This window comes from Physella acuta, unplaced genomic scaffold (genome assembly GCF_028476545.2).
Source record: "Physella acuta isolate Inbredline_101_S28 unplaced genomic scaffold, ASM2847654v3 ptg000011l, whole genome shotgun sequence".
NCBI lineage: Eukaryota > Metazoa > Mollusca > Gastropoda > Physidae > Physella > Physella acuta.
The window spans coordinates 457,838-579,733 of NW_026731531.1; the positions used below are offsets into that span (position 1 = coordinate 457,838).

The window sequence follows — 121,896 nt, forward strand, 5'->3', positions numbered from 1 at the left end:
ATTGTAAACTGTTCGGTAGGACCTAGTGATATAAACTATAGCAGGGATTAACGTTAAGTACTGAATGATGAGATTGATCTATAGGTGGTGGATTAGGCTGTCAGCTTTAACATTTACACAGTCCCCAGTTACACACATATTTACAGTTTAAACAGTGGCCTGAATGGATGCGTGGGTGGAATTATTTCAATCGTTCCAGAATATTATAGGGGGGGGGAGGTTGTAGGTTGTCTTTATTAAAAAATGGGATGATATACCTATACATAAAGACTTAGGTCTATTGAGAGTTAGAGATTTGAAGAGCGGGATAGTTGTGTGATCTGGCACACCTAACCTCTTGTACATCCGCACACAACATCGACGTCTCTGGCTGCTCCAGGAAATCTTCAAGACTTTTCTGCTTGATTACCCCTCTGGTTGCCAGATCAATGTGTGTAATGATCCCTTGTTTACACTAAACGTGCGCAATGCTGCGACGATTTGGGAGATTTGGTGCAGACCTACTGTGTCGGTTGATGGCCAGGATTGGATGGGCCATCTGACGGCCAGGGTTATATGGGACAGGCCATCTGATGGCCAGGGTTGGATGGGACAGGCCATCTATGGCCAGGGTTGGATGGCACAGGCCATCTGATGGCCAGGGTTCGATGTGACAGGCCATCTATGGCCAAGTAGTTATGGGACAGGCCATCTGATGGCCAAGTAGTTATGGGACAGGCCATCTGATGGCCAAGTAGTTATGGTACAGGCCATCTGATGGCCAGAGTTCGATGTGACAGGCCATCTATGGCCAAGTAGTTAGGGGACAGGCCATCTGATGGCCAGGGTTGGATGGGACGGGCCATCTGATGGCCAAGTAGTTAGGGGACAGGCCATCTGATGGCCATGGATATGCAGCGTGTGTAAAGATATCAAAAGCTCACCAAAAGCATCAATGCGTTTTTTGTTTTTCTACAAGTGGCCCTGATACAGAAACAATAGATGGACTGGAGTAGGACTTGATGTGCCGTTATCTCCTTATCAGCTGAACGTGGAGGATCCAACAATGGATGTATTGTTGTATGTGTCAGAGACAGATGGTGGTGTAGGTTGGTGAGCAAGTTGGACACATGGAGTGTAGCCACACATGACGAGCAGGTCGACACTCAACACGACAGTAGAAGCTACAGGCAAGTTGTCAAGTTGATCAACACGTTGACAAGTGCACATCAACATCACGCCGTCCAACTCATATCAAATTTTATTTCTTGCAGCTTAACCCATATCACACTTTTATTTCTTGCAGCTAAACCCAAATCACACTTTTATTTCTTGCAGCTAAACCCATATCAAACTTTTATTTCTTGCAGCTAAACCCATATCCCACTTATATTTCTTGCAGCTAAATTCATATCAAACTTTTATTTCTTGCAGCTAAACCCATATCAAACTTTTATTTCTTGCAGCTAAACCCAAATCACACTTTTATTTCTTGCAGCTAAACCCATATCAAACTTTTATTTCTTGCAGCTAAACCCATATCACTCTTTTATTTCTTGCAGCTAAACCCAAAATCACACTTTTATTTCTTGCAGCTAAACCCATATCAAACTTTTATTTCTTGCAGCTAAACCCATATCAAACTTTTATTTCTTGCAGCTAAATTCATATCAAACTTTTATTTCTTGCAGCTAAACCCATATCCCACTTATATTTCTTGCAGCTAAATTCATATCAAACTTTTATTTCTTGCAGCTAAACCCATATCAAACTTTTATTTCTTGCAGCTAAACCCATATCCCACTTATATTTCTTGCAGCTAAATTCATATCAAACTTTTATTTCTTGCAGCTAAACCCATATCAAACTTTTATTTCTTGCAGCTAAACCCATATTACACTTATATTTCTTGCAGCTAAATTCATATCAAACTTTTATTTCTTGCAGCTAAATCCAAATCACACTTTTATTTCTTGCAGCTAAACCCATATCACACTTTTATTTCTTGCAGCTAAACCCATATCACACTTTTATTTCTTGCAGCTAAACTCGCATCACACTTATATTTCTTGCAGCTAAACTCGCATCACACTTATATTTCTTGCAGCTAAACTCATATCACACATTTATTTCTTGCAGCTAAACCCATATCACACATTTATTTCTTGCAGCTAAACCCATATCACACTTTTATTTCTTGCAGCTAAACTCACATCACACTTTTATTTCTTGCAGCTAAACCCATATCACACATTTATTTCTTGCAGCTAAACCCATATCACACATTTATTTCTTGCAGCTAAACCCATATCACACATTTATTTCTTGCAGCTAAACCCATATCACACTTTTATTTCTTGCATCTAAACCCATATCACACTTTTAAATCAAAGATCAAGAAAGAGCTAAATGTGGCGTCAAGTGAAAATGGAAAACAAAAAATTTGAAACCCCGTAAGTGACTCGCCTACTCGGTCTGTCTTGTCGCTCAGCCCGGGGGAGGGGGGAAGGGGGGGGGTCGAATCAATATGTGAATTGTGTAACCTGCCGATCAAGGACGAACTATTTTTGTCTGGAAAACATGAAGTCGCAACTTGGTGCAGATCTGTCGGGAGGGGAGTCATCAGTCGAGTCATGTGGACAGTGTAGTGAAGTCATCAGTAGAGTCATGTGGACAGTTTAGTGGAGTCATCAGTCGAGTCATGTGGACAGTTCAGTGGAGTCACCAGTACTATCATGAGGATAGCCTACTGGAGTCATCAGTGGAGTCATGTGTACAGTTTAGTGGAGTCATCAGTCGAGTCACTTGGACAGTTTAGTGGAGTCATTAGTAGAGTCGTGTGGACAGTTTAGTGGAGTCATCAGTAGAGTCGTGTGGACAGTTTAGTGGAGTCATCAGTCGAGTCATGTGGACAGTTTAGCAGAGGCGTAGCGAGGGGGGGGGGGGGCGGGGGGGACATATGTTCCCGGGCGCCGACCTTAGGGGGGCGCCAAATTGAAAGTTTGAGGGGGGGTGCAAATGAAAAGTTCGAGGGGGGGGGGGTGCAAATCGAAAGTTTGAGGGGGGGTGCAAATGAAAAGTTCGAGGGGGGGGGGGTGCAAATCGAAAATTTGCTCCCGAGGGCGGCGCCAAATTGAAAGTATGTCCCCGGGCGCCGGGAAGGGTCGCTACGCCACTGCAGTTTAGTGAAGTCATCAGTAGAGTCATGTGGATAGTTTAGTGGAGTCATCAACATACTTAGGTCGATAATCTAAGGCAGTACTTAAAGAAGTGGGACACATAAGCTTACTCAATGCTGTTCTTAATTTTAAATTGAGAAATGAACATGGCCACATTGGTTCAATGAACGTCTTGAAGTAAACTCAGGCAATCGACTTTTAGTCAGCCTTGATGTCAAATAAAGAAGATGAAATAGGAAACCTTAAAAAAAAAAACATATTATTTGAACCCGTGTCACAGAGGACTGCAGTTTCGACATGGAGGCAAATATGAACTAGATGTAGTCTTCTAGTTGAGGCATCTAGATTAGAGATCTAGTTTAGAGATCTAGTTTAGAGATCTAGTTTAGAGATCTAGTTTAGAGATCTAGTTTAGAGATCTATTTTAGAGATCTAGTTTAGAGATCTAGTTTAGAGATCTAGTTTAGAGATCTAGTTTAGAGATCTAGTTTAGAGATCTAGTTTAGAGATCTAGTTTAGAGATCTAGTTTAGAGATCTAGTTTAGAGATCTAGTTTAGAGATCTAGTTTAGAGATCTAGTTTAGAGATCTAGTTTAGAGATCTAGTTTAAAGATTTAATTTAGAGATGTATTTTAAAGATCTAATTTAGAGATCTACTGCAAACATCTAGTGCTATTACATCTCTGCAGTTTCAACCTATCTTCGCTTCAAACATAGCTACAACATTGCAACGTCTTGTCTAAACTTCTTTTGTAACTTTTATATTCGTTAGCTATAACTTTAGCCTGACTATTACACCGCGTCAAGTTTGATATTCGTTAGCTATAACTTCACTATAACCTCGATATAACTTTAATTTTAGTTAGCTATAACTTTAACCTCACCAGTACATTTCTAAATGAGGTTGATATTCGTTAGCTATAACTTTAAACTCACCATAACTTTGCTATAACTTTGTTTTTAAATCAACACACGCATAGGCCGCGATGTGTTACCCATGTTGCAGTCACTGAGCGACCTTTTGACGAGTACATCATACCCAAACATCAAACCTAACTTAAACGTTAAAAAATTACAAACTATTAGTCTCTCTGTGTTAGGTCTCATTCTCGCAACAATTTAGCAAATAAACTGTTCGTGTTCATGTATAATTAGTTTCATGACATTGAACTATCACAGGAACTATTGAAAAAAAAAGTTTTAAGGATTAAATTTTCCTTTTTAAATCCGATCAACAAGATTTGTAAAAATTAAAACAATTTGACTAGAGGTGTGTCGACTTTTGCAGGATGTAAACATGGATTTGATTGGCTGAAATAAATTGTGAACAAGAAGGCGACGTTGTTAAAACATTTTAAAATAGATTTCAATGTCAAGGTCACGTGTGAATGTCACAGGAAAGAATTAAAATATTTACTTCATTATCCGCGCAATACTGATCACCAAGATCAATCTTCCGCCATTTTGTTGGTGTATGGACGGTATTGGAGGGGGGAGGGGGGGTGAGCATGGTGGGGGGATACAACATATTTGTTGGTTTATAGACAGGTGGTTAGTCTACCTAGTGGTGTGAGCAGTCCACGACATCACTTCCATGGAAGGGCAGATACCGCATATTTACCACCTAGAGATACGCCTATGTTTACTAGTTTACTACGGGTTCTGTAAAAATGTGTCTAATTAACGGTTACATCAAAAGCCGGCTTAACCCTCATGTGACCGGACATCTGTGCCGGCTGTCTCCACCGTAACCGGATATCAGATCAAGTTAATTGGACGCTCGTATCTCGCATTTCTTGGCCAATGAAACACGTAGGCTTTTGTCATAACCGTGCTAATAGTCCTACCAACAGCTGTACCAGCAGCCGTAACAGTATCCGTACTAATAGCCAAAGAAATAGTCGGACAAAAGCTCAACCAATAATCCGAACGACAGCCGACAGGTGACCCTATTTATAGACTTATCACCTATATTTGAACACTCTTTTAATACAACTTTATTCCAAGTGAAACACAACAGAACGGTACATGACAAATTTGTACACAATAAAAATAGACAATAAAATAAGATACGACAAAAGTGCACAATAAAATTGGACAAAAAAGTGCACCCAAAAAAATTGGACGTGAAACTAGTCCAAGTTGACTGTAAACAAAAGTTTAAAATTAACTCTCGTCACGCGCCAATTGTTTACTCACCAATCAATGAAAGCTCGTGCATTGGAAACAAACATTGCTGACAGTGTCAGCTAGGACAGTGTCAGAGAGTGATTTACACCAGGACTAAAAATCTTAGTAAAATTTTTCACATTTTGTTCTTTCACAACAGATCTAAAACAGTTTCTTACATTCTCCATCATAAAAACAGACCTGACACAATATTTCACATTCTCCATCATAAAAACAGACCTGACACAATATTTCACATTCTCCGTTACAAAAACAGACCTGACACAATATTTCACATTCTCCGTTACAAAAACAGATCTGACACAATATTTCACATTTCTATTTGTCGACCTATGACGCTGTGTGTAAATTAGAGTTCGGCTAATCTAGATGATCAGGGTAACAACTAACATGGCTGATCTCATCCAAAGGTCACACAAGGTAAACATTGAATCTTACTGTTTACCTTAGCAACAGTTTTCACAAGGGTTCTCAATTAGATCACCCCTATTGCCGACACATTTACTATTTGCAATATAATTTAAACGATACATGATATGGCTGGTGTCCGGTTTATATCCCCCCTCCTCGATATTAAACCAGGGACAATATGCCCACTGGAAATAAACTAGGCCCTAGCTAGGTCCATTAAGATAAACATGACCATAACCCATTAAAAATAAATATAGCCTTTACAAACATGCCATAAATCCCAGCCATTGATTCCACTATGAATCGTGTAGGTGAGTAAGTGGGGTGAGTCACCCTTCCCCCTCCCCCCCCCCCCCCCGCCCCGAGGGGGCTGTGAGAAACGGCCCTGACGTGGAACTAGCCTCATGTGACATGTTCGCAGCTGTACGGACATGAAGCGAGAATCGTGCTCACGCGTGAACATGCACACACGTGTACTCACACTCACTCATACTCACACACACACTCACACACACACCATTGATACATAAACACACATACACACACTCACATTCATTCCCAAGCCACTTATACATGCATCATTGATACAGACACACATGCAAAAACACAAACTCATATACACACCTTCACACAAACAAACACATTCACTAATAGATACACCAATCATAAATAAGCACATACACACAGTCACAAAAACTTACAGCGCATTTTGACACACTCAAACACACTTATATTCGCACACACACTCACACACAAAAACATAAACACATATTCATACACTCACATACACTCATACACACATGCTCACACACACAAAAAAACGTACACTCCAGCACACATACTCACGCTTATAGCTCTAAGATCGAACTCTGTGAGTTCATGGCTGGCTAAAGACCGGGGCCGTACTTAGAAGAATATTTTTACATCCATTAAATTTTCATGAGCCAGGATCAGAGAATCGTCTAGAGACCAAGGTCCAGCCTCAACCCGCTGGTCACGTGTGAGAATCAGTCGTGTGACGTCACAGTGAGCTACCACTGACCGCACGACCGTGACAAATTATGTCAACATGAACAAATCTCAAACAGACCATGCACTTCTGTAGCGTGTGTTTGTCTAGTCAATTCAACATACGGGGTTCAAAGGTCGCTATGTAAATGTCGTGTTAGTGTCGCTATGTAAAGATGGTAAACGGAAAAAAAGTCACAGGAAAAAAAAACACAGAAAAAAAGTCACAGTTTTTGCTAGGAAAAAAAGTCACAGAAAAAAAGTCACAGTGGAAAAATTTTATCGGAAAAAAAGTCACAGAAATAAAGTCACAGAAAAAAGTCACAAAAATCTTTTTAGAAATATTTTTATTAATTTGATAACAATTGTAAAATTTTGTATGTTTATTGTTGTGGGTTGTATTTTTTGATGGCATAAATTATTTATAGACGTTAAAAGACTTATGATTTATAACAATTGTAAGTAAAAAATACTCTAAGATAATTAACACAGCAATCTCAACATTTGTTACGTATTTAGTTAAATACGCGGTAGAAAAGTTAATTATAAAAGAAATTTAGGCACATTTTGCCGTAGGCTATTCTCTGGTCGGCCTCTCCTCAGTAGGCATTGTCCGAACATATTGTGTGTTGTTGACGTTATGCGTCATCGACAGCCTTTGAACCTTGTCGGCTTTCTGTTTTAAACCTAAGTTTTGTTATGTAATGAGCGTGATAAATGAGGGAAGTAAAGGTGGTTGAACTAAACATAACTATTGTTGCCATGAGTTGAGGGCAGCAAGTCAGATGAACTTACCATTTCACGGTCATTTAATATTGGTATTTAAAAAAAAAACACGATGAAAAACGTGGACTTAGGAGCATTCTATTAAATGCTACTAATCTTAAGTTTAAAATAATTACAATCTACATACTTCATAATAAATATTTTTAGATGAATTATAAAAATTCCTATGCGTATACAGCCTACACACATTACATTACATTTAATTAATCCTAAGTTAATTTGCACTCTCTAAATATTTAATACATAAAAGTGTTAACAAATATCATGCAAATATATATTTGTGACTTTTTTTCCTGTGACTTTTTTTCCTGTGACTTTTTTTCCTGTGACTTTTTTTCTGTGTTTTTTTTTCCTGTGTTTTTTTTTCCTGTGACTTTTTTTCCTACAATCGTAAAGATACACCACAGATACGTGTGTAAAGATACGATATTTGTGTAAAGATACAGCACAGATAATTTGACTGAATGCACGAGCTAGTCACAAGATTGATGTGTCAGATTGAATGTACGTGACTGCTTTAAAAGAATTGCCTACTTTAAAAATGAATTTCCAATTTGAAAAGGAATTGCCAACTTTTAAAAGGAATTGCCTACTTTCAAACTGAATTGCCTACTTTCAAAATGAATAGCCCACTTTCAAACTGAATTGCCAACTTTCAATATAAATTGCCTATTTTCAAAATGAATTGCCTACTTTAAAAATGAATTGCCTACTTTAAAAATGAATTGCCTACTTTCAAAATGAATTGCCTACTTTCAAAATGAATTGCCTACTTTCAAAATGAATTGCCTACTTTCAAAATAAAATACCTACTTGAACCAAACCAGCAACAATTACAAACAAGACGACGGAGTTAAGATATGCTCGTTGACTACAGCACAGTTGAATGCATGTATCGATTATGTAATCATTGAACTCTCAGCTCACCTGTTACGTGCCAATCATCTTCCAGACCTAAAGTCTTAAGTCTTCATCAGACATGGTTGTACAAACTTCTTTGTGTTGATTGTGTTGGCTTGCTGGATGACAGCAGACGGACCAAGATAATGACAGCTCTTCATGATAGAGCAACAGGATAACACACTGACTACATGACAGACCAACAGGATAATACACTGAATACATGACAGACCTAATGAATGACAAACCAACTGGATGACAGACTAACTACAAGACAGACCAACAGGATAATACACTGACTACATGACAGACCAACTGAATGACAGACCAACTACAAGACAGACCAACAGGATAATACACTGACTACATGACAGACCAACTAGATGACAGACCAACTAGATGACAGTCCAGTACATATAACAGCAGACACTAAAATTATCTTTACATCTACCTGACAATTTTCTCACCTGCATGTGAACGACCAATTATTTTGTCCCACTTGAACATCTGTAGCAAGAGACTACAAAACATGGAATATATAGCTAGTCAAAGAGAAAGAGAAATAGATACTCAAAGATAAAGTTATATGGAGGCTACCAGCTGATACCAACATAAAGTTTTAGTTTTTTATGTAACAAAATAAGGTCTATACTGGATAGTATTGGGCAGTCGTCTAGCTCTTGGAATGTCAGATGTTTCACTTAACAGCCAGATGACAGTTATGCGTGTCATCGGCATGACATGGCAGCTAGATGTGTTACTGACATGACATTTAGACTTGTCACTAACATGACAGTGAGGCGTGTTACTGACAAGACAGACGAGTCACTGGCATGATAGCTAGGCGTATCACTAACATGACAGCAAGCTTTATCTCAACGCACCAACTTGAACCGTTACCTTCACAGACATCTACTCTACTTAACGTATCGAACAGTCTAGAGCGTCCTTTGTCTGGCTCATCTGTCTCAGATCAATAACTTTAATCTATTGACAGACTGACATCTGAGATCAATAACTTTAATCTATTGACAGACTGACATCCTAGCATCCATCCGACGTCTTTTGTCTGGCAAATCTGTCGCAGATCGATGCCGCTAATCTATTGATTGGTTGACGTCGCACCGTCTCACACCCAGTCGACCTCGCCCAAAGTACACGTCGTGACCTCGGCCAGTGTACGTACATTACGTCCTGATCTCGTTCTTGAGGGGTTTCATTCTCGTATGTATGTTCTAGTTTTAGTTCTAGTTTTTTGTACTTTTTGTTCTATAATTGAGTTCTAAGTTTTGTTCTATATTTTTGTTCTAGTTTTTGGTCTATAATTGTTTTACTAGTTTTTGTTCTATATTTTTGTTCTAGTTTTTGTTCTATATTTTTGTCACATAGAGTTCTCGTTAAGTAGAGTCGGGGTTTCTTACGGACATTTTCTCCGAGGAGAGGGAAGATTGAAATTTCCGGGGGAGGGGTTCACTTGAATTTCCTGGTAGGCGGACACTAATTTAATTATATTTCGATTTACATAATGTATGATGGGCTCTTGTAAAGAGGAACCTCCTCAACCAAGTTGGGGTTGGGTTTGTGAATTAGTAGTTTCTGGAGCTTGGGTTGGTGAATTAGTAGTTTGTGGAGCTTGGGTTGGTGAATTAGTAGTTTCTGTAGCTTGGGTTGGTGAATTAGTAGTTTCTGTAGCTTGGGTTGGTGAATTAGTAGTTTGTGGAGCTTGGGTTGGTGAATTAGTAGTTTCTGTAGCTTGGGTTGGTGAATTAGTAGTTTCTGGAGCTTGGGTTGGTGAATTAGTAGTTTCTGTAGCTTGGGTTGGTGAATTAGCAGTTTCTGTAGCTTGGGTTGGTGAATTAGTAGTTTCTGGAGCTTGGGTTGGTGAATTAGTAGTTTCTGGAGCTTGGGTTGGTGAATTAGTAGTTTCTGGAGCTTGGGTTGGTGAATTAGCAGTTTCTGTAGCTTGGGTTGGTGAATTAGTAGTTTGTGGAGCTTGGGTTGGTGAATTAGTAGTTTCTGGAGCTTGGGTTGGTGAATTGGTAGTTTCTGGAGCTTGGGTTGGTGAATTGGCAGTTTCTGGAACTTGGGTTGTTTGTGTTTTTATTACGAGACTGGGTTGATACTTGATAGCCACTTCAATCCTCCTTTTTCAACCGGACGTTGGGCCAACTTTAATGTATTTTCCCCTGGGGAAAAGAAAATAAAAGTAAACAATCCTTGGGAAAAACTGTGGAAAGAGAAGCAGGGATGCTGGGTTTACATGGGCCCAACTGAAGAGAGTTGCTCAAAACAGAGTCCGGTGGAGATGTATAGCTGCAGCCATTGGGTAGAGATGTATAGCTGCAGCCATTGGGTAGAGATGTATAGCTGCAGCCATAGATCATCACGGACTTCAGGGGATTAAGTCCAGTCACTCATCATATAAGAATATGTTTGTGTTGTCCAGATGAGAAGGGGGAGGTTTTACGGAAGTAAATGGTCGTTCTCCCCGGGGAGACTCCTGAAATAATCTTTGGGTAGTGATCGTGATCTAGTGTTCTTTCTTCATTGGTTTATTTCGTAACTAGCAAATCAAAAAGCGAAGCGTATTTTTATAATTTTGTTGATATAATGTCTAAAAATAAGTATCGATTTACTTAAAAGCATCGAACTTTTATGTGTAAATTAAAGCTTTAAATTCTATTAGACTGTTAATTTGTCATAGAGATGGATCTTTTCTTCTCGGTAAAATCTGGAATAGACATCGAATGTTAAGTGCCCCCTAACGCCGGTAAAATCTGGAATAGACATCGAATGTTAAGTGCCCCCTAACGTTAAAATCTGGAATTGACATCGAATGTTAAGTACCCCCTTTACGCCGGTAAAATCTGGAATTGACATCGAATGTTAAGTGCCCCCTAACGTTAAAATCTGGAATTGACATCGAATGTTAAGTACCCCCTTTACGCCGGTAAAATCTGGAATCGACATCGAATGTTAAGTGCCCCCTAACGTTAAAATCTGGAATCGACATCGAATGTTAAGTACCCCCTTTACGCCGGTAAAATCTGGAATTGACATCGAATGTTAAGTGCCCCCTAACGTTAAAATCTGGAATCGACATCGAATGTTAAGTGCCCCCTAACGCCGGTAAAATCTGGAATTGACATCGAATGTTAAGTGCCCCCTAACGCCGGTAAAATCTGGAATTGACATCGAATGTTAAGTGCCCCCTAACGTTAAGTAACCTCCAACTGAATCTCATGTAAATAACACCGAATACATACAGTCTACAATCTAAGTAAATCTCACTATCTCACTATCCCACTATCTCACTATCCCACTATCTCGCTATCCAACTATCTCACTATCCCAATATCTCACTATCTCACTATCCCAATATCTCACTATCCCACTATCTCACTATCCCAATATCTCACTATCTCACTATCCCACTATCCCACTATCCCACTATCTCACTATCCCAATATCCCAATATCTCACTATCTCACTATCCCACTATCTCACTATCCCACTATCCCAATATCTCACTATCTCACTATCCCACTATCTCACTATCCCACTATCTCACTATCCCACTATCTCACTATCCCACTATTACTCCCACACTTTCTGTTTGATGGGGAAATAGTACGTAGGGGTGGGGGTGAGGGGTGAGGGCTATCATCTGATGGGCAGATACGACGCAGAGCTATCAATAATCCTGAAACATGTATGGTAATTATGTTAATCATATGCAAGACACGCCCCAATCCCTCAATCTGCTCATTTACTGTTGCATTTTTTATATCCGTATCTCAAGGTGAAGGTCGTTCACGACTAGCGACTAGAAACGCATGACTTATGTATGGCTACATGCAAGTATATTATGGCTCCATGTTTCTATATTACGGCTCCATGTTACTAAATTACGGCTCCCTGTAACTATATTACGGCTCCTTGTTACTATATTACGGCTCCTTGTTACTATATTACGGCTCTATGTAACTACATTACGGCTCCATGTAACTATATAACGGCTCTATGTAACTATATTACGGCTCAATGTAACTATATTACGGCTCCATGTAACTATATTACGGCTCCATGTTACTTTATTACGGCGCCATGTTACTGTATTACGGCTCCATGTTACTATATTACGGCTCCATGTTACTATATTACGGCTCCATGTAACTGTATTACGGCTCTATGTTACTATATTACGGCTCCATGTAAATGGGCCACAGAGAATTTACAATAAAATGCATTACTAAGCAGTGGCGGAACTAGAAAAAATGGGCCACCCCGCAAAAAAAATTTTTGGGCCCCCCATATATATATATATATATATATATATATATATATATATATATATATATATATATATATATATATATATATATATATATATATATAACGAGGTTCGCTCTCAATTTAAAAAAAATTCCATCTGGTACACGAATAAATCAGAGGTTTTCCAACACACGAGCTGGCCCCTTTCTAAATCTAGTCCAACACACCAAACTAAGGCTTTCATCAAAACGTTACTAACCGTGTGCCCTGTTTTCCAGAAGTTGAATTAAATGTTAACAATGTCGGCAGTTCATTTCTTGGATCTTAGGGCGCGGGTTTGTCCACACTACCAACTAGACACGCCAAGGCATGCTGTAAATCCCTCTGCGACGGCCCAGGTGTCAGGGGAGTCACGGGGCTCTTGGAGCTACCGGTTACATTACTGCACGGGTGATGGGTGTGACACATTGTTTCTTCCGGCAGAGCTCCCCCCCCCCCCCCCCCGCGCATTGCGGGTTCTGGCGGGACTGTAGTTCCACCCCTGTTCATCAGGTAAATGAACAACTACTGACTAGTGTCTTTAACAAAATGTGCAGAAGTGGTCAGTTTACAGTTCATAGACGGTTCGTTAATCTATGCATTACATCTTATTGTAAGAGTAAGGGTGTGGTGAGGGGTAGAAGTGAGGGGTAGGGGGAGGGGGGGGGAGAGAGTTGGGAAGGGAAGGGGACAAGAAAGCGCCGATAAACATCTACATTAATAGTGCAGACTTTTTCCGATCGTCTAGAAGACCAGGATAGTCGCCTCGCCGCAACATTTCCCCAGCCCGATTTCAAAGCGTACCGGCACAGTCAAATTTCAGATGCTTCGTCTTTGAAGTTGTCTATATGTCTGGCGGTCTCTCGAGCTATAGTCAGTGCATTTTTCTCAAAGACGTTTGCCGACTATCGTGTTTGTTTGTAACTGTAGAAGAAAGATAACTCGACCTCCACCTAATTTATTTTTTTTTTAAATTTTTTAAAAATAATTTAGCCAGGATTTTTGGGCCCCCAGTTGGTCTGGGCCCCCCCCCCCCCCGCATTGCGGGGTCTGGCGGCACTGTAGTTCCGCCCCTGTTACTAAGTCAGTTGTCGACCTGTCAACATTGAATCAATGGAGAACAAATGCATGAAAAAATAGCCAGCAATGTGTAAATATTGAATGAGAGCTTTACAATGAACACGGCGATCATCATTATGATTGCCATTGTTTTACAATGCATCACTTATGTAAAGTTTGGGACATCCATTGTGTAGTACACAACCAGCTGATGTAGGTATAGATGTCAGACATCTGAAGGTCCAGACTTTAGGAGAATTGCGGGGTCAATAACCCTGTTCTTATCGTGCATTTATCCGTCACCCCTGACGTCATAAATTTCTCAGTTTTCACGCAACAAGAAAACAGATACATTTTCGTTATGTAGAAATGGATCTTTAAGAAATAGTTAGGTAGAAAAAAACACAAAATGAACTGCAAAAGAAAAGAAGTCTTGGCTGAAGATTTAGTGGGGCGTGTATGTGTGAGGTAAGTGTGTATGTCCATGTGTGTGTGTGTGTGTGTGTGTGTGTGTGTGTGTGTGTGTGTGTGTGTGTGTGTGTGTGTGTGTGTGTGTGTGTGTGTGTGTGTGAATAAAAATATGTGTAAATGAAGTTGGTGTGAGTGTGTCTGTGTGTATGTATGTGTATGCAAATGTGTTTGTGATGTTATGCCAGAATCGTTAAAGAATTTTTTTTTGTTCCCTAACGATTTTCCCGCGCATATTTTTAAGTTCTCCTTGAGCCAACAGACGATCAAACGGAAGATATGACGTCACGTGACCCCAAGAAAACTCGGGGTCAACGTTCTCCTGATTCTGTTATTGAGTCATTAAATTAATTAATTATTCTAATTGTTTAAAAATATTCTTGCAACATATCCCTAGTTTCTTAAACCTTTTGAAAATGTTCATTGTCCAGATGGTGAAACATTAAACAGATCACACAAGCTACAGATAGACAAAGATGAGTCGTTGTGTCTAGTGTATATCAGCAAATAATTGTCTATGTAGATTTTCTTTTCATCGTGTGCTTTATTGATTTAACTCGGTTTAACCGGAGCTTTAGTACATCTTAATCAATAAACGTTATAAATGCTGCATAAGCCGCATCGTTGTAAAATGATGTTTTATTTTAGCTGGGTACTTAAATAAAGCTGAATGGTCGCCATGGTTTAAGTGTGTGTAGGTTGTACAAGTCCGTGCAAGCACCAAACAGAACCACATGATGCCAGCTATCATCAGTCACGTGATTCCCGTTATGTTGCACAACCGACTCGCCATGTTGGCACGATGACGTAACTCAATAATATCTTGACTGATTCAGTGTCTTGGTGACTCAGTGACGCAATGACTCAAAAATTGAGTCTGACATAGCTGTTGACTCATCTCTATGATTAAGTCATTTTTTCTCTGTAGCGGTGCCGCAGTCTTTAACGGTTGGTGCCGGTACGCTGCTGTACGGTCTGGAGACGGCGACCTTGGATTGATTAGCACGTGAGTCTGGAGATAAAAATAGATCAGAGGAAGATGAAGAGGCGTGAGTCAACACAGGGGGGAGGGGGGAGCGTGTAATTAGTGGAGTCAAAAAGTGTGAGGTGTGAGTGAAAAATGTTTAATTAAAGATGTCATTAAAAGTGGTGTGTTTGATCTTAACTTTAATGAGTCGATGACGTAGCTGTAGCAGAGGTTGACATTTGTGATCATTGACCGTGACGGCTCGTACTTGTCGTAATCTGTGCTCTCATGTTGGTTACTGTGGTGTGATGTGGGCTAGTGTGATGTGGATTAGTGTGATGTGTGATACTGTAATATGGTGTGGATTAGTGTGATGTGATGTGGGTTAGTGTGAAGGTGGTTAGTGTGATGTGCTTTAGTGATTTTGATGCATATGATGTTGTGAATTTTCAAATATTTTAAACTATGTGTGCTTCAAGAAAAAAAAAACAAGTACTTTGTAATGTATTATTATAACATCTCCTCTATAACATTAACAAAGACGCATAACCCAGACAAAGAGAAGATAACAAAGACGAGACTTCTTTGATCGATACATTACCTCGAGTCTAACCCTTCATGAGAACACATTATTCTCAGCAACAGGTAAAACCCACTGCGCAGTTCAAGATTTTAAAACTTCGAGCATAAAAAAACCCACCGAGAAACTTAAACACCACTTGTGGAATTACCTGGGGTTTTTTTCTCGTGAGTTCAATAGCTGAGCATGCACGTGTATTGCGTTTACTCGTGTTTTTTTGTAAAGTTGATGTGAGTTCTCTACATAAAATTCGGTTATTGTAAGGGGAGTTAATGTTACATTTAGCTCATGTTTTGCTCTATCAACAATCTTAAAGGGAAGATAATCGTCTTTTAAGTGGCCCCACATAATTATATTCTTTCCCATTATTTTTTTCTTCTTAAGTCTGTCTGAATTTGTAAAATGAAGACGTTGTTTTAATAGCCAACACTTATAAATTTCATTTAACTCATTTTAATGGTGAGGATAATGTTATTTAAAGAATATCCTATTTTTATATTTTACCGAAGCCGTCATTACTAACTCGATTCCCAACCTTATCCCCACCAACCACAACCATAACTCTACCAACCCCAACCCTATCCCAAAAAACACAACCCTACCGCCCCCACCCCAACCCTACCACCCACAGCCATAACACTACCAACCACAACCGTACCAACCACAACAGAAAATATATCACTCCCAACCCTACAACCCTATCCCCAACAACTACAAACCGTAACCCTACCGCCCACAACCACAATCCTACCATCCACAATCCTACCAACCACAATCATACTAACCACAACCCATGTCCATTCCCCTCAACCCGTACTTGTAGCGACTGTGTATGTTTGTGTGTTTGTATGTTTGTGTGTTTGTATGTTTATGTGTTTGTATGTAGGATTTTAACTGTACGCACGTGTGTATGTGTTGGATGTAATCAAGATTGTGTATGTGACTGATTTTGTTTATATAATATAATTATATGTGTTTGTTTTTGTTTCTATGATTGTATGTGTGTAAGTGTATTAGTGTATATGTGTGTTCTTGTTTAGGGGCAAGTTTAGATGCGAGCCGGACGTTTTCCCGAAAGACACTTGCCCGAATGAAGTGGCATTCGGGCATTTGTCGCATTCGGGCAGTGTCCATTCGGGCATTTGTCGCATTAGGGCAAGTGTCCATTCGGGCGTTTGTCGCATTCGGGCAAGTGTCCATTCTGGCATTTGTCGCATTCGGGCAAGTGTCCATTCGGGAAATCGGCCTTCGGGCAAACGGCATTCGGGCAAGTGTCTTTCGGGAATTTGTCGTAGACCCAGTTTAGATACATGTGTGAATATATTTTAAATGCATTGTAGTGTATTCGTGTGTGTATGTTTATGTGTGTGTGTGTTTGTATGTGTGTATGTGTTTTTCATGTATGTGTGTGTGTATGTTTATGTATCTGTCCTTGTATTCGCACTGAATTTACTACCTCATATCTGTCAGGTAATTAATTCCTTCGTGCCTGAAATAAATCTAAATCTACTTCCTCCTTCACTTTATATGTTTTAAAAAAACCTTTCACAACTTTTATTGTTAAAAAACTTCTTTTATGTTTGCTAATGACATTCAAAGCTATTTTTTAATTGGTTTAACAGACTTAAACCGGATGTAAAAAGATTTCATATCATTCCTTCAGTTGATTGGATAAAATTAATGTAGGCCGCTAATTAAGTGTTTAAGTTGGATACCAGCGGAAAGTGTATCCGCCATCTTGTGAACACGTGACAAAATAATGACGCTATTTTTGTCATCGTACCATGGGTTGAATAGCCTGTATTTTTAGACAAACACGAGCAATCTTATCTGATCTCGATCAGGGTTTCTTTCGGACATGTTTTCTCCGAGGGGGGGGGCACTTACAACTTCCGGAGGACATTCTTAATAAATCCGTGATGTGGGGTGGGGGTAAACTGGCTCAAGTATGTATTTTATATACCAATTATATAAATTTCATATCTTGTGAGGGGAGGGGGTGGCGAGGAAGGGCTGTGGATGTGTTCATTGGGGGGGGGGGGGGGGGAGTGCGCCGATCTTGACGAAAGGAGTCAATTGTTCCTCTCCATGTATCACTTTGACGGAGTGTTTCTTAAAACTACGATAGGATCTTGTTAAAATGGCGGACATGATGTTCGAGTATTTCAAATCCCAGTGTCCGCTTGACAAGTTGGTAAACTACTGGTTAGACTAGGTTGTAATGAAATAGACAAGTGGTAAACTAGTGGTTAGACTAGGTTGTAATGAAGTAGACAAGTTGGTAAACCAGTGGTTAGACTAGGTTGTAATGAAATAGACAAGTGGTAAACTAGTGGTTAGACTAGGTTGTAATGAAGTAGACAAGTTGGTAAACCAGTGGTTAGACTAGGTTGTAATGAAGTAGACAAGTTGGTAAACCAGTGGTTAGACTAGGTTGTAATGAAGTAGACAAGTTGGTAAACCAGTGGTTAGACTAGGTTGTAATGAAGTAGACAAGTTGGTAAACCAGTGGTTAGACTAGGTTGTAATGAAGTAGACAAGTTGGTTAACTAGTGGTTAGACTAGGTCATAATGAAGTAGACCTCTGGTTAACCAGTGATTAGACTAGGTCATAATGAAGTAGACCTCCGGTTAACTAGTGGTTAGACTAGGTTGTAATGAAGTAGACAAGTGGTTAACTAGTGGTTAGACTAGATCATAATGAAGTAGACCTCCGGTTAACTAGTGGTTAGACTAGGTTGTAATGAAGTAGACAAGTGGTTAACTAGTGGTTAGACTAGATCATAATGAAGTAGACAAGTGGTTAACTAGTGGTTAGACTAGGTTGTAATGAAGTAGACAAGTGGTTAACTAGTGGTTAGACTAGGTTGTAATGAAGTAGACAAGTGGTTAACTAGTGGTTAGACTAGATCATAATGAAGTAGACCTCCGGTTAACTAGTGGTTAGACTAGGTTGTAATGAAGTAGACAAGTGGTTAACTAGTGGTTAGACTAGATCATAATGAAGTAGACAAGTGGTTAACTAGTGGTTAGACTAGGTTGTAATGAAGTAGACAAGTGGTTAACTAGTGGTTAGACTAGGTTGTAATGAAGTAGACAAGTGGTTAACTAGTGGTTAGACTAGGTTGTAATGAAGTAGACAAGTGGTTAACAAGTGGTTAGACTAGGTCATAATGAAGTAGACATCTAGTTAACTAGTGGTTAGACAAGGTCATAATGAAGTAGACCTCTAGTTAACTAGTGGTTAGACTAGGTCATAATGAAGTAGACCTCTAGTTAACTAGTGGTTAGACTAGGTCATAATGAAGTAGAACTCTAGTTAACTAGTGGTTAGACTAGTTTGTAAAATGTCTAGGCCCTCTACGTTCAATGACTGGCTTTTTGTTGCCAGTTTCAAGATTAATATTACAATACTCCAACTGCATTTGTGGAGAGACTCAGGACTGCTAACACGAAAGTCTCGAGTTCGGATCTCGAACAAAAGTCCGAAGAAAGGACGTTCTGTAGCCAGTGTTTCTTCCAGACTTTTTTCTCCCGGGGGGGGGGGGGGGCACTTGATATTTTCGGAGGGGATGGGGGGGCGGTCTACATTTTCCGTGGAGGGGGGGGTTGGGGGCGGACACTAGTAAAAGTTCATACTTTTTATATAAGTTCCCTCTCTTTCAGGGGCACGGTAGACTTTCTTGGGGGGAGGGGGGGGGGGTGCGGAAGAGACGCCTGGAAGAAACTCTGTCTGTAGTCCACTCATCTCTGACGGTATCACACTATTACTCAAATGTCGAGATCACAGAAATAAATGAACTCTACTTCATCTGCCACATTCAAAAGGATATCTGTATTATGCATTGACTATGTTCCGTCTAGTTTTAAGACTCGTTTTATTTTTAGTATCACGTTGTCGGCCTCGTCTACATAATTTCTGACCTTTCCGAAAGGTCTATTTTTAGTACGACAATCCCTATAGCGGTACTCATGCGCAGATGTTATGCGCACGCCACTTCGCGTGGTCATAAATCCATTACAGCTTAGCTACGTCCCGCTAATGGATGTGGGAAAGTGAGAAAGTGGATGTGGGGAAGTGAGAAAGTGGATGTGGGGAAGTGAGAAAGTGGATGTGGGAAAGTGAGAAAGTGGATGTGGGAAAGTGAGAAAGTGAATGTGAGAAAGTGGATGTGGGGAAGTGAGAAAGTGGATGTGGGAAAGTGAGAAAGTGAATGTGAGAAAGTGGATGTGTGGAAGTGAGAAAGTGGATGTGGGGAAGTGAGAAAGTGGATGTGGGAAAGTGAGAAAGTGAATGTGAGAAAGTGGATGTGTGGAAGTGAGAAAGTGGATGTGGGGAAGTGAGAAAGTGGATGTGGGAAAGTGAGAAAGTGGATGTGGGAAAGTGAGAAAGTGAATGTGAGAAAGTGGATGTGGGGAAGTGAGAAAGTGGATGTGGGAAAGTGAGAAAGTGAATGTGAGAAAGTGGATGTGTGGAAGTGAGAAAGTGGATGTGGGGAAGTGAGAAAGTGGATGTGGGAAAGTGAGAAAGTGAATGTGAGAAAGTGGATGTGTGGAAGTGAGAAAGTGGATGTGGGAAAGTGAGAAAGTGGATGTGGGAAAGTGAGAAAGTGGATGTGGGAAAGTGAGAAAGTGAATGTGAGAAAGTGGATGTGTGGAAGTGAGAAAGTGGATGTGGGGAAGTGAGAAAGTGGATGTGGGAAAGTGAGAAAGTGAATGTGAGAAAGTGGATGTGTGGAAGTGAGAAAGTGGATGTGGGGAAGTGAGAAAGTGGATGTGGGAAAGTGAGAAAGTGAATGTGAGAAAGTGGATGTGTGGAAGTGAGAAAGTGGATGTGGGGAAGTGAGAAAGTGGATGTGGGAAAGTGAGAAAGTGAATGTGAGAAAGTGGATGTGTGGAAGTGAGAAAGTGGATGTGGGGAAGTGAGAAAGTGAATGTGGGAAAGTGAGAAAGTGGATGTGAGAAAGTGGATGTGTGGAAGTGAGAAAGTGGATGTGTGGAAGTGAGAAAGTGGATGTGGGGAAGTGAGAAAGTGAGAAAGTGGATGTGAGAAAGTGGATGTGTGGAAGTGAGAAAGTGGATGTGGGGAAGTGAGAAAGTGGATGTGAGAAAGTGAATGTGGGAAAGTGAGAAAGTGGATGTGGGAAAGTGTGAAAGTGGATGTGTGGAAGTGAGAAAGTGAATGTGGGAAAGTGAGAAAGTGGATGTGAGAAAGTGGATGTGTGGATGTGAGAAAGTGGATGTGTGGAAGTGAGAAAGTTGATGTGGGGAAGTGAGAAAGTGGACGTGAGAAAGTGAATGTGGGAAAGTGAGAAAGTGGATTTGGGAAAGTGTGAAAGTGGATGTGTGGAAGTGAGAAAGTGGATGTGGGGAAGTGAGAAAGTGGATGTGAGAAAGTGAATGTGGGAAAGTGAGAAAGTGGATGTGGGAAAGTGTGAAAGTGGATGTGTGGAAGTGAGAAAGTGAATGTGGGAAAGTGAGAAAGTGGATTTGAGAAAGTGGATGTGTGGAAGTGAGAAAGTGGATATAGGGAAGTGAGAAAGTGGATGTGGGTGGATGTGGGAAAGTGAGAAAGTGGATGTGGGGAAGTGAGAAAGTGGATGTCGATGTGGAAAAGTGAGAAAGTGGATGTGTGGAAGTGAGAAAGTGAATGTAGGAAAGTGAGAAAGTGAATGTGGGAAAGTGAGAATGTGGATGTGGGTGGATGTGTGGTAGTGAGAAAGTGGATGTGTGGAAGTGAGAAAGTGGATGTGTGGAAGTGAGACTTAGTCAACGTAAGTGAAGATAAAAAGACCCAGTGGCTTTGTCGCAGTGAGACTATGTGACATTTTGGGTGAGTGGAAGTGAGACATTGAATCTAGAAAGGTGAGACACGGTGTGTTTGTGTGTGTGTGTGTGTGTGGGTGAGTGTGAGTGTGTGAAAGTGAGACTGAATCTGCAGAAGTTAGACACGGTGTGTGTGTTGAAGTGAAACTGTGAAAGGCTAAAGAAAAACATCTTTTTATATTAGTAGTTTATTAAATGAAATTTTAATTTCAGTTGAGCGTTGATTGCGTTCTTTTTTTACAATACACCTTACAGATAAACCCACATACACACGTGCATACACCCACACACACCCTCACCTCCCACACACACTTTCAATTGGCGTCATCAAGTAATCAGACACAGATTTAACAGCTAAATTTGGATGGACTTTCTAAAGGCTAAACCATTCTCTTTTTTTTTTATTTCCAGAAATAGTCGGCGCTCTTTGTTTTCTATTTTTTCAATAGTTAGCCATTTTTTAAAGCCAAATTTCAATGTTTTGTGTTAAATACAAATTTGATATCACCTTTATTTTTAAAAATGATAATTGTACGTGAAAGACACTTGTCCCATCTTGTGCCAGATACTTGTCCCATCTTGTGCCAGATACTTGTCCTATCCGTGTCAGATACTTGTCCCATCTTGTACCAGATACTTGTCCCATCTTGTATCAGATACTTGTCCCATCTTGTACCAGATACTTGTCCTATCTGTGCCAGATACTTGTCCCATCTTGTGCCAGATACTTGTCCCATCTTGTGCCAGATACTTGTCCCATCTTGTATCAGATACTTGTCCCATCTTGTGCCAGATACTTGTCCTATCTGTGCAAGATACTTGTCCCATCTTGTACCAGATACTTGTCCTATCTGTGCCAGATACTTGTCCCATCTTGTGCCAGATACTTGTCCCATCTTGTGCCAGATACTTGTCCCATCTTGTATCAGATACTTGTCCCATCTTGTGCAAGATACTTGTCCCACCTTGTACCAGATACTTGTCCCATCTTGTACCAGATACTTGTCCCATCTTGTACCAGATACTTGTCCCATCTTGTGCCAGATACTTGTCCCATCTTGTACCAGATACTTGTCCAATCTTGTATCAGATACTTGTCCTATCTGTGTCAGATACTTGTTCCATCTTGTGCCAGATACTTGTCCCATCTTGTGCCAGATACTTGTCCCATCTTGCGCCAGATACTTGTCCCATCTTGTGCCAGATACTTGTCCAATCTTGTACCAGATACTTGTCCCATCTTGTATCAGATACTTGTCCCATCTTGTATCAGATACTTGTCCCATCTTGTACCAGATACTTGTCCCATCTTGTATCAGATACTTGTCCCATCTTGTGCCAGATACTTGTCCCATCTTGTGCCAGATACTTGTCCCATCTTGTGCCAGATACTTGTCCCATCTTGTGCCAGATACTTGTCCCATCTTGTGCCAGATACTTGTCCCATCTTGTACCAGATACTTGTCCCATCTTGTGCCAGATACTTGTCCTATCTGTGTCAGATACTTGTCCCATCTTGTGCCAGATACTTGTCCCATCTTGTGCCAGATACTTGTCCCATCTTGTACCAGATACTTGTCCCATCTTGTGCCAGATACTTGTCCTATCTGTGTCAGATACTTGTCCCATCTTGTGCCAGATACTTGTCCTATCTGTGCCAGATACTTGTCCCATCTTGTGCCAGATACTTGTCCTATCTGTGTCAGATACTTGTCCCATCTTGTGCCAGATACTTGTCCCATCTTGTGCCAGATACTTGTCCCATCTTGTATCAGATACTTGTCCTATCTGTGTCAGATACTTGTCCCATCTTGTGCCAGATACTTGTCCCATCTTGTGCCAGATACTTGTCCTATCTGTGCCAGATACTTGTCCTATCTGTGCCAGATACTTGTCCCATCTTGTACCAGATACTTGTCCTATCTGTGCCAGATACTTGTCCCATCTTGTATCAGATACTTGTCCTATCTGTGCCAGATACTTGTCCTATCTGTGCCAGATACTTGTCCCACCTTGTACCAGATACTTGTCCCATCTTGTGTCAGATACTTGTCCCATCTTGTGCCAGATACTTGTCCCATCTTGTGCCAGATACTTGTCCCATCTTGCGCCAGATACTTGTCCTATCTGTGCCAGATACTTGTCCCATCTTGTACCAGATACTTGTCCCATCTTGTGCCAGATACTTGTCCCATCTTGTACCAGATACTTGTCCCATCTTGTACCAGATACTTGTCCCATCTTGTGCCAGATACTTGTCCTATCTGTGTCAGATACTTGTCCCATCTTGTACCAGATACTTGTCCCATCTTGTGCCAGATACTTGTCCTATCTGTGTCAGATACTTGTCCCATCTTGTACCAGATACTTGTCCCATCTTGTGCCAGATACTTGTCCTATCTGTGCCAGATACTTGTCCCATCTTGTATCAGATACTTGTCCTATCTGTGTCAGATACTTGTCCCATCTTGTGCCAGATACTTGTCCCATCTTGTGCCAGATACTTGTCCTATCTGTGCCAGATACTTGTCCTATCTGTGCCAGATACTTGTCCCATCTTGTACCAGATACTTGTCCTATCTGTGCCAGATACTTGTCCCATCTTGTATCAGATACTTGTCCTATCTGTGCCAGATACTTGTCCTATCTGTGCCAGATACTTGTCCCACCTTGTACCAGATACTTGTCCCATCTTGTGTCAGATACTTGTCCCATCTTGTGCCAGATACTTGTCCCATCTTGTGCCAGATACTTGTCCCATCTTGCGCCAGATACTTGTCCTATCTGTGCCAGATACTTGTCCCATCTTGTACCAGATACTTGTCCCATCTTGTACCAGATACTTGTCCCATCTTGTACCAGATACTTGTCCCATCTTGTGCCAGATACTTGTCCTATCTGTGTCAGATACTTGTCCCATCTTGTACCAGATACTTGTCCCATCTTGTGCCAGATACTTGTCCTATCTGTGTCAGATACTTGTCCCATCTTGTACCAGATACTTGTCCCATCTTGTGCCAGATACTTGTCCTATCTGTGTCAGATACTTGTCCCATCTTGTACCAGATACTTGTCCCATCTTGTACCAGATACTTGTCTAGTCGTGTAAAAATCAGTATTCCACCCTATACAGCCTCAAACTATGACAGAGTACATAACATTTGTATTGTTGAATACAATACAATCCGTATAGACAAGACTTTACATTTAAAGAAAGCCCCCCCCCCCCCCCCACCTACTGGATGAGATACCTGAAAGAAACTCTGAACACAGCCTATGAAGACAAGACTATATCCAGATTAAAATGTTTCCCAGTATGTATTCTTGTATCATTCCCCTCTTGGGATTTGGATGAAACGTTTTAAAAATGTAATGTGTCTGACTAGTGGAGGGCTGAATTCAACAGTTACACGTCTTAAAGTAGGTAGATGAATATTATGAGGATTTGACTAAATTGGGGACTAAGTTATGGTACTGACTAAATCTGTGTACGTGACTAAATATGTGAACTTAACGAGCTAAATTCCGAAAATATTGGAAAGATGTTTTAAATTGAAACTATTTTTCTCGTGACGCAAAAGAATCCAACCATTAGATGAACCTATCACACTCATAGAGTCGATTCTGAGACCTACACTGACCCATCTATATTCAATGACTTCACGTAAAAAATCTATTTTTACTGATCCTGCAAGACAAAAAATCTATTTTTACTGATCCTAAAAGAAAAAAATCTATTTTTACTGATCCTACAAGACAAAAAAATCTATTTTCGTTAGGTTGTTATCACGAAACTCAGATCTCACATTTCAATTCCTCTCGTCTTTTGTCTTGATATCTAAGCTGACTGACGTCAATGCAAGGTTCAAAGTTTTTCTTTTATAGATGTCAATAAAGCTCTATCATCGTTTTATACTTTATACCTAGTGGAAGAAAAATAAGGAAGGAGAGGACATTCTTTCATAGAATCTTATCTATATGGACTTTTTGTAAATCAAGTTTTAAATAGTTTACTCATTTTAACGAATTCTTTGGATAATTCATTTATTTTAACTGATACATCAGAAAATACATCATTCTTATAATTCTTTCTTTGAAAGTTTTTTTTCTTATTCTCTAGCACATAAAGAGAGCATTTGGTTAAAAGGGTCATAGGCGTGTGGCCTAGATACCACTTTGATCATGGGAATGCGTGGTGTCTAAAGAGCACTTGACCAACAGGGGCATAGACATGGGGCTAGACAGCAGTTGGTCAACAGGGGCATAGACATGGGGCTAGACAGCAGTTGGTCAACAGGGGCATAGACATGGGGCTAGAGAGTACTTGACCAACAGGGGCATAGACATGGGGCTAGACAGCAGTTGGTCAACAGGGGCATAGACATGGGGCTAGAGAGTACTTGACCAACAGGGGCATAGACATGGGGCTAGACAGCAGTTGGTCAACAGGGGCATAGACATGGGGCTAGAGAGTACTTGACCAACAGGGGCATAGGCATGGGGCTAGACAGCAGTTGGTCAACAGGGGCATAGACATGGGGCTAGACAGCAGTTGGTCAACAGGGGCATAGACATGGGGCTAGACAGCAGTTGGTCAACAGGGGCATAGACATGGGGCTAGACAGCAGTTGGTCAACAGGGGCATAGACATGGGGCTAGACAGCAGTTGGTCAACAGGGGCATAGACATGGGGCTAGACAGCAGTTGGTCAACAGGGGCATAGACATGGGGCTAGACAGCAGTTGGTCAACAGGGGCATAGACATGGGGCTAGACAGCAGTTGGTCAACAGGGGCATAGACATGGGGCTAGACAGCAGTTGGTCAACAGGGGCATAGACATGGGGCCTAGAGAGCACTTGACCAATGAAATCGATTGGTGCATAATTTATTGATCTCTGGCCATGATAACCAGTTTCTCCTATCTTTAAATATTCATCTTCTTGTATATCATCTTTGAGATGTTCCCCTCCTTGTATAACCCACCCTCTTGCGAGTAGCTCCGATCCTGATTAGATTTTAAATTGTCTTTTCTTGGCTGTGTCAGAAATATCATTCAATTTTCTATTTTTGTTTTCTTCTGTTTACTTAGTGGAAAGGTAATCATAAATTATTTTTTCTCCAGATTTTCGAGATATTTTTGTAATTGTGTTACCTAAAATAAGTTTGAATTATTATTTTCAAGACACGTTCTTTTTAATTAGCTGTGTACACGGCATAAGTTAGTTGGTCATGGAAAATATGTTGCGTTCTAAAACATCACGAAATCTAGATGATGCTTCAAACTTTTCTCAGCATATTTCTTATGAGTTTCGTCGGGAAAAAAGGGGGTTTGAAATGATTAGAATGCGACAAGTGCAGTGGTTCTTAACCTGGATTCGATCGAACCCCAGGGGTTCGGTGAGTCAGTATCAAAGTTTCGACAGAGATCAAGACACACACAAGACTCATGTGATTTGCCATCGGATTTTGTCATTGCGGAAGAGAGTATCTCGTGGCAGTTCAAATACGTCAGCGCGACATAGTAATAAAGTGCGCTAGAGCTAGGTAACTTCACGTATTTATATCGTGATATATCTATATTGTGGAATCTTTTACGTCATGAAAGCATACGTCACAAATTGTGTCAACGCCACCTACAAAGGCGGGCGATGATCGTATATACGTGCTGTGACGTACATAGTTTTAATTTCTATTTCGTGACCCAATAGTTTAGTCCAGTCAAGTTGAGCAGTTCTAGTCTGGCAAAACTAAGTTTTATTTAATTATGACACTGTTTATGTACAAAGATGCAGTTTAGAGTTTCTAGTACCAATATATGTCACGTTAAACATTGATTATTTTTATTTAATTAAATTTTTGCTTGTCTTTGTAGTAATTTAAGTGCAATGTAAATAGCCGTATTTGTTCAATAAAGAAAAGTTCAATCGCTCTTATTTTCAAGCTCAGAAGAAAAACAATTGTAATTTAATCCAGCAAATTTTCGCTTTTTTTAATCAATACCAGCCATCTTAAAAACTGTTTTGGGACTCAAGGCTAAACTTAGAAATGACAAAATGGAGCAATCAATCTTTCAGGAAACCTCGTAATGGAATGTTTGCAGCCAAGTGTAATGCAAAACTCAGACGCTCTCATTTTAATGTTTGATATGTTTGGGGAGAAAAAATATGCAGTTCTCCAAAATGTGTTATCAAACCATATTTAAGACAAAACACGCTTCAAAAACACTAACGGACGCATGCAAATAATTTATATGTACACATATATATATATATATATATATATAAATAAATAAATAAATATATATATATATATATATATATATATATATATATATATATATATATATATATATATATATATATATATATATATATATATATATATATATATATATATATATATATATATATATAATACAAAATTAACAAAATATTATAACATAATTTCGAAATGCCATGAGATTGCATCGTTCGATATGACAAAATCCGACGGCAAGTCATATGAGTAATTTTTAGGCCTAATATAAGAACAGTGGTTTATATGCTTATTTAGTAAATGTCGAATGTGGGTTGTTTTATATCGACCATAGACAGTAGGCCCTATGTGACAACATCAGTTGTCAACGCTTTATGCCCACCCATAGTTTACATTACTTGACTTAATTTTCCCAAAAAAATAATAAAGCTTTCATTTCTGTCACAGGTGAATTGAGTTTCTCGCATACCAGGGATGACATACTCAACCCACTCTGCTCCCTGACTACTTACATCATTGTTGGTTGTGTGTGTGTGTGTTTGTGTGTGTGTTTGTGTGTGTGTGTTTGTGTGTGTTTGTGTGTGTGTGTGTGTGTGTGTGTTTGTTTTCCATCATAAAATATTGAACACAAAAAATATAAGATGTTTACCTAGTTTGCCATCTAAATTTGACGTCAATGTCCCGATCCTATAGATCTAGTGGCAGCCAAACATTAGCTGTCATCACTTCTTGCTCAGACATTGTTTTAAGTGAGCTCTATCTGAAATATGTTTTTTTAAATAGGCTACGTTTGTTAGTGATTTCTAATTCGTTGATTTTTTAAGTTAGAAAATAAATGATTGATGCACAGGCAGATGTGTACATATATAAGTGTGAGTGTACCCATACGAGTGTAAGTGTACATATATGCGTGTATGTGCTGAAACCTTGTTACGTCTGCACCGATTAAACCCTCGCCATATGTCGCTTCCAGATCGGTTTGAGTATCCTCTTAGTGTCATGTACAGCTTTAATCTCTTTCCGTCTCCACCCCCACCCCACCCCTGTACAGCTTTAATCTCTTCCTGTGTCCACCCCCCACCCCACCCATGTACAGCTTTAATCTCTTTCCGTCTCCACCCTCACCCCTACCCACAGATTAAACTAAATTACATTCAAACCTGAACTCAACATAAAACGTGTATAAAAACCTTTGAAAGAACACACTTTTGGATGCACTAAAAACAAGAAACTAAAACAGATTTTTTTGCCAATAATATTAAAATTATAAAAACTGTTCTAAAAAAAAAAATTCTTGTAAAATTGATACTCTCTATTCGTTTCTCGCCACTGCGGGCTGTTCCAGCATTTACTGGTATGTGGGTACGGCTAATCAATAACATTACATTTACATTACTTTTTTGAGAATACATTTTATCATCAAATACCTGAATTCTATTGAAGTTTTTAGTTTGTATTGTTCTTGTACGTTTTTGTTAATATTATTCTTGTATGTATTTGTTAATATTATTCTCGTATGTTTTTGTTAATATTATTCTTGTATGTATTTGTTAATATTATTCTCGTATGTTTTTGTTAATATTATTCCTATTTGTTTTTGTTAATATTATCCTTGTAGGTTTTTGTTAATGGTATTCCTGTATATTTTCTTTTAATATTATTCTTGTAGATTTTCGTTAATATTATTCTTGTAGGTTTTTGTTAATATTATTCTTGTAGGTTTTTGTTAATATTATTTTTTTAGGTTTTACCTAATATTATTCTTGTAGGTTTGTATTGATATTATCGCATCAGTCGAAAACAAAATAACTAACTGTATGAAAACATCACTATAGTGACTATGAGCACGTGACCACGAGTTAATGTTGTTGTTTTTTAAAATAGATTAATTGATAGTTTCATCAAATCCCCGGTATAACGACAAGTTAAAAAAAAAATGTTTTTCCATAAAAATAATGATTGAATATGTAGGTCACGGGGTTTACGCCATCTGTCCTGCTTAACACCCCACTGTGTGGGGGACCAGCAGCCTCACACACACACACTCACACACACTCACACACTCACACACACACGCGCAAAGATCGAACAAAGATGATCTACATTAGCCGTCTGCTAGACTGCTGCACCGCGTGACGCTTTGTGGAATTTGGCGGGAAAACTCGACCGGTGTGATAAGTGGGTGAAGGTTGGGGTGGGGGTAGGGTGTGGGGGGGGGGGGGGAGATGATTGTAAAGATGGAAATCGCTGTGATATTTTTTATATTGTGAGTTTCATCTCGATAAGGGCCTAGTTTCGTCACGTAAAAAACGTTCACTCACTTTTTTTTTTGTGTCGCGCGAGGAGTGCGCTGGCTTGACGCGCAAACTTTGGTGCGCACGTTCTCCTTTGTCAGCTCACCTAGAGACAGAGCTTTGGTCCACGCGCACGGTGTGGTTGGTCCTACCCCTCCCTACCTTTTAATCTCCTGCCCTCCCCTGCCCCCACAGCCCCGATCCCCCCTTATACACCACTTGACGGGTTTTTACGGAAGTCGCTACAAGGGACGCAATTTCTCCAGATCACGCACGAACGCACGTGCTTTAAAAACCAGGGATCTGACCAAAGCGCCCTTATTTGATATGCTCACGGCCGACATAATTGGGGTAGAACGCAGGGGATTCGAGTGTGACCTGGGTTTGGTGACATGTGGGCGGGGTGAGGGGGGGGGGGGGGGGATGAATGTGACCAGTACTGACCTTGTCTCACGACACTCCACTAAATTAACACTGCTATACGCGAGAAATCCCGCCATGTTCTGTAGGGCCGTGTTAAACAATAATTTAAATCATTGTTCAAATAATTATCATTTGTGTCTGTACAAATTTGTGTCGTATTTTTTTCTCTACCAAGCAGTTTAAAAGTATACGAGTAGGCCCTTCTTTAAAGGTGTTTTATAAGAGTTTTTTTTATTTCTTCTTTTAGTTTAAAAAAAAATTCTCTACTGCAATATTAGCTCTCGCGTTTTCTTATCTAAGTTGGCGAAAGTTAAGGCAGTTGGGGTGGTGCTAACCCTTCAAGTGTTTAGGTTTTTAAAAACTTAACTTTTCTGTTCCACATGTGTTTCAAACGGTCAATACGGGGGAACAAACGTTTTTTTTACCTTCTCGTATATACGAAGTATAGAGAAAGTCTTGTAATCGTGCAAAAAAAAAATCGAGATTTTTGCAAATCTCGACGTTTTACATCTCACTGATACGGAAAAACATAATTTTGCAATCTTGTCCATATGTCTGTGTGTGTGTGTGTGTGTGTCCGTGTGTAAACACGATTACTTGAGTACCGTTACAGCTAGGTTGATGAAATTTCATATATAAGTATTTTATCAAAATCGTAGATCAGTATCAACTTTTGAGCGATTTCCGATAACCGGAAGTGGTACTTTTTCTACTTTGAATTTTTCAAAAGCCTATAACTTGAGCACTATTTTAGATAGAAAAATGAAATTTGATATGTAAGTAAAAGATCTAATTCTCTACCTTCTATCAAATTTTGAGTAATTTCCGTTGATCGAAAGTACTTATTTACGCTATTTCCGATTTCTCAAAAAAACGCATGTAAATTTATAAAGTACTAATAATATTGCGCACTATTATGCACATCTTTATTTAGCGTTCACTTGGTGTGCATTTCTTTTTCCTACGAGATTATATTCTATCTTAAAAAAATTTGAGTATTTAAAATGGATTAAAAATCATGTCTAGAAGTCTATATCCCGAGTTGCCATCCCCGGTAGTGTTATATTAGAATATTCGAGAAAGTTTAGGGGATATCACTCCCGGTTTATTTTGTAATATTATTTTATTATTATTACTACTACATCTTCACCATGAGCAGCCTCTTGCCGAAAAGGAACACCATTTTACAGGCCACTTTAGCAGGTCTGACAATAATGTGTTTTAGCGCCTCTACTTCCTACAGCAGATTAGTGCCACACATACACACCAGAGTTTCTTCCAGGCATCTCTTCGGGGGGGGGGGGGGTGTGCGCGCCCCCCCCCCCCCCCCCCCCGAAATTTTTTTACCGCCCCCCCCCCCCCCCGAACGAAATGAGATTTTTATAATTTATATAGTAAACATATACTTTTAACAGTATCCGCCCCCCCCCCCCCCTCCGAAGAAAGTCTACCACCCCCCCCCCCCCCCCCGAAAATCTCAAGTGCCCCCCCCCCCCCCGTAAAAAAAAGTCTGGAAGAAACACTGATACACACACACACCACACACATACACACACGCCACACCAGCGGTTACCCGATGTTCACTAGCTTGTGGCAGTATCCACACACGCATGTCAACCCATCACAGACGAACTTCATCATTTTTTTCCTGCAATTAGTCTGAGAGTGAGCACGACTTGTCCATGCTTGAGTGAGCACGCGCTGGTCGCGTGTCGTCACCGCGAGCTCATCACGTGACAAGGGCTCTAACACCTGAAGTTTTATGCTAATCACGTGATCTCGGGAGACCTGGAATTACTTGGGCGCAAGTTTTTCGGTGACAGGAGCCGTATGTGCACTTTTCCGTTAGGTGGTACCAGCCAACACATTTTTGTCTCGGATCTTCATGACATATACTAGTTGTGACGACACAGACATATACTAGTTGTGACGACACTAACGACACTTACATATACTAGTTGTGACGACACTTACATATACTAGTTGTGACGACACAGACATATACTATTTGTGACGACACTTACATATACTAGTTGTGACGACACAGACATATACTAGTTGTGACGACACTTACATATACTAGTTGTGACGACACTTACATATACTAGTTGTGAAGACACTTTCATATACTAGTTGTGAAGACACTTACATATACTAGTTGTGACGACACAGATATATAATTGTTGTGACGACACAGATACAAAGTGTTGTGAACACAAATGCATCAAGTGTTGTGACGATACAGAAAGCACCAAGGGTTTGGAAGTGTCTGACTAGTGTCAGCAATGCATTTTTTCTTCCGCCTCAGACATGTAATTCCCAGCGTCAGTTTGCCTTGCATGTTCGCTTTAGTATTACAGTTTTCATCATCGGCTTGTGAGGACTGATACAGATTTACAATAGTAACACTTCTTTCTTACTTGTAGCCTACTTTCGTTCGTTTAAGATGGTTTACTTACATCTAGGTCAGGGGTCGGCAACCTTTTGAGACGGAAGAGCCAAAAGTTAGAATCTACAAAATTTCCCAATTTTTTAAGAGCCACTAACATTTTTATGTGCACTTCGCGAGTGGAAAACATGGAACCATTGCCACGGGGCCTAATGCCCAGCGGTTGTCAGCTGTCCATGTATGCTCTACTCCACCTATTCTCATTGTTTTTTATTTTGTTTAAAGTTGTTTTTGTTTTTACAGTATAATATTTTTTGGGTTATTATAGTAAAAGAAAATATTTATTATGGAACTGGAGACCCACATACTTATATCAAATGAGCCGCATGCGGCTCGCGAGCCGCAGGTTGCCGACCCCTGATCTAGGTCTAATACAAAACGTCTAAATATAAAACAAAATTGCAATTTCAACTTTAAACTTTGAGCTAAAACAATTATATGAGAGTACAGTAGTTTCATAAAAGGTTTAATTTCATAATATCTGGACTGTATCTAAAAAATTTGTTTTCAATTAATTCTTTTTAAAGTTTTATATATTTACTGTAAAATTTCTATAGTTAAAAAAATACCTTTATAGCACATCTTTTTTACCATTTTATTTTATTATTTTGTTTAGGTTAACCTAAATTTTTAAATACTTTAAACGACAAGGATATCATCACTTGTTTTTATCCATGGAGTTGTCGAACCTTTGAACAAAGTTATTTTTTAGCATCTTTTTATATTTTCTTGAACTTTAAACCCAAAAGCCACACGCCGAAGCTAGGCAATCGCGTGGCGTCAGGTGGCGGGCGAGTGGTTCAAGGGACGAAACTTCGACCTGGCTGAACAGACGATCACACAGCACAAAGGGCGGTAACACAATACAACAAGCATTGTCAAGGGGAGCTCACACTGAGGGGTCGTGAGTGGGGGTAAAAAAAAAAGTCACATCTTGGCGATGATGTGGGTTATGGGCGTCTTTGATCTGATGCTTTTATACGTCAGACAGAGGTCATGTGACACGATGTTCAGTTGTCAGAGTCGGGGATTGTGGGGGAGGGGAGTATGGGAGTGGTTACATTAGAAATTGGGGGGGGGGGGGGGGGTGAATATTGTAGTGGTTACATTAGACATGGGGGGCGGGGGGGGGGGAGAATAACTGAACGGCGGGAAAATTTACTGCGAAAACAAGGATACTTTGGGAAAATTTACCGGGAAAATAATGGACGTAAGTTAATACTCACAGCCTTCCCCTCCCTCCCCAGAATCACGTCTAGCGCCTTTGATAGACCTACTGATCTACCCTTGTCAATAAATTGATCTACTTATCTACCCTTGTCAATAAATAGATAGACCTACTTATCTACCCGTGTCAATAAATAGATAGACCTACTTATCTACCCTTGTCAATAAATAGATAGACCTACTTATCCACCCTTGTCAATAAATTGATAGTCCTACTTATCTACCCTTGTCAATAAATAGATAGACCTACTTATCCACCCTTGTCAATAAATTGATAGTCCTACTTATCTACCCTTGTCAATAAATAGATAGACCTACTTATCTACCCTTTTCAATAAAAATATAGACCTACTTATCTACCCGTGTCAATAAATTGATAGACCTAATCTATTCTTGTCAATAAAAAAGAAGGACCTACTTATCTACCCTTGTCAATAAAAAAGATAGACCTACTTAGAGGATACCACATCCAATAATAGAATTAAGAACAAAGAAGAAGATGAAGAACGTGAATGACAATATAGACAAATGTATCTACCCTGTCGATGAAAGTACAGATGTGTTTGTCTGCCCCTTGTATCGACAGATCTGTTTGTTTATCTGCCCTTTGTATCGACAAATCTGCCCACGCAGATAATGATGTCAACGATCTTAGTTTTTACCCTTCTTATATAAACAAAAACATTGTCTGGCTTTTAAAATTAGGACAGCTTTTCCCGATGAATTATTTATATTTAATCAACGAAATGAATAGTTTTAAAGTGCTGGGAGTTTGTAAATAAAATGTGAATTTACCTCCTCTGTAATGTTCCCCTCCCCCATCCACCATTAGTACAGTTGGGCGTAGGGGGGTATTACTGTATTTTAATTCTATACGCAGAAAAAATCTTTCAAGTTTTAGATTGACGAAGACAATAGAATTAGAATATTCTTACTTTATAATTCACTACTTTTAAGCACTTAAGCTATTTGTAGTTCTTCTTATGAGAATAATCTCAAACACACCCGCTAAAATTCTCTGTGTCCATAATCTGTAACACACGGCACGCGACCCAAACATTTCCCGCCCTGTAGTAGATTGATTTATTCTCTAGCCTGCAGATAATTTATGCTCGCTCTCACTACCGCTCTCTATTTGAATACACCCGTCCAAACACGCAAGGTTATCGTGTGGGCGACGCCAGCCTCCTACCCCCCCCCCCCCCACCCCACCGAAACACAACGCCAGCCACCCACCCCGCGGGTACACCTTCCCAGTCCGTACCCCTAAATACCTGACACAGGAGGCAGTACTGACGTGAGTACTAAAAAGTGCTCTCTCGACGCACGTGCAGACAAGCGTCATGCCCGTGCGGTGTGTCACGTGATCTGTCCTCACGTGGCACGCTATGCGTCAGGACAATATGTCTAATTGTCCTGCCTTAAGCCACAAGACATGTCCGATGTCGCGATAACGTCGACAAGTTGGGGTAGACGACGGTAAGGGGAACGGCGATAAAAACTTGCATCAATGGAGATAAAAGATATCAGATTATAAGACAGATGGGGTGGATGGGGTGGATGGGATACTCTCTGTTTTTGTTACATGCAAGTATGACCTTGGCTTAAACGTGAGTACTTGGTCATGGTCAGATTCTTATTAACGTTTGTTTTTAAATGTGACTTGGAGAGGGAGGGGGGGGGGGTATCATTTAGAAAAAAGGTTCAATGTTTAAAACACTCAAGCTGTAAAAACAGTGGCGACTGTTGGGCCCCAAAAATCTGACCCCTGGCTCTATTCGTTACTCAAGTCCCTACCCCAAGCTTGATTGTACTGTCTCTGGTCGAGTCTCATTGATTAGATACAGTGAAGATTCAAAGCCACTAGTACTGTTAAATTATGTTCTCGTGTGCCTGCTTTAATTAACTGCAAGAGCCCCCCTCCCCTCCTAACCTTCCCCACCCCCTCTAATCAAATAACGCTTGAAATACAAAACAGAAAATTAGCGCAGACTTTGAGAACTTTTAAATATCTCGAATTTTAATAATAATCATTAAAAAAGTTTTTAAAAACCCACGTTTTCTGATTGAACTAAAAAGTAGAAAATAAATGCTATAGGCCCTACATCACAATAATGCAAGCGATCACTCTACTATAAGCGATCAAAAACGTGGGGCGCCGAAGTAAAAGTTATATTACTATTGATTAGATAATACTATTGACTTTTATTAGGGAGCTTGTAGAGAGTCAACAGTATTAGAAACTGTAAGAAAATCACGGCGCCCCACGTTTTTGCTCGCTTATAGTAGAGTGATCGCTTGCATTATTGTGATGTAGGGCCTATAGCATTTATTTTCTACTTTTTAGTTCAATCAGAAAACGTGGGTTTTTTAAAACTTTTTTAATGATTATTATTTTCTACTTTTTAGTCTTTGTCTGTTTGTTTGCATTAAAATCTTGCTATCGATTTTATCTTTTCACTTTTTTTGGGTAAACGAAGACAACTCGTAAAAAGACAACTCGTAAAAAGACAACTCGTAAAAAGACAACTCGTAAAAAACTCGTTGTTTGAATACGTTACTGACTAGAACACATAGATTTGAACCCGTGTCGAGTGGGATAGCAATCGTGTGCCCAACCACTCGACCATATCGTCTCCCCCAAACTGGCCTACCTCCTGTAAGTTTAAACTCGGTTCAAGCTAAATTCTCTGCCCCTAAGCCTGTGGCGACATGTGATCGTTCGCTTCACTGCGCGCGAGGTACGCGTCGCTGGTTTTTTTTCTAATGGCTAGCAGAGGAGAATTATATATATATAGATTATATAGCGGTCTAAAATGCTCAATAAAATGTTTCCATTGATCAATTTAGTAATAATAACAATTGAATATTCAATGGTCATCCAAAAGAAAGCTTCCCTGAAAATTTCAGCGCGCTAGCTAACTGGGAAGTGCCAGAAATTTCGATCGCAAGATTGGATTGGAAAGACAAACAAATAAATAAATAAACACACAGAGAAAGCAAGTTAAAGAAAACGTGGGAAAAACCTGATGAGTTGATGTCAATTCCTATAAAGGTTTCACCTAATTTAACAAGTTTCTCTTGAGAGAAAAAAGTATGGTGTTAGCGCATTTCTGGATTCTTGTCAGCTAACAAGTTTTTGGAAAACAATCCTCTGCTCATTAGACTTGAAGTCCCATAAAACACCCTGTACATTCTAAATTAAACTCCGATAATTAAAACCAAATAAACTATCCTTGTATAATCAATAAGCCGGTTTACTTATTTATTTTCCAGCATCATTGTACGATCGTTTTTTCCACGATTATTCACTCCGAGAAGTTAAAACCAAAACAAACACAAAAGAAAAAAAAAATCTAATTAACTTAGGTATAAAAACGTTGATGATAATAAAGTATACGGACGTGTTTTTTCGTTGCACTGTAAACATTTTCAGCCGATCCGTTCTTTGCAGACGATCGGCTATCAGTTTACATCTAGGTTGTTGTGGTTAACAATTCTTCAGCTGGCTTTTCGTGTAAAAATAGACCCCAGCATCAACTGACTCTAGGAACCTTTTGTAAGATATTGTTTGATGTTCTTTTCTTCTCTCTTAGATGTCTTTAAATTCGTCCTTTATATTTCTTAAGACGGTAGACTCGTGATTAGGGTCGAGACAGAATCTAGAAACATACTGTAAAGACTTTTAAAAGGCAGATACTGTTGTCAATGCTGCTCTCTGCCAAGTTCCACGCAAACCACACTGAACCCAATGCAATTGTTTGATACTGACGCCACTTGTTTGTCATGTTTTGATACTAATGCTATTTGTTGTCAGAGGATGAAGATGCATATGGTATTTTGTGAACGGCGAATGGAAATTAACTGACTCTGAGTCCCCTCATAATTTACTGACTCTCCTGGCTACGTACTGACTCCACTCTAATTGTTGGGGTTGTGGTTAGCAGTGCGAAATAGTGTGTGTGTATATATATATATATATATATATATATATATATATATATATATATATATATATATATATATATATATATATATATGTATGTATGTATATATATATATATTGCTACCCGCTCAAATGCCCCCTCCCTCTGGGTAAAATAAATGGAGAAAAAAATATACATTAGTAGGAGACCCCTAACAAACTTTTTAAAAATGGAGGCCTAATTTAAAATATATCCAATTAAACGAAAAAAATGTCTAACAAATTTGTTTATCTTGCTCGAGTTTATTTAATTAATTCTGTAATTTTAATTAAGTACTAGAATACCCGTCATCCGTTGGATAACTGTGGGTTTCGGGGGTCATCCATCAAAAAACATCACGTCTGTCACTCAGAGGCATAGCGACCCTTCCCGGCGCCCGGGGACAAAGTTTTCGATTTGAACCCCCCCCCCTCAAACTTTTGATGTGCACCCCCCCCCCTCTCAAACTTTCGATTTGAACCCCCCTCAACCTATCAATTTATTTTTCCAAACCATTTTGGCGCCCCAACATATGTCCCCCCCCCCCTTCCCCCCTCCACCTCCCCACCCCCCCCTTCCCCCCCCCCCCGCCTCCCCTCCCCACCCCCCCGCCTCCCCTCCCCACCCCCCGCCTCCCCTCCCCACCCCCCCGCCTCCCCTCCCCTACCGCCCCCCCCCCCCCCCTCCTCGGTACGCTACTGCAGTGTCACTTATCGTCACAAAAAACAGACCCCACATTCAAATATATGTTTTTTTATCTTTTAAAAACACCGAAAACACCGATTTCGGACTATCCCTTCATAAACTGACGTCACAGGTGACCTACTCAACTCTACTTCACCTGCCCAGTGTCCTGCCAAGTCTCAGACAACATGTTTTTATCGTTTAAAAAACAATTCCAGCCGAGCATGTATCTGACCACACTATCCTTTCATATGCTTAGGACAAAGAAACAGATGAACTCTACTTCACCTGCCCTGTATCTTGCCAAGTTCAGATAGGCAACGTTATCATTCACATCTAAAAAAAAAATTGAAAAAAAAAATTTCATTGACATATTGGTCTAGAACCCGTGCCTCCTGCATGAGAGCTGACTACGCTACCATTTTAGCTATTTACTCGTGACGTCACAAGTGAATTTTTATACTATACTATGTGTCTCCTTATGCAACTTGATTTACGCGTATAGATTCTAGATCTAGATCTAAAAATAAGTCTAGTAGTACTAACTTTCAAATTAAATTTTATCTTAAATAAGCCAAACAAAGATTTATATAAAATAATTAAGGCCTGAAATAGATTCTAGATGTAGAATTTACATTGAATCTAGTGACCTACATCTAGGCTAGATCTAGATCTAGATCTAGGCTAGATTCATAAATTTCCTTCGATAGCTGATCTTTAGATCTAGAGAAATTTATCGTAAAACTAAATGAAAAAGACAGTTGAAAATTGATATAAGTGTTGGAACGTAATAAATACAGCAAACGGACGTATTGTTAAAGTTATGACCGACAGAAAATTAGATTTAGAACGCGTTAAACTTTTGAATGGGAACACAATTTTCTTCAATAGACGCCGCCATTTTATTGTACTAAAGAGTAAACAAAAACCTGTGACGTCACGGTCCCGCCGAGTCTAGTGGCTTTTCAAATATTTTTAAAAAAAATGGGTTATTCTGCATAGGAATAAATCAATAAATTAATTAACGTCTTTAAATAAATTTGTGATCAACAGTCTGTCTGCATTAAAAAATTATTCTCTACCTGCATACCATTTTACAGCTTTCCAGATAGAGTCGAACATATCACAATTTTCGATCAGGCAAACAAATAAATATTCAAACATGTAAACAAAGTTGACTTTTAGTAGTATATAGATTATTCTTTTCACAAAACAAAAGATGGCGCAAATCTTAATTTAGATCCCCAGACAACAAACGACAACACCAAAAGGCCAAACCAGAAACGTCGTCTGCTAATTTAGACGCTAGAGTTCAGGAGTATGTGTGTCTTTTTCGTTTTATTTCGGGCGTCCTTTACAAATAAATAAAAAATAAAAAACTTCGACTAGCGAAGAAAACAAACCTGCTAAATTTGTGAGAATAAATTTCTTTTTAAACAAAATGTTCTATGTTCTAAAAGAAAAAAAAAAGACTGAGAATATATCTACTAGACAGCTTTTGCTAATTTAATATTGTGTCGAAGAAAAATGATGAATTATAAATAAGTAAATTGTCAACGACGTTTTTTCAAAGAGGAATTTACAAGGTGATGTGTGGGCTTCTGTCCTTTAAATTAAGTTGTTCCAAATCTGGACTCGTTATAATTAAATATTCTGTTTTTAATGTAATTTCTGGGTTGTTGCTTTTTATAAAGTATTTTCTGTTTTTTTAAATGTAATTTATATTGTTGTTATTTTTTGTAGTTTCTTGCTCAGTATATCTGATCATACATTTTAATGATCAAAGCTTTACAATAAATAATAAATGACACGAATACATACATATATATATATATATATATATATATATATATATATATATATATATATATATTTATATATATATATATATAGACCTATGTGTGTGTGTGTGTGTGTGTTTGTATGTATATAGGTCTTTAATAAGCAATAATATTCCTTTCTCGAAAATAAAATCAAATTATTTTCCAGAAAATGTTACAATTTTTATTTTATTTTTAAACTTGATTCCATTATTTTTTCACGTGAGCGAAGAATGCTTGTGATGTAACTGTAACTGTAATATCATTTTTTTTTTTTTAAGATCGTGTTTGTCTTGGAGTCGGTGTCAGAATCTATTGTCTTGTAGCGATCAACGCAGCTTCTGGAAATAGAGAATCCTATTCCCACAATAGTTGTGTGGCTGACAAATAAAGAATCCTATTCCCACAATAGTTGTGTGAATGACAGTTCAGACAGCCCGGGGTATCTTCTTCTCTTTACGTTAACAATTAGCGCCCAGCTGACCTCATTACGGATCGGTTAATTAAACGCTCGCGTACTTCATCGACTGAATTATTTGAAAAATAAAACTATGACATTGGAGTCTGTACTGACGTCTAATGACCTTTGGGAAATTTGATAAGACATTTGTGTTGATTAGAATAGACCAAGTAAGATGTGTACATCTGTCCATCTAAGTACCACGTGACCCCCCCCCCCCCCCTATCTGCACTGAGCGTACCGTACCGGCATTGTTGTTGGAGGCTTTGTTGACGGATTGGGGTCACGGTGACCTTGGTCCAGTCAAGCCCTGTTGAACAAACACTTTGTCAAGGACATTGTGGGGGGGGGGGGGGGGGGGGGGCGGGCGGGGTGACTTGAGGTTGGGGGCAGAGTGACTTGGTGGGGGAGGGAAGGGGGGGGGGGTAAACTTGGCGTGTGTCGTCTGGCCCAGGCTGCAAGTGACCGTAATGACGTAGTGGGGGGGGGGTGGCGGGGCTGGGGTGGTGTGATTACTCATCCGTCGAAACCTTGGGGTTTTTTTTGTTGTTTTTTTTTGTGAACAAAAATACAGCTCCCCCTTATCCCTCCTCTTCCGGTCATGACTTTTTATTGTTATTGTTCCATGAACTGATTTATTTATAGTTTAACTTCTATTTGGTCCACGTTTTGTTTGTCAAAATTAATTTACAGTCAACATTTTTTTAGTCACATGAAAGGCTAGTCTAGAGCCCGTATTTCTATTGTGTTGGTGTTCTCATGACAGCTATAGGCCGAGAAACAAAACATCAGGTGTGACGTCATCCTTGTCGTTTCTTTGTAAACTTTTATCACAGAGTATTCAATATCTATAGAACTATGAATGTATGTATGTGTTGTGTGGTTTAGCACCAACATACATGTAGAACATACATGTGGTTTAACTGAAAATCTTGACGGTATCTTTAAAAGCTCAAGTAACAAAGCCAACTCGCCAACATACATAAAAGCCAATTCTGGTCAGAGACCAGTTTTGAATTTTAACAAACACCGTACAAATATTAACTGCTGTGTCTATGAACTGTGTATTTTGGTAAAGAAAATATTACTCTTGTAAATTGATCAAATAATTGTGTATTTAAAGTATTTGCATAAAAATATTGGACTCCTACTATGGACCAAATAATTGTGTACTGAAGTAAAACGATTTGGTCCTGCTATAGACCAAATAATTGTGTATTGAAGTAAAAAGATTTGATCCTGCTATTGACCAAATAATTGTGTATTGAAGTAAAAAGATTTGGCCCTGCTATTGATCAAATAATTGTGTATTGAAGCAAGGCTCTAATTCCCGTGTGGACCCACGGAGTTGAGACCATCAACGAAACTTAGGGGTACGGTTAACCCCCATGTGTCGTGTAGACTGAGGCTGAAGGCGGTGTTTACACAAAACTTCACACCGAGCATGCGCAGATGGCCACGAGCTGACCCACGCGACCAATAAGTGAACTATTTCTGTTTTTCTAATAAAAGAGGAAGGCAGGTTTTTTTGTCCTGGACTAAATATAACGACCCCCTCCCCCTCCCCGCCCCCTCTCAGACACACATGACAAACCCCTCCCTCATTTTTTTGTGACGGTGTTTTTTGACCAGCTGCTATTTAGGTATTTTCTTTGTTCAGTTCAAGTTGCCGTTGTGACAATGGTATGGCTCGTAGATTTTATCCTGTATCTGGCCAATGAAATAAAAATAATTTATTTTTTTTGCCGGTGTGGGCTTTTTATTTTAATTGTTGCCACAAATAGCTCGCGATTTATCAAGCTGTCAAAAATGTACGCAACAAATTTTATTTTAAAGATACTTTATGGCAACTTGTTTATTCAACGAATGGACATTTTTAGCTTTCTTTTGAATGACATTCAATGTAATCCCAGTAAAAATGTTAGACTTATGAATGCGTTTTTTTATTATTTAAAAAAATTCTCAGTTTACTTAATAAAAATTTCAGCGAAGCAATTAATGCGTATATAATTAGACTCCGTTTTTACAAATCTTATTCCACGTGATATCATAAATCTTGTTAATATTTTATCATCTAATTTCGGCAACAATTAGTGTCAATTAAAGATGGCGTTGATGAGTTCTTGAGTCAGGATTAGATCAATAAACAGTTGGTTAATTTTGTCATCACCACGATCTCGGCAACCTCTAGATTGTATCGGTGAAATATCGCGAGATGTGACTAGCACGAGATGATCACAAGTTTGATGCGATGTTATGTTCGTTAGCAGAGTTTCTTCCAGGCATCTCTTCGGGGGGGGGGGGGGGGGGGGGGGGCAAAGCCCACCCCCCCCCCCCCCCCGAAATTTTTTACCGCCCCCCCCCCCCCGAACGAAATGAAATTTATATATTTATATATAGAAAATATATACTTTTAACAGTGTCCGCCCCCCCCCCCCGAAGAAAGTCTACCGCCCCCCCCCCCCCGAAAATTTCAAGTGCCCCCCCCCCCCGGAGAAAAAAGTCTGGAAGAAACACTGTTCGTTAGGCTCATGATGTTTCTGTGTGTGTTGGACTATTGACAGCATAGTGGTGGACACCAGCAGACGTGAAGCTACACCAGTAGATGACATCAGCAGACGTGAAGCTACACCAGCAGTGGACACCAGCAGACGTCAGTCCAAAATATATTTTCTACCATTACAGAAATAAGTGACATAAATGGCATCACGCTGTTGGTCGATGTGTTTCCCTCCCGTCCTCTTCCTCTTTGTCCCGAACATCAGACCCCTCTAAATGACAAAACATCAGACCCCTCTAAACATCAGACACCTCTAAACATCAGAACCCTCTAAATGACTTCACTCTTCTTCAGCCAACCCCCCCCCCTCTCCTTCTTTAGCTTGCCCCCCCCCCCCCTCCCCTTTCTTCATACCAGTTTTCACATTCACATTTAATTCATTAAAACAGCGAAATGGGAAAATAACTCCAAAAAAATATTTTCCAAAAATTACTTTTATATCATAAAAATTGTAACGTCCCTCACTTTAACCCCCCTCCCCCACCCAGCCATTGCCAAGGAGTGTGGTATTAATTATGGACGACACCTTGAGTAAAATGCGAAAGTGTAAATTACAGTGATGCATCGCCTGTACAACTACCAACAACTATAGCACCCGAATAATGCCTAATTTACTTCCTCGTTATAAAGTAATTAAGGCAAGGACAGAACAACATCAACACGACCCGACCTTGACCCAGCACGTGACAACTGACAATGATCTCATTGGTCAAGATTTACTCATTCGATGACGTCATCGTGTGAGCTAAAGTTGGGGTCAAACAAAACCCAACACTCGGATACCTCCACCCCCTCCCCCTTCCTGCCCACACATTCATCAGTAGACCAGCGAGCCTGCAGCCAACTTCATCCCTGTCCACCCCCACCCCCGGGCTCTGCCCCACCCTGCCTCACCCCGCCCCTAACCCCAATTTGTCCCCAGAGTTCATTGTCGCGCGATCCGGGTCAAAAGGTAATCTCGGCCACGTGCTTGGAGGGTGAGTAAGGTTTCCCAAGCCAGTGGTGACATGCTTGTGGTGACATGCTTGTGGTGACCCGCTTGTGGTGACACACTAGAGGTGACACACCAGTAGTTGATGGTGACACGCTAGCTGAAGCACGTTGGGGATGATACTGTTGTGCTATTCTAGTGGTGATACCCCGGTGCTAATATGCTAGTGGTGTCACCTCAGTGCTAATATGCTAGTGGTGACACCCCAGTGCTAATATGCTAGTGGTGACACCCCAGTGCTAATATGCTAGTGGTGATACACTGGATGTGGCATGCATGTGATGGCTGGTCAGACGCTTGTTATGACTTGAATCCACTATGTGTTGTGCTATGTATTAAATGAATCTATTTTTGTGTCCATTTTTATCGAACTATAAGCATAGTTGTACACGTACTGTGTTAAATCACGCCCCCCCCCCACCACCACACGTGTGTGTGTGTGTCGATGTGTGAGCATAACTTGACTCAGTAGCTTGCTCACCTAGCGTGACTCACCACGTGATATGACAATAGAAGCATGTATTACAAACTGCCGTCAGTTACCTGTCGACAATTACCTGCCGACAATTACCTGCCGACAATTACCTCTCTTAAGTCGATGACTAACCTTGACGGCGCGTGCTTCCACACCTGGATTTATCATGCATGTCCTTGATTTCTACCGCCCCCCCCCCCTCCCCGCCCCTTACATGCCGAGCCCTCCCCTCCCGCATGTTATTGAAAGTTGTGTGCACATCACACACAGTGAGTCGACTCTTGGGGTGGGGCAATGGACGTGGGGGGAGGGGGGGGGGGTTGGAAGAAATGATTGCATTGGGGTGGGGGTGAAACAAAAAGTGGTTGTCAGGATGATGATGATGGTGTAGGGGGGTCGGATATTGGTGGGGGGGAAGGAGGTGTGGGGTGAGGGTTGTTGGGAGACTGGTATTGTAAATCCTAACATTTTTTTTATATGTGTAACATTGCTTGTTTTGTTTAGATAGTATAGGTGCAAATAATTCTGGTGTAACGTCATTTAAACTTTTGATGTTAGAACTAGTATAACATCATTCAAACTCTTGATATTATGGGTGCGGCATGTATGTATTATACTATTGTAGCCTATCAAGTAAAACAAACGAGGGAGTGGGGGGGGGGGACCAGATAAGGAAATATCTTAAAATAAATTAACTATACCGAGTCAGTAATTTGATATTTTTTAGATGTATAAGACACTCCTGCATGAATACTTGATGATATTATCTCTGACTAGTTATTTTAAGAACTCATTAAAACGGTAAAATGAATCCGATGGAAATGTTTGAATGGTCTAAGACCCGTGCCATGGAAATGTTTGAATGGTCTAAGACCCGAGTCATGGAAATGTTTGAATGGTCTAAGACCCGAGTCATGGAAATGTTTGAATGGTCTAAGACCCGAGTCATGGAAATGTTTGAATGGTCTAAGACCCGAGTCATGGAAATGTTTGAATGGTCTAAGACCCGTGCCATGGAAATGTTTGAATGGTCTAAGACCCGTGCCATGGAAATGTTTGAATGGTCTAAGACCCGAGCCATGGAAATGTTTGAATGGTCTAAGACCCGAGTCATGGAAATGTTTGAATGGTCTAAGACCCGAGCCATGGAAATGTTTGAATGGTCTAAGACCCGAGCCAGAGTTCTTTGAGCAAATAAAAAAAGTTTTGGCGTCAGGAGGCGATGATGATTTTGTGTGGTAGAGACCTCGGTTTATAAAGTTGAATACATTTGGGAGCAGGCCACACCCCCTTCACCCAACCCCCCCCCACCCCACCCCCACCCCCACCACACACACACACACACACACGCGACTTCCATTGTGTGGCATGTAAATTATGAATGTGGGTGCCGTGTGGTGTTGTGGTGAGGTTGTGGCCCCGCAGCAACCACCAGGAAATATCGCCATATTTTTTTTTAAATTGACGATAATTGGCATGCAGGAAATATTGTCCACGGGAAATATGGGGGGGGGGGGGAATTATATCTCCAGTGAGGGGTGTTGGTGATACGGCCTAGGGAGAGGGGGAGTGGAGCAATATGGCAGGTTTTTTCCATATCTCCAGGAGGGAAGATGTTGGGTGTTATGGGGAGGGAAGGAGGGCAATTCGTCAAGCTGATATTCAACATATAACAATGATAAAACTACCCCGTAGTTGTTTTTTTTTATTTCACCACAAACTTTGGGAGGGCAGGAGTTAGGATAATTTGTTTTCCGTTCGTACTTGTTTAGGGTGTGAGCGTGCATCAATTGTAATGATCAATTTTTTACAGTAGTTTTGGAGTTGACAACATTGAAGTATCAATGTTTAGTTGGAGTGGTTTGGTTAGAGGACTGCGGTAGATAGGACATCTAGTAGGAAATAAATCATGATGTAGGACATATGACTCCTGTAGGACCTTGTGTAGTACATAGGACTTAGTATGGTACATCAGAAATGGTGTATGACATAGGACTTGATGTAGCACATATGAAATAATGTAGGACATGAGCTATGATGTAGGAATGTGTGTGGTAGCCTACATAGAACTTGAATAGACCATAGACAGTAGGACAGTACACAAACTAAACGTAAGCATGTCGTAGTTAACCGACTATTTCATTGGACTTAAGCCACCATGGGAAGTTTTTATTTGTCTGACTCTATTGTATTCAGGGATAAGTCTGTTTGATTTCCGGTTTTCGTTTTGTGAGTTCGCTCCCTTACAATGACTCGCTACAAAGTAACTAGGTTGATATTTTCAAAACAACTTGTTTTCTAGATAGGAATGTGGGGTTTTTTTTTAAGGGGGGGGGGGGGGGGTAAGTGTGGGGTTGGGTGGGTTTCTTTACCAAGAAAATTTCGACGAAAATGACTTTTATTAAGTTGACCAGTAACACAGTGATTGTTTGTAAATGCGAACAGGAATGACTTTATCACAACATTATCACATTTATCACAAGTCAACACCTTAACTTGGTTCACTAATGAGTGTGTATATAGAATGGGTCACTAATTAACGTGAATATAGATTAGGTGTTTGATAGAGTAAATTGCTTGATGCAGGGAAGGTGTGGAGGGATGAGGGGGGGGTGTCATCATCTTATAATAGCTAACTCTGTTTCTGTCAAATTTCGATCGGCCAGAATTGGCTGAATTGATGACATCATAATTTGTATTGATCACTGAATATTATATCAAATCTTCGTCCTATTGAACAATAACAAAGATAACAACACAGATAGTACTGTTTTATCATGCACACATCAAGTATGTAGCTTGACCTTAGTGGTGACTTGGTGGTGACTTGGTGGTGACGTGAGGGTGACTTGTTGGTGACTTGGTGGTGACAAGTTGGTGACTTGGTGGTGACATGTTGGTGACTTGGTGGTGACATGTTGGTGACTTGGTGGTGACATGTTGGTGACTTGGTGGTGACAAGTTGGTGACTTGGTGGTGACAAGTTGGTGACTTGGTGGTGACATGTTGGTGACTTGGTGGTGACATGTTGGTGACTTGGTGGTGACATGTTGGTGACTTGGTGGTGACAAGTTGGTGACTTGGTGGTGACATGTTGGTGACTTGGTGGTGACATGTTGGTGACTTGGTGGTGACATGTTAGTGACCTGACCTGACACTTTAAGTAAAGTGGACGGTGACACTTAACAAAACAACAGTTTACGAACGTTCGAAATAATGGGAGGTCACCATTTTGATGACGTTTACAACCAACATGTATCAGACACTTGAGACTAGGTCACGTGAACCCTCAGGTAAACAGAAACACATTCAGACAGGTGTTTAAACACCCAGCGTTGACTGGAGAATCTACCTCAGCTTGACTGGCAGGTGTTTAGCAGTCGGCAGCATGGGTGTGACCATAGGACAGTTTAAGGTTACACCGCATGTTCACTCACATCAAATGATCACACTCACATACACACACACATACACATATACACACACAAACACACACATACACACACACACATATACATATATATATATATATATATATATATTTATTTATTTATTTATTTATTTATTTATATATATATATATAATTATATATATATATATATATATATATATATATATATATATATATATATATATATATATATATATATATATATATATATATATATATATATATATATATATATATATATATATATATAGGCCTCGCTACTACCATCACCTTGGAATATTTTGAACTGACCAATAGGAAAAGAGATTGCGTGTCTTTTAAGAATAGCAGAAACTCGCCTGTACCAGAGGAAAAGAAATCCTTCCAGAAAAATCCAAAAATCTCCCTGACAGTATCGATCTGACTGGACCTTGACCGGACCCTGAATCAGGTCATCCACATCCGGGTCATCGTGGTGCCGTCTGCTGACTGTCTCTCGTCTGCTTGTTTGGCCGGGAACTAGTGACTCACACCGGGATTTTTCATTGCATTGATTTATGGGTTTTGTGTATACGTTGTTTAGCTGTCTCTTATTCGGCTGTCTGTAATCTGTAGTCTGTTGACAGCTGTCTTTTGTCGGCTGTCTTTTGTCAGCTGTCTGATGTCAGATGTCTGTTGTCTGTTGTCAGCTGTCTTTTGTATGTTGTCTGTTGTCAGCTGTCTCTTGTCTGAGCCTTCATCTCAATGTATAATAGTCTACTTTTATGGTATATGATTCACGTGAGGGGGGTGGGGCTGTGTGTGGTAGGCCTCATTAGTACCAGGTTTAATTAGCAACAAGCGATGTCCTAAACTAAATGAGACTGTAGAACAGTCATCAGTACACCACAAGTGATCTAGAACAAAGGTATATACACCAGATTGTTGGTCTCTTTACAGACACACATACACACACACATACACCCACAGAATACGGACAGAATTGAAAAGTCCCGTTTTTCCGACTCGATTACGCATAAAACGCTAAAATTTTGACTTATTTGGATCTATAATTTTTGCCCCATTAAAATAAGTCCTCTATATTCAGTCTGTGATGAAGGACTGCGTGAAAACTGTCAAAATTTCATGTCATTTTTGTGCACGACTACAATACTTTCTCTATACTCTGTATACGAGAAAGTAATAAACCGGGAGTGATCTCCCCTAAACTTTCTACAATATTCCTATATAACACTACGGGGGATGGCAACTCGGGATATAGACAATATTTTTAATCCATTTTTAATTACTTAAACTTTTTAAAATAGAGTAGAATCTCGTAGAATAAAGAATTGCGCACCAAGAGAACGCCAAATAAAATGTGTATAATAGTGCGGAATATTATTAGTACTTTATAAATTCACATGTGTTTTTTGAGAAATCGGAAATAGCCTAAATTACTACTTGTAAAATTGAACATAGAAAAGGTTCCACTTCCGGTTATCGGAAATCGCTGAAAAGTTGATACGGATCTACAAATTTGATATAATACTTACATATGAAATTTCATCAACCTAGCTGTAACGGTACTCAAGTTATCATGTTTACAGACAGACAGACACACACATACACATACACATACACACACAGACATACGGACAAGATTGCAAAACTATGTTTTTCCGACTCAGGGAGGTGTAAAACTTCTAGATTTGCAAAAGTCTCGATTTTTTACTTTCTCGTATACAAAGTATAGAGAAAGTATTGTAATCGTGCAAAAAAAAAAATCGAGTTGCCATCGCCCGTAGTGTTATATTATAATAAGAATATTCGAGAAAGTTTAGGGGAGATCACTCCCTGTTTATTTTTTTGCACGATTACAATATTTTCTCTATACTTTGTATACGAGAAAGTAAAAATAGTGAGAAGTGTTTTACTAAGAGCATTTGGGCTAAACTGTGACAGTTACCTCCCTTTTAAAAATAAATTATAAATAAACAGGGGACACAACTTATAATAATGCTCACGAAACTCCTTTAAACTACAGACAGTCAATGGACATGAAACAAAAAGGTTAATTGTATATTTTTATTCTAGTAATACACATATAACAAATGTGTATTATATAAATTTATCTTGTCTTTAAAATTTTAACTTTTTGAATTAAAATCTGACTGTAATTTAAATAGAAAACCACTAGCTGAATTAAATAAGGCCTGCTTCATGATTGAACAAGTGCAGGATTTTAACATTCCTTTTCTAGTTTCTGATGACATCATTATAAGTGTTTACTTTACTTTTTACTTTTCTTTTCTGTTTCTTCCACCCTCCCCCCCCCCCCCCTCCCCCCATCTCGTCCCCTCAGCCCACCACGCCGGGGAAAAAAATCCCTTGAATCATCATTTAATTACACATTTGCATTTTCAGTTTCAGATTGGTTTATATTTTTTTTTATTTATATCTCATTATGTTTAGACGTTTTGTATTAGATCTATGTATAAGTAAACCATCTTAAATGAATGAAAGTAGGCTACAAGTAAGAAAGAAATATTACTATTGTAAATCTGTATCAGTCCTCACAAGCCGATGATGAAAACTGTAATACTAAAGCGAACACACAACTGACGCTGTAAATTACATGTCTGAGGCAGGAAAAAAAATTGTTTACTTTTCTTTAATATTTTCATTTTCATTATTTTGACTCTTCTTGTGTTAATTTTAAATATGTCAATCCATTATGTACAACGGTAAAATACTTCGGTTCCACACGATGATTAAACTTACGTAAACGATGTCAATGTTGAAAACATCATCATTTCCCGTTCGTGTCCAGGACACAAGGGACAAACGACGTAGATTTACCAAAGATTTTTGAACTTTTAAAACCAAAAGAATTTATGGTTACTAAAGTTTGGGAGTCGCTTCAATATGTCACTGGTTGGAGCATGACCCACGTGGTTGGCACTGGTTGGAGAATGACCCCCTTGGTTGGCACAGGTTGGAGAATGACCCCCTTGGTTGGCACTGGTTGGAGAATGACCCCCTTGGTTGGCACTGGTTGGAGAATGACCCACGTGGTTGGCACTGGTTGGAGAATGACCCCCTTGGTTGGCACTGGTTGGAGAATGACACCTTGGTTGACACTGGTTGGAGAATGACTAAGGCATGCAGATTAGTAAACAATAGCCCGACTCTTCCTCTGGGTTGTTGTCATTAATTACTTAATTAATTAACAATTTCTAGGAAAAAATTCAGGTCCCCTGAGTCATTATTTGTTGACGGAAGTGCAGTGGGGGTAGGGGTTGGGCTTGTGGGTGAAGGATTGCTATTACTCTTCTATTTCAAGTGTTTACAGAACCCAGATGCAAGCAATGAAAATATTCAAGTATGTTTATAACCTCAACTTTTCTCGACCAACCGTTCATCGATTACTGGCTGATCATGCGAGTGATCACTCAACCGTAACTCTAAGGCCTAACCTTTGTTTACCCTATTGTTTTAGATTTAGATTTTCTACAATTATCCCAACTAGGTTGATTGGTGAGTTGGCAGTCTTTGCTAACTAACAGTATCAATCATCACCATCAATCACCACTCGACATTTTTCACCCCCCCCCCCCCCTTTTTTTTGTTGACCCAGCTCATAAAACAAGATAATAAAAAGTCTAGTGACAATTTAAGCGCAATTTCCTTATGTTATCCATAACAATTTTTAATTTTTTGTGACCGAACGAAAGGATATTTTTTTCGCTAAAAACCTACACGATGCTCAGTTTAAATTAAAAATATCATCCTAGGCCTACACGATGCTCAGTTTAAAAATTCTTAATTAATTTTTTGTGACCGAACGAAAGGATATTTTTGAAAATTTTCTTCTGCAATATTGTTCTAAATTATGGCAGGAATCGATTGGTAAATGTTTCAAGTCGCTAAGTGGTCTGGTTGCCGAGATATGGACCAAAAACTGCATTTGTTCGAGGTTTTTTGGCTTTTCCGGGAAATCCAGGAAGGAATTCCGGGAATTTTTTGGCCCACAATCATCCTTGGAACTTGCTTAACATATTTGCTTTTGGAACTAGTCCTCGATATTGCTTCGTTGAGGAGGAGATACGACTTAAAGCTGCGGACACACATCCATTCATTCATTCATTCATTCATCCATCCAGAAATGACGAGTTAATAATCGCAATTGTCCGTATGGAAATTGCGCTAAAAATCACCAATATCGCGCGCTTATTTTAAAAGAGTCAACGTATGACGATGTTAAAAAAAATGCAATCGGCAATTTGCAAAAGGATTTTAGACTGGGCAGAATCTGGCTTTTGTTTTTAACTGGCCAGAAAAATGTGTCATTATTTATTGCTTGAAGTGTTCGTGTTGCCGAAAAGGAAAATAACATTTTTCTCATTAGATTGATAATGGCTTTGTCAAGCCCCTGATTGTAAAATACTCCGTGTTTTTTTATATATTCAAACAATATCCTGTTTTTTAAAGAACAGAAATGTATATTGTAATGTTCGATATAACAGAGGTATAACAGAGAGATACCAGTGAGATATAACCTTAAATGCACAAAAAGAAAAAGTTGAAAAAGTGCATGTAAAGAAAGTCATGTGTTTTAATCCAAAAAAAAAATTGTGTAGAAACCTAAACATATCGTGACTGCCGTTTAGAGCATTTAAAAAAAAACACATCACTTTCAGTGTGAATCACTTTACATATTTTTAGCAGAAAAAAAAATCAATTGCTTTATTTTATTTTTTAAATGATGTCCATAAACTAGAACTTGTAAAAAGAATGATCAAATGCTGGAAATATTTATTGATACAATAAACCCGCGGAAATATCACGAGAAATGATTAGGGGATAGCTGTTTGAAGCTAATCATACACTGATGTATGAATAATGCCGAAATTTCCTAATATTGATTTTTCACAAATTTTCCACATTACACCGGCTTTGGAAATCCCAACTGGCAAATTGCTGAGCAATTTTACCCCAGTGCGATAAGCGCTGAAAAATCTGACTCATACCTGTCATTTTTGTGTGAAGTGGTTGGCAAATTTTTTTTTTAGCTCGCGTAGGGCGAACCTCGCTTTGTCCGGCACGTGAATTTGTTGGCTGAAAGGCCGTGACCAGTTGTCAAAACATTTAGAGGGCAATCAACGTTTTCGGGTGTTTTTCTTTGTCATCGATCTGTTACTTTACCTCGCCCCCTTTCCTTTTTCTTAACTCTGAGATTAAGAAAAAAAAAGGCTAAATTCATTAAAAAAAAATGTTCATGGGTTGTGCTAAATTCGTCATTCATCAAAAGATGTTCATAACTAGTGCTAAATTCATCATTCATCAAAAAATGGTCATAACCTTTACTAAATTCATCATTCTTCAAAAAATATTCATAAGGGGGTCATCCATAAATGACGTCACGCTTTTTTTGACGATTTTTACCTCCCCCTCCCCTCCCCTCAGCCACACGCCGTCACAAAAAGCCAGACCCCCCCCCCTCTCTAAAATGACATCAAACCTCAGCCTATAACCCCCCTCAAAATTGAAGTTATAAAATCTTGTCTGAACTCGGTCAAAATAGAGTATTTTAATCAATTCCTATTTATTAAAAGAGTTTTCTAAAACGCGAAATAACGTCTAAAATTCGTTTTCCAACCCCCACCCCCCCCCCCCACCCTCATCACACACCGTCACAAAATTACGGAGCCCCCTCCCCCCTATGAGTGTGACGTCATTTATGGACGACCCCCTATCCTGTGCTAAATTCGTCATTCATCAAAAGATGTTCATAACTTGTGCTAAATTCATCATTCACCAAAAGATGTTCATAACCTGTGCTAAATTCGTCATTCATCAAAAGATGTTCATAACCTGTGCTAAATTCATCATTCATCAAATGATGTTCATAACCTGTGCTAAATTCATCATTCATCAAATGATGTTCATAACCTGTGCTAAATTCATCATTCATCAAATGATGTTCATAACCTGTGCTAAATTCATCATTCATCAAATGATGTTCATAACCTGTGCTAAATTCGTCATTCATATCTTCAAGCACCCACAGTCAGGCCTTTACAGGATAACCTGTTCGTCAGCTGAAACTTTTGACTGTTATGGTCGATATAAGGGAGGTAATTCATTAAACTGAACTAAAAGAAGACTTGAAGAGTTATCGGTAACGCTGAGATGAAAAGTATGTACTAAATGGGTGGACAATTAACAAAACACACTTTGTAAAAATAAATATTCACAAAACATTTTAAAAAAAAAACAACTTAGTCCTATTTAAATGAAATCAATTTTTATTTTTCCAATTTTAACCGAACCCCAACCATTTTAAGAAAGCCAAACCTTAAATACTTGATGGATTTTCTTTGTTGAAGGGAAATATTATAATTTTGCGAACTACGATTTTACTGTTGATAAGATCACATCCGTTGTAAAATATAGCCACAGTCCGTCCCAACACCTTAACCTAGTGCCAGGGTCGGCAACCTGCGGCTCGCGAGCCGCATGCAGCTCTTTTGATATCAAGATGCGGCTCTTGCTCCATGTAAAAATATAAATAATTGTTTTATTTTCAAAACTCATAACACATATTTACTGTAAAGAAACAACCTTTAAACGTGATAAAAACATCATAGAACAGTGAGAATAGGTGAGGTAGAACGCATATAGGGACAGCTGACAGCCGCTTGGGCACCAGGCCCAGCCCTACAGTCGTGATGTGGCCAGCCCCGTGGCAATACTCGATGTTTGCCACTGCCCAAGTTCCAACTTTTTTGAACGTCTTTAAATGGGGAATTTTATTTTATATAGAATGCATATTATCTCTATCTGTCAGTATGCATTAATTTGTCCTGAGTGACGTAGTTTTTTTAGTTATAAGCTTCCTACTGTTAAGCCGGATACTGGACTGTAGGGTACGAGTTTACCCTGCGTTCAGCGGGTGGAAGGTAAGTCCGGTGAGAACCGAAGGACAGAAGGGACCGATACGCTAATCAAACCTATATCCAAGCCAGTTAGTCGGAGTGTGCCGTGTTGACACCTTCTGAGCCGGTGATGTCCGTAAAAAAAAAAAAGTTAACAGCTTCTAAAGTGGATTGGGACAGTCCTATATTTGCGAAACATTTGTATGTTTTTATATGAATAAAGATTATTTCATATTTAAAATTATTTACTTTTAATAAAAAATTAAAATTATTTAACTAGTTCTATTATTGAAATAATAAACAGGAAGTGATTTCCTCTAAACTTTCTCGAATGTTCTCATATAACATTACTGGGGATGGCACCTCAGGTATATACACATGCTTTTTAATTTCTTTAAATTTTAAAAATAGAATAGAATCTCGTAGAAAAAGTGAACAAGCGAACAACAAACAATATGTTTGTTATAATTCGGAATAGTATTAGTACTTTATAAATTTACATGCGTTTTTTTATGATATCGGAAATAGCATAAATTAATACTTCCGATCAACGGAAATTACTCAAAATTTGACAGAAGGCAGAGAATAAGATCTTTTCCTTTTATCTATCTGATACATTACTTTAGTTATGGGCTTTTGAAAAACTAAAAGTAGAATAAGTTCAACTTTTGGTTATCGGAAATCGCTGAAAAGTTGATACAGAACTACAAATTTGATATAATAATTATATATGGAATTTCATCAACTTAGCTATAACGGTACTCATGTTATCGTGTTCACAGACTGATACACACACACACACACTACTTTTAAAGTGTTGAAAAATATAAGTATTGACTGTAGAAAAAAGGCTCAAACTAATTCATCAGCATTGCTAAATTATTTGTTTTTTTTATTTGTCCTGTTGACATATGGGTAAATGGCCAAAGATTAGAGTAAGTTTTATCATTCTTCTTCTACGTTCTTAACCCTAGTGTTGGAAGGAATTACCTCCAGCACCATTAAGTCTTACGTGGCACACAAACTAACGGCTTATCCAAAACAATAAAACAAGGCACTGTGCCATGATGGAGAAGAAAGGCAAGACGTCATAAGATTGATGACGTCAAAGACTGGACAGGGCTGTCCGTTACAGAACTACTCAGAGGACCGAGACAGATGTCGGAAAAATTAAGAGAAAAATCACCATTGACGTCACTATTAGGGTTAAGAGCAGAATACCTAGTCCTAGTCCAACTTGTAGCGTATAGGCGTCAGCAGGCAATATTGGCTTTTTTGTTTTAAAAATTCCAAATATGATGAGAAGAAACTAATTACTCGATATAGGGCTGGTAAGTAGGTCACCAACCAGTTCTATGGCTCAATAAAACTTGCATGAGCCATAGAACTGGTTGGTGACCTACTTACCAGCCCTATACGCCATTATTAGTTGTTGTTTGTTTTTTTCTAGCAATATGTATTTCAAGGGGGACAACACCAAGTTGAATTTAAAAATTATTTAAAATGTGTAACCAACGAAAAAGTTGACCGAATTAAAAAATGTGCATTAAGTATTTTAATGTGATATTACATAAGTACGTCAAAACAAACCTGTTTTTTTTACATAGAAAAACCACAATTTAAAATTACGATTAAACATAGAACTCAACACATTGTCGGTAAAGTATTCCTGTAATTTTAAATATAGAGTTTCCCAGTTAATTGCGTTCCCATTCGGATTCTGATGACTTGGTTTATTTTTTAAAAATATCATATTTATTTATTTAAAAAAATTTGATAATTTGATGTTGATTTACTTGTTTTAATTGCAAATAAAAGTATTTTAAAAAAAAATTATTTAAAAAAAACTTTAAATAAAAAAAATTAAACTTATTCAACTAATCCTAATCAAATACCAATTATTGAAATAATAAACAGGGAGTGATCTCCCCTGAACTTTCTCAAATATTCTTATATAAATACTACGGGGAAGGCAACTCAGGGATATATACCCATGAATTTTAATCAATTTTTAATTAATTATCTCTTTAAAATAGAATAGAATCTCGTAGAAAAAAAGAATTGCACACCAAGTGAACAACAAACAATATGTTTGTAATAGTGCGGAATATTATTAGTACTTTATAAATTTACATGCGGTTTTTTTTTTTTTAAGAAATCGGAAATAGCGTAAATTACTACTTCCGATCAACGGAAATTACTCAAAATTTGACAGAAGGTAAAGAATTAGATCTTTTACTTTTATATATCGTATACAGTACTTAAATTATAGGCTTTTGAAAAACTAAAAGTAGAATAAGTTCCACATTTGGTTATCGGAAATCGCTGATAAGTTGATACAGAACTACAAATTCGATATAATACTTATATATGAAATTTCATCAACTTAGCTGTAACGGTACTCATGTTATCGTGTTCAAAGACACACATACATACATACACACACACACACACACAGACATATGGACGAAATTGCAAATCTGGGTTAGTGGCTCTTAAAAAACTGGAAAATTTTGTAAAGTCTTACTTTTGGCTTTTTCGTCTCAAAAGGTTGCCGACCCCTGACCTAGCGTGATACAAACATGTAAGACATTGCTACTGGTATAAACAAACATGAACTAACAAATTAAAGACATAGAATTAACAGTTTAAATATACAAACATGTACAAAAGCTACAAAAACGTAATACAGATTGACAGAAAAAAACACGGGTGATCGTCCAAGATTTATTAAGTGACAATCAAATAATATCACAGATGAAATGACTTTACAATTTGTCAAAGCATTCATCCTAACAACATTATTAAACAGGATTTGCAAGTTTTATTTTCATCAAGTTTTTGTTTTATCAAGATTTATTTTCATCAAGTTTTTGTTCCACAATTAAATACAACAATTCAGATGACACAGTAAATGTCAACAGAGATGACAACAGTAAATGTCATTTTATTGCGCTAATCTACTGGACATTGCTTTACCTTATAATTTTATCACCTAAAGATGGTAGATTTAAAGTTAGTCATACAACCCATACGTCTAAAGATGGTATGTTTAAAGTTAGTCATCCGATCTGTGTCTAAAGATGGTTGGTTTAAAGTTAGTCAAACAACCCATACATCTAAAGATGGTATGTTTTAAGTTAACTACAATCCATTAAGCTTAAACTGGTAGATTTCAAATTAACCATTTTAAGATGATACGTTAGCCATAATTTCCATGAAGCTATAAATTTGGTAATCAGGATTAATGTTCGCCACACAACACATTCAAGACAGTCACCAAGGTAAATGCTGAACTAATGAGCATAAAACCATTATAAATGGCTGATTTGAATTGAAAGCGTCGCGCACAGTGCATCAACATCAGGAGATATTGGCGTCACAAGCATCTCATCACTTGACAGTAGAACTGACAAACTCTCATGTCTTCCAAATTGTGACGTCTGTACAATTTTGTTACGTCTGTAAAATTTTATCATGTCTGTAAAATTTTGTAATGTCTGTCAAATTTTGTCATGTTTATAAAATTTTGTCACGTCTCCCAAATTTTGTCATGTCTGTAAAACTTATTTTGTCATGTCTGTCAAATTTTGTCATGTCTGTCAAATTTTGTCATGTTTGTAAAATTTTGTCATGTCTGTTAAATTTATTTTGTGATGTCTGACATAATGTGTGCCAAATTTTGTAATGTCTTCTAAATGTTGTGATGTCAGTCCAAATGAAGAATTTTTAAGCAGTAAGTTTTATCTTTTTAAAAAATGTAACTTATAAAAGAGAAGATGAGATTTACCACCGAGACGATAAGTGTCTTAAGCTAAAAGCCACTGTAACATAAAGCTTACATTGTCATCTGTTTAGTAAATGTAATAAATAGAAAAGAAGAAAATATCAGTCTGTGTCAAAAATTTTTTGATAAATCTGTCACACAAAATGAGTACAAAAAAATAGAAGGAAATATTGAGGATGGTGGGGGTGAGGGCTTACCTAGTGGTGGAATAAAAACATCTGACACAGATACAAAAATTCACTATATGACACATGTCATTATAGACTACTGTCACATAATGACATAAACTAATGACATATCATTATAGTATAGACTACTGGTTCATGATAGCACCATACACTGCTATTACAGCCGTTATCCTTAAATAATAATGTTAGTATAAAACAAATTTTAAAGAGTTCACATCAAAATCTATTCTTGAAGTGATCTTTACATTATTTCAAAGTTTGACTAAAAAAAACAAATGGAATATACTAGGATCTGCATGTTCATACATAAATACATTTTGTGAAACAAAAAAAATAATCATTAGAGGCGCTACATGACTTGAGCATGAACAATTAAAAGAAATATACACGTTTTTGGTGCCTGGTGCCACAGGTGTCTGGTGCCACAGGTGTCTGGTGCCACAGGTGTCTGGTGCCACAGGTGAGTGGTGCCACAGGTGAGTGGTGCCACAGGTGTCTGGTGCCACAGGTGTCTGGTGCCACAGGTGAGTGGTGCCACAGGTGAGTGGTGCCACAGGTGTCTGGTGCCACAGGTGTCTGGTGCCACAGGTGTCTGGTGCCACAGGTGAGTGGTGCCACAGGTGAGTGGTGCCACAGGTGTCTGGTGCCACAGGTGCCTGGTGCCACAGGTGAGTGGTGCCACAGGTGAGTGGTGCCACAGGTGAGTGGTGCCCCAGGTGAGTGGTGCCACAGGTGTGTGGTGCCACAGGTGCCTGTTGCCAAAGTTGCCTGGTGCCACAGGTGTCTGGTGCCACAGGTGTCTGGTGCCACAGGTGTCTGGTGCCACAGGTGTCTGGTGCCACAGGTGTCTGGTGCCACAGGTGTCTGGTGCCACAGGTGTCTGGTGCCACAGGTGTCTGGTGCCACAGGTGTCTGGTGCCACAGGTGTCTGGTGCCACAGGTGTCTGGTGCCACAGGTGTCTGGTGCCACAGGTGTCTGGTGCCACAGGTGTCTGGTGCCACAGGTGTCTGGTGCCACAGGTGTCTGGTGCCACAGGTGTCTGGTGCCACAGGTGTCTGGTGCCACAGGTGTCTGGTGCCACAGGTGTCTGGTGCCACAGGTGAGTGGTGCCACAGGTGTCTGGTGCCACAGGTGTCTGGTGCCACAGGTGTCTGGTGCCACAGGTGTCTGGCGCCACAGGTAAGTGGTGCCACAGACAGCAGGCACCTTGTTGCACACCCGTCTCAATGGTTCTGATGTCCAGCTAGTGCTGACCCTGGTCCTGGACACAGCATTCACCTGAAGGTCATGTGACTGCAGGTGTTACGTCATCTTCTCCTTCTTGTCAAACAGAGCTGCCTGCAAACAATTCAGGAGCTCCGACGCCACGTTCTCGTAACCTATCTCAAGACTGATGGCAGCGATGTTGGTTAAACCCTATGGAAAGATTTTTATCATTAGCCCCCTCACATTTTATAATTAGCCCCCTCACATTTTATGATTAGCCCCCTCACATTTTATGATTAGCCCCCTCACATTTTATGATTAGCCCCCTCACATTTTATGATTAGCCCCCTCACATTTTATGATTAGCCCCCTCACGTTTTATGATTAGCCCCCTCACATTTTATGATTAGCCCCCTCACATTTTATGATTAGCCCCCTCACATTTTATGATTAGCCCCCTCACATTTTATGATTAGCCCCACCACATTTTATCATTAGCCCCCTCACACTTTATCATTTGCCCAATCACATTTTATGATTAGACCCCTCACATTTTATCCACATTGTATCATTAGACCCCTCAAATTTTATTACTAGACCCCTCACATTTTATCACTAGACCCCTCACATTTTATCCACATTGTATCATTAGACCCCTCAAATTTTATTACTAGACCCCTCACATTTTATCACTAGACCCCTCACATTTTATCCACATTGTATCATTAGACCCCTCAAATTTTATTATTAGCCCCATCGCATTTAATATTAGCAAATAAATCAAAGAATAAGTTAAATTATTTTTTGCATTTAAAAAATGAATATTAGTTTCTATGTTGTAAACATTCTATAATTTAAAAAAAAAGGGTGTGTCCTCTGTACCTGAAATATGCTGGGGGAGATAGCACTGATGTCCATCAATGCTACAAGGTAGTTTTCTGTCATGTTCCATTCCTTGGGACAAAGGGTTACAATGGTTGGTGTTATGGTCATGTGGGGGGGGGGGGGGGGGGGGGGGGGGGGGGTTGGAACATAATTTCAAACTAAAACATACATGTAAAGGTCAATGACCAATTCTATATTTGTCATCCTTACTGATGTCAGACCGGTCAAGTCAACTGGTGTCAGACTGGTCAAGTCAACTGATGTCAGACCGGTCAAGTCTACTGATGTCAGACTGGTCAAGTCAACTGATGTCAGACTGGTCAAGTTTACTGATGTCAGACCGGTCAAGTCAACTGATGTCAGACCGGTCAAGTCAACTGATGTCAGACCGGTCAAGTCAACTGATGTCAGACCAGTCAAGTTTACTGATGTCAGACCGGTCAAGTCAACTGATGTCAGACCGGTCAAGTCAACTGATGTCAGACTGGTCAAGTCAACTGATGTCAGACTGGTCAAGTCAACTGATGTCAGACTGGTCAAGTCAACTGATGTCAGACCGGTCAAGTTTACTGATGTCAGACCAGTCAAGTTTACTGATGTCAGACCGGTCAAGTCAACTGATGTCAGACCGGTCAAGTCAACTGATGTCAGACCGGTCAAGTCAACTGATGTCAGACCAGTCAAGTTTACTGATGTCAGACCGGTCAAGTCAACTGATGTCAGACCGGTCAAGTCAACTGATGTCAGACTGGTCAAGTCAACTGATGTCAGACTGGTCAAGTCAACTGATGTCAGACTGGTCAAGTCAACTGATGTCAGACTGGTCAAGTCTACTGATGTCAGACTGGTCAAGTCTACTGATGTCAGACTGGTCAATTCAACTGATGTCAAACTTAGACTGGTCAAGTCTACCGATGTCAGACTGGTCAATTCAACTGATGTCAAACTTAGACTGGTCAAGTCTACCGATGTCAGACTGGTCAAGTCTACTGATGTCAAACTTAGACTGGTCAAGTCTACCGATGTCAGACTGGTCAAGTCTACTGATGTCAAACTTAGACTGGTCAAGTCTACTGCTGTCACTTAGACTGGTCAAGTCAACTGCTGTCATCACTTACTGAAGCCAGGTTTTCTGTGTGCAGGAAGAGGTCAGTCAGTGCCCTGACCACAGCAGGCTGTATGACAGGCTCCTTGTCGTCCCTGGTCATGGTCTTGTACAGCTCCCACAGCGGCTTCAGGAGGGCCAGGTCAATGTCTGGCGCTGGCTTGGACTAGAGGCAACAGGGAAAAAACAGGTCAGCAACAGGTCAACAACAAGTCAGGTCAACAACAGGCCAGGTCAATGTCTGGTGCTGGCTTGGACTAGAGACAAACAGAACCAACAGGTCAACAACAAATCAATAAAAGGTCAACAACAGGTCAGGCCACCAACAAATCAGGTCAACAATAGATCAACAACAGATCAATAACAAATCATTAACAGGTCAACAACAGGATGAAGACCTGGAACTTGACATGATATAAGTAATACAGAGTTTACACCTTGAGGCAGTTTACATAATGGGAGGCAGGCACACCTGGGTGAGGCAGGCACACCTCCCTGGGGAAGTAGGTGCACATTCCAAGAGAATCAGTGCTAGAGGGGGGGAATAAACTATTTGTGCCTATAAACATTTTTAATAATCACTGGCAATATTTTAGATTTCTGTAAAAGGAGTGAAGCAACATGGCCATAAGGTTCCCAGTGTTGCCTGATAAAGGAAGTTCCACTAGCTGAGAGCCTTACGTCCCAACATAGACTTGCCCTGTATGAAAATCTTAGCTCCCCACACACACAATGACAATCTTACCTCCCCACACACACACACAAAGACAATCTTACCTCCCCACACACAGCCTTGCCCTGCAGTGAGACAATCTTCAACATGAGACTGATGGCCTTTAACCTCTGTACACCCGGCTGTTTGCAGGCCACATAGACCAGGCTTGACCACAGCTGACCCAGGGGGAGTGACCTGAAACATAGATCTTACTGTAGGGTGGGGGGAGTGACCTGAAACATAGATCTTATGGTAGGGTGGGGGGAGTAACCTGAAACATAGATCTTACTGTAGGGTGGGGGGAGTGACCTGAAACATAGATCTTACTGTAGGGTGGGGGGAGTGACCTGAAACATAGATCTTACTGTAGGGTGGGTGGAGTGACCTGAAACATAGATCTTACTGTAGGGTGGGTGGAGTGACCTGAAACATAGATCTTACTGTAGGGTGGGGGGAGTGACCTGAAACATAGATCTTACTGTAGGGTGGGGGGAGTGACCTGAAACATAGATAGGGTGGGGGGAGTGACCTGAAACATAGATCTTACTGTAGGGTGGGGGGAGTGACCTGAAACATAGATCTTACTGTAGGGTGGGTGGAGTGACCTGAAACATAGATCTTACTGTAGGGTGGGGGGAGTGACCTGAAACATAGATCTTACTGTAGGGTGGGGGAGTGACCTGAAACATAGATAGGGTGGGGGGAGTGACCTGAAACATAGATCTTACTGTAGGGTGGGGGGGAGTGACCTGAAACATAGATCTTACTGTAGGGTGGGGAGAGTGACCTGAAACATACATCTTATGGTAGGGTGGGGGGAGTGACCTGAAACATAGATCTTACTGTAGGGTGGGGGGAGTGACCTGAAACATAGATCTTACTGTAGGGTGGGGGGAGTGACCTGAAACATAGATCTTACTGTAGGGTGGGGGGAGTGACCTGAAACATAGATCTTACTGTAGGGTGGGGGGAGTGACCTGAAACATAGATCTTACTGTAGGGTGGGGGGAGTGACCTGAAACATAGATCTTACTGTAGGGTGGGGGGAGTGACCTGAAACATAGATCTTACTGTAGGGTGGGGGGAGTGACCTGAAACATAGATAGGGTGGGGGGAGTGACCTGAAACATAGATCTTACTGTAGGGTGGGGGGGGAGTGACCTGAAACATACATCTTATGGTAGGGTGGGGGGAGTGACCTGAAACATAGATCTTACTGTAGGGTGGGGGGAGTGACCTGAAACATAGATCTTATGGTAGGGTGGGGGGAGTGACCTGAAACATAGATCTTTCTGTAGGGTGGGGGGAGTGACCTGAAACATAGATCTTACTGTAGGGTGGGGGAGTGACCTGAAACATAGATCTTACTGTAGGGTGGGGGGAGTGACCTGAAACATAGATCTTTCTGTAGGGTGGGGGGAGTGACCTGAAACATAGATCTTACTGTAGGGTGGGGGGAGTGACCTGAAACATAGATCTTACTGTAGGGTTTGGTGGCCACACATGACACGTGCTAATTAAGTTTTTTAACAAAAAGGCACTAATTAATAACTGGCATGACAGGACAGCACTGAGGCATGACTTACTTGGCCACAGAGGAAGACAGGACAGCATTAAGTATAGCATGACCTGTCTCAAAACTGTCCCGGGTGCCAGGGGTCACGGTGAACTTGTACCCCCAGTAGTTGCTGATGTCAGGGTCGTAGTCGTCAATACAGAACTTATAGTAGAGGGTATCACCTATAGGATAACAAACAACTCATGTGACATGCTATAAAACTGGTTGAATACAGAACTTGTAGTAGAGGGTATCACCTGTACGATAACAAACACCTCATGTGACACGCTAGAAAACTATTTATGTTGGAAAAACTTGTTCTTAACACATAACTACCATGGTCATTGAGATTTGTTGGGCAGACAGTCTGTAAAGCTACAGGAATTTAGGGGGGGGGGGGGGGAGAAACTCAAGCTACCTGGCAGGTGAAAAGATGACCAGCGCGCATTGGCTGACCCTGAGAAGATGTGGATGTCTTTGTCCATTTCTCTTCGGGTTGAAAACATCAGGGAGTCATCATCCAGTGTGGCACACCTAAACACATCAAACAATATTGTAAAACTTAACACATCACACAATGTTGTACATTTAAACAAATCAAACAATATTATAAAACTTAACACATCACACAATGTTGTACATCTAAACAAATCACACAATGTTGTTCAACAAATGACCTGCTGTCAAACGTAATGGTGAGGTACAGGGCTCCAGGCAGCTGGATGTGGGATTTTTTCTTGTCCTTCTCTGTGTAGTTGTGTGAGGACTCTCTGCTGATGGCTGACAGAGTTATCTCCTCCATGAACTTGGCTGCTGTGTAGGCTATGGGCACCAGGCTGTTGGCGTCACACATGTGGATCACCTTATCAACCACCTGAAACAGACAGGTACACCTTATCAACCACCTAAAACAGACAGGTACATGAAGACTGGGGGGCACCAGCAGTAGCAGACCCACTTACACCAGACTTTTCAGTCTTAATTTATCTTTAAATTTTAATCAAAATAAAAGGGTGAATTTTCAAAATATAATCTCTTAATGTTAACGAACCTTGAAAAGAAATTGTCAAAATATATTGTCTCAAAGTTAACGAACCTTGAAAAGAAATATTTAAAATATATCCTCTCAATGTTAACGAACCTTGGAGAAGGATTTGTCAAAATAAATTGTTTCAATGGTAACGAACCTTGGAGAAGAAATTGTCAAAATATAATCTCTCAATACTAACAAACCTTGAAAAGATATTGTCAAAATAAATTGTTTCAATATTAACAAACCTGGGAGAAGTTAACGAACCTTGAAGAAGAAATTGTCTAAATATAATCTCTCAAAGTTAACGAACCTTGGAGAAGATATTGTCAAAATATAATCTCTCAATACTAACAAACCTTGAAAAGATATTGTCAAAATAAATTGTTTCAATATTAACAAACCTGGGAGAAGTTAACGAACCTTGAAGAAGAAATTGTCTAAATATAATCTCTCAAAGTTAACGAACCTTGGAGAAGATATTGCCAATGTTAACGAACCTTGGAGAAGAAATTGTCTAAATATAATCTCTCAATGTTAACAAACCTTGGAGAAGAAGTTTCTGGTGTCAATCTTGTAGAGTAGGTCAAGGACACAGGGGATCTGCTTGACGTCCTTACAGCCCAGCAGGCTGGAGTTGATGACTGGACCACTCTCTGGCCAGAAGGCCAACAGTCCTGTCAGGGTGTGGCGGGCGTACAGTACACACATAGCCATGTTGACCTGAAAGTATTAGCACACATACAGCACACACATACAGTACACACATACAGCACACACATTCATCACACACATACAGCACACACATACAGTACACACATACAGTACACATACAGCACACACATACAGCACACACATACAGCACACACATACAGCACACACATACAGCACACACATACAGCACACACATACTACACACACATACAGGACACACATACAGTACACACACACAGTACACACACACAGCACACACATACAGCACACATACAGTACACATACAGCACACACATACAGCACACACATACAGCACACACATACAGGACACACATACAGCAGACACATACAGCACACACATACAGCACACACATACAGCACACACATACAGCACACACATACAGCACACACATACAGCACACACATACATCACACACATACAGCACACACCTACAGTACAAACACAGCACACACATACAGCACACACATACAGCACACACATACAGCACACATACAGCACACACATACAGCACACACATACAGCACACACATACATCACATACATACAGCACACACATACAGCACACACATACATCACACACATACAGCACACACATACAGCACACACATACAGCACACATATACAGCACACACATACAGCACACACATACAGCACACACATACTGCACACACATACAGCACACATACAGCACACATACAGCACACACATACAGCACACACACACAGCACACACATACAGCACACACATACATCACATACATACAGCACACACATACTGCATACACATACAGCACACATACAGCACACATACAGCACACACATACAGCACACATACAACACACACATACAGCACATACATACAGCACACACATACAGCACACACATACAGCACACATACAACACACACATACAGCACACACATACAGCACATACATACAGCACACACATACAGCACACACATACAGCACACACATACAGCACACACATACAGGACACATACAGCACACATACAGCACACACATACAGCACACACATACAGCACACACATACAGCACACACATACAGCACACACATACAGTACACACATAGCCATGTTGACCTGAAAGTAACAGCACACATACAGCACACACATACAGCACACACATACAGCACACACATACAGCACACATACAGCACACACATACAGCACACACATACAGCACACACATACAGCACACATACAGCACACACATACAGCACACACCTACAGCACAAACACAGCACACAAATACAGCACACACATACAGCACACACATACAGCACACACATACAGCACACACATACAGCACACACATACAGCACACACATACAGCACACACACACAGCACACACATACAGCACACACATACAGCACACACACACAGCACACACATACAGCACACACATACAGCACACACATACTGCACACACATACAGCACACACATACAGCACACACATACAGCACACACATACAGCACACACACACAGCACACACATACAGCACACACATACAGGACACATACAGCACACACATACAGGACACACATACAGCACATATACAGCACACACATACAGCACACACATACAACACACACATACAGCACACACATACAGCACACACATACAGCACACATACAGCACACACATACAGCACACATACAGCACACCACACATAGCCATGTTGACCTGAAGGTATTAGCACACATACAGCACACACATACAACACACACATACAGGACACATACAGCACACACATACAGGACACACATACAGCACACATATACAGCACACACATACAGCACACACATACAACACACACATACAGCACACACATACAGGACACACATACAGCACATATACAGCACACACATACAGCACACATACAGCACACATATACAGGACACACATACAGCACACACATACAGCACACACACACAGCACACATATACAGGACACACATACAGCACACACATCAGCACACACATACAGCACACACAGCCATATTGACCAGAAAAATATTCTCACAATTATTATTTTGGTAATATGGGAGTGAGAGATCCCTTAAGCATTTCTACTTTCTACTGCATCCACACCAACTATACTGACACCATGACTACTGATGGACAAGCATAGCTACAGCATTTAAGGCCAGTACCTTTTTAAAAGCTCCCAGAAACACATCAAAGTATTACATTTTAAACACTAAGCTTTAGTTTAAATAATGTTCAAGCAATTGTCATGATTTCATCAATCTTGACAAAAAGGTAACCTCAATTAGAGTTCCTAAAAAAAGACAAACTTTGAGAAAATATTCTGGTGAGCCTGAGCGGCCATGTTTCTCCAACTCTTTCTTGAGGAGGAGAGAACTCTTGCCTCGCATTCTCTCCCCAATCTCTCCTGCCAGGGACTCTTGCTGCTTGAAGAGATTCTGGGGGTTGTCCCCTGTCTCACTCACTGCCGTCTCTGGGATCCTGGGGTCAGAGGGGTCACTTCATTGTTTTTTTAATGGTGAGTTAAAACATACAAGTTTTACAATGTTTAGCTAGGGTCAGTTAGATAGGTCTATCAACTTTTTAAAGTGGTCAATTAAAATAAAACACGTCGTACAGGTCAAAGTTGACAAACTTGTGAGCTCAATCTTTGTAAATCATATGCAAATCTTGACCTATTTGTGAGAATGACTTGTATGGTTATCTAAACCCATGTAATAGTTGACCTAATTGTGCTTGATACATGTAAAAATGACAGTTGTGAGAGTGGCTTATGTCATAATTGACCTACTTATGGTTGGCCCATGCAAAAGGACCTCAATACAAGTGACCCAGTAAGAAATGACCTACTTGTGAGTCTGACCCATGGAAGAGTGGACTGTGATCCCAGTGTCCACCACAGTTTCATCATTGGCAGTGGATTCTCTCTTGTCCACATCAGCAGCACCTTGCCTGGAGAAAAAAGACATTTCAATTGGGTTTATTCTCTAACAAGATCAAAACTTTAGCTGATTTTAGGTTAATGCTACATCCCTGCAACACAAAAATGGTGAGAAAAAAAATCAGCTAGGTCAATGCTGAAACTTATTTTTAAAAAAAATGTTTATACATGGGCTAATGCTGACCCTAATTTAAGCAGGACACAAGATGAATCAAGTTTCATTGGGTGATGTTATTGTAACATTTTGTACTTTCGTTTCTCCAATATAACATTTTTCTCTCACAAATTAACACTTACATTCTGTGTCAGTGAATTAACACCTTACATTTTTCTTCACTAACTACCACTTACATTTTGTGTCAATGAATTAACTTATATATTTATTGTCACTAATTAACACTTACATTTTTTGTAATATTGTGTTGACTGCCTCATTGGTTTCACCAAAGCTGAAACGTTTAAACCTGGATTAATTAATTAGGCAATCATTAAATTTACACAAAATAAAATTTTAAAATAGTAAAAAAAAAGTGGCTTTCGTTAATAGAACGTAAGTTATTTTTCTCAAAGTGAAGCCGAATATAAAAACAGGTACACATACAGTACATTTATATATTTCATATTTTTAAGTTTAAGGGAAATAATTCAAATAAAAAAGGGAGGTAATTCAAAGCAAGTTACTTCTCTTCTATTGACTTGACAATGCCCTCAGCTTTTCCTTCATTCATAGCATACAATGCTCTTAAGACAGGGTAGGGGATCTCAAGGTTGGTGTGGATAGCCTGGAAAAATTAGACAGTGATTGGTTTATATTATGACAACAAAGGTAGGTAAATTATGTATCTCCCGACACAGACAAATTGGCTAACTCAAGTCAGGACTGACCACACTATTCCAAAATATAGAGAGTTAAAAAAATAAATCAGATTAACTCTACTTCATCTAGCCCAACACTCCATCAGGTTTGAAAGGATATTTTACAACACACCAACCATAAAGCTGATTGACAAGATAGAAGAACAGACAAATCAATCTAATCCTATCCACTGCTCACCTTTAAACACAAACAAACCAATCTAATCCTATACACTGCTCACCTCTAAGAACAGACAAATCAATCTAATCCTATACACTGCTCACCTCTAAGAACAGACAAATCAATCTAATCCTATACACTGCTCACTCTAAGAACAGACAAATCAATCTAATCCTATACACTGCTCACCTCTAGGCTGAGACAAATCTATCTAATCCTATACACTGCTCACCTCTAAGAACAGACAAATCAATCTAATCCTATACACTGCTCACCTCTAGGCTGAGACAAATCTATCTAATCCTATACACTGCTCACCTCTAAGAACAGACAAATCAATCTAATCCTATACACTGCTCACCTCTAAGAACAGACAAATCAATCTAATCCTATACACTGCTCACCTCTAGGCTGAGACAAATCTATCTAATCCTATACACTGCTCACCTCTAAGAACAGACAAATCTAATCCTATACACTGCTCACCTCTAAGAACAAACCAATCTAATCCTATACACTGCTCACCTCTAAGAACAAACAAATCTAATCCTATACACTGCTCACCTCTAAGAACAAACAAATCTAATCCTATACACTGCTCACCTCTAAGAGGTCCTTGGTGTGCTGGTCCAGGTTAAGAGAGCCCCACTCACTGTCTGCGGTTGTCGCCTCCGACTGGGTGTTCACGTCAATGTCATCATCAGAACTCTGCTTCACCTGCCAGTCTGAGTCGTCCGTGTCATCAATGTCGGTCGTCTCTGACAGGGTGTCATCTTCATCATCGTCCTCATCATCGTCCGGGCCCTTGTTGTCATCCTCCACCACTTTGAGGACCTCTGTTGTCCTGTCACTCTTGGTGTCTGCACCTGCAGCCTGCTCCGTCTTCTTCTTCTTCTCTTTCAGGTTGCTGATCTTGTTCTTCTTTATGGAGGAGCCGTCGTGGGTGTAACAGATCAGGGTGAGAACCTGAAAGTTGGCCAGGAATATATCAGACAAGTTGACCAGGAATATATCAGACAAGTTGGCCAGGAATATATCAGACAAGTTGGCCAGGAATATATCAGACAAGTTGGCCAGGAATATATCAGACAAGTTGGCCAGGTATATATCAGACAAGTTGGCCAGGAATATATCAGACAAGTTGGCCAGGAATATATCAGACAAGTTGGCCAGGAATATATCAGACAAGTTGGCCAGGAATATATCAGACAAGTTGGCCAGGAATATATCAGACAAGTTGGCCAGGAATATATCAGACAAGTTGGCCAGGAATATATCAGACAAGTTGGCCAGGAATATATCAGACAAGTTGACCAGGAATATATCAGACAAGTTGGCCAGGTATATATCAGACAAGTTGGCCAGGAATATATCAGACAAGTTGGCCAGGAATATATCAGACAAGTTGGCCAGGAATATATCAGACAAGTTGGCCAGGAATATATCAGACAAGTTGGCCAGGAATATATCAGACAAGTTGGCCAGGAATATATCAGACAAGTTGGCCAGGAATATATCAGACAAGTTGGCCAGGAATATATCAGACAAGTTGGCCAGGAATATATCAGACAAGTTGGCCAGGAATATATCAGACAAGTTGGCCAGGAATATATCAGACAAGTTGGCCAGGAATATATCAGACAAGTTGGCCAGGAATATATCAGACAAGTTGGCCAGGAATATATCAGACAAGTTGGCCAGGAATATATCAGACAAGTTGGCCAGGAATATATCAGACAAGTTGGCCAGGAATATATCAGACAAGTTGGCCAGGTATATATCAGACAAGTTGGCCAGGAATATATCAGACAAGTTGGCCAGGAATATATCAGACAAGTTGGCCAGGAATATATCAGACAAGTTGGCCAGGTATATATCAGACAAGTTGGCCAGGAATATATCAGACAAGTTGGCCAGGAATATATCAGACAAGTTGGCCAGGTATATATCAGACAAGTTGGCCAGGAATATACCAGACAAGTTGGCCAGGAATATATCAGACAAGTTGGCCAGGAATATATCAGACAAGTTGGGCAGGAATATATCAGACAAGTTGGCCAGGAATATATCAGACAAATTGGCCAGGAATATATCAGACAAGTTGGCCAGGAATATACCAGACAAGTTGGCCAGGAATATATCAGACAAGTTGGCCAGGAATATATCAGACAAGTTGGCCAGGAATATATCAGACAAGTTGGCCAGGAATATATCAGACAAGTTGGCCAGGAATATAACAGACAAGTTGGCCAGGAATATAACAGACAAGTTGGCCAGGAATATAACAGACAAGTTGGCCAGGAATATAACAGACAAGTTGGCCAGGAATATATCAGACAAGTTTATCGTGTCATGTTTGTTTAGGATGAAATATATGACTTGAAAAATAAAGGAAGTGTACTACGTTCTGATTTTATCGTGTCTTGCATTTTCATTAGTGTCTTTAAATAAAATTTTGTTCATAGATAAGTACAACCAGACATTTTTCTTTGCTAATTGTTAAAGATTCTGATCTTATTACCTCAGACAAACAGTCATGATGGGAGTAAGGGAAAAAAATAATTTTAAAACTTGTGCTTTACAAGACTATTTCTATAGAGAGCTGAATTATCTTTGTTAGAATACCCAAAAGATGTCAGTTATTATAAAATTGTGTGGTAATGACAGTAAAAAAAAATTTATTTTAAATTAAAACCTAAATCCTAAAAAAAAAAAATCCTATGTTAAGATAAATTTTAAATATGATCCTAAAAATGCGAGTCAAAAGTAAACCGTTACCTCCAGGTCTTTGAGCAGCCAGTTCTGGTTGAGTCCGGTGCCGTTACATGCCAGGTAAACCAGGGACTGGATAAAGTTGCTGGTGAATATCTTTTTACCTGCCGTTATCATTTTGTCACTTTTGAAACAGCGGTTCAAAACTTTCAAGGAAAGGGAGAGAATCCACAGGGTTTCTATAGACAAGGTTTCATCTGAAATAAACAACATGACTACAGAATTCTGGCCACATAACTGTAAATTCAGTATTACAATTAATTTAAAAAGAAAACCTTACTGGCTCTAATTTTAGCCACTGTTTCGATGACAAAGCTGACAAACTTTCCTACAACATCCATCTCTAGGATGTCCGCCACCTCATTGTGACATGTGACCAGCTCATCTCGGATCTGTAAGGATAAAAATACACATCAAGCTGTTACACAACATTCTATTTTTAGACAAATATATCATTCACTAACATTCATCATTTTATTCCTAAAAGCATGCACTGATTCATAAAATCTAATTATTATTATGTGTGCCAAATAATTGATTAACTTAATAAAAGCACAACATAAATATGGCAGTCTAAATTTTAAACTGTTAAAATTTGTACAATATAAACATGACAAATACAATGATTGTCCAGAGTGACTTCCTAATTGGTCAACTGGCCATCCTACAAACCCTGTCTAAACCTGTTAGATAAGTCAACTGGCCATCCTACAAACCCTATCTAAACCTGTTAGATAAGTCAACTGGCCATCCTACAAACCCTATCTAAACCTGTTAGGCTGCGGTTACACTATACGTCGGCAGACCGAATTTCTGTTTCTGACAACACGGCCGAACAACTGGAAAACAAACAAAAAGTATAACCCAGTTCTATTGGTTACACTAGATCCGAACTCATCGTCCGAGTCGTCAGACTACGTCAGGCGCCTGATGATGAACTTAAAATTTTGTTTCTGTTCTGACGGAAAACACATTCTGATGAAAATTTATCTGGCAGGGATAAACAAAAAATAAAATGGAGGACTTCAGTTTGAACAGAAAGTTGTAATATTTGACACAGAGAAGCTGATTTTTTACTTATTCAAGAGAGAAAATTAAAGGTCTGAAATAGCTGATTAACTCGGATGTACAAGTTAAGTAATTTATTTCACTTATTCACTTCATTGATTAATGTTTATCATTCATTCACATTTTTTTTTTATCGACTCTCGCTCAACTCACTGACTCAACTCGTCTAGATCTAGGATCTAGATCTAGATCTAGATCTACTATGATCAGACTATGATCTAGTACTAGATCTAGATTTAGATCTATAGATCTAGATCCTCTAGATCTAGAAAACTAGATCTATTAATTCTTTTTTTCTAGAGTCTAGTAGAGTGAGTCTAGATAGATCTAGATCTAGATCTTGATTAGAAGTACTGAAGTAGAATTCAGGTCTAGATCTAAATCTAGATCTAGATATCTATCTAGATCTAATCCAGAATCTTAGATAATACAATCTAGATCACTAGATCTCGTCATCGATCTAAGATTCTAACTTATTAGGCCTAGATCTATATATTATATGTATAAAGTATAATAGTATAGGCCTATAGGCCTATTTAAATTTATTCTATTTCCATTGAATCTATTTTGAGATTAATAATTAAATTTGTATTAATAGGCCTAAATCTAATCTAAAGTAAGAGTATATACTAGATTCCTGTACTGTAATGTTACTATATATTACTAGATCTATATAACTGTCTATAGTCTATCTATAAGAATCAAGATCTAGGCTTAGGTCCAGACAATTATGATAGAAAAGTCTGGATCTAGGACTAAACCACTAGATCTAGTAGTAATTAATTAATGAGCTGATTACTTAAGTCACTACAGTCCTAACTATTTTTATCCCCCCTTTCCATCTAGAAATCTATTTAATTTAGGTATACCCTGTAGGCCTATATATAAATTATATGTATCCAACACATGAAAGTTTCAATCAGTCTAAACTGATGTTTATATTTAATTCATTTCAGGTGCACAAGCCAAAATCCAAGTGGATAAACCTGCTTGATACATTTAGAAAGGAGCATATCAAGATTAGCAACAAAAGAGTAATTGGCAGTATAGCTCCAAACAAACCATGGACATATTATAATAAATTATCCTTTATGAATGATTGTTTCGCTTCCAAGCAAATGATAAGCAGCATACAGATACCTTCAACTTCGATTCAGTATCGAGTGAAACCATTGTTTAAAAGATATTTTATTTTTGAAGACACTGATTCAAATTGTAGTCAGAAGAAGCAATTGCTAAAGATCCTGACCCAGGATTAATTAATTTTGTGTTATGAATAAAAAAAATTAATTGAAAAATGTATGTTGTTTACTGTTTTATTATTTTTTAAGAGGTCTTCAAATGCAGGCCTAAATTGTAATGGAGTATTGCCTATACCAGTAGTTAAAATAATAATTCAATGAGGCCTGTGTCTTATGAGATGTATTTCTGTTAATCATGCTATTTAAACATGTTTTACAGATTTGCTTAATAAATTAAAACAATGAATTATGCTTTTTAAATGATCAAAAACCAATACCATCTTAGTTTGTAACAATCTAACATGTAACTGACATTGAGTTAAAAAATTAAGTCTAACTACTAGGCCTAACTGGTGGAAATGGTGGAGGCCCTATGTTCTATAAGGAGCAAAGAGGACTAAGTCAAAGTAAGTCAAGTAGGCCTAACTAGTAGGAATTATTGATCAGGTGATTTGGCCAATGATTTTATTATTATCTATGAATAATATAAATAAAACAAACAAAACAACAAAAAGAAGTTTATTTCAATTAAATATCAAATTCAACAAGTTTCATAATACTTCAGATGGTGTCTTCAGTCTTCAAAGGCCTTGGCACATTGCTGCTGTTGGTAATGGTACATGCTTTTTAGTGAGGCATATCCACATATCACATGTCTCATAGATAATTGTGGTGATAGGTGAATGGACAATTCAATATGAGTAGGCCAATCCAGTTATTGTGAAGGCCTATCTTTAAATGAAATAATTTTAATTTAGCACTAAAAGCAGGCCAGAACATAGAATCAAGATCTTATAGATTAGATCTACTCCCCACTACTAAGGTATTGCAACCAAATTTATAGCTAAGATTTTACTTGTTTTAAATGTATAGATTTCATCGGTGGCGTAGCAAGGTCGGGTGTCACCCGGTGCGGCACTTAATGGTGTCACCCCCCAGAGGCGTAGCAACCCTTCCCGGGGACAAATTTTCGAATTGCACCCCCCTCAAAATTTCGATTTGCCCCCACCCCTCAAGTTTTTCTCTATATATTTTGCTATTTTTTGCCTTGGTGTCACCCCCCCCCCCCCCTAAATGGTGTCACCCGGTGCGGTCCGCATCCCCCGCCCCCCCCCCCCCCCCAATCGCTACGCCTCTGGATAACATAGAACACACTATTGTAATAATGAATGGTATTTAGAATAGGCCTTACTCAACTTACTGTAACAAAATATCTTATTTAATAAGAATTAACTGTACAAAGACACTTGCCTCATTGTCAAAGCCAAGCGTTTCTTTGGAGAAATGCATTTCCTATATGATTTTCTCTTTTCATTAAGCAATATAATCTTGGAAGCATCATTGTCTTCTGCCAAAAAATGAATCTGCATTTGTTCGTCGATTTTTTGTATTGAAACCAATGCCTGCCGGTGGTCAGACATACGTTCTGACGGGCTACAGTGTAACCGCTGGGGCGCACCCCTCTTCGGCAGATTGGACAACACCTGACGTCAGATGAAAAAATTCGGTCTGCCGACGTATAGTGTAACCGCAGCCTTAGATAAGTCAGCTGGCCATCCTACAAACCCTATCTAAACCTGTTAGATAAGTCAACTGGCCATCCTACAAACCCTACCTAAACCTGTTAGATAAGTCAACTGGCCATCCTACAAACCCTATCTAAACCTGTTAGATAAGTCAACTGGCCATCCTACAAACCCTATCTAAACCTGTTAGATAAGTCAACTGGCCATCCTACAAACCCTATCTAAACCTGTTAGATAAGTCAACTGGCCATCCTACAAACCCTATCTAAACCTGTTGGATAAGTCAACTGGCCATCCTACAAACCCTATCTAAACCTGTTAGATGAGTCAACTGGCCATCCTACAAACCCTATCTAAACCTGTTAGATAAGTCAACTGGCCATCCTACAAACCCTATCTAAACCTGTTAGATAAGTCAACTGGCCATCCTACAAACCCTATCTAAACCTGTTAGATAAGTCAACTGGCCATCCTACAAACCCTATCTAAACCTGTTAGATAAGTCAACTGGCCATCCTACAAACCCTATCTAAACCTGTTAGATAAGTCAACTGGCCATCCTACAAACCCTATCTAAACCTGTTAGATAAGTCAACTGGCCATCCTACAAACCCTATCTAAACCTGTTAGATAAGTCAACTGGCCATCCTACAAACCCTATCTAAACCTGTTAGATAAGTCAACTGGCCATCCTACAAACCCTATCTAAACCTGTTAGATAAGTCAACTGGCCATCCTACAAACCCTATCTAAACCTGTTAGATGAGTCAACTGGCCATCCTACAAACCCTATCTAAACCTGTTAGATAAGTCAACTGGCCATCCTACAAACCCTATCTAAACCTGTTAGATAAGTCAACTGGCCATCCTACAAACCCTATCTAAACCTGTTAGATAAGTCAACTGGCCATCCTACAAACCCTATCTAAACCTGTTAGATGAGTCAACTGGCCATCCTACAAACCCTATCTAAACCTGTTAGATAAGTCAACTGACCATCCTACAAACCCTATCTAAACCTGTTAGATAAGTCAACTGGCCATCCTACAAACCCTATCTAAACCTGTTAGATAAGTCAACTGGCCATCCTACAAACCCTATCTAAACCTGTTAGATAAGTCAACTGGCCATCCTACAAACCCTATCTAAACCTGTTAGATAAGTCAACTGGCCATCCTACAAACCCTATCTAAACCTGTTAGATAAGTCAACTGGCCATCCTACAAACCCTATCTAAACCTGTTAGATAAGTCAACTGGCCATCCTACAAACCCTATCTAAACCTGTTAGATAAGTCAACTGGCCATCCTACAAACCCTATCTAAACCTGTTAGATAAGTCAACTGGCCATCCTACAAACCCTATTTAAACCTGTTGGATAAGTCAACTGGCCATCCTACAAACCCTATCTAAACCTGTTAGATGAGTCAACTGGCCATCCTACAAACCCTATCTAAACCTGTTAGATAAGTCAACTGGCCATCCTACAAACCCTATATAAACCTGTTAGATAAGTCAACTGGCCATCCTACAAACCCTATCTAAACCTGTTAGATAAGTCAACTGGCCATCCTACAAACCCTATCTAAACCTGTTAGATAAGTCAACTGGCCATCCTACAAACCCTATCTAAACCTGTTAGATAAGTCAACTGGCCATCCTACAAACCCTATCTAAACCTGTTAGATAAGTCAACTGGCCATCCTACAAACCCTATCTAAACCTGTTAGATAAGTCAACTGGCCATCCTACAAACCCTATCTAAACCTGTTAGATAAGTCAACTGGCCATCCTACAAACCCTATCTAAACCTGTTAGATAAGTCAACTGGCCATCCTACAAACCCTATCTAAACCTGTTAGATAAGTCAACTGGCCATCCTACAAACCCTATCTAAACCTGTTAGATAAGTCAACTGGCCATGCTACAAACCCTATCTAAACCTGTTAGATAAGTCAACTGGCCATCCTACAAACCCTATCTAAACCTGTTAGATAAGTCAACTGGCCATGCTACAAACCCTATCTAAACCTGTTAGATAAGTCAACTGGCCATCCTACAACCCTATCTAAACCTGTTAGATAAGTCAACTGGCCATGCTACAAACCCTATCTAAACCTGTTAGATAAGTCAACTGGCCATCCTACAAACCCTATCTCAACCTGTTAGATAAGTCAACTGGCCATCCTACAAACCCTATCTAAACCTGTTAGATAAGTCAACTGGCCATCCTACAAACCCTATCTCAACCTGTTAGATAAGTCAACTGGCCATCCTACAAACCCTATCTAAACCTGTTAGATAAGTCAACTGGCAATCCTACAAACCCTATCTAAACCTGTTAGATAAGTCAACTGGCCATCCTACAAACCCTATCTAAACCTGTTAGATAAGTCAACTGGCCATCCTACAAACCCTATCTAAACCTGTTAGATAAGTCAACTGGCCATCCTACAAACCCTATCTAAACCTGTTAGATAAGTCAACTGGCCATCCTACAAACCCTATCTAAACCTGTTAGATAAGTCAACTGGCCATGCTACAACCCTATCTAAACCTGTTAGATAAGTCAACTGGCCATCCTACAAACCCTATCTAAACCTGTTGAGTCAACTGGCCATCCTACAACCCTATCTAAACCTGTTAGATAAGTCAACTGGCCATCCTACAAACCCTATCTAAACCTGTTAGATAAGTCAACTGGCCATCCTACAAACCCTATCTAAACCTGTTAGATAAGTCAACTGGCCATCCTACAAACCCTATCTAAACCTGTTAGATAAGTCAACTGGCCATCCTACAAACCCTATCTAAACCTGTTAGATAAGTCAACTGGCCATCCTACAAACCCTATCTAAACCTGTTAGATAAGTCAACTGGCCATCCTACAAACCCTATCTAAACCTGTTAGATAAGTCAACTGGCCATGCTACAAACCCTATCTAAACCTGTTAGATAAGTCAACTGGCCATCCTACAAACCCTATCTAAACCTGTTAGATAAGTCAACTGGCCATGCTACAAACCCTATCTAAACCTGTTAGATAAGTCAACTGGCCATCCTACAAACCCTATCTAAACCTGTTAGATAAGTCAACTGGCCATCCTACAACCCTATCTAAACCTGTTAGATAAGTCAACTGGCCATGCTACAAACCCTATCTAAACCTGTTAGATAAGTCAACTGGCCATCCTACAAACCCTATCTCAACCTGTTAGATAAGTCAACTGGCCATCCTACAAACCCTATCTAAACCTGTTAGATAAGTCAACTGGCCATCCTACAAACCCTATCTCAACCTGTTAGATAAGTCAACTGGCCATCCTACAAACCCTATCTAAACCTGTTAGATAAGTCAACTGGCAATCCTACAAACCCTATCTAAACCTGTTAGATAAGTCAACTGGCCATCCTACAAACCCTATCTAAACCTGTTAGATAAGTCAACTGGCCATCCTACAAACCCTATCTAAACCTGTTAGATAAGTCAACTGGCCATCCTACAAACCCTATCTAAACCTGTTAGATAAGTCAACTGGCCATCCTACAAACCCTATCTAAACCTGTTAGATAAGTCAACTGGCCATCCTACAAACCCTATCTAAACCTGTTAGATAAGTCAACTGGCCATCCTACAAACCCTATCTAAACCTGTTGAGTCAACTGGCCATCCTACAAACCCTATCTAAACCTGTTAGATAAGTCAACTGGCCATCCTACAAACCCTATCTAAACCTGTTAGATAAGTCAACTGGCCATCCTACAAACCCTATCTAAACCTGTTAGATAAGTCAACTGGCCATCCTACAAACCCTATCTAAACCTGTTAGATAAGTCAACTGGCCGTCCTACAAACCCTATCTAAACCTGTTAGATAAGTCAACTGGCCATCCTACAAACCCTATCTAAACCTGTTAGATAAGTCAACTGGCCATCCTACAAACCCTATCTAAACCTGTTAGATAAGTCAACTGGCCATCCTACAAACCCTATCTAAACCTGTTAGATAAGTCAACTGGCCATCCTACAAACCCTATCTAAACCTGTTAGATAAGTCAACTGGCCATCCTACAAACCCTATCTAAACCTGTTAGATAAGTCAACTGGCCATCCTACAAACCCTATCTAAACCTGTTAGATAAGTCAACTGGCCATCCTACAAACCCTATCTAAACCTGTTAGATAAGTCAACTGGCCATCCTACAACCCTATCTAAACCTGTTAGATAAGTCAACTGGCCATGCTACAAACCCTATCTAAACCTGTTAGATAAGTCAACTGGCCATCCTACAAACCCTATCTCAACCTGTTAGATAAGTCAACTGGCCATCCTACAAACCCTATCTAAACCTGTTAGATAAGTCAACTGGCCATCCTACAAACCCTATCTCAACCTGTTAGATAAGTCAACTGGCCGTCCTACAAACCCTATCTAAACCTGTTAGATAAGTCAACTGGCAATCCTACAAACCCTATCTAAACCTGTTAGATAAGTCAACTGGCCATCCTACAAACCCTATCTAAACCTGTTAGATAAGTCAACTGGCCATCCTACAAACCCTATCTAAACCTGTTAGATAAGTCAACTGGCCATCCTACAAACCCTATCTAAACCTGTTAGATAAGTCAACTGGCCATCCTACAAACCCTATCTAAACCTGTTAGATAAGTCAACTGGCCATCCTACAAACCCTATCTAAACCTGTTAGATAAGTCAACTGGCCATCCTACAAACCCTATCTAAACCTGTTGAGTCAACTGGCCATCCTACAAACCCTATCTAAACCTGTTAGATAAGTCAACTGGCCATCCTACAAACCCTATCTAAACCTGTTAGATAAGTCAACTGGCCATCCTACAAACCCTATCTAAACCTGTTAGATAAGTCAACTGGCCATCCTACAAACCCTATCTAAACCTGTTAGATAAGTCAACTGGCCGTCCTACAAACCCTATCTAAACCTGTTAGATAAGTCAACTGGCCGTCCTACAAACCCTATCTAAACCTGTTAGATAAGTCAACTGGCCATCCTACAAACCCTATCTAAACCTGTTAGATAAGTCAACTGGCCATCCTACAAACCCTATCTAAACCTGTTAGATAAGTCAACTGGCCATCCTACAAACCCTATCTAAACCTGTTAGATAAGTCAACTGGCCATCCTACAAACCCTATCTAAACCTGTTAGATAAGTCAACTGGCCATCCTACAAACCCTATCTAAACCTGTTAGATAAGTCAACTGGCCATCCTACAACCCTATCTAAACCTGTTAGATAAGTCAACTGGCCATCCTACAAACCCTATCTAAACCTGTTAGATAAGTCAACTGATGATGAAATCAGTGGCCTGACAAAACTGAGGATGCTTACTGTGTGCCTCTTCCTGGACTTGAGATCCACTATTAGAGCCTGGTACTTGTCAGGGAAATGTTTGAGAACCACTCCACTCTGGGTTTCAATGGACGTACAGTTGTAGTCTACAAGGGTTCCAGTGGTCAGCACCTGGACACAAAAACACATTAGACAAGTCTTTAGACAAATTTTTTAATTTCTATTTTCCACACATCTGTACAATGATTCCCCTCATATGATATCAGTACAGCACACAAATACAACACTTTCTCAAGGCCACCAGTAAAAAGTGTGTACGTACCTCAGGAAAACCAGCAATGACAAACATAGGAAATATGTAGGAGATGTGGACACCCTGTGGGACAGAAAGGTTACAGTTTTTATGTAATCAGCAGGGGTCATCTTTATGTAGTCAGTGGTGGAATCTTTCTTCTTTCTTCTTCGTTCTTAATTATTAGTGTTGAAGGGGATCAAGATTTATCTGGCAGTGGGTTTGAACTCGAGACTTTTTGTTCAAATTTATCAACCATGAGCTTTTTGCCGACTTGACCACGCCTCCAACACAATTAAGCGTTACGTGTCAACTGGTTTTGCGCCAGTGACGCAATTGTGATTTCAGCCTGCTCTTCTTTTTGGATTTGCTTCCATAGCTTTTGTCCAACCAAGAACAAACTACAAGGCAGCAGTTGTTTAATTTTGGAGTTGTCTCTCCTAGAAGAGTGGCTGTCCCCAGCTAACGAGCCTCATCTGCCCGTGGGTTCGAACTCGAAACTTTTCGGTTTAGCAACCATGAGCTTTACCGACTCGACCACGCCGACCCCTGTGGTGGAATCATCTTTATATAATTAGTAGTGGAATCATCTTTATGTAATTAGTAGTGGGATCATCTTTATGTGATTAGTGGTGTAGTATAGTCATCTTCATGTGGTCATATGTAATCAGTGGAATAGTCATCTGTATGTGATTAGTGGTATCTTAGATCATTAGTGAACACTTACATGTTTTAAGTTCTGTACACACTGGGCAATGTGCTGCTGTATGACAGACTTGGTGAACACTTACATGTTTTAAGTTCTGAACACACTGGGCGATATGTTGCTGTATACAGACTTGGTGAACACTTACATGCTTTAAGTTCTGAACACACTGGGCAATGTGTTGCTGTATGACAGACTTGGTGAACACTTACATGTTTTAAGTTCTGTACACACTGGGCGATGTGCTGCTGTATGACAGACTTGGTGAACACTTACATGTTTTAAGTTCTGTACACACTGGGCAATGTGCTGCTGTATGACAGACTTGGTGAACACTTACATGTTTTAAGTTCTGTACACACTGGGCGATGTGCTGCTGTATGACAGACTTGGTGAACACTTACATGTTTTAAGTTCTGTACACACTGGGCGATGTGCTGCTGTATGACAGACTTGGTGAACACTTACATGTTTTAAGTTCTGTACACACTGGGCGATGTGCTGCTGTATGACAGACTTGGTGAACACTTACATGTTTTAAGTTCTGTACACACTGGGCAATGTGCTGCTGTATGACAGACTTCCAATGTGGCGTGTTGAACAACATCTCCAGCATCCTGGCCACTGAACACGCCCACTCTAAGCCACTCCTACATTTTGGATCAAAATATCAGATAAACAAAACCCACAAAATGTATCGGATTTTATACGGCCAAGTTAAATATAAAAAAAAATTATTTACTTAGTTCTAATGCACATTTTTATTTCAATTACAGCCTTAAACTACATTATAAGTGTATGTAAGAATCAGTATTGAATGTCTAGTTGTACATCTTTTAATTCTCAAATGTTCAGACAAAAAAGAAAGCAAAAACCAACTTTTCAAAAGCCTTAGTTCCAATGTTGAAAAGATGAGCAACAGTCTGCTGGCCAGGGTAGGCCAGCTTGTAGGCTGTGTTAGGTCCTACAAGTTTCTGGGTGGATGAGTCAGCCATCTGGGATATACAAGTCTGTTTTAAACACGTAGCCAGGAACTCTAGCACTGAGATGGGGGGGGGGGGGGCTAGTTGCTACAGGGCTGCAGGCCATAGGGGTCAATGACAAATTTTTTGAAAAAAAAAAGGGGGGGGGGTTGATGAAGTAAGTGGTTGAAGGGGGTCAGAGGTAGTCTGACTCACTGGGGTCTGGTTGATGTCTTTTATCAAGAAAACATTTCCCCAGACTCTACAGCCCTTGTGCAACCTGCTCTGTAATATTCTTGTCACACAAATGTTTAATGCTTCTAACTTTTTCAATAAACATACCTGTAGCTGCCTCTCTATGAGAACTGAGACTATACATTAGGATCACAGTTCATTAGCTGAGGGGTCAGAGTTCATTAGCTGAGGGGTCAGAGTTCATTAGCTGAGGGGTCAGAGTTCATTAGCTGAGGGGTCAGAGTTCATTAGCTGAGGGGTCAGAGTTCATTAACTGAGACTATACCTTAGGGTCACAGTTCATTAGCTGAGACTATACCTTAGGGTCACAGTTCATTAACTAAGACTATACCTTAGGGTCACAGTTCATTAACTAAGACTATACCTTAGGGTCACAGTTCATTAGCTGAGACTATACCTTAGGGTCACAGATCATTAGTTGAGACTATACCTTAGGGTCACAGATCATTAGTTGAGACTATACCTTAGGGTCACAGTTCATTAACTAAGACTATACCTTAGGGTCACAGTTCATTAACTAAGACTATACCTTAGGGTCACAGTTCATTAGTTGAGACTATACCTTAGGGTCACAGATCATTAGTTGAGACTATACCTTAGGGTCACAGTTCATTAGCTGAGACAATACCTTAGGGTCACAGATCATTAGTTGAGACTATACCTTAGGGTCACAGTTCATTAGCTGAGACAATACCTTAGGGTCACAGATCATTAGCTGAGACAATACCTTAGGGTCACAGTTCATTAGCTGAGGGGTCAGAGTTCATTAACTAAGACTATACCTTAGGGTCACAGTTCATTAGCTGAGACAATACCTTAGGGTCACAGTTCATTAGCTGAGGGGTCAGAGTTCATTAACTAAGACTATACCTTTGGGTCACAGTTCATTAGCTGAGGGGTCAGAGTTCATTAGCTAAGACTATACCTTAGGGTCACAGTTCATAAGCAGCCTTCCCATCAGCCTCAGGGCCAGGTGTTTTGTGTTCAGTTCATGGCCTTGAACTCCCCTGTAAATAGATCAGTCAGGAAACATGAACATGCAAGTCTACACACCACACTCAATCAACACTGAGACAAATCTGACAGTTCTATAGTGAACTTACCTAGCAACCTCCAGTAACTGACTGAGGAAATCTTCTGTCCAGAAGTTAAAGCCAGCATCAGTCACATTGTCCTAGAAAAAGTAGTAAGTTGTTTAGACTTATATGTGTTATGGCAAATATGCTACATTTATAGCAGGTAGGAGGCAAAATTAGAATGTGAAAATTCACACTATTTAATTAATATACACAAACATGATTTTAGAAACTAGCTTCTTACCCTAGGTTCATGGTGAGGCATGACTGCTCCTAACAATCCCATAATCCTCTCCTGGGAGTGTATAGCAAATGTTTGCTCTCTCCGTTTTTCAAGGGGCATTTCTTTCATGGCTTCAACTAAAGAAAATATTAAATTACAGATATTTGATAGTGGATGCTAAATGTTGGTGGAGCTTAACTGCTGATAGTTTCTATATCATCTAAACAGTTGATTTTTGTACTAGCTAAATGGATGGTGATTTGAAAAACAATGGTATAAAAAAAATACTCTTTGAACTACCTCCCCCCCCCCCCCCATCTATAACAAGGGACAGAACTCCCCCACCCCAATCTATAACAAGGGACAGAACTCCCCCACCCCATCTATAAAGGGACAGAACTCCCCTACCCCCATCTATAACAAGGGACAGAACTGACCTTCCCCCTCTGCTATGACGTGGTTCAGGCATGCGGTGGCCTGCATGATACACTGTTGCTGCCCCCCCCCCCCCATCTATAACAAGTGACAGAACTCCCCTTCCCCCATCTATAACAAGGGACAGAACTCCCCCACCCCATCTATAAAGGGACAGAACTCCCCTACCCCCATCTATAACAAGGGACAGAACTGACCTTCCCCCTCTGCTATGACGTGGTTCAGGCATGCGGTGGCCTGCATGATACACTGTTGCTGCCCCCCCCCCCCCCCATCTATAACAAGTGACAGAACTCCCCTTCCCCCATCTATAACAAGGGACAGAACTCCCCTTCCCCCATCTATAACAAGGGACAGAACTCCCCTTCCCCCATCTATAACAAGGGACAGAACTGACCTTCCCCCATCTATAACAAGGGACACAACTGACCTTCCCCCTCTGCTATGACATGGTTCAGGCATGCTGTGGCCTGCATGATACACTGTTGCTGCAGCTCCCCTGCTATCCTCATGTAGTCCAGGTCTATGAAGACGTTGTCCACCCCGTAGACAATGTCGCTGAGGGTGAGGGTCAGCGAGGTGTACAGCAGCCAGACATGCTGGTGGATGTAGGCCTTGAGGGATGAGTTACTGGACTGACTTGTCTTCACTGGCAGCAGGATCACAGATGGTTAATACAGGGGTCAAAGGTCAGTCAAGGGAAGAAGGTCAAAGGTCAGTCAAGGGAAGAAGGTCAAAGGTCAGTCAAGGGAAGAAGGTCAAAGGTCAGTCAAGGGAAGAAGGTCAAAGGTCAGTCAAAGGTCAGTCAAGGGAAGTAATCAGCCAAAAAAAGAATCCTTGTCATTAACATCTAAGCAAAACACCCTAAATTATATTTTAATAGTAAAAAAGAAGCCTTTTTTAAATTTTGCTTTATAATTTTAAAGTTGTGTTGAAGGACAGCATAGTTAGAAGAAATTTAATTGTTTAACACTCTCAGAATGTGAAATATTATACTTACATTTGACCATGGGGATGCTAACAAATTCATGCTCTACTGTGTGTCTAAAAATTTAAAGAATGTAAGGTCAAAGCTAAATATACATTACTTTAAAAAAAAAATTCAGTTGATTTCCATATTTTATCAATAAGTTAATAAAACAAAGGGGTAGGCCACAGAATAGTTTGTACTACAATAGATCAAAACAAATGTTGCTTGTAAAAATAAAGAAACAGTTTATTAAAAAAAATGGGAAGAGTCTTGAAAGATTTAGTGAAGTGAGCCACGATGACCTACCCTGGGGGGAAAAGTTTCTTGACGTGACAACCCAGACAAAGGTCAAAGTCATCACACTGGTTGCAGTGGATTCTGGTCCCAACTATAAACGCCTGGCAGTGGTTACACTTGAACCTGGAGGAACACAGAGCTATCAGTGACACAGTTCTATCAGTGACACAGTTCTATCAGTGACACAGTTCTATCAGTGACACAGTTCTATCAGTGACACAGTTCTATCAGTGACACAGTTCTATCAGTAACACAGTTCTATGAGTGACACAGTTCTATCAGTAACACAGTTCTATCAGTAACACAGTTCTATCAGTGACACAGTTCTATCAGTAACACAGTTCTATCAGTAACACAGTTCTATCAGTGGACAATGTCAAGACTTACACAAGGTGGACAAAGTCATGTCAAGACTTACACAAGGTGGACAAAGTCATGTCAAGACTTACACAAGGTGGACAATGTCGTGGTTGTCTCGGTGGTCCTCCGGCTCCACCCCACCAGAGAAACATGTGGTACACAGGTCCATGTCCATACACTGCAGGCACCTGTACCTGCGGCCAGGCAAGGTCACACCACACCCATCACAGCTGATCTCCACATCCAGGACGTCAGAGAATCTAGCCACAAACATTTTCACCACCTGATGACAACAATTATATTATCATTTTTTGTTATGTAACCATACTGTAGCTAGATCATGAACGAAAACATTTTCACCACCTGATGACAACAATTGTATTATCATCTTTTGTTATGTAACCATACTGTAGCTAGATCATGAACGAAAACATTTTCACCACCTGATGACAACAATTATATTATCATTTTTTGTTATGTAACCATACTGTAGCTAGATCATGAACGAAAACATTTTCACCACCTGATGACAACAATTATATTATCATTTTTTGTTATGTAACCATACTGTAGCTAGATCATGAACGAAAACATTTTCACCACCTGATGACAACAATTATATTATCATTTTTTGTTATGTAACCATACTGTAGCTATATCATGAACGAAAACATTTTCACCACCTGATGACAACAATTATATTATCATTTTTTGTTATGTAACCATACTGTAGCTAGATCATGAACGAAAACATTTTCACCACCTGATGACAACAATTGTATTATCATCTTTTGTCCAACTTTTGTTATGTAACCATACTGTAGCTAGATCATGAACAAAAACATTTTACCAGTTTACCTGGGCATATAAGGAGATAACATGGTCGGTGCAGTACATAGTAATAATTATCCAATTCAAACTAGGTACTGATTAGGGCTGAGTTCGCTCAGGGACAAAACCCCATGACACAAATCACTCAGTGTAATATATTCTAGGTTTCAATAGTTTTGACAATAAATTAAACAGATTAACAAAAATATGTGTTAAAAATTTATATTAAAAAAAGAAAAAGAAATGGATTTTCAAGGAGTGAGAAAAGGTACAGCTTACTATTTTTACCCTAAGACAAAATGTAAAGGTCAGAGGTCAAGAAAGTGTGCTCACCTTCTTATCATCCTTGCTGGACTCCTTCTGCCTGAACCACTCGTTGATGTCCGAGCGGTTGATCTCCTCGTACCACTTCATGGAGAGCTCGTAGTCCTCCATCTCCTTCTCCTCGTCCCTCTCCGTGGCCACCAGGTCCCTCATCTTGACCGTGTCTGTTGGTAATGAGACAGAGCACTCTATTGGTCAACACAGGGTAGGAATATGTGCTTGTTTAGAAGTGTATGGCCTACTGGGGTTATTCAAACCCGGGTTGGTTTGCCAAACCCATATGGGTTAGCTAAACCAATGTGGGTTATCTAAACCCCAGTAGGGATGGTTAGTTTGAGGAAAAAAAAGGTCTACTATCTCATCAATAATTGAAAGGCTATATGTTGGTCATGTTGATATTAGACCCTGATGACCTCTACATGCTCACAGCCTTTGCGCTTCTTTTACATTTACTAAACCATCATGTTTTATTATACCATCATGTTTTATTAAACCATCATGTTTTATTATACCATCATGTTTTATTAAACCATCATGTTTTATTAAACCATCATGTTTTATTAAACCATCATGTTTTACTAAACCATCATGTTTTATTAAACCATCATGTTTTATTAAACCATCATGTTTTATTAAACCATCATGTTTTATTAAACCATCATGTTTTATTAAACCATCATGTTTTATTAAACCATCATGTTTTATTAAACCATCATGTTTTATTAAACCATCATGTTTTATTAAACCATCATGTTTTATTAAACCATGTTTTATTAAACCATCATGTTTTATTAAACCATCATGTTTTACTAAATAATGTTTTATTAAACCATCATGTTTTATTAAATCATCATGTTTTATTAAACTGTCATGCATCAAAATGTTTTATTAAATTATTACATAAATAAGTGGGCAGTACATCAATGCATTACTTATTATCCTATTTTATTTATTTTACCTCAATAAATCACATATTATATATTTTTCAATTTTATTTTTTTAATCTTTAATCATAAATCTTAGGTTTACACACTAGAGAATTTTTTCCCTTTCCAGTAGTATTTATTTTTTTGCAATACTTTTTAAAACACTCCCAGCTGTACAAAAGGTGAGTGCTATGTATAACGGTGAATGAATTGGGAAAGAAAATGAAACGAACCTTTGGCAATGTTTAGGAAGAGCTGGGGCAGCTGAAGCTCTTTAACAAAAGACAAGTCATACGGCTGTGGATGAGATACAAACATTCATGGATTATTGACATGGATACACCGCAGGTCTCTGCAACAAATGAACTGTACTTCATCTGCCCCATGTGTCTTGGGCACAAACAGGAATAGATGATGATCTAAACCTTGCTATCACAGAGTGCTTGAAGTCAATGTGTCAACATAATGTAGAAACAGACAGTTATATGGGGTTTGTGCTGGCTAAACTTTCAGTCATGCATGTTAATAGTGAGTACACAAAGAGAACAACACTGTACTGACCTGCCAATCGACATCCAACAGGTGCAGTAAACAGCACTGTAGGAAATCATAAGCTGGCATCACTTTACTGCAAACAGAAAACAATGAGTACATTTTCTATTATAAAAACAAGTTGCTTAAAAAATTTTAAGTGTTTTGAAATTTAAGTCTTAACACTTGATTAAAAAAAGTGTTTGTTCTTGTGCCCAGACAACAGGCACATTTTCCAGCAACTATATTTGGTCTATACCTATATTGAGCCAACACAAACATCAGGCCAACACCCACATAATGACAACACCAACATTAGACATAAGACATTAGACTTAAGTCCCAATATGTACCCAACCAAGTCCCCCCCCCCCTTACTTGTCCTGCTGGAGCTCCTGGAACTGTTGGAATGCCTCCACAAACTTGCGGACCAGGGTGTAGTAGGCCATCCTGACTTTAGTCTCCTGCTCCAGCCCACAGCCATCAAGTCCGTCTGCGTAATGCTTGGCAAATTTGTCTTGGTAGGAAAACATCTCACGGAAAAACAAGATGACAGGAATCTGAAACAATACAAAAGTGGTCTAACATAGAAAAATCAGGGTTTCTTGCAAAATTTAATTTCATTTTTTAAAAGCCAGGTATTTATTTTTTAACTAACTTTTATGTAAAAGCACTTTAAATCTTAGATTAAAAATAATTTAAAAAATAATTTGTTAATGTTAATGTTATGCAGAACAGGGCTGCTGAGATGGAGTCATGTCAGTGGACATACTTGTATAGGTTGTGCAAATCTGATTTGTAAAGAACTTTGCTGAAATCTATATTTAAACCTCTCCTATGGTGAGGTTAGGTTGGAGTAACTGACAAACCTGAAATGGGTCGATGTTGGACAAAATTCTGAGTATTTCAGCAGCAAACATGTAAACATCACTAACAGCTGAGGCAAATCTGGTTCTTTCTTGTAGCATGAGGTGAACCCTAGGGAACAAAGGGACAGCACTCTAATCAATTGTACAAAAAAACTCAAGTTCTCCCAGATTGGCACCATTCCATAAACCTGAGTCCATCATGCTAGAAAAATTAGTAGAGCTCTGTCTCAGTCTAATCACTGATAAATTAATGCTTGACTATTTCCCACAGCATCCTAGTCAGAGGGATGGCATGGCCTAGCAGTAGAGCATGAGACTGTTACCTCTAGAGTCTCGAGTTTGAATTCCGGTTCAAGTCCGTACACCATCCCCAGAGTCTACCCAGCTCTGTTGGGTACCTAACTCACGTTAAAAAGGAAGGTGGCTGGGCATAAGGCTGACCACACTATCCCTTCACAAGCCAAGGCCACAGAAACAGGTAAACTCTACTTCACTTACCCCAAGGACTGTCAGGTTCAAAAAGGGGAACTTTATTTTTACTTAACCCCAGTCAGATCCCTTTTTGTCAATGCTTCACTAAGTTTTGTTTCAGTTTACTTAAGATTCCATGTTTTTACCTTTCAGCTGTCCAGGCATGGTCTTGTAAAAACTCCATCACTAGTCTGAAGGATGGAAACTTCTCCAAAATTTCATTCTAAACACAAACATTTTAATAATTACATCCAAATACATCAGGAAAAAATTTTGAAAAACAAAATTAAATAATGGTTTAGGTGTTGTTTAAAAATTATACCTGTTATTTTAAATTGAAACAAAACAAGTCAGGGAAAATACATTATATTTTTTAAAATATCTAATGGAACAATATTTTATTTTTAGTATCAAAACTATTTTTATTTGAAAACCACTTACTCTTACAAATGGACGCTTATTTCCAGCTTTTTTCATGGACAACTGTTTGTGATATTTAGTTCGCATCTGTGGAAATAGTTCATTCTTAACCACTCATCCCTAATTTTTATAATTCATTGTTCTGCAAATATGTTGCTAAAGATAAAAATAAATTATGTATTCAACATTATTCTGATTTTTCGCTTTAGAAATACCTCATTTTTAAGTTGAACTTTAGTCAGGCCAGCAAACTTGAGTAGATAGAGGGCCTTGGAGACAAATACATCAGCTGTGGTAGAGAGATAGAAAAGGCTTATTACAAAAGACACATACACATCCAATAGTGAAAATAACATGTAGGCCTATACTAATAATGTCCCAATGTAGAGAGTTGAAAATGAAACTTACATACACTCTTAAATAATTAAAAACAAATATTTACATTTAAAAAGCTCAATTGCTTGTGTCAACACGATAAGAAAAATGTAATTAACCCTTAACTCCTCAGGTTTACACAGGTTTACCTGAGCCTGAAGGTTAACAGAGCTGACACAACAACTTACCTGGGTCATCACTGTCACCTTTATTTTCCTGGGCATTCCATTTCTGTCTATCAAGTGCCTACAGAGAGAAGAGGACATGTTCACTGACTAGCAGGCAGATCACAGGAATACAGTAATCAAAACAACTAGATGTTGCAGTCTAGGGAACTAAGGCCTAATCTCAGGGCCATGAGTACATGTAATATAATAACTTCAATCAACTCTTACCAAACCTGTCCTCATTGATTCTGCTGTTATATAAGCCTGGCTGATTCCCTCGGTTATCTCCCCTTGGTCACCATTGTTCACTAAAAATATTTAAAAATATTAGAAAATTTTATCTTGTTCAAACTAAAAATATCTTAATGATAAATTTATAAAGTGACATTAACAAATGTATCACTGTTTTCTCCTGGTCTGTCACATCTCATAGAAAGTTTCACTATTAGTGTTGCACTGTACAATCACAGAACCAGCTATCACAATTATGTAGACATTTATTGTTGTAAAAGTAGGCACACTTACACACATGCATAAGCCCACTGCACACACAAACACAAATACTCTCACACATACATACACAAAAACTTACAAAATTTCTCAGTGTCTTCTCTCAACTGTTGGCAGTGCCAGATAAGAGCAGCCAACAGGGCAGCAATGGCACTGTCCACCTTGCTGCCCCCAACTGTCATGCCAATCTTAGCTTTGTTTATTTCCTGGCACCTGAAGTTGAAAGGGGGAAAAATTAGTAAAAGAAAGAAATATCGACTTGATTTCTAAAACACAAAAAAAAATTTTAATATGTAATATAACCAAAAACCTTCTCCAACAAAAGGTTATAAAAGTTAATTACAAAAAAAAATATTTTTTAAACAAATTTGGACTAACTTTGAAAGAAATCTGGCAGCTTGTTTACCAAAGCCTTCTTCCACTCCACTAGCTGGTTGCCCTTTTGTCTCTGCTGCAGCCACCAAATTTAGAAGAAAATTACACACCTTGTTATGTTCATTGGCTGCCTGAAACAAAAAATATTTTCTTTGTTTTATTCAGAAACATTATTTTGAAAAACTGATTATTTATTGCTGGGAATAGAAACCTAAGCTGTCCTTTACACTGAGATTTTTGTTTCAGAAAGTAGGCCCTACGGTAAAACAACTAATAGATTAGTAAAAGTTGTATAATCTGTCCTAAAGAGAAAAAATCATTGAAATCTCAGATCACAGAAATAATGTATTGTATTCAAAGGACGTACCTACCCCTAAGCCCCACATTCTATAAGAATGAGCTTTAGATTAAGTTTATTAAGTGAAAAGCATAAATTACATACAAATTTTCCTGAGAGTGAGCGCTGAAGTTTCCCAACACAGTAGCCTCCCCTGAACAAAGATGTCCACAGATCACTGCGCAGAATATCCAGCTCTGATGTGTCGGAGTTGAGGGGGTTCTCGTGTGGTAGTACTGGAGGAAAGATTAAATCATTCTCACACAGTCCCAGTTTGGTGTGGGGGGGGGGGGAGGAAGGGGGTTCATGTGGCGTGTGGTTATGTGTGTTTCAGCTCTGATGTGTCAGAGTTGAGGGGGTTCTCATGTGGTAGTACTGGTGGAGAGATTAAATCATTCTCACACTATCCTAGTGTGTGTGTGTGGGGGGGGGGGGGGGGGTTAATGTGGGGTGTGGTGTGGTGTGTGTGTGTGGGGGGGGGGGGTTAATGTGGGGTGTGGTGTGGTGTGTGTGTGGGGGGGGGGGGTTAATGTGGGGTGGGGTGTGAATGTGCCAGCTCTGATGTGTCGGAGTTGAGGGGGTTCTCATGTGGTAGTACTGGTGGAGAGATTAAATCATTCTCACACAATACTAGTGTGCTGTGTGTGGGGGTGTGGTTAAGTGTGGGGTGTGGTTGTGTTCCAGCTGTAATACTGATAGAAGACACCATTCTCATACAATCTTGGTGTGAGTGGGTGGGGGTGTATTAATGTGTGTTGTGGTTGTATTCCAGCTGTATTATTGGTAAAATAAACCATTCTGGAACAATCTTGGTAGTTGTAAGGATGTCAAAAGCTCAGCAGATTACAGTTTACATATGTGGTTACATGGATTAACTTAGAGCCAGGTTATGATTAGGTTAAAGATTACACAGGTGTAAAGCTCACTTGGATTAGAACTTAAAGTTGATCCAGCCAGCTGACCTAAGACCTTAATGAGACCTAACTGCAGGTCAGTAAGCCATGAGTTCTGGATGTCTGGGGTACCAATGGCTGTAACCTGCAGAGTTACAACAAGTGCAGAGTGAACATGGGAACTTACAAAATGGGAGGTAACAACATGACAAATTATGACAAGGGAGGCTACAACAGGGGAGGTTACAACATGAGAAGTTATGACAAGGGAGGTTACAACAAGGGAAGTAAAAATTTAAAATCCCTGTTTTTAAAAACAGTTTAACTAGATATTTTTTTAAATAATGTTGTTAAGTTTATTATTCAAAAATTAAAATAAAAAATAATTGTCAAAAGAAAGAACTAAATTTATTTGAATAAGATATGAACTAAGCACAAGAGCTTACAGTAAACTTGTAGCCCCACTCAGTGTTGCTGCTGTCACTATGAAACAAGAAGCCAACATACGGGCCACTGAAGGTGACTTTTTTGGGCCACTTGGTGGAGCCAACCTTCTGGTCAAACCTAAGTTTCAAACCCTTGGCGTCTGTAAACTCCAGGTAATCATACCTGTAGAAACACAATAATCAACAGTTACAGGATAAAATCTGGGCAATCATACCTGTTGAAAACAGCAGCATTGAACTGTTATAGGTAAAAAAAAAATGTAATTATTATCAGTTGTGTTGCTGTGTAAAGTTAGGCATCAGTTTTAAATACTCCTCAAATAAAACTCCGACCTGAAAACCAAGAAAGACAATGACATTTATATGGCACTAACCTTCTTTCTGTCTCACATCGGGGATCAAATTCAACCACTAATTTTGAGGCACCAGGACAATGAAATGTCTACAAGTAAAAAAAATTACGTGGGTACATGTTGAATATTCGCTAACATTGGAAATTAATATTTTGTATATTACAAATCTGCATTTTTATTTAAAATACATAAAAGCTGCGATAACCAAAACTATGAAATTTGGGGGGGGGGGGGGGTCACAATAATTGTTTAACACAAAACCTCTCTAGCTGTTCTGTATTAATTAAAAAAATCTACCTGTACAATATTTGAATGGTTGAGATAGTCGTGAGGGGACTCCACCTCCCATGTTCTCAACACAGTTTCTTCAGTATCCACTTCCTTCCAGCAGTCAGAGGAAATCTAGAGAATACAAGTTTCAAATGTTAGATGACTGAAGGCTAGACTAACTGACAAAACACTGACAGAGGGAATCAGTTTCAAATATTAGATAACAATGCTGACAAAACACTGACAGATAAAAAAAAGTCTAAACAAATACAAGTTTAAAATATTAGATGACAATATGGCAGACTGTTTCAAATATACAAATAAATAAGGCTGAATGATGGTTTCACTCAGTTAATACAAGAAGCCTCAAGATAGAATAGTCTATTCCTATAGGGAAAATAGGTTAAGAAGTCAAAGAAATGGCACAGTCATTTCTGAATGGAGGGCCAGAAAAAGAAAAATTGTAAAAACAATTATGCTGGGGGTTTTTTTTACGATAAAAAAATTTTTTGGTCGATTTATTCGAGCAATAGTTCTTTCCTCATCACATTTTTAGCAACATTTAAAACACTGCTGCACAAGAAAATCTTACATCACAGAAGAGTTCTGGGTTGGCCCTAGCTATGTCACTGACAGCTACAGCAAGTTTCTTGAAGTTTTCAAGAATTTTCACTTTGGTTTGGGTATTTAGCTTGTCCACAAGTGTTGTCAGTAGCAACATCTGAAAGCAAATACTAGATTTGTTGCATGGTTCTATAGCCACTCACATGAACATGTTACCAACAATATTGTTCAATGAAATACAATTCTTGCAAAGCTGCCTATCAATGTTAAGACAAAATTGCTGATATTTTTTATTTAGGCCATCAACAAAACAGACAATTTTTGTGGATGTATAGAAAAAACAAACTAAAGGATTCTAAAAATAAACAAAGCTTACGAGCTGGCGTAAAATAATGGACAGAAAAAATGGCTGCTCTGCATCTGTCTTTAATTTCTGTGAAGTAAACAATTGAGAACACTATCATTAAGATGCACTAATGCAAATTTCACAAGATACTGAAGTGGTTTCCTTTAGACTGATCAAATATTCAAACAACTGACCCTCTAGAAAAATGTTACACTTACCAATTGCTCAGCTGTGAGTACCTTGAAGACATCAAAAAATTCTATGGCTTTCTCTGCAACATTGCATGTATCTGAAAAATTCCATCAATTAAAAGTCTTTAACATGTCATGAAATCCTAACAATTTTCCCACACTAAATCTTTGTTTAAAAAATTACAATATTAAATTTCACCTTGAAGCTGTATAATTATTTTTAGACATTTGATCTTAGAATATTTGCTAAATGAGTTTTAGAGCATACATTTACATAGTACTTACTGTAAAAAAAAATATTATTTATTCTCAATAAAAACTTCTATGTCAAATTTAATACAACATAAGGTTACTTTCCACAACATTAGATCTTTAAAACAGAATTTCAGCATATTTCTCTTTCTAAATCTAACCAAAATTATACTTTAACTGAAAATTATACTAGTCAAAGTTTAATTTCTAAATCTAAGTTAACTCACAATTTTTGACAATGTCATTAATGAGGATGACGAACTTCTCATTCTCTAGAGTACTCTTGGTGTCTAGCTGTTGCCAGCACCACATCAACAGTGAGGTCTGCAGGGATGCTGTCAGCCTCACCAAATAGGTCATCTGATGGCCATTTTCTGCCTTCTCACCAGCAGAGGTTGCTGTCTTCAAATGTCCAGCCACGTCGTCGCTGGAGCTGGGGTTGCTATCAAACAGAGCCATATTCCCCTTGATGGAGTTGCCGATGTCGGCCAGGCTCTCTCTGGCTTGTTTGAAGAGTTCATTGGCCCGTTCAGCGGACTGCTGGATCTGCTGGAAGGTGGCCTTGGCCTCCAGCTCAGAGTCTTTGATGTCGTTCAGGATATCCTGGACCTCCTTGGCTGAAACATTGATGTTCTGTAAGGCCTCTTCCAGCTTGGTGGACGGGGACTTGGCATTCTCATCTGAAGCTCTGGCTTCTGCTCTTGGAGTTTCAATAATGGGAGGTTTGGACACTGCTGTGGCACCCTGTTCTACCTCATCAGATTTTTGTACAACATCAGATTGCTGTAAACCAGCAGATTGTTTTACAACATCAGACTGTGGTAGTACAGTTGGACTTTCCACTTCCTGTGCAGGCTCTGGTTCTGCTTGCTTGATATCAGGTACTTCAGGTCCTACTTTTTCTTGTCCTTCAGGACCAGTTAAACTAGGTCCTACTTTCTCAGTGGTCATGTCCTGGATCTCTTGACCTGCCACCATCAGTAAATTTTTCATCATGTCTAATGTGCCAGAAGAAGAAAAGTCCTGCAATCAGAGAAAAGCAATTAGGTTTCTAAATGCAAACAAAAAAAATTCCATTTCTTACGTAATGGTCGATTCAATAACAGATTACAAGAGTTTGTATATGTTTTTTTTACCCGAGCAATTGGGGGGATTGTGTAGGCAGCATTATGCCCAACCAACTTTACTTGGTGGACTAAGTTACCCTTATGGACCAGGCAGTCAATTGTTCAAATGAATTAGTTAATATTTTTCTGTAACCTTGGTGTATAGGGATGGTGTGGTCATTTCACTGCCATTATTGTTAGTCAGGTACCCATCAGAACTGAGTGAACTAATAAACTGCTGACCCAAAAGATAGTGTTATACAGGATGGAGGGTGAAGTTAAGTAGGGGATGGGGTGGTGTTATGTAGGGTTGAAGGTGATGTTATGCAGAGTAGGGGTGGTACAATGTACCTGGGGGTGGGGTGTGTGAGGGGGTACCTGCAGCCTGTTGTTACTTACATCAGTTGGGTTGTTGGGCAGCTCCAGGAGACCCTTGGGGTCAACAGACCTGATGTAGGGTGGGGGTGGGGTGGGGTGTGTGAGGGGGTACCTGCAGCCTGTTGTTACTTACATCAGTTGGGTTGTTGGGCAGCTCCAGGAGACCCTTGGGGTCAACAGAGCTGATGTAGGGTGGGGGTGGGGTGTGTGAGGGGGTACCTGCAGCCTGTTGTTACTTACATCAGTTGGGTTGTTGGGCAGCTCCAGGAGACCCTTGGGGTCAACAGAGCTAGGGTGGGGGTGGGGGTGGGGTGTGTGAGGGGGTACCTGCAGCCTGTTGTTACTTACATCAGTTGGGTTGTTGGGCAGCTCCAGGAGACCCTTGGGGTCAACAGAGCTGATGTAGGGTGGGGGTGGGGTGTGTGAGGGGGTACCTGCAGCCTGTTGTTACTTACATCAGTTGGGTTGTTGGGCAGCTCCAGGAGACCCTTGGGGTCAACAGAGCTGATGTAGGGTGGGGGTGGGGTGTGTGAGGGGGTACCTGCAGTCTGTTGTTACTTACATCAGTTGGGTTGTTGGGCAGCTCCAGGAGACCCTTGGGGTCAACAGAGCTGATGTAGGGTGGGGGTGGGGTGTGTGAGGGGGTACCTGCAGCCTGTTGTTACTTACATCAGTTGGGTTGTTGGGCAGCTCCAGGAGACCCTTGGGGTCAACAGAGCTGATGTAGGGTGGGGGTGGGGTGGGGTGTGTGAGGGGGTACCTGCAGCCTGTTGTTACTTACATCAGTTGGGTTGTTGGGCAGCTCCAGGAGACCCTTGGGGTCAACAGAGCTGATGTAGGGTGGGGGTGGGGGTGGGGTGTGTGAGGGGGTACCTGCAGCCTGTTGTTACTTACATCAGTTGGGTTGTTGGGCAGCTCCAGGAGACCCTTGGGGTCAACAGAGCTGGTGTAGGGTGGGGGTGGGGTGGGGTGTGTGAGGGGGTACCTGCAGCCTGGTGTTACTTACATCAGTTGGGTTGTTGGGCAGCTCCAGGAGACCCTTGGGGTCAACAGAGCTGGTGTAGGGTGGGGTGTGTGAGGGGGTACCTGCAACCTGTTGTTACTTACATCAGTTGGGTTGTTGGGCAGCTCCAGGAGACCCTTGGGGTCAACAGAGGTGATGTAGGGTGGGGGTGGGGTGTGTGAGGGGGTCCCTGCAGCCTGTTGTTACTTACATCAGTTGGGTTGTTGGGCAGCTCCAGGAGACCCTTGGGGTCAACAGAGCTGATGTAGGGTGGGGGTGGGGTGGGGTGTGTGAGGGGGTCCCTACAGCCTGTTGTTACTTACATCAGTTGGGTTGTTGGGCAGCTCCAGGAGACCCTTGGGGTCAACAGAGCTAATGTAGGGTGGGGGTGGGGTGTGTGAGGGGGTACCTACAGCCTGTTGTTACTTACATCAGTTGGGTTGTTGGGCAGCTCCAGGAGACCCTTGGGGTCAACAGAGCTGATGTAGGGTGGGGGTGGGGGTGGGGTGGGGTGTGTGAGGGGGTCCCTACAGCCTGTTGTTACTTACATCAGTTGGGTTGTTGGGCAGCTCCAGGAGACCCTTGGGGTCAACAGAGCTGATGTAGGGTGGGGTGTGTGAGGGGGTACCTACAGCCTGTTGTTACTTACATCAGTTGGGTTGTTGGGCAGCTCCAGGAGACCCTTGGGGTCAACAGAGCTGGTGTAGGGTGGGGGTGGGGTGGGGTGTGTGAGGGGGTACCTGCAGCCTGTTGTTACTTACATCAGTTGGGTTGTTGGGCAGCTCCAGGAGACCCTTGGGGTCAACAGAGCTGATGTAGGGTGGGGTGTGTGAGGGGGTACCTGCAGCCTGTTGTTACTTACATCAGTTGGGTTGTTGGGCAGCTCCAGGAGACCCTTGGGGTCAACAGAGCTGATGTAGGGTGGGGTGTGTGAGGGGGTACCTGCAGCCTGTTGTTACTTACATCAGTTGGGTTGTTGGGTAGCTCCAGGAGACCCTTGGGGTCAACAGAGCTGATGTAGGGTGGGGGTGGGGTGTGTGAGGGGGTACCTGCAACCTGTTGTTACTTACATCAGTTGGGTTGTTGGGCAGCTCCAGGAGACCCTTGGGGTCAACAGAGCTGATGTAGGGTGGGGGTGGGGGTGGGGTGGGGTGTGTGAGGGGGTCCCTACAGCCTGTTGTTACTTACATCAGTTGGGTTGTTGGGCAGCTCCAGGAGACCCTTGGGGTCAACAGAGCTGATGTAGGGTGGGGGTGGGGTGTGTGAGGGGGTACCTGCAGCCTGTTGTTACTTACATCAGTTGGGTTGTTGGGCAGCTCCAGGAGACCCTTGGGGTCAACAGAGCTGATGTAGGGTGGGGGTGGGGTGGGGTGTGTGAGGGGGTACCTGCAGACTGTTGTTACTTACATCAGTTGGGTTGTTGGGCAGCTCCAGGAGACCCTTGGGGTCAACAGAGCTGACGTAGGGTGGGGGTGGGGTGTGTGAGGGGGTACCTGCAGCCTGTTGTTACTTACATCAGTTGGGTTGTTGGGCAGGAGACCCTTGGGGTCAACAGAGCTGGTGTAGGGTGGGGGTGGGGTGTGTGAGGGGGTACCTGCAGCCTGTTGTTACTTACATCAGTTGGGTTGTTGGGCAGCTCCAGGAGACCCTTGGGGTCAACAGAGCTGATGTAGGGTGGGGTGTGTGAGGGGGTACCTGCAACCTGTTGTTACTTACATCAGTTGGGTTGTTGGGCAGCTCCAGGAGACCCTTGGGGTCAACAGAGCTGATGTAGGGTGGGGGTGGGGGTGGGGTGTGTGAGGGGGTACCTGCAGCCTGTTGTTACTTACATCAGTTGGGTTGTTGGGCAGCTCCAGGAGACCCTTGGGGTCAACAGAGCTGATGTAGGGTGGGGGTGGGGGGGGTGTGTGAGGGGGTACCTGCAGCCTGTTGTTACTTACATCAGTTGGGTTGTTGGGCAGCTCCAGGAGACCCTTGGGGTCAACAGAGGTGATGTAGGGTGGGGGTGGGGTGTGTGAGGGGGTACCTGCAGCCTGTTGTTACTTACATCAGTTGGGTTGTTGGGCAGCTCCAGGAGACCCTTGGGGTCAACAGAGCTGGTGTAGGGTGGGGTGTGTGAGGGGGTACCTGCAGCCTGTTGTTACTTACATCAGTTGGGTTGTTGGGCAGCTCCAGGAGACCCTTGGGGTCAACAGAGCTGGTGTAGGGTGGGGGTGGGGTGTGTGAGGGGGTACCTGCAGCCTGTTGTTACTTACATCAGTTGGGTTGTTGGGCAGCTCCAGGAGACCCTTGGGGTCAACAGAGCTGATGTAGGGTGGGGTGTGTGAGGGGGTACCTGCAGCCTGTTGTTACTTACATCAGTTGGGTTGTTGGGCAGCTCCAGGAGACCCTTGGGGTCAACAGAGCTGATGTAGGGTGGGGTGTGTGAGGGGGTACCTGCAGCCTGTTGTTACTTACATCAGTTGGGTTGTTGGGCAGCTCCAGGAGACCCTTGGGGTCAACAGAGCTGGTGTAGGGTGGGGGTGGGGTGGGGTGTGTGAGGGGGTACCTGCAGACTGTTGTTACTTACATCAGTTGGGTTGTTGGGCAGCTCCAGGAGACCCTTGGGGTCAACAGAGCTGATGTAGGGTGGGGGTGAGGGTGGGGTGTGTGAGGGGGTACCTGCAGTCTGTTGTTACTTACATCAGTTGGGTTGTTGGGCAGCTCCAGGAGACCCTTGGGGTCAACAGAGCTAATGTAGGGTGGGGGTGGGGTGTGTGAGGGGGTAGCTGCAGCCTGTTGTTACTTACATCAGTTGGGTTGTTGGGCAGCTCCAGGAGACCCTTGGGGTCAACAGAGCTAATGTAGGGTGGGGGTGGGGTGTGTGAGGGGGTACCTGCAGCCTGTTGTTACTTACATCAGTTGGGTTGTTGGGCAGCTCCAGGAGACCCTTGGGGTCAACAGAGCTGATGTAGGGTGGGGGTGGGGGTGGGGGTACCTGCAGCCTGTTGTTACTTACATCAGTTGGGTTGTTGGGCAGCTCCAGGAGACCCTTGGGGTCAACAGACCTGATGTAGGGTGGGGTGTGTGAGGGGGTACCTGCAGCCTGGTGTTACTTACATCAGTTGGGTTGTTGGGCAGCTCCAGGAGACCCTTGGGGTCAACAGAGCTGATGTAGGGTGGGGGTGGGGTGGGGTGTGTGAGGGGGTACCTGCAGACTGTTGTTACTTACATCAGTTGGGTTGTTGGGCAGGAGACCCTTGGGGTCAACAGAGCTAATGTAGGGTGGGGGTGGGGTGGGGTGTGTGAGGGGGTACCTGCAGCCTGTTGTTACTTACATCAGTTGGGTTGTTGGGCAGCTCCAGGAGACCCTTGGGGTCAACAGAGCTGATGTGGGGTGGGGTGGGGTGTGTGAGGGGGTACCTGCAGCCTGTTGTTACTTACATCAGTTGGGTTGTTGGGCAGCTCCAGGAGACCCTTGGGGTCAACAGAGCTGACGTAGGGTGGGGGTGGGGTGGGGTGTGTGAGGGGGTACCTGCAGCCTGGTGTTACTTACATCAGTTGGGTTGTTGGGCAGGAGACCCTTGGGGTCAACAGAGCTGGTGTAGGGTGGGGGTGGGGTGGGGTGTGTGAGGGGGTACCTGCAGCCTGTTGTTACTTACATCAGTTGGGTTGTTGGGCAGCTCCAGGAGACCCTTGGGGTCAACAGAGCTGATGTAGGGTGGGGTGTGTGAGGGGGTACCTGCAGACTGTTGTTACTTACATCAGTTGGGTTGTTGGGCAGCTCCAGGAGACCCTTGGGGTCAACAGAGCTGATGTAGGGTGGGGGTGGGGTGGGGTGTGTGAGGGGGTACCTGCAGACTGTTGTTACTTACATCAGTTGGGTTGTTGGGCAGCTCCAGGAGACCCTTGGGGTCAACAGAGCTGATGTAGGGTGGGGGTGGGGGTGGGGTGTGTGAGGGGGTACCTGCAGCCTGTTGTTACTTACATCAGTTGGGTTGTTGGGCAGCTCCAGGAGACCCTTGGGGTCAACAGAGCTGATGTAGGGTGGGGGTGGGGTGGGGTGTGTGAGGGGGTACCTGCAGCCTGTTGTTACTTACATCAGTTGGGTTGTTGGGCAGGAGACCCTTGGGGTCAACAGAGCTAATGTAGGGTGGGGGTGGGGTGTGTGAGAGGGTACCTGCAGCCTGTTGTTACTTACATCAGTTGGGTTGTTGGGCAGCTCCAGGAGACCCTTGGGGTCAACAGAGCTGGTGTAGGGTGGGGGTGGGGTGGGGTGTGTGAGGGGGTACCTGCAGACTGTTGTTACTTACATCAGTTGGGTTGTTGGGCAGCTCCAGGAGACCCTTGGGGTCAACAGAGCTGACGTAGGGTGGGGGTGGGGTGGGGTGTGTGAGGGGGTACCTGCAGCCTGGTGTTACTTACATCAGTTGGGTTGTTGGGCAGCTCCAGGAGACCCTTGGGGTCAACAGAGCTGGTGTAGGGTGGGGGTGGGGTGTGTGAGGGGGTACCTGCAGCCTGTTGTTACTTACATCAGTTGGGTTGTTGGGCAGCTCCAGGAGACCCTTGGGGTCAACAGAGCTGATGTAGGGTGGGGTGTGTGAGGGGGTACCTACAGCCTGTTGTTACTTACATCAGTTGGGTTGTTGGGCAGCTCCAGGAGACCCTTGGGGTCAACAGAGCTGATGTAGGGTGGGGGTGGGGTGTGTGAGGGGGTACCTGCAGCCTGTTGTTACTTACATCAGTTGGGTTGTTGGGCAGCTCCAGGAGACCCTTGGGGTCAACAGAGCTGATGTAGGGTGGGGTGTGTGAGGGGGTACCTGCAGCCTGGTGTTACTTACATCAGTTGGGTTGTTGGGCATAGACCCTTGGGGTCAACAGAGCTGATGTAGGGTGGGGGTGGGGTGTGTGAGGGGGTACCTGCAGCCTGTTGTTACTTACATCAGTTGGGTTGTTGGGCATAGACCCTTGGGGTCAACAGAGCTGATGTAGGGTGGGGGTGGGGTGTGTGAGGGGGTACCTGCAGCCTGGTGTTACTTACATCAGTTGGGTTGTTGGTCAGGAGACCCTTGGGGTCAACAGAGCTGGTGTAGGGTGGGGGTGGGGTGGGGTGTGTGAGGGGGTACCTGCAGCCTGTTGTTACTTACATCAGTTGGGTTGTTGGGCAGCTCCAGGAGACCCTTGGGGTCAACAGAGCTGATGTAGGGTGGGGGTGGGGTGGGGTGTGTGAGGGGGTACCTGCAGTCTGTTGTTACTTACATCAGTTGGGTTGTTGGGCAGCTCCAGGAGACCCTTGGGGTCAACGGAGCTGATGTAGGGTGGGGTGTGTGAGGGGGTACCTGCAGCCTGTTGTTACTTACATCAGTTGGGTTGTTGGGCAGCTCCAGGAGACCCTTGGGGTCAACAGAGCTGATGTAGGGTGGGGGTGGGGTGTGTGAGGGGGTACCTGCAGCCTGTTGTTACTTACATCAGTTGGGTTGTTGGGCAGCTCCAGGAGACCCTTGGGGTCAACAGAGCTGGTGTAGGGTGGGGGTGGGGTGTGTGAGAGGGTACCTGCAGCCTGTTGTTACTTACATCAGTTGGGTTGTTGGGCAGCTCCAGGAGACCCTTGGGGTCAACAGAGCTGATGTAGGGTGGGGGTGGGGTGTGTGAGGGGGTACCTGCAGCCTGTTGTTACTTACATCAGTTGGGTTGTTGGGCAGCTCCAGGAGACCCTTGGGGTCAACAGAGCTGATGTAGGGTGGGGTGTGTGAGGGGGTACCTGCAACCTGTTGTTACTTACATCAGTTGGGTTGTTGGGCAGCTCCAGGAGACCCTTGGGGTCAACAGAGCTAATGTAGGGTGGGGGTGGGGTGTGTGAGGGGGTACCTGCAGCCTGGTGTTACTTACATCAGTTGGGTTGTTGGGCAGCTCCAGGAGACCCTTGGGGTCAACAGAGCTGATGTAGGGTGGGGGTGGGGCGTGTGAGGGGGTACCTGCAGTCTGTTGTTACTTACATCAGTTGGGTTGTTGGGCAGCTCCAGGAGACCCTTGGGGTCAACAGAGCTGATGTAGGGTGGGGGTGGGGGTGGGGTGTGTGAGGGGGTACCTGCAGCCTGTTGTTACTTACATCAGTTGGGTTGTTGGGCAGCTCCAGGAGACCCTTGGGGTCAACAGAGCTGATGTAGGGTGGGGGTGGGGCGTGTGAGGGGGTACCTGCAGTCTGTTGTTACTTACATCAGTTGGGTTGTTGGGCAGCTCCAGGAGACCCTTGGGGTCAACAGAGCTAATGTAGGGTGGGGGTGGGGTGTGTGAGGGGGTACCTGCAGCCTGTTGTTACTTACATCAGTTGGGTTGTTGGGCAGCTCCAGGAGACCCTTGGGGTCAACAGAGCTGGTGTAGGGTGGGGGTGGGGTGTGTGAGGGGGTACCTGCAGCCTGTTGTTACTTACATCAGTTGGGTTGTTGGGCAGCTCCAGGAGACCCTTGGGGTCAACAGAGCTAGGGTGGGGGTGGGGTGTGTGAGGGGGTACCTGCAGCCTGTTGTTACTTACATCAGTTGGGTTGTTGGGCAGGAGACCCTTGGGGTCAACAGAGCTGGTGTAGGGTGGGGGTGGGGTGGGGTGTGTGAGGGGGTACCTGCAGCCTGTTGTTACTTACATCAGTTGGGTTGTTGGGCAGCTCCAGGAGACCCTTGGGGTCAACAGAGCTGGTGTAGGGTGGGGGTGGGGTGTGTGAGGGGGTACCTGCAGCCTGTTGTTACTTACATCAGTTGGGTTGTTGGGCAGCTCCAGGAGACCCTTGGGGTCAACAGAGCTGATGTAGGGTGGGGGTGGGGTGTGTGAGGGGGTACCTGCAGCCTGTTGTTACTTACATCAGTTGGGTTGTTGGGCAGCTCCAGGAGACCCTTGGGGTCAACAGAGCTAGGGTGGGGGTGGGGTGTGTGAGGGGGTACCTGCAGCCTGTTGTTACTTACATCAGTTGGGTTGTTGGGCAGGAGACCCTTGGGGTCAACAGAGCTGGTGTAGGGTGGGGGTGGGGTGGGGTGTGTGAGGGGGTACCTGCAGCCTGTTGTTACTTACATCAGTTGGGTTGTTGGGCAGCTCCAGGAGACCCTTGGGGTCAACAGAGCTGATGTAGGGTGGGGGTGGGGGGGGGGGTGTGTGAGGGGGTACCTGCAGCCTGTTGTTACTTACATCAGTTGGGTTGTTGGGCAGGAGACCCTTGGGGTCAACAGAGCTGATGTAGGGTGGGGGTGGGGTGTGTGAGGGGGTACCTGCAGCCTGTTGTTACTTACATCAGTTGGGTTGTTGGGCAGGAGACCCTTGGGGTCAACAGAGCTGATGTAGGGTGGGGGTGGGGTGGGGTGTGTGAGGGGGTACCTGCAGCCTGTTGTTACTTACATCAGTTGGGTTGTTGGGCAGCTCCAGGAGACCCTTGGGGTCAACAGAGCTGATGTAGGGTGGGGGTGAGGGTGGGGTGTGTGAGGGGGTACCTGCAGCCTGTTGTTACTTACATCAGTTGGGTTGTTGGGCAGCTCCAGGAGACCCTTGGGGTCAACAGAGCTGATGTAGGGTGGGGGTGGGGTGTGTGAGGGGGTACCTGCAGCCTGTTGTTACTTACATCAGTTGGGTTGTTGGGCAGCTCCAGGAGACCCTTGGGGTCAACAGAGCTGATGTAGGGTGGGGGTGGGGTGTGTGAGGGGGTCCCTGCAGCCTGTTGTTACTTACATCAGTTGGGTTGTTGGGCAGCTCCAGGAGACCCTTGGGGTCAACAGAGCTGATGTAGGGTGGGGGTGGGGTGGGGTGTGTGAGAGGGTACCTGCAGCCTGTTGTTACTTACATCAGTTGGGTTGTTGGGCAGCTCCAGGAGACCCTTGGGGTCAACAGAGCTGATGTAGGGTGGGGTGTGTGAGGGGGTACCTGCAGCCTGTTGTTACTTACATCAGTTGGGTTGTTGGGCAGCTCCAGGAGACCCTTGGGGTCAACAGAGCTGATGTAGGGTGGGGGTGGGGGGGGTGTGTGAGGGGGTACCTGCAGCCTGTTGTTACTTACATCAGTTGGGTTGTTGGGCAGCTCCAGGAGACCCTTGGGGTCAACAGAGCTGAAGAACTGGCAAAGTGACTGAAAGACCAAAGACATACTAGGCATGCTGGACTGGTCCTGAAACCAATGAGAAAAGTCAAATTGACAGCTGGAAAATAGGAAACTACACAGAATTTGTTAAAAAAAAAATCAATTGACAGCTGGAAAATAGGAAGGTACACAGAATTTGTAAACAATTCAGTTGACAAGAGTAAGACAGAATTTGTAACAAAAAATCAATTGACACCTGTAAAATAGGAAGCCAAGAGAATTTGTAAAAAAAAAAAACTGACATCACAAACTAAAAATTTAGCATCACATAAAAGTTACAAAGACCAGGCTGATCAATCAGCGGCCATGGGTTGCCAGAGGGTCCAGTTTAATTAGTGTAAACTTACTGTGACAGATTTAAGCAGTTTAAACAATTCAACTCTTTTCTTCGACTTCTCAGGAAAGAAGAGAGGTGCACCTGAAACAAACAAATTTTACTTTACACAAGAGTTTCAGTGTGGTCTGACATGGAGTGTTTAACTCTACATCCTATTGGATATTGTCTCGTCTTCGTAGTGTGAGGAATTACAGGCTACAGGTTAGAAGTCTAATTTATGTCGGCTATCTTATTTAGTGACTATGGTGAACCATGCCTTAACTTTACTTCCCAATTTATGTAGGGGCATTAAAACAGAAATGATGGGGCTTTTGAAAAAAAAAACAGGAAAGATTTTTTCCATCTCAAAAAAACGGTTATAGCCATATTTCTAACAGCAAATCAAAGGGATTTTTTGGCTTTTCCAGGGAGAAGTAAATTTTAAAACAAAAAAAATTGTACTATAATACATAGTCAAATAAATGATTTTTTCAATTTTTATCACCAAAAGTTTTAATGTAAAATTTTCCCTCAGTGGGAATACCATCTATCAAAATTATATCTACTGAAGTCAACTTTCTTGACATGTCAACATAGCATCTATCACAGTCAAATATCTTGACATATCAACATACCATCTATCAGTCAAATATCTTGACATGTCAACTTACCATCTATCAGTCAAATATCTTGACATGTCAACTTACCATCTATCAGTCAAATATATTAACATGTCAACTTTCTATATATCACAAATATCTTGACATGTCAACATACCATCTATCACAGTCAAATATCTTGACATGTCAACATACCATCTATCACAGTCAAATATCTTGACATGTCAACATACCATCTATCACAGTCAAATATCTTGACATGTCAACATACCATCTATCACAGTCAAATATCTTGACATGTCAACTTACCATCTATCACAGTCAACTATCTTGACATGTCAACATACCATGTATCACAAATATCTTGACATGCCAACTTACCATCTATCAGTCAAATATCTTGACATGTCAACTTACCATCTATGATGATCTGCTTCATCAACCTGAGTTTGTTTTGTGTGTGAATGCTGGAGGGGTCGGAGCCTGTGACAGTTTCTGAGTTGACAATGTTACACAAGCGCTGGAATAGGCTGTCTCTGCTTGACTGGTGACCACATTGGAAAATAAAAACCAAACCAGTTTTTTAGGATAATATTTTTAGAACAATTGTTGCCAAAGGAAAAGATAAAATTCTTCATTTATTTTACTGACTATACAGATATGTCATCTTTACTATAATTAGAAAACTTTTGGTTTTTTTTAAATAGAAGCCAAAATTAAATAAATTCTATTTAATAGAATTAGACAACTTTTTTTTTAATAAAAGACAAGGTTAAGTAAAATTGTTCTGGCAACTTTCTGAGTATTGTTTGAGATGAAATGTGTAGAGATACACAGCCAGCTGCTTACCTCACTGGTCCCTCTACTTGTGGCCAACACAGGAATCAGGCCATGGATTAACTGAAGAACCAACAGAGATGACCGATTCCAGTGGTCATAATTTTTACCACCACCTGTCTCTTCGAACATTCTGTGATAAAGAACAAAGTGAATTAATGGATAAACAATTTAAAATGAAAATTATTTAGGTTACAGAAGAGTTCTCTACCAACCTTTTTTCACAAACTGTGTACAAGTTCCATAACTGGCTGACATCCAGGTCAGACAAATCCAGAAATTCAAACTGAGGCTTTACAACACGCCCTCTTTTCTTCACCTGAGTCGCAGACAGGAAACAAAGGGGTAAGACATTTTTTTAAAACTCAGAATTTACTAGAATTTGAAAATATGGGATCAGTAGGGACCTCCTGTGAGAAGGTGATCAGCAGAGAGCAGTCAGTATAGAGGTCAGTTTTATTGGCAAGGAACAGAGAAGGAAATTTTCAACATTGAGGCATATCATGAAAGCAATTGCTAGTACAACTAATTGTATTACTGTAAAGCACCTGTTCTGTTGCAATACAACTAACTGTATTACTGTAAAGTACCTGTTCTGTGACATTACAACTAACTGTATTACTGTAAAGTACCTGTTCTGTGGCAATACAACTAACTGTATTACTGTAAAGTACCTGTTCTGTGGCAATACAACTAACTGTATTACTGTAAAGTACCTGTTCTGTGGCAATACAACTAACTGTATTACTGTAAAGTACCTGTTCTGTGGCAATACAACTAACTGTATTACTGTAAAGTACCTGTTCTGTGGCAGTACAACAAATTGTATTACTGTAAAGTACCTGTTCTGTGGCAATACAACTAACTGTATTACTGTAAAGTACCTGTTCTGTGGCAGTACAACAAATTGTATTACTGTAAAGTACCTGTTCTGTGGCAATGTCCGTGGTGAATGTTGAGACCACACTGACAACCTCAGGAATTTCACAGATCTGTCTCTTGGATGGGTCTGGTACAGCCACAGATTTCTGTAGACACAACAGACACACAGTCAGCACAAAGTTTACACACTAAGGCCAGACACAAAGTCAGCACAAAGTTTACACACTAAGGTCAGACACATAGTCAGCACAAAGTTTACACACTAAGGACAGACACAAAGTCAGCACAAAGTTTACACACTAAGGTCAGACACATAGTCAGCACAAAGTTTACACACTAAGGTCAGACACATAGTCAGCACAAAGTTTACACACTAAGGTCAGACACATAGTCAGCACAAAGTTTACACACTAAGGCCAGACACAAAGTCAGCACAAAGTTTACACACTAAGGTCAGACACAAAGTCAGCACAAAGTTTACACACTAAGAACAAGCATACAGTCAGTACAAAGTTTACACACTAAGGCCAGGCACACCAGTGACACAGTCAGCACAAAGTTTACACACAAAGAACAGACACATTCAGCACAGAGATAAACAATAAAACCAGGTAACAATAAAACATGACAATGTTTTCAAGGAAAACAATTCAAAATGCCAAGGTCTGTTTTTGAAAACAAAAAAAGCCACACTCAACTTTTTTTTTAAATGCACCTCAGTCAAGTTACAAAATATTGTTTTGAAACAAAACATCACAGACTGAACCTACCAAACAAAACATCAGACTGAATCTACCAAACAAAACATCACAGACTGAACCTACCAAACAAAACATCAGACTGAACCTACCAAACAAAACTTCACAGACTGAACCTACCAAACAAAACATCACAAACTGAACCTACCAAACAAAACATCACAGACTGAACCTACCAAACAAAACATCACAGACTGAACCTACCAAACAAAACATCACAGACTGTACCTACCAAACAAAACATCAGACTCAACCTACCAATGACTTTTTCAAGTTACAAAATATTGTTTTCAAACAAAACATCACAGATTGAACCTACCAATGACTTAGTGTCCAGGATAAGATTCTTGGTGAGGCCATAGAACTTGATGGACACAATGCCAAGTTTTGTGGCTGACTCATGCCTGGGTTCCAGGAATTTCACTAGGATGTACTGCGACAAGAAGTTTTTATCTTTCAATACACTTTTTAAAAGGGCAAGTGATAGTTAACTAGGTTTTAAAAAGATGTTGATATTTTGTTTTTAAAAACAATTTAACTAATTTAAAAAGGTAGTACAGTAATATTAACTAAGTTTTAAAAAGCAGTTATTTAATATTTAAGTTTTAAAAAAGGCTATATGCTTGTATTTGAACTAAGTTTTAAAATAACATTTTAACAGTAATCTCCACCAATAGAGTAAGTCAATGTCACCTTTCCTACAGCATTCCAAAGAACAGGGGCATCAACTTCATCACTGAAAGTTGTAATAATTGTATACATGGTGTTCAGATTAAAATTCTCCATATTATAAGATGTGTTGTGAAACTGTGGCACTAAGGTTACATTACAATACCATCAAGTGTTTTAAATATATCATGTGATAGATGATGTACCAATTATTTTTATATTTTTAAAAAAAATTGTAACAAGCAATGAACAAAATCTATAGAAACCTAACAATTATTATAAGAAGCTGAAAATTATTTTAACAAACCTAGCAATTATTTTAATAAGCAATCATTATAACAAACTTACCAATCATTGTCTACTTGAAAGAAACAAACAGGGTTGTCTGCTAATCCACCAAGACCAGCATTTCTAAAAGTTTATTGAAAAAATTATCCTTTAACACTTCAAGTATTAATAGATTAAAATTTATTAAAAAATAAAAACAGCAAAACAGACTTGCTACAAATACATAAGAACACTTTGATTAACACAATTGTGTAGGCTATGAAGAGTTAATTTACCCTTAAATATGTTGTAGCATAAGACCTACTAAACAAAATAAACAAAACACTATGTATCTATTATAACAAAAGCAGACAGACCTGTATGATATACTAAATTCAAATTCCTTTTCCCTCCAGAAATCATATTTAGAAAAGTAGTTGATGTGTTCCTCTGCATCAAACTTCGGGCTCAGCTCTGACACTGATCTAGAATAAAATTATGAAACATCAGTTTATTATACCCCTAACATAGCTATGATTATAATCAGGTTTGGTGTGTTAAACTATAAGCAGCTTATAACAGTAACATGATTTGACGGTTACCTAAGGAAACAAAAGATGAAAACTTACTCTGGGTTGTAAACAAAAATAAGCCCATACTTTGGGCCTTTGTTCCCTGAGGCTACCTGAAGTAAATAAATCATTCACTTTATTTAGTTGTACAAGTTAACCCTAATTATTACATACACAGTGCTACAATAGTATTCAGACAAAATCTGTTCGATTTAAACACAAACATAACAGACGTTTTCTTACTATAAAAACCTAAAACAAATGAAGCAATAAATTCGTTTTTATCTAATTAAAGCTTCCCGTTTTGTAACATAATAAATTTGTCTCCCTTAATAGTGCAAAGAAAATCATCAAACCTGAATTCTGACTTTTGTTAGTTGAATATTTTCTTCAGCTTTAAAGATCATGGTACATTTGGTTTTCCCATTCTCTGTTAGGTACACTGTATAAAGAAAAATGACACTCATGAACGTGTTCAATGTTAAAAATGGGTTTGAAAATGATAGACTCAAATTCTGTGTCATGTGACTTCTGTGTGCTGATGTGGCCCACATACCTCTTGTGTTAATGGACACCTGACTCCTCGTGTTGGACGCTGGACGTGATTCAACCACAGCATCCGGTCCAACATTTGAAGAACCTGATCCACCATCAGAGGCCAAATATGTCACAGGGATATAAGCACCTTTAAAAAATTGGACATTTTTAACATCATGCTAGTACAAGTAGGAACATAGAAACATCAGCTTGATCACTGGAATGAAGGGAACATTGATCCAATTGTTAGGTGACTTACCCAACTTCTCCCAACAACTATTTCTAGCAGCAACTGCTTTAGCTAGTAGATCTACACAGGGAAGTTTTAAACTGGGAATTTCTAGGAATAAAAATATTTTAAGACATTGTTTAGTGCATTAACTCAATAATTAACGGTAAAATAAAAAACTTAATTAAATAAACGAAACAAAATATGTTTGATTTACTCACCAACAATCTTGTTCAAAAACCTGACAAGTCCTGCAACACTACCCCTGGCCAAGTTTAATGCTAAGATAACTTGAAGCCCCTCAACTGTCAGCTGGTCTGGTGAATCTGGGCTATAGAAGAATAAAAAAAAATTTCCTCAGCCAATCAAAGTTTGTTATACAATAATACTGGTATTGATGTAATTTAAAGTGCAAGCCATGCAGGTAAACAAATTCTTACCTTTGAGCCAACTTCTCAGCAAAGTTTTCTATCTCTTGTAAAACTGATCTGCTTAAAAATGCTGGTTTTTCTGTGCTGGAAGAGCTCAGGATAAGTGGAGGCATCGACTCCAGGGATTTTCTGAAAGTACGGACAGAAATAGTTTGTTAATTTTTACATTGACTCCAGGGATTTTCTGAAAGTAGGGACAGAAATAGTTTCAGTAAATTTTTACTCAACAGTGACATCTAAACACGAGGACAGAAATATAGATCCAGTTAACTTTTACATCGACTCCTTTGATTTTCTGAACATAGGAACAGAAACATAGCATAAGCAAATTACTTTCTGCGTAAAAATTTTCTGGCATAAATATTTCATGCCAAATAAAAAATTATCAAAAGCAAAGAGTATGGAGCACAATACATAGCAAATTTCCCTCGTCTTGTTTGGTTTGTATTCCCATTATAGACTATAGCCTTACTTTGTATGTGCTAAGAGAGTTGTCCTTAGTGCTGGAGATTGTGGCAGGTTCAGTGATATAGTAGTTGTCAACACTTGAAGGTACCATAATGCTGAGGCATCTAACACAGTTGTCACCCCTTGTTCCTTCACCAACCTGAAGATACACATGGGAAAAACAATGGAGTTTTTTTTCTACTTGTTTGGAGTTTTCAAAAATGGAAATGGTTTGTTTGCAAATATGTTTATTTTAAACTATTAATTTAACCTTTCTTGAGGCTGTCTGAAATATAAATTGTATGATTACTTTGAAAAAACTATAATAATCATGTTAAGCTCTATCATTTTACTTCATATTTTGCATCCAAAAATAAAGAGTACATACTTGAACCCTACAGCCCTGACCCCATGTATTCTTGTATCACACCCATCTCCATGGCAACGTTTTATATTGATTTGAATGTCTGGAGAAAAAATACAATTTATTTGTTACAAAATCTATAGTATAAAATATGACTCATTCAATTCTAAGTGACTAATCATATTTCATGTTAAGAAACTGTTTTAATATTTCCACAATCAGCAATATCATCAGGGCTCTCAGTGTTTGCTAAACATAGAGGTGGCTAATGTGAATGTGTAAGCTAGAAAGTACAAACAGTTGTATCAGCAAATTAACAAGACAACAAACAATCCATCAGTTCAAGTCTGTGTTGTAGAAACATTTTCAATGAATAAATATTGATACTCACATGCATAGTGCACCTTCATGTTCTTCAACAGCAAAACTCTGCCTGTTATATGGCTACAGGAAAACAAAACAAATTTAACTCAGTGAAACAAATACATTCCTAAATAATATTATTAAAATGTAAAATATGTCAGGCCGAATTTTTTAATTACTGATATATAGCTACAAAAACACAAACCGAATTTAACACACGGAACAAATACATTCCTAAATAATATTGCTGGAATTTCTAGCCTCAACACAAATTCACTAAAACCTACTTTTCAATTTTAATTTCTTTGATTTCTCTCAGCTTATTGGGTGACTGACCAACAGAAATGGTGACCAGTTCAGGCATATAACTCTGGTCAGTTGATACCACTCCAATAGACAAGTGCTTTAACATAATATTATTCTTGATATGGAGTCTGTTAGAATAAGTGCATTTAAAATTATATTGTTATGGATGAGAAGTCAGTTTTTTTAAATTTGATAGTGTGATATTTTAAAATAAAGTCATTAGGAAGATAATTGATAAAAGTTATTTAACATGATGTTTTTATGACACAATGTCTTTTAAAAACATTGCTGAAAGTTATGACACAAATACTATTTTAGAAAGCCATCTTTAAAGACTACACTTGGATAAGAATAGTTGAGCAGCATCAAGGATTACCTTATCCAATGTGACCTTGCTGCCCCATCAGATTGCCAAAATGTTGAATTGCTTCTTAATCTGAATTTAGAAAAAAAATTATTTAACATGCTCATGTTTTTGTTTTTTTATAGCAAAAAGTAATATTAAGATTTTAATAAATGTTATGATTTTTAACTGCTAAAGACTACTTACAGATGAGCCTCTGAGTGATTTGATGATACCTCGATGTTGCTTATACAGTTGTAGATTGTGCGTTTTTCTACTTCACTCAGTTCACTTTCAACCTCAAAATCTTTCACTAAAATATTTGTTTGTACTTACAGTTAGAGATCAAAACCAAAGTACAATAGTATTACATTCTATTTCAAAGAACAAAACTAACGTCAATATATATTACTGTTTATCAAGCCTAAATTAAATTAAGTAAAAATATAGATACCTTCTTTTTTTGTTGCATTGAGCAAGGATTTCAACGAACAAAACTAACGTCAATATATATTACTGCTTATCAAGCCTAAATTAAATGAAATTAAAATATAGATACCTTCTTCTTTTGTTGCATTGAGCAAGGATTTCAGTACTGATGACCTCATGATGTATACATTGTTAAAACTATTTAGATATGGAAATGGAAGAGATGTGCTTTCTGCTCGGTTTCTTAATAAATACTGAAAGTAAAGACAACATTTTATTGGCTTCTTATTCTTGATGGAGAGAATTGAGAAATCTTTTCTAGAAGTAACAAAATATGTAAACATTATGACACCTAAAATATAAAAAACATTTTAATTTAAAATAAGTACGGAAATGCAGCACTTTTAAATATTTCTTTGAGGTAATTGAACTACTAAAGATAAAATAAACATACATATGTTTTACTAAATTGAAGATATTTAGTTATAAGAATGTTTTAAATACTGTAATAAAATAAATTCTATTTTGCATCTCCTGCCATGTAACTACAAGAAAACCTAAGACTAACTAACTCAATAAAAACCAAATATTTTCTAACTCCATCTTCAGGGTTTAAGTTATTGGTCGAAATTCACAGAATTTAAGTCATTTATATGTTAAAATGGTACGGCATAGTTGGTCAGTACAGCGTTTGACTGCTAACCAGAATGTCTCAAGTTTAGATCTCAGAATCAAGTCCTTAGAATGTCCTTGAGCCTACCTAACTCTGATGGGTACCTGGCTTGTGTTAGAAAAAGTAAAAGCATAGAACTGACCATACCTATTCTTTAGGTTAGAAAGGGTAACTTTACTTTTTTATATTTGTTATTTGTAACTTAAAATGCTAAATACTTTACGAAATACAACACCATGTTTATTATATACTTTAAAGATACGACATGACATAATATATTAACAGCCATACAAATATTTGTGAACGTCCTTAAGAATACTAGGGTTGTTAGTAAACAAAATGTAAACGTTAGCTACCTTAAGAATACGAGCACCGTGTTTATCTACATGATGTGTAGTCCCTGCGTAGACGTCCACAAACCCAGGGGTGAGGGAACATGATTGGAGAATTCTGATTGACTTGCCAAGCTCACCCAGGGCACTGCGGCTAGAAAACTGGCTCATTGCTTCTATCATGGTCTGCACATCTGCCACCCCACTGCCATCACAGTCAAATTGATGGAATGCCTAGAATCAACAGTTAAACCAAAATTATATTTAAATCTATTTTATTACAAAACAAGTATTCATAATTTTATTATATATTTTAAACATAAAATAATAACAAAATCTTTATCAGACATCTAGAAGTTTTTGAGGACCTATACTATCCAAGGATAAACACAGTTCACAAAACTGTGGTATGTTATACCAATGTATAAATCTGACTTACTTTAAGAGCCTCACAACGTTCTACTCCTTGGTTCATTAGCATGTCACAAAACTGAGCAAGTGTGATACTGTCCTGTAACAATATCACAGAGCAAATATCACATTTTTGATTCAATAATAAAAGAATTTTTAAGTTTTAAAATTTGCATATTTTAAATCAGCTTTAAACTTAATCCTGTATTAAGATCATTATGACCATCAAAATTCATAACAAAACACCAAAACCCAGATGGTGTGAACACAGATGAGCTTTGAACCTACATCCATTCTTTCAAGCCTGGCTTCCAGCCACTGCATGATGTGAGAGTTGTGCTGCAGGATGACATTTTCTGGTATCTTTTCCCTGGAGAAACAAACAGTACATTCATTGAGTCGTCGTAGAAGGGTTATATATTTCAACAATAAGAATACATGTTTGAGTAATTCCAAGATTGAATGCTTGCACCAACAAGGATGAAAAATAAATAGATTTTATTACTTGACTTTAGTAGCTGTGGCACGCAATGTTGCATTATCACTGAAGAGATGACATAAATCTGTTGTTGGCCTTGTCTCACTTTCTGTAAAAGTTTTCATAACATATTTTAATTAAACAATATTTCCTTATGTTAAAAATATAATGCTTAATCTAATAGCTTAAACATCATTAAATTTAGACTTCTTAAACTAAGCAGGTCAATAGTATTTCTCTATGAATATAATTCTTAATTATCACTAAAAATTGTTACTAATTAAAGTAAAGTAGGGAACTAACCACTTGCATCATCTCCATCTGAAACTTCATCATCTGCCTAGAAATAGATTAACTCATACATAAAGCAACACTTGAAATGTAACTTAAATGTTCTAAAATTTTGTCCATACAAACTAAGTAACTATGAAATAGTGACCTTCTGGAATAGTGTTGGAATAAACAAAATCGGACCTGACATTTAATTTGGTTTTACTAGCCTACATATTATTAAAATGTAAACCTTTTATGAATTATGTAGGACATTGAAACGTTTTTTGTGTGGATTATTTTATCAAATACATTCCTAACTAAAACAGACCCAGGTGTGAATAACCACTATGTAAAATTGAATTATTTTTTTTAACCTCACTGTTGTTATCCTAACAGTGAAAATGTTAGAGGATTGGTTTAAGGACTAAAATTAATGTAAAGTAAAATCAATTGACATTGACAAACTCTCAAAATAATAAATGTTTTTAACAATTAGATCTATATTTATATTATTTTTATAACTAAGTCATCTAGATCTAGTGTTGTATCTACAGTCAAACTATCACTGAGCCTGAGCACACATTTCATCATACAATGAATTAACTATTGTATTTCATCGGCCTGGCCTAGCCTAGCCTTACTCAGCCTATCATTATACATTATTTATACCATTATACTATATTAATATTATTAGGCCTTAATACTATCATCTACACATCTATCATACCTAATCATATCATAATCATGTATAGCCTTTCATACACACACAGCTATTCAATAGGCCTGATTGTTGGATTTTGTTTTCTTAAATATTTATATAAATACAATAGGCCTAGTAAGTAACTTTGTTGACTAAATCTAGATTTCTAAGAAATGTTATCAAACATCTAGATCTAGAACTAGAGAGTCTAGATCTACATTAGATCTGTCTAGATCTAGACAGATAAAGACTACTCTGTAGTCTAGATTAGTGTAGATTAGTGATTTAGATTAGTAAAAAAAAAAGTTCTAGACTCTATGTGACAAGTCCACAGTTCATCAACTTATTGTTCTGAAATGTCAAATGACATGTAAATTCAGAATTGTAGAAGTAGCTAGATTCTAAATCTAGATATAGATCTAGAGTCTAGATCTAGAAATCTAGATCTAGTCTACTTCAATTCATTCAACTTAAAAAATTAAAATGTCTTAAATCAGAAAATCAAGTGTTCAATATTCAATATTCGTTCATTGTTTAAAAATGTTTAATGTTTATTTTATTTTTTTAACTTTCAATAACCTACATCTATAGGTGCCTCGACTTTTCCCTCATCATCACTATCACTTAAAGAATTTCCCATTTTCTATGAAGATTTATGCCTAATCAAATAATAATATAAAATGAATCTCATTTCGAGGAAATGGAACTACTGTTCTGTCAATAAAAATCTACCAAATTTTCCTCGACCGGAAATTTTTGCATGCCTCCGTAGTGACTTCCCTTGGATGTTTTTTTTCTTTTTACTTTCTCGTATATAGATCTACGAAGTATAGAGAAAGTCTTGTAATCGTGCAAAAAAAAAAAATCGAGATTTTTACAAATCTCGACGTTTCACACCTCACTGATACGGAAAAACATAATTTTGCAATCTTGTCCGTATGTCTGTGTGTCTGTCTGTGTGTCTGTGTGTCTGTCCGTGTGTAAACACGATAACTTGAGTACCGTTACAGCTAGGTTGATGAAATTTCATATAAAAGTATTTAATCAAAATCGTTGATCCGTATCAAGTTTTGAGCGATTTCCGATAACCGGAAGTGGTACTTTTCCTACTTTGAATTTTTCAAAAGCCTATAACTTGAGTACTATTTCAGATAGATAAATAAAATTTCATATGTAAGTAAAAGATCTAATTCTCTACCTTCTATTAAATTTTGAGTCATTTCCGTTGACTGGAAGTAGTACTTTACGCTACTTCCGATTTTTCAAAAAACTAATGTAAATTTTAAAAGTAATAATAATATTGCGCACCATTATGCGCTTTTTTATTTGGCGTTCACTTGGTGTGCAATTAATTTGTCTACGAGATTTTATTCTATTTTTAAAACTTTAAGTATTTAAAATTGATTAAAAATCATGTCTATAGCCCGAGTTCCCATCCCCTGTTATTTTATATAAGAATATTCGAGAAAGTTTAGGGGAGATCACTCCCGGTTTATTTAATGTTAGGCCTAGTTGTTTCTATGGAATCTGTAGACCTAGATTATATAGTTATAGAAATATAAATCGTTATATGGCAGTTTCTCCGAGACATAAGGGGAACTTCCTTAGGAGAAATTTCTGCCGGGCTCTACAACCTCGACTAGGGGTGAAAAACTGACCGAGAGTGACCACCGTCTCTTATTATAGCTTATATCGATCTGTATTGAGTATTGAGGGGGAAAAGTCTCAACGTGGAGTTGTTAACGGCAGACCAACGATTATACGATACCCGAAATAATCGCATAAAATATAGGCCTAGTAAAAATAATTAAAGTGGTATAAACCAACCAAAGTCCTTATTTCTCTGTATTCTAAACAGCCTATAGGCTATATTCAAAGATTGCCTACATAGCAAAATTTCCTGAAGAAAAAGAAGCCCTATTTCAAACAAGCGTTAACTCCTAACTTAAACAGACTATTTAAACTGCCTATACAGTGATCTCTCATATATATGCTATACCGAGAAGCTGGCGCCTGTATGTGCACCCTCCTCTCCCTCTACCGAAAACCTGACCCTTGTTTTGCGTGTCAAATATGTGACTTTGTTTCTTTCTAGTTTGTCTTTCAGTCAAAATAATTTTATTTAAAAAAAATATAGATCTATGTTTCAATTTAACAAACATAATCTTTCTGTTCTACTAAGTTGCAACAGTTTTTCATTTGGGCGGAAAGGAGGATCAAGTGAGAGGATGGGGACATGCCAGCTCAAGCAAAATGTTCTTTTAGTATATACGAGCCGACCCGCGCTATTTAGTTG

The 121,896-nt window shown here is 40.1% G+C and overlaps 1 protein-coding gene across 4 annotated transcripts; it reads right to left on the minus strand.

Moving 5' to 3' along the window:
- Positions 1 to 60,693: 60,693 nt before the first annotated feature.
- Positions 60,694 to 120,355, minus strand: LOC131934523 (zinc finger ZZ-type and EF-hand domain-containing protein 1). Of its 4 annotated transcripts, none has more exons than XM_059290565.1 (76): positions 120,184 to 120,355; positions 118,931 to 118,967; positions 118,655 to 118,736; positions 118,438 to 118,519; positions 118,178 to 118,249; positions 117,763 to 117,972; positions 116,864 to 116,987; positions 116,512 to 116,617; positions 116,338 to 116,397; positions 115,943 to 116,089; positions 115,684 to 115,736; positions 115,317 to 115,395; positions 114,954 to 115,088; positions 114,491 to 114,610; positions 114,272 to 114,381; positions 114,081 to 114,161; positions 113,841 to 113,969; positions 113,641 to 113,726; positions 113,342 to 113,397; positions 113,090 to 113,197; positions 112,794 to 112,856; positions 112,470 to 112,512; positions 112,096 to 112,209; positions 111,063 to 111,164; positions 110,352 to 110,455; positions 110,149 to 110,269; positions 109,717 to 109,843; positions 108,711 to 108,781; positions 108,283 to 108,390; positions 98,012 to 98,807; positions 97,560 to 97,630; positions 97,372 to 97,428; positions 97,024 to 97,152; positions 96,459 to 96,563; positions 96,183 to 96,250; positions 95,809 to 95,971; positions 95,396 to 95,507; positions 94,575 to 94,705; positions 94,136 to 94,263; positions 93,840 to 93,970; positions 93,476 to 93,555; positions 93,269 to 93,326; positions 92,921 to 92,994; positions 92,727 to 92,792; positions 92,432 to 92,508; positions 91,815 to 91,923; positions 91,324 to 91,505; positions 90,976 to 91,042; positions 90,648 to 90,711; positions 89,498 to 89,676; positions 88,423 to 88,616; positions 87,983 to 88,096; positions 87,707 to 87,750; positions 87,137 to 87,355; positions 86,293 to 86,408; positions 86,076 to 86,146; positions 85,898 to 85,979; positions 84,635 to 84,765; positions 84,288 to 84,405; positions 83,080 to 83,133; positions 82,797 to 82,928; positions 73,870 to 73,981; positions 73,596 to 73,786; positions 71,421 to 71,783; positions 70,463 to 70,563; positions 70,186 to 70,245; positions 69,691 to 69,792; positions 69,150 to 69,321; positions 66,643 to 66,819; positions 65,744 to 65,940; positions 65,485 to 65,600; positions 65,095 to 65,248; positions 63,571 to 63,703; positions 62,807 to 62,959; positions 61,686 to 61,757; positions 60,694 to 61,013 (listed from the first exon to the last, which is right to left on the minus strand). In XM_059290565.1, exons 1-76 carry the CDS (start codon positions 120,238 to 120,240, stop codon positions 60,900 to 60,902), a joined length of 9,126 nt encoding a protein of 3,041 aa, XP_059146548.1. In that variant the 5' UTR covers positions 120,241 to 120,355; the 3' UTR covers positions 60,694 to 60,899. The 4 variants fall into 4 exon arrangements, with proteins under 4 accessions (XP_059146548.1, XP_059146568.1, XP_059146565.1 ...); XM_059290585.1 differs by having other exon boundaries at positions 60,695 to 61,013; positions 89,498 to 89,652; XM_059290582.1 differs by having other exon boundaries at positions 60,695 to 61,013; positions 84,635 to 84,750.
- Between the last annotated feature and the right edge of the window lie 1,541 nt (positions 120,356 to 121,896).

Coding starts and splice junctions, on each gene's coding strand:
- LOC131934523 (XM_059290565.1), bottom strand. CDS start 120,240: ATGGGAAATTCTTTAAGTGATAGTGATGATGAGGGAAAAGTCGAGGCA. Junction 116,090..116,337: donor GCAAGGTCACATTGGATAAG/GTAATCCTTGAT, acceptor TTATTCTAACAG/ACTCCATATCAAGAATAATA. Junction 97,153..97,371: donor CCATTATTTTACGCCAGCTC/GTAAGCTTTGTT, acceptor ATTTGCTTTCAG/ATGTTGCTACTGACAACACT.